The sequence below is a fragment of the Salvia miltiorrhiza genome, chromosome 8 (genome assembly GCF_028751815.1).
Source record: "Salvia miltiorrhiza cultivar Shanhuang (shh) chromosome 8, IMPLAD_Smil_shh, whole genome shotgun sequence".
Lineage (NCBI taxonomy): Eukaryota > Viridiplantae > Streptophyta > Magnoliopsida > Lamiales > Lamiaceae > Salvia > Salvia miltiorrhiza.
Genome location: NC_080394.1, coordinates 30258687 through 30396207, shown reverse-complemented (window position 1 = coordinate 30396207; position 137521 = coordinate 30258687). Strand labels below are relative to the sequence as shown.

The following is a 137521-nucleotide window of genomic DNA, read 5'->3' as shown; positions in this document are numbered from 1 at the left end:
AAACATATGTATAGTGACAATATTGTGTATCGTGACAATATAATGTAATAGTGATAAATTATATTGTTGCGGATATTTAATGTCACTGTATAGTAGTGACAATTATATTTTTATCACTACAAGTTTGAATATAGTGACAACACGTATTAATATCACAAAATAACATAATAGTGTCAAATTTTGTTGCTGTCATTATTTATTGTCACTATATATTAGTGACACTTGTTAATTTGTCAGTATAAATATTTTTATAGTTACAATAATTTATTTTCGTCACAATGATTATAACAGTGATGAATTGTATTATTGTCATTATTTAATGTCACTATACGTCTGTGATGATTGTTAAATTTGTCACTGCAATCATATAAATAGTGACAATATATTATGGTGTCACCGCAAAGTGCAATAGTGACATACGATATTAATTATTCTTATTTATTGTCACTAAATTTCTTTGTTAAGTTGTGACAGTCGTTTCACTCGTCACCAAAAAATTCATTAGTGACAAACTTAATTGTTGGCGGGATGTATTGTCACTATATGTCACAAAAATAACAATGATATTATAAATATTAAGAAATGCGATGATAATATACAAATTAATTTGTATTTTAATACGAATTAGTTTGTAATTCTTCAACCACACTACTGCACATTAAACGTGATCACGTTTATAATAAAAAAAGCATAATGCAATGAATTGATATGCTAATATCAGGCTTTGGTTCACAAAGATTATTGCTCAGAAGACATGATCAAGCTAATTATGAAATATGTGTATTGCTCAAAAAACGTGATCACGCTTATTATGAAATAAGGAGTATTGCTCAGAAAATGTGATCACGCTTATTATGAAATAAGAGTATTGCTCAGAAGACGCGATCACGCTTATTATGAATACAGTATTGTTCAGAAGACGTGATCACGTTTATTATATATGAAATAAGAGTCAATCTTGTTTAAATAATTCTCGTAACAACAAATATATTAAAATAGAATTAAAAAAACATCATAAATCATCTTCGCTGTCGTCAATCTTCTCCTTCTCTTCATCCTCCTCCTCCTCCTCCTCCTCCTCCTCCTCATCATCATCATCATCTTCTTGTTCTTCTTCATCTCCTTCTTCTTCTTCTTCTTCTTCTTCTTCTTCTTCTGCTTGAGGATGCTCTTTTCTTGGTGTTATTGCTGTTGTGGAGATGGTTGATCCCGGGACATCATTTCGACACCATTCGACAAAATCATTATTAGGTTGAATCATGCCGATTGTAGAATGTGATTCATTTTTTTTATTTAATGTTTATAAATTCTTACATTTGTTCATGATAATTGTTACTTTTATTAATGACAATTTATAGAAGATTGAGCAAGACACTATTCGGCTCGACTTGATTACATCCGTATATGACATTCCTAACTTTAAAGGATATTGAAATTATTTTAATCCATACCACAATAAGCAAACCATGAAATGAAACTATTCTAATCGATATCTATTTATTAATCTCAAAAAACTCTGGTAGGAGAATCTTAAGCATCGAGTTCGAGTTTCTAACAGTTTCTTGCGCATCTTCATCATTCACAATGGGCTTCTTTTCTACCTTAATTGCGCTACGTCGAATGCATGGTGCACGAGACTCGTGAATGTCGTCTTCAACTTCCGAATCAGGCGCAAACAAATTCATACCTTCTTGTGCAGACCTAAGATGCAAAGCCATATATTCAGCTTTTTCTAAGGATTCTTTTGCCTCCTTTAAAAGCTTTTCCACCGATGCTATTGGGTCGACAAAATAATCATCGACTAGCAATTACATATCAAATGATCTCACTTTGTTATCCTCATTCGCATCCATAAAACTCAAGAATATAGAAATCTTACACCTGCAATAAAAGAGTCTATTAAAATTTGGTATAATAGAATGAGAAGAGATGTGACCACTCAGCTCAATAATTCTAATATATATAGAGATTAGATAGTAGATTTGCATAACAAAATCAGGAGATATACATGGAAATAGTCAAAAAAATCTAAAACAAATCTCAATAGAACGATGAACTTGTTTCGAAATTAATTGAAAAGGATGGTACTTAAAAAGAAATGAAAAAAGAGACATGGAATTAGCTTGAAAGAGTCCAACGGCATTAGAGATTCTTATAAAATAATCCTAGATTTATTTTGACATTTATTTTATTTTTCAATTTTTATTTTTTATTTTGCGAATTATATGTTAATTTTATTTATTTCTACTAATTTAGAGATTCCTTTCAAAGTATTCCTAGATTTGTTTTCATTTTTATATTTTTTTCAATTATTTAATAAAAAAATTCGAAGATGATTTTAAAAAAAAAAGCGAAATACAAGATAAAAGGTGTTTGGTGGATTTGAACCTGAGACACCAATAATATGTGAGTTATACTTTGCCACCTTGTCCGATAGTGGCAACCGCATTAGTGAAGCGTTAGAAAGAAAAATAAAATTAATCATATGATGGGGCATCGATTGAAAAAATAAATAACATATACTTGGATTAAATGTATTATAATAATCCAGTAAATGCTATATAACAATAGGAAACAAATTTTAATTAATTAATTAAAATAAATTAGTGAAGTTCAAAAAAAATTGTGAATACAATGTAATTTTGGTTGGAAAACTATATAACATATACTTTAAGAGAATGTATTATAATATTTATTGAAGTCGAAATAATTTTTTATTAAATGACGATTTTATATAAAAAAAAGGAAAGAAAAAACCTAAAAAAAACCCTTGAAAGCACAGAAGGAGCAGACTAAGGGCCGAACCTCATTAAAACCTTTTCACTGATTGAAGTCGAAATAATTAAACTCAACGTTCATCAAGTTTAATTACATAATTGAAATAAATTAGTGAAGTTGAAAGCAAAAATACAATATAATCAATCCTACGTAGAGATTTTACTCGGAAAACTATATAACATATACTTTATTAAAAGCCATATGATAATAAGAAAATGAACTACTATAGTGTGAGTAACGAAACAGAAAATTTTCAACTGAATCATGCGATGAGATTTTGCTCGAAAAACAATATTACATATACTTTATTGTAATATATTATAATAAAGTATTGTATTATATTACATGTTATATGGTTCTCCGAGCAAAATGCCATTGTATGATTCAATTTTTTTTTTCAAATTCACTAATTTATTTCAATTAATTAATTCATCTCTATTTCATTGAGTATAATTATTTCTTATTATTATATCGCGTTTAATACTATATTATAATTCATTGTATTCAAGTACATGTTATATAGATTCCGAGCAAAATCTCTACGTAGGATTGATTATACTTTAATAAAATTTCCTTCATTATATATATCTTATAAAATTTATTTTTATTACAACTTCACTAATTAATTAAACTTCATTTCATCGAGTATAACTATTTCGACATCGTTACTCACACAATAGTGGTTCATTTTGTTATCATCATATCGATTACAATACTTCATTATAATATATTCAAATAAAGTATATGTTATATAGTTTTTCGAGCAAAATCCCATTGTATGATTCACTTGAATTAATTTTTTTTTTCCATTACTCACACTATAGTAGTTCATTTTCTTACTATTATATCGCTTTTAATAAAGTATATGTTATATAGCTTTCCGATAAAAACCCCATCATATGATTCGTTTTTTTATTAAAACTTCACTAATTTAATTCAATTAATTAATTCAACTCCATTTCATTGAGTATAATTATTTCGACTTCATTATTTACACTATAGTATTTCATTTTTTTTATTATCAAATCGACTTCAATACTATATTATAATACATTGTCTACAAGTTTTATAACGAATAGTTGAATCGACCTGCTATACATAGTCTTGCAAGTGAAATACATTCATATCAACCATTTCACCTCATTTTATTATATTTTTCCTCAAAATCACTAATTTACTTTAAAATAATTAATAAATATTTAACGAATAGTTGAATCGACTTGTAATACATAGTCTTGCGAGTGAAATACATTCATATCAACCATTTCACCTCATTTTATTATATTTTTCCTCAAAATCGCTAATTTAACTTAAAATAATTAATAAATGTTTATTTTATAACGAATAGTTGAATAAAGAATTTGTTATACATAGTCTTGCAAATGAAATACATTCATATCATGATATCAACCATTTCACCTCCTTTTATTATATTTTTCCTCAAAATCACTAATTTAATTTAAAATAATTAATAAATATTTATTTTATAATGAATAATTGAATCGACTTGTTAAACATAGTTTTGGGTGCGAAATATATTCATATGAACCATTTCACCTCATTTTATTACGTTTATCCTCAAATTCACTAATTTAACTTAAATTAATAATTAAATTTTAATTTTATAACTTATATGTAGAACTTTCCAAAAGAATATATATGTAGAGTTTGATTTAGCTTATAATATGAATTAGTTCGTATTATATTCTCTATCAAAATTATTGCAAAATAAACGTGATCATGTTTATAACAAGAAAAGCGTGTATAATGATTTGGCGTCAATAATATGTTTTGTTTTACAATTTGACCAAGAGTATTTAACAGAAAACGTGATCACGTTTATTACCAAAAAAAGGCAGACTTAATTAGCAGTGTCTTCAATATTTTTAGAGGCAATCCGTTAGTATATCTAAAAAAAAGAATTAAATTTATTTTGAAAAATATATGAAACGTGAAATTTAAATTTTTGGAGAAAATCTAAAACATAAAACTTACCGCCAATATCAAATATTTACCGCAAAATATAAAAGAATACATATTCACACGTTCTCATCCACTCACGTTCTCCCACTTCAGTCACCACTCAACAAATTAAACCCTATTCTTCTTCTCTCATTCTCAACTCACGTTATTCACTTTGCAGCAAATTTCTATACTTCTTCTCCTCATTCTCGTCTAAATCTTTGCTCTCCTGCAAACTACAAAATTATATTATTTTCTTTTGCATCTTCCCAACATCATGTCAAACGATCGCATCGTGAACACCTCGTGTAAGTTGTTATTTTTGTTCATTGAATTTTTTTCCTTTTCAATTTTTTGATTTCTTTATATGAGAAATAATATATTTTTTCTCTCTACAGTTGATGAAATGGATGAAGATTTTCAAGAAGAGTTGGTGGAACCATCAATGGAGGAAACAATAATTTCACAACACGATACGGCTAATGGTTTTATTATTAATTTCATGTTTGTATGTAATGTATATTCGTATTGTGATTGGTTAGCTAAACCATAATATATATTTGATATAGGTGCGCCCAAACGGAAAGTCAGAGGTGTTACGAAAGGCTTATCACTCCAAAAGAAATGTCAGCGTACTCCAAAATTAGACGTGATTATACATCCGACAAGAAATCGGATTGTTGGCGAGAATGCTAAAGACTTCAAGACAGAAGCGTGTGTGATGGTAAAACAATTTGCACAAGTTCAACACCCTCGTTGGAAAGACATCCCAATGGAAAACAAGAGGAAGATGTGGATTGGAATGAAGGTATACAAAAATATTTATTTTCAGTATCAATCGTTCATTCCATGAAATTAGTGGGAAAGTTTTCTGTGTTATCACGTTTATTTTGCGTTTTTCTAAGCAATCACCTTTTTCTTGCAGCAAAAGTTTAATCTGGAAGAAGACATCCACGTCAAAAAAGTAGTATTTCACCAATTCAATCGCCAATATAGGAGTTACAGGCATAAGTTGCACGTGCACTATCTTGAAAACAAGGGCGAAAGAACTATCTTGGATAAGTCTCCACATGGAGTAAATCGTGAAGATTGGAAACTACTAATTGATTATTTTGAGAGCGATGCATTCAAGGTAATAGTTTTTTTTTTTATTCAAGCTTGGTTGTGGTTGATAATGTTGATATACTTTGTTCGATCGACATTGATTTTATTTGTGTGGTATGTGATCTTTTGGTAATTTGGTTTCAATGAGCATATTTAGATTCTTGAAGCATAGTATGAACTAGACATGACCATGCCTATTGTGTAATTGAATGTTTAAAGCAATTTTGAAATATACATGACCACGCCTATTCTTCATTTGTCTACTGAAAGCTATTTGTAAAATATGTTTACTCTTTTCTGACCAACTGTTGAAACCCATGTGGAATATATGTATGATCATGGTTATTCTTAGATTGTCTTACGTCTTTTTTTGGCTGCTGAAAGCTAATTGTAAAATATGTGTGATCACATTTACTCTTAAATTGTATTCTACCACACTGTTGAAACCTATTTTGAAAATATGCGTGATCACGTTTATTCTTAGATTGCCTTATGTCTTTTTTTTATGCGTGATCACGTTTATTCTTAGATTGTCTTATGTCTTTTTTTGCTGCTGAAAGCTAATTGTAAAATATGCGCGATCAAGTTTACTATTAAATTGTCTTCTACGCAACTGTTGAAACTTATTTCGAAAATATGCGTGATCACGTTTATTCTTAGATTATCATATGTCTTTTTTGGCTGCTTAAAGCTAATTGTAAAATATGCGTGATCATGTTTTGAAACCTACTTCTAAAATATGCGTGATCATGTTTATTCTTAGATTGTCTTTTGCCTTTTTTTTGACATGTTTCACGTGTACTGTTTGAAGAAAATTAGTGGGAGAAATAAAGAGAATAGACAAAAACTTACAATGAATCACTCATGTGGAACAAAATCCATTGCCCAAGCTTGCTATGAAGAGGTACATGATTATTAATGTTTGTCCAATCGAAATAGTGCATATTTGAATTATATGTTGTTAACATTAACATGTTTACGATATTAGCGTGATCCTGAAACTGGCGAGGAGCCTACTCGTACAGCCGCATGGAGAAAAAGTCGATACAACAATGAGAAAAAACAATGGGTTGATGATGCTTCTAAAGAAGTTTATGTGAGTGCATATTTCTGTTTATGTGTACATACATATGTATGAAGTACAAATTCTATTATAAATTGTTATGTTCAGGAAAAGCTTATTATGTGTCAAAGTCTACCAGAAGACGGTGGAGAACCTATGACCGAGGATGAAGCATTCATAAAAGTTCTTGGAGAAGAAAAATCTAGCAGATTACGTGGATGTGGAGATGGGATCAAGCCAACTTCTAAAAGAGGAGAAAGGATAAATCTTGATCTTCAAAAGGAGAATGAAGAATTAAGAAAACAAAATCAAGAATTGACAGCTCGATTTGAGTCCTTAGAAGCTCAAGTTAGTAACAATGAAGTCAACCTACAGACTCAAGTCGAAGCTGTTATGAGAATGCAGCTCCCAGGTCTCATGCAAAGCTTGAGTCAAAATAGTGAAACTCCAAATTCCAATTAATGTCGTTTAGGTGTCTTTTAATGTATTTATTTCCAAACAATATGATATGACGTTTAATGTGTTTTATGAAATATATTATTTTAATTTAATTTTCTCAATTTTTATATATATATTTCATATTTTTAATGAAAGAAGAATTGATAATATTGTATATTAACTAGCAAATTAGATAAAAAAAAATATTAAATATGATGAATAATTTAAATTTAGTGACAAATTGTATACTTGACATTATATTAATATTGTGACAACCTTCAAAATTATTTTCCATCACTAAATTATTATCAATTTGTGACACTAATTATAGTGATAATAATTTATGTCACTATAGAATTTCTTTTAGTCACTATATTAATTTGTTTCAGTGTTGAAATAGATTTGTCACTAAAATAATATTGTTATAATGACAATAAAAAATATTTATTTTGTGACAACTATACTGCGTGACATTATTACGGAATAGTAGTGACGATTGTATCATGTGACTAAATCGAGTCGTTTTAGTGACGGTAGCCACACGTGACTATATACAAATTGTTTTGGTGACAACTATAGAATGTGACTAATTTATGTGCTTCTAGTGACGATAAAGACATGCGACTACATACCAAATTATATAGTGACAGTAAATAGACGTGACTAATTGATGGAGTTGTAGTGACGATAAAAAAATGTGACTATATATCGAATAATTTAGTGACAATTATAATGTGTGACTACATAAGTGATTTATTGTGACAAATAATTCATGTCACTGAAACAATGAACTATAATTACGATCATTGTACGTGGCTATAAAAATTCTATATTGCGATGACTAATTATTGTCACAACATCATCATCTTCAGTGACAAGATCCTCTGTCACTATACTTCAATATGTAGTGACGTTATTTTTGTTGTTGTCACTAATACTTTTAGTGTCGGTGCATACAGTCTCGACTCAACGACGAACACAAAAGTCGTCACTAAGCACTTATAGTGACAATTTTGATACATACAGTGACAAAAAATGTCGCCACTAAAAACCGTTTTTTTTTTGTAGTGGAAGCCTCTTCCTGAATGCAAGGAGTACATGGAAAAGTCCGACACCAAGCTCGAATGAATGATGTAGTTGTACGACATAAAGAATGCCCTCAAGAGGGAGATCCACGACGATCGAACCATCTTCATGAAGACTTCCATCATGACTCCGGAGCAGCTAGAATGGCACAAGGAACGGGTGGCGGCGATTCTAGCTCGGAGAAGGGGGGTGGAAACTAGATAGTTTTTTTAAAGTACTCCCTCCGTCCCACTCCAAATGTCTCATTTTCTATTTTGGGTTGTCCCACTCGAAATGTCTCATTCCTTTTTTGGCAATACACTGTCTCTCTATACTTAATATTTAAATAATTTTCAATATCCCACTTTATCTACTTTATACCCACTTTATCTACTTTATACACATTTCTTAATCTCCGTGCCCAAAAGAAATGAGACATTTGGAGCGGGACGGAGGGAGTAGTTTTTAATTATGTCTTTAGTTTTTTTTATGTAATTTGTAGGTTTTTTAAATTAATGCAATTTTAATTTTAAGTAATTGTGCTATTTAAATTTGTGCAATTAAAGTTAAATAAAAATTACAAAAATCAAAACTAAAAAGATAGAGTAAGAGAATGAGTCATCCTACTGTGGCCTCCTTACTCATAAGAGGTCCCTCACTCTATAGAGCAAAGAGCTTACTCAACCACTGTGGATGCTCTTAGGAAATAGGAATTTCAATTAATTATATTATGAGTGTATTCAATTCAGAATTTAAAACATTTTGACATATTTTTATAATATGTTGATTCTATTAATTTCATGTATTGTTTTAATTCTATGTAGAGTCATAATTTGCAGAAGCGGACAAGCGGTATTATCATATGCACTTTTGAGACTTTTGAGAAAGGAAGGAGGCGTGAGTGACTTTGCAGCCATCTCCGCCGCGCCCATACGGAGGAGCCAAAAAGGGGATCTGCACGCAGCCGCGCTAGCCGCCGCCCGAGGCGCCCCGCCCCTCCTCCTCCGGCATCACACCACGGCACGTCGGCAGCAGCCTCCGCGCCTCTCGGGCCTCAGCGCCTCCGCCGACGTGCTCTGTGAGCATTCTCCCTTTGAGATCTCTGGTTCCTTCAGCTGCGCCACCCCACCGCTCGCCGTCGCGCCTCTCCCCGTTCGCAGGCACCCGACCAGACGCCGAGAGCACGCCGCGACTCCAGGCGTCCAGTTGCCGATCCACCGGCGCTCAAGGTTCTGCTGCTTACACGAGTTTTTGACGGTCTGACCTCGATCCGGTCGGCGGCGTTGATAGCACGCAGCGTCTGCCGATCCAGACTCCCCACCGCAAGCAGCAGCAGCAACTCCGTCCGACGACGCCGTCGCGTTTGTAGGTGCTACAGTGGAGATCGCCGCTGGAGCTGCTGCCTCTTCTGCTCGCTTGAAGTCGCATGTTGCTGCTGCTCTGGAAGTAGAGATCATTCAAGGCTGCTTCCGCCACAAGGCCGACGATGGCAGGTTATGCCGACCGGTCGGCACTCAACCTCCCTCCTATTTCAAATAACTTTCGGTCTTCTCCAACGAACCCTAAGCAGCAGGAGGCTGCAACAACACATATTTCTGCCGATGAGAATAAAAATCACGTTGATGTTATTTCTTTACCTACTGCACGTGCTCTTCTCAATGCGGGAACCTCTGCTTCTGACCAACATGTTCTCGCCGCTGAGCAGCAGACTAAGGGACTGCCTGATGTTGCGGCTTCGGAAGGCAACATCAAGGCGTCGTACGCTGCTATGGTCTGTCCTCGTACAGCCCGTAAGCCTGATATCTTGGCCAACAAGTTTGAGGCTTTGAATTCAGAGAAGATTGGCAATAAATACAACTTGGATATCCCTTCTGAATTCTACAAGAAACAAGTGGAAACTTTTGATCATGCTCTCATTGGGCGTCTGTTGCTTCGAAAGGGGGACAAACCGAGAACTTCTTTCGGTCTTAAGGAAGAACTCCAACATCATTGGAGCATTAAAGGTAGCTGGACGCTAACACCTATGGCCAAGGGTTTCTATATTATTAACTTCAGTTCTGCAGCGGATAAGGCGATAGCTAAGCAGCGCAATGGTTGGGATTTGACGCAGGGCGCTTTTCGGCTTCGAGAATGGACCCGTTTCTTTGATCCCTACAAAGAGATTTCATCGCTATGTCAAGTTTGGGTGCGGCTTTACTATCTGCCGATTGAGTTATGGCATCCTGAGGTTTTCTCGGCTATAGGCAGAACCATCGGTCTTCCAATTCGGTTTGATGGTCCGTCCGTGTATAAAGAAGTCGGACACTTTGCAAGAATTCTCGTTGAAGTTGATTTGGCTCTTCCTCTTCAAGATTCTATGACCATCGGGTGTGAAAATAATTCTATTTATGTTGAATTTTACTATGAACAATTACCACTTTATTGTTCTTCATGCAGAATTACGGGGCATAGCCGGGACAAATGTATCAAAAGCAAAGCCAAAGATCATGCCAATCAGTCGAAAAATGATGCCACTGAGAAGGAAGCGGGGACTAAAGATGTAAATCCCAGGGCTCGTGGGAAAAGTTGGCAGCCTACTGGAAGACCTTTACGGGTTTCTTCCCCGAAAGGAAGACAAAATCTGCAGGGAGAGTCTCTTGACAAGGTGTCAACTGATGTTAATCCCTTTGGTCCTTTGGCTGAGGAGGATCGGGTGAATCAGGGGGATTTTTTAGCGGATGATAGTAGAATGACGGAGAGGCATAGAGATGACGCGGAGGTGGGGTTGCATAACTCACGTTCTCCGATTCACGAGGATAGTTACACTGCTCGGGAGAAGCGCTCGGGGAAGGAGGCTTCGGATCTCTTTGGTCCGGATTTGTTGCATGCAGTTTTTTCGAAAACAGTGGACACGGGTTCTAGCAGTTGTGAGGAAGTGGATGAGGAAATCTTTGCTGAAAATTTGGAGAATGATGTCCATGTTTTCGAGGGTTCCGAGTATAGGGTGGATTCAGAGGTTTGTCCAACAGAGCCTACTGTTGATGAGATTAGGTTGGATTTGGCTAAAAAAACAGCGCAGTTAGAGGCAGCTATTAAAGCTCAGCGTGTTAAGGAGGCTCTTCAGTCAAACAGAGATTGCGCTCTTAAACGGCCGCGTGGTAGGCCGCCTAAGCGACAGGGTACTCAAACCGGGAAGAACGACCCGCCGGTAGGAACAATTAAATCTAGGCTGCGTGGAACAGAAGAGGTGGAACGTAATCAACAATCTGAGGATTTGATTAACAGACGTATGCAAGAGGCGAAAGAGTTGGGGCATAACCCAATGGGTTATGTGATTGAACAGCGGACGTCGAAGAGCGGCAAAGTTATGAGTAACGTTGCTGACTTTACGGCTAACAGTTGGGCAGCTAAAGTGGAGAGGGGGGAGTCCCAATCCACTAACACTCATTAGTTTTTATGAACTTGCTTGTTTGGAATGTCCGTGGGCTCACGGATGAAACCAAACTTCTTCTGAAAGAGCATTGTGCCTCTTTTTCGCCGTTGGTGGTTGGTATTCTGGAACCTAAAATGGCTTTTCATAATTGCCCTGCTTCTTTTTGGCGTTCTTTGAATGTGGTTCCTTGTCATCAGAACTCCAGAGTTGATATGTGTTCGAATATTTGGGTGTTCGTTCATCCTGTTGTTTCTGTCAGAATTGAGTTATCTACTGATCAGGTTGTTTTATTGAGTTGTGTTTGGCTTCATCATAACTTTAGGGTTGCTGTGGTTCACGGCTCAAACTCTCATATTGAACGGCGCACTCTGTGGCTGGATTTGCTGAATTTTTTTGATGGTCAGACGGTTTTCATTGGTGATTTCAATGCTGTTAAGGGAGCTCATGAACGGATTAGCACACGTCTCCCAAATGCAGCCGCTTGTAGAGAGTTCAATGATTTTATTGCTGCTTCTGGGTTTGTGGAACCCCAGACTTCTGGTCTTCGATTTACTTGGTCGGGCCGGAGGTTTATGCCTTCTCATGTTGAGTCAGTTCTTGACAGGGCAATTATTTCGACTTCTTTTTCCGATAAATGGCAGTCTATAACGTCACATGCTCTTCCCCGTGTGACGTCTGATCATGCGCCGTTGGTGCTTATTTGTTGTCAAGCTAAGCAGACTAGTCGTCGTTTCTTCAAGTTCTTACATATGTGGACTAGTCATCCGGATTTTGAGAGTTTCGTTGAAAAATCTTGGCGGGACACGGTGGACACGCGATGTCCGATTTTTAGGGTTATGTTTAAGCTTAAACGGCTGCGAAAAGAGCTGCAAAATTGGAATAGAACTGTCTTTGGGAATGTTGATATTTCAATCGCTACTGCGCAGCAGGAGTTATTGGAGATTCAGGCTCAGATTTCACAGGAAGGATATACGGATGCGCTTTTTGACGCTGAGGTTTTAGCTCAGGCGAAAATTAATGTGTCTTTATCCAGAAAGAATAGTCTGCTTCGTCAGAAATGTAGAGTCAAGTGGCTGCATGATGGAGATCGGAACAACTCGTTTTTTCACTCCCTGCTTCGTTACAAAAAGAGATCTTATATGATTGCCCATCTTGAGATTAATAATAAGATGGTTTATGATCAGGAGGAGATTGGTGGTCATATTGTCCAGTTTTTTACTAGTCTCTTTGCTGAAGATCAGACAGCGGAGGTGGATATTGTGCACATTGAGGCTGTAATTGAGCACACGGTTTCTTCGGCTCAGAATGCCTTACTGTCAAGGATTCCTGATCAGGAGGAGATTACTGCTGCGGTTTTTGACATGGATCCACACAGTGCTGCGGGTCCGGATGGCTTTTGTGGTCGTTTCTATCATGCTTGCTGGAGTATCATTAAGCAAGATATCTGGGAGGCTGTTAGGAATTTCTTTGTGGCTTCCTATCTTTCGACGGGTTGCAACTCCAATACTTTGATTCTCATTCCGAAGAAAGAGACGGTGAATTCAGTTACTGATCTGAGGCCTATTGTGCTTTCGAATTTCCTTTTCAAAATCATTTCGAAAGTTTTGGCTACGAGGCTGAGCGGTGTGGCGGCGGAGTTGGTCTCCAAGCACCAGTTTGGTTTTGTTAGCGGTCGTTCCATTCATGACTGCATTATGCTTGGTTCTGAGGGGGTGAACTGCCTCAAGCGTTCTCATGGGGGGATTAACATGGCTTGTAAGATTGATATCAGAAAGGCTTTTGATACCTTACGTTGGGATTTTCTTCTTAAGGTTTTGCGAGTTGGAGGCTACTCTGAAACTTTCATCAGATGGATTGATATTATTCTTCGTTCTGCTAGACTTTCAATTCTTTATAACAACAATCTTTGTGGTTATTTTCAGTGTTCTAGAGGCGTCAGGCAGGGGGATCCTTTGTCCCCAATTTTATTTGGAATTGCTGAAGATGTGCTCAGTGTCCTCTTCCAGAATTGTGTTGATTCTGGTAATCTTGTTCCAATGAAAATTACCAGAGGTACTGCTTTCCCTACTTATCTTCTTTATGCAGATGATATTTTGGTATTTGGTCGTGCAACGACTGCGAATGCTCGTAAGATCACTCATATTTTGGAGTTTTATGGCTCTCTTTCCGGTCAGATCTGTTCTATGGAGAAATCTCACGTTTATTTTGGGGACAAGACTCCTAACAGGTTGAAACGTCATATCATTAATATTTTGAAGTTCAGGAAGGGATCTCTGCCGTTCAATTATCTAGGCGTGCCGATTTTCTCTGGGCGGGTCAAAGCCTCTTTCTTTTGTGCAATTCATGATCGGATTATTCTCAAGTTTGCCAGATGGAAGGGCATGCAGCTTTCTATGGCTGGTAGAATTTGTTTGGTGAAGTCTGTGATTCAGAGTTCTATTACGCATTCTATGATGGTTTATCGCTGGCCGAGAAGTCTCATTAAGGAGCTGGATTTGAAGTGTCGGAATTTTATCTGGACTGAAGATGTCTCCAAGAGACCCAGCTGCCCGGTTCGTTGGGCGAGGGTGTGTGCTATTAAGGAGGAGGGTGGTCTTGGAATTCGTTCATTTGATATTATGAACAAGAGCTACTTGATGAAGATGGCGTGGAACATTATTGGTGGGCAGAGTTTCAGTCATCAGATTATGCGCAGTAGATATTTGACGCCGCATTGCCGTCCCACCAAGGCGGCGGCGTCTTCGATCTGGTTGGGCTTGAGGCCGGAAATCACTGAGTTAGTTGATGACGCTTATTGTTATGTGGGTGAAGGAACTTCGATCAATTTTTGGAAAGATGATTGGCTTGGTTACTCTCTTGTGAAGCGCTGTGGTGTCCCGGATTTTCTTTTACAGACGCTGACTTGCTCAGTGGCGGATTATTTTTATGAAGGGGTTTGGCATTTCACTCAAAACTTTATAAATGTCTTCCCAGAAATCGTTTGTGATATCCTGCTTCTTCCTGTCGGGGAAGGTTCGGATAATAGGTTTTGGAAGAATTCTGTGCATGGTACGGTCTCTGCTGCCGCAGCTTTCTCAAAACGCTGTCATGGGTTTCCTTCTGTTAAGTGGGGTTCTTGGATTTGGGAAAATTTCATCCCGGTGCGACGTTCGTTGCTTTGTTGGAGGCTGATTCTTAAACGTTTACCTACTTTTGATTGCCTCATCAAGCAAGGACTGATTATGCCTAATTTTTGTTGTTTTTGCTATAGAAGTGGGGAGTCTATCGATCATCTTTTCTGGCAATGCAGCGAGCTTAGACATGTTTGGGAGGAATTCCTAAACTGGTTTAATTTTAATGGTGAACATGTTGATATCCATAGTTTCTTAGTTGCAGCGTGGAATCATAAGCCTAGCTCCCAAGTTCTGACGTACTGGAAGGCTGGTATTATTTATCTTCTTTGGGCAATTTGGCATCAAAGAAACGAGTGTGTGTTCAAAGGGAAGGTTTTTAGCAGGCAGCGTTTGCTTCAACACATTAGGATTGATTTTAAAGAAGTTGAAGCTAACTTCAGCAAGTTGGGTTGTATGAATAACAGTTGGTCGGATTATTTGATTATTAGGAGGATTGGGGTGGCCTCTAGAGTCTCGCCGCCTCCTTTTTTTGTGAATGTGCATTGGTGGCCTCCGATTCTACAGTGGATTAAGGTCAACACTGATGGCTCTGCTTTGGGAGCTCCGGGGAAGATCGCTGCTGGCGGGGTTTTTCGGGATAATCATGGTTGTGTCCGTGGGTGTTTTCATCAAGATGGCGGCAAAGGGTTTGCCTTTGAAGCAGAGCTTCTTGCGGTCATTCTCGCGATTCAAATTGCGCATGAGCGGAACTGGAGGTTTTTTTAGGTGGAATCAGATTCTACTTATATTGTGAATCTTTTTGGACGGCGGGATAATTTGGTTCCGTGGCGCTTCGTGGCTGCTTGGAAGAAAACCTTGGGTTTGCTTAGAGATTTCAACTTGCAGGTCACTCATATTTACAGGGAGGGCAATAAGCCGGCGGATATTATGGCAAGCGATGTGGTGCCAAATGGTTGGTGGCTCCATACGATTGAGGCTATCAAGACGGCGGTAGGTCTTGACATGGCTTCTCACAGCCACGTTCGTTTACGTTATTGATGAGTTTTGGTTGTGGTTTGGCTTGCGCTTGGGTGGAGCGGTTCATCATGGCCCTCGGTTTTGTTTGCTCTGAGGTTTCGAGGGGTCACGGCGACGCCGTCTTTCCGGCCATGTACCCGTCCTCTTCTTTTCTTTTCTGTTGTTTTGTTCATTTTCTGTGCTTTTGGGAGCCGGAATTTTTTAGGGGCGATGGTTCGGCCGGAGCTTCTGAAAATTTTCCAACTCAGCTTCTTAGGCACCTTTTCTTAAACGAGTACTCATTTTTCTCTTGTTGAGGTTTTAATGAGGCTCGGCCCTTAGTCTCAAGGGTTTGGTTCCGCCGTCTTTTTCTATTTTCCTCTTTAATAAAAATTCTATTTAATAAAAAAAATTCTATGTAGAGTGTAACAGGTTCATTTATATTGATTTATCTCTATTTTCATAGACTTTATAAATTTTTGACGAAAAATTAATTTAGCTTTTATATGTATATATAGATTAGTTAATCTTATAAATATATATTGAGAAAAAAGACTAAATTTTTTCTTTTGGCTAATGGACCAATTTTTATGGTGGGAAATATATCTGATTGAGAAGTGTCCTTATAGGTATTCACAAAAAACTGTCAAAATCCATTTTCACTGTATCATTCCAGAACGATGGTCATTATTTGAGAGAAGAAAGCAAATAAATTGAGAGAAAAAAATGCCCTTATATCCATTCACAAAAAAAATTGTCAAAATCCCCTTTTAGTGCACCATTTCAAAACGATGGTCAATATTTGAGATAAAAAAGCAAAAAAAATGAGTGATGATGAGTAATCCTTACATCAGCTCTGGACATTTAATTATAAGTTCATTTCGAATCATTTATTATTTTGTCCCAATTAATATCATTGTTATTGTAAAAGTGACTAACACAACGCTGGAAATATATGGAGCGCAGTACTATCCCAGGAATTTCCCCAAACAAAAACAGAAGTTGAACGTGATGGCCAGCTTTGGAAAAGAGAATAACTAAAGTCGCCGATGACCATACAACAAAGCAGAATCAGCATTGTCGAAGGAAATAAACATAGTCCAAATCGAAGTCAATCAAAAAGAACTAGACCCAGCGTTGTTTAAGCACGTAGTTCCCAGCGCTGGATAAAGAGATGAAAGGGCACTCGACAAAAGCTGCAAGTTAGTTACTGAGAAGAATATTCGATGATAATGATTGTGATCCTCGTCCGAGCATGAGGAGTACGTGAGTTGAATTAAAATATTTTTTCTACCCTTCACAATATATTCCTTATAAATAGCGATGGCTCGTCATTTGTAAGGGGAGGATATCATTAATACATTCGTCCTGCAATTGCTCTCGGAATTGTTTTCTCAAGTTTCTTTCAAGCGTTTACTTATTCTCAGGCAAACCAGGTCTATTTTCTATGGATTATCAGTATTTTTAGTTAAGGTGTTATTTTATGCATCACCATTGAGAGAATAAGGAACGACAATATTTGAGAGAAGAAAGCAAAGAAAAAATTGAGAGAAAAAAAATGAAAATAGCTTAAATTTTTGACATACTAATATCTTTTTTCTTTTTCTTGTTGACGTTGACGATGGAGGGGTAAGTCAAAATCTCTTACTTAGATGTGAGATTTCTAAAGGAATTTTGTATTTATATTAGGGCATTAGAATCCTATAGAGTCCATGAGATATTAAAATCCTACAAATTTTCAATATCACCATATTTCAATGGATATTTAATTCAGAGTCATAATTGAATGCCAACAGATTTTTAAGGAGTTCTTAAAATGTGAATTGAATACCTATGGACGTTTGAAATACAAAAAAACTTTTAAATTCTAAAGTGAATACACCACCCTAAGGGTGCGTTACTTTGGTTGTAAAATTTTCATTGGAAAATGATGGATAAAAAAATATGATAAAATATTATTTTTTCTCCATTTTTTAATTATATGTTTATTATAGATGAAAAGATAAGAAAATGTTGAAAAATATTTTCACACCCTTATCATAGGATAATATTATTCTACATTGTTGAGAAAGTGAATGAAAATGAGTCGCCCAAGAAGATATTTCACTTTGTCCGGAGAAATTTTTTCATCATAATAAACATATAAGAATGATAAAAATAGATGAAAATGTACATTTTCTCCCATTTTTCATCCAAGTAAACAGACCCTAAATATAAAAATGGATCAATCTGAGTTGGAAACGAGTCTAGAAACAAAGAGTAGATATGTTTGTGAGAAGAGTAAAAGAAGGTTAATTGAAATGTTGGGCTCTAATGGGCTTCAATTTTGGGCCGAAAGAAGAAAATATATACCATCTCTAAAGAACTTTTTGGTCTTTATTTCAGAACTCAAAAAACTCACAATTTATCTCACTTTTTATAATGAAATATCTCATTATAAATATCTCATTCGTTTTTTGAAAAATAATTAAGAGACTAATTAATTAATGGGCCCACCACTCACTCTCTCTCTATACCTACTTCTACAAATTCCAATTTATTTTTCTCTATCCACCTCATTTTATCTACTAATTACACATTTCTTATTAATCTCCGTGCTCAAAAGTAGTGAGACATTTGTAAATGGGACGGAGAGAGTACAAAATAAAAGTTTTCTTACTGCCAAATTTTTCCGCTCCTCTTAATTTTTCTCACCAATCTCTCTCTCTCTCTTATTTTTTTTTCTTTTTCTATTTCAATTTTTTTCAAAAAAATTATTAATTTTAATTTATGCAAAAATATTCAATATAGATTGAATGTTAAATTAAAGATTACGATAAATTTTTTAATTCAATATAAAAATTATAAAAAAAATAAATTTGAAACAAATAAGTTATGATCGTTTAGATTGTTAAAAGTATTTTTTTATTCTTTCTCATTTATCTCGGATACATTTTTCATTTTGTTTTATTTTGTTGGTGAAAAACTAAACAGATATCATTTTTTCCATTCAAAAAAAATTACATGATTATTTAATTATCATTATTTTAAACTTAAATATTTTTTAATTTTACTAGTTTTTAATGTAATTAAGGAGAATAAAATTTCTATTAATTTTAATGTGATTTTGTAAATAAGAATTTATTGTATCTAAAAATTAGAATTTAAAATATTATATAGATTTACTTAATTATGTGTACGAATTATTTATTTATTAGATTAATTGTCTCTAAATCCATAAATTTTGGTCAAATTTTATTTTTCCCATGCATAATCTTTGAACTTTTGATATAAATTCAAAAACTATCTAACTTTGCATAATTTCTAATGAGTTACATTTCCGACGAAAACAAATGCTAAAATTTACGGATGTGGTATAATAAATACTTAAAATATGATATCGACGTGTAATTATTTGTTAATTAAAAAAACGACGTCGTTTCTTCTTTCTCTTCTAAAAGCGAAGGAAATATATTGTTTAATTATAGATGTCCCTCCTATGTCTAATACTCATATATAAGATGTTTTGTATCTCAAAGGCGTAAATGTTATTTTAATTGATAATTTATTATTTAAAAAATTTATTAATTCATTACTTTTATTAGATAATTTATTGAATGGATATATTTATTTATAAACCTTATAAATAGTTATAGATATAAAGTATTTTTTATAGATTTGGGTGACAAATTAATGTATATCAAAATAGATTTATATTTTATAAATATAATAATAAATATGTAACAGGGGTAAAATAGGCAATTCACAAGTTGTACCTTAGATTGCCTTAGGCTATTTTTTTTATTAGTATAGATTTGCATTCCCTATTTATATACTTCCTCCATTTCATTAATCTTGTCCATTTTTTGGGGGCTCAATTATTAAGAAGAGTATAATTAATATAGTAAAAGTGTATAAAGGTGTGGAGTCATATTATTTGTAGTGTAAAATTATTATCAAATATAGAAATAAGACAGAATCAATGAAACAATTCAAAAAGAAAAACATGACAGATTAATGGGACGGAGGGAGTATGTAATTCTAATAATTTGATAACACAAAATCTCATGTACACTCGGGTCGCATCCAAACCCGGATCCTAACCCGAATCTGACCCAACTGAACTATCCTACCTGAAAGTTAAGTGTTAGTGTCATTTATATGTAATGTTAGTATCATTTCAATATAGTATTAGTATTTTTTTACACGTAGTGGTAGTGTCATTTCAATATAGTGTTAGTGTCATTATCGAAATAATATCATTTGAAAAATAAAATAATGTTAGTGTTATTTTCAAAATAGTGTCATTTGTAAAATAAAATAGTGTTAATGTCGTTCCAAAATCGTGTTAGTATTAGTGGCATTCAGTGTTAATATTAGTGCCATTTGAGAGCAAAATAATCTAATTGAATCAGGACCCGAATTGAATATAACTCGAATATACGATACATTCAAGTGTACAAAAGACCACCTCAATTGATAATTGGAAGTACTCTTTTTTTTTGGTGGAGGGCGGGCATACTATGCCTTGATGTCAGTGGAAGTGGTGGATTTTCGGCATTATCAAAAGGATTAATTGCCCCTAAATACACCACATTTCCTTGAATTCTATAATTGCACATCACCTTTAAAATCCGCCTCTAAATACACCACCTTTCCTTGAATTCTACAATTGCACATCACCTTTAAATCCGCCCCAAAATACATCACCTTTATATTTTTTATGTTTTTGCACATGACTAAAAAATCCTCAAGAAATAAATTAAAGTGTTAATTTATAAATTTAAATATCTTTTTAGCAGCGGAAATATAATAAAATAAAATTCTTTATTTATTTTTATAAAGAATTTTATTTTATTACATTTCCGCTGCTAAAAAGATATTTAAATTTATATTTAACACTTTAATTAGATTAGGGTGTTACCACTTTAAATGGCGTGGCTTCCAAATTGGCAAAACTGTGTCGTTTTGAATGTTATGATCGTATGTGTTACCATTTTATTAATGTGGACAATAATTGCATATTCCCACACTAAGTATACTATGTATGCTTATCCCATATTTAATATTTCAGGTAAATAACATTGGATGCGCGTGGAGAGTCGAATGGGCGCGTCGAACCTCTTTAAAAAAAATTTAAAAAAAAATGTTTCTTTCAAACTCATTATATTATTCATGTGGTACTTTTGATTATTGTAACTCTAAATTCCAAATTATATCGAATTCGTGTGAAATTTATTAAAATAAAAGTTTCATTTTATTTTCTTAATGTCATGACTTGTTTATTTTTTTAATTCAAGTTCTTTCTAAAATTTATTAGAGAATATATTTCTTTACGAAAATATATATATATATATATATATATATATGATTTTAAACTTTATAAAGAATTTTATTTTATTATATTTTCGCTGCTAAAACGATATTTAAATTTATAAATTAACACTTTAATTTATTTCTTGAGGATTTTTTAGTCATGTGCAAAAACAGAAAAAATATAAAGGTGATGTATTTTGGGGCGGATTATTTTAAAGGTGATGTGCAATTATAGAATTCAAGGGAAGATGATGTATTTAGGGGCAGATTTTAAAGGTGATGTGCAATTGTAGAATTCAAGGAAATGTGGTGTATTTAGGGACAATTAACCCTTATCAAAAGTCTAAAAGTTATTTTAAACCAAAAAATTATTAGAATAACAATTTAGATAACCTCTTCAAAAAAAAAAAAAAAAAAAAAAAAAAACAATTTAGATATCTTTTAGACTCACTGTCCAAATTACCGCTTTTAATCTTTCTTCCTACTTTTTCTTGGACTTATATCCACCAATATCTCTCTCTTTCTTACCGGCTTCTCTTCTTTCTTTCTTTTTTTGTTTCTTTCTCTCTTCTTTATCTCCAACTTTTTAATGTTTTTTTTTTATATTTATTCTTCATAATTTTTACAAAAAATTGTATACCTATGTCACGACCGCACTTGCTAAGGATAGCAAATTCGGGGAAACCGCGACTAAGGGAGGGAATTTAGGAGCGGGAGTAAGAAAGGGACATATTCGGTTTCTTGATGACTCGACTTGTATAAGGAAATCAATCGAAATATCTAGATATCAATGAAGGCCACAAGGGGACCGTACATAATATTATCCCAAAACGGGGTACTCAATAGTTTTAGTACATTATTAAATAATACATATTGTTTGACATAATATCTTAACATAATCAGTGTTCGCAGCGGAATAACAATTTGAGTATATGTATGAAGACATATACTCTACTCTGAGGTAATCATCCTAGTTTGACAAAGCTCCGCTTGCACACTACATCCTCGATCACCGCTCAACCTGCACATTTAAAAATACATGCAGGGCTAAGTACAAAAGTACTTAGTGGACACTTGCCGAAATTTACATACATGCATAATATTTTATTGTCAAGCCTTTCAACGGTAGTAAAATACGAGGGTTTTCCTTTAAAGACTCGTATTTACCAAACATAATATCATTTCTTTCATCAATAACCCGCGCAGGTATTTTATATCATTAATCACCATATCAGTAACTCGTGCCGAGAGGGAGGCCTCCCTCTACGGACACTATGATCGGCCAACCCGCTAGATGACTCACGATCACAAGGTGTACACTAATTCCGAAGGGATTTGCGGTCCCATCCAGAATCCGAATTCGATTAACATCAGATAGGCAATTAATAATAAAACATAAAGCATTTAGGCATTGACAATATCATTTAAATTCATAAGCATAAAGTCTTAGCAATTCTAATATATATGGTTTTAATTTATACGTAGAAAGCCTACCTGAATAGCCGACTCACGGTTTAGCTCTAACTCTGGTGCTTGACCTTTAATCCGAGAAAATAAAATAAGATTCTAATTCTCGAAAAATCTCAATAAATGAGGATGCGTGAAATGATTATGCATGACTCATATTCCTTTAATTAAATTATGAGATGCTAATCCTATTTAAGGAATTAAAGCTCGTCTTATGAGGTCGGATTATTAATCTTTAATAATCTACTCATTTTAAAATAATCTAATTCACTTACTAATTAATAATTAGTAAGTCTTAAAATCTTCTCTAATTAAAATTAATAGAATAATTATGAAGACCCAATTAAAATAAAATAATCAAGGCCCAAAAGGAATTTAATTCGAGCCCAAAAGAATAAATTCGAAGCCCAGTGCATTAATAATATTAGGCCCAACATTAATTAAATTCTAGAGCCCAACAAATGAGGCCCAAGATAATAAAATCATGAAGTCCAATAAGTGAGCCCATCATCACTCTTAAAATAATTAGTAAATTTTAATATTAATCTTATCTCGTCAAAACCTTAGACTCAAAACATTATCACATAACTATCATTTAGGTTCGAAACTATTTATTCGAACATCAACATGCGCATTAATCATAACTCGTTCTATTTATGTCATCAAGTCAAATATTCCGTCATTTTAAAAATAAATCCTATAATATTACATAGATAAATCATATCATCATAGATCATGCTTTCTTATTTTTAAAATCATTTAATCATTTTCAAATAATCCATATTAATAAGTCATTTGAAAAGAATTAATTTAAATGAGAGTTTAACTCAAAATATTTTATTTTATAAACCATTTATAAATACTTGAAATAAAGAACTCCATTTAAATAATTAATTTAAAGGTCAATATATAATTAAATTAATCAAGCTCAATTTAAATTAATAATTAAGAGCTCAAATAATTTAAATAGATATAAGCCCAAATTAATTAGATAAATTAAGTCTATCATGTTTTTTTTTTTCTTTGAATAAGGCCCAAACAATTAAATTAAAATAGGCCCAAATCCTTTAATTAAATCGGCCCAAGAGTTTAAAAAAAAATCGGCCCAAAAGTTTAAAAAAAATCGGCCCAAAAGTTTAAAAAAAATCGGCCCAAACCCGGCTGAAACCCGGCCCAAACTCGGCTGAAACCCGGCCCAATTGAGAAAGGCCCACTCCTCTCTATCTCTCTCTCTCTCTACCGACATTCACTCTTCTCTCTCTCACAATATTGGTTCTCTCTCTCTCTTTATCCTCACTCTACCGATTCTCTCTCTCTCTCTATCCTCACTCTACCATCGGCTCTCTCTCCCTTCGTTCGGCTGAGGGCGGCGCCGCCTCCGGCGCGCCGCCTCGCCGTCGCCTCCGCTCTCTCTCTCGCTCGATTCCGGCCGCCTCTTCTTCCTCCAAGATCTGCCGCCGCCGCCTGCTCTAACCTCGGCGAGAATCGCCGGCTCCGACGCCTCCCTCACTCATCGCCTCCTCCTTCTCACCTCAACCTCTATCTCTCTCGCTCTCTCGGCCGCTGGAAGTCAGCCGCACGCCGCCGCCTTGGGTGTTCACGGCCATCGCCTGGCCGTGGAAGAGCACGGCCGCCGCCGTTCGTCGTCGGATTCGCTGTGAGGAGCCGAGCACCGTCTCACAAAGGTAAGCCCCCGGATCTCCCTATTCTCATTTTCTTTTTCTTTTTCTTTTTCCTCATCTTTTCCCCTTTCTTGGCAGATCGGAGACAACGGCAGGTTCACCGCCGCCGCTCCGTCGCCGGCGACGAGCCACCGCGGCTGCCGCCTCCCTCTGATTTCGACTCACACACACACAGTAGGTTCAAGCCACAATTTCAGTCATAGCATAGATGATTTGAGCAAAATTCATACATAGTCAGGAAATAATTATCTCTATATGTCCATGTAAAAAGTCAAGATCTTTAATTGTTCTTCAATTAATCACACTGCATATAAACACCTCACTTGCAAATTCAGCCTTTCGAACATCAATGTTAAAACGAGTTTATACACAAGTTGTATGCACATAAAGAGGAATATGAGCAGTTGTATGCGTTGGTGGTTCTTTTGGAGTTATGAACTTGATACAAGAAATGGAGTATTTCGATTTAGAAAGTAACCTTGAATTGGTAGATAATGATTTACTGTTTCTGCATAATAAGCATGAATAATAGGATATCAGAAGGTGCTCTGTAAATGACAAAGAAATGAGATGGAAAAATACTTGTAATAATTACCATGAAGTTTGGTTGGAGGAATGAACGTAGGAGACGTTGAGTATGGAAAATAATGGTGAAAGTGCTGTGATTTTAAAGAAAAATGGGGTGGCTTGGATGGATGAGGATGGTGTAAATTATTCAGCTGACCAGTATGAACATGGACATGGATGAGGGTGGCTTGATAAGTATGAATATGAAATTCTTTCTCAGCATGCGTATGACTGAAATTCTTCAGCATGCGTATGACTGAAATTCTTCAGCATGCGTATGACTGAAATTCTTCAGCATGCTTAGGAACTATTCAAATTTAATCATCAAAATATCTAAGAGATTAATACATTAATTATATGGTTTCAAACTCATTTAAATACATTGACACATACAAGATTAATTCTTATTTGAAGTATAAAATCCATTTGGGCTTGTCAATTTAATAAATTAACTAACCACATGGATCAACTTTAGTAATTAATAAAATTTTCATATTTAACACTTCAATGTTAAATCATCCTTAATAAATTAATGGACTCAAAATATATTTTGAGTACATCGTCCACTTGAAAATAAAAATAAAAATAAATCATCACGTATATAAATCATCAAATTCATATAAGTTCGTATTTTATTAATGGATGCTGAACTCTAATACATCCTTAAATCAGTAATTAAAAGTATATAATCCTTAATAAAAAGTCGGGTCATTACAACCTACAACTTTTAATGGAGGGAATTAAATAAATGGTTAAGTACCAAATACTCCCCTATCGATATCGTCCCTATTACGTACAGGGCCCTATAATCAGGGTAAGCGCTGTTTACTACTTCAACGTGGCAAAATCGAACCAATTTTCCCCCCGCATTTTAACGGTGCTTAACACCGTTAGTTTTTATTTTTTTTTAATTTTTAATTAAGGTGGCCCCTATCTTGTGTTTTCCGACGACAGCGAAAGAGGCCGTTGAGCCGGCGAGCCAGAATCTCACCATCGTCGGTCTTCTTTTATCACCATTCCAGGCCACTAAATTCCATCACCATTTCATCACCGGAATCTCACCAAATTCCTCCATCACCATCAACAAACAACGATAAAAAAAACCTCAAATCTTTAGTGAAAAAACAGATCTATTGAATAAAAATGAAAAAAATCCCTGTTTCCCCCAAAATTCCAGGCCACCTTCGAAATCTCTTCCAAAATTTAGGGCACCGCCACCGTCAATGGCGTCACTGCCTACCGCTCGGCTCCTGTGTGCAGATCGATTGCTAGAGCCCTAACCCATAACATAGATCTACCATGGAGAAAAGGATAGATAGAGAGAGAGAGGGAATAAAGAAATTGAGGGGAAATTGAAAAAGTGAATAGATGTCGGCTATGGTGTTGGGCCGGTGGCGACATCCCCAAAAGTTGAAGGAGCAGGCGGCAATGTCACAAAAGTTGAAGGAGTAGCAACGGCTATGGCTTAGATGACTTGTAGAGAGAGAGTAGCAGCGATGTCACAGTTTTGGGGATTCTTTTTTGTTTCAGTTCCAATCTCGTATCTTGTCATCATTTCTTCTATGAGTTTTGTTCAGGCAGGGGTTGGCGTTGACATGTTGTTGTTCTCAAGTTGATTATCTTTTTTATTTCAGTCGATGGAGAATTTGAAGGAAAAGAAGAGGGGGCGGGACGAGGTGGAGGAGGCGGAGGCTTCCGATGATGAGCTCGCCGACGGCGTCTTCCTACTCTTTTCTTGGGAATTGGAGGGTGAGGCGTGACTGAGTTGGTCCGTGTTGAGTCCCACTTGTCAGAACTCGGGAGTGAGTTCTGACTCGGGGGGAGAAAGTTGGGGCCCACCTTAATTAAAAATAATAAACAAAATATTTATTCTAACGGTGTTAAGCACCGTTAAAATGCAGGGGAGAAATTGGTTCGATTTTGCCACGTTGAGGTAGTAAACAGCGGTTACCCTGACTATTAGGGTCATGTACGCGATAGGGACGTCATCAATAGGGGGTATTTGGTACTTAACCCTTAAATAAATTATGGTATAGGTACATTTTTATTAAAGATTAAGTCGTCTTAAGTATAGTGTGAAATTTATGAAATTCATTTTTATTAAATATAAAATACATTTTTCATTATCAAAAAAGTAATGCTAAACAGCCACATTATGGCCATCCACAATTGACCTAAATAGAAAATATTTTAATTTATTTAACTTATTTTTCAAAATAAAAATAAAATTTAGTTATTTTATCATATTCTCTATATTGTAGTTATTTTTTTTGCAATTTTTTGATAACTTTTTTATTTTTATTAAAAATAAATTAAAAATACAAAATACAAAAAAAATTAAAAAAATAAGTACAATATACAGAATATAATAAAATAATTAAATTTTATTTTTATTTTAAAAAATAAATTAAATAAATTAAGATTTTTCTTATTATACTAGTTTGTGGGTGACCACAATGTGGCTGCATAGATTTATTGTATTTGAAAACATAGAGTTGTGTGGGTCTTGGCTCGAACGAAATAATTTGCTGCTTGCTTTTCGATCTCTCATTCGGTCGAATCTCGCTGCCACCCACTAATAAAGAAATTAAAAACACCTATATATGTAGCGTATATACGATGTAGACCATTCATATACTTTAATAAAATATCTTGTGCCTAGGTCCTAATCGTTAATACTCCATTCGTCCACAATTTAATGCCCTACTTGCTTTAAAAAATCTGTCCACAATTTAATGCCCTATTTTGCTTTATGTATCCTTTTACTCTTCTTCTTTTCCTATATTTACTACCATTTGCCACTAATGGACCTACCTTAAAACACCTTTATCATTTTTATATTCTATATTTACACTTTATCACTAGTGGACCCACTCACAACACCTTTATCACTTTAGTCAACTACCCTTATATTTCATCCACATCACTTTTTTCAGCTTTATTAGTCTTCGTGCCCACACCAAAGTGAGGCATTAAATCGTGGACGGAAGAAGTATTAACTAAGGGTTGTGAACAAATTCTGAGTTCTTGTCAAAAAAATAAAGAAATTTGAAATTATATGTCAAAATAATGTTTGCCATGTTCAGTTAGGCTCCATTCTCTTTGTGGAAAAAGGGTGGAAAACAAATAATTTCCCTCATTTTCTATCTTTTTCATGTGTTCTCTTTGTTAGCAAATTTTCTCCGGGCAGGGAGGGAAAATATTCCCGGACAGCCCTTTTTCCACATTTTCATTCCAAATCATGAAATATTATCATGACCTATAGGTGTGACAAAATTTTCTCATGATGTACATTTTTTTGATCTTCCAATTTTGCCCTTAACACTAGGAATATCAGTGGGTGGGTCTTATTCGAATCAGAACCATTATTTTTTTTCTTTAATTTTTCTTGCCACCCCACCCCACCCCTACCCCAAACGCCCCCAATTTTTTTTTTGTTTAAAAAATTTTCTCGTCACCCCCACACCACCCCCCCTACCCCATGCCACCACCCCCTCCCTCCCAATTTTTTTTTCTTTTTAAATTTTTTTTTCTCGTCACCCCCCACCCCATGCCCCCATGCCACCCCTCCCCTCCAAATTCATTATTTTTTTTTTATTTTTTAAAAATTTTTCTCGCCACCCCAACCCACGCCCCCACCCACCCTCCCCCCCAATTTTTTTTTCCACCCCCACCCCACCCCCAACCCATCCCCCCTCCCACCCCAATTTTTTTAAAATTTTTTTTTTTCAAAATATATCTCGCCACCCCCGCCCCCATCCAATTTTTTATTTTTATTTTACTCGCCACCCTCATCCAATTTTATTTTATTTTTTCCCGATATTTTTTTTTAAATTTTAAAAAACTGAAAAAAAAAATTAGTGGGGTAGAGGTCGTGAGAAAAATTTAAAAATAAAAAAAAATTGGGGGAAGGGGTGGGTGGGGGTAGGGGGTGGCGAGAAAAATAAAAAAATTAATAAAAAAAATCTTTGGGGCGGGGGGAGAGGGGTGGGTGGCCGTGGGATATGGGGGTGTGGGTGGGGGTGGCGAGCAAAATTAAAGAAGAAGAAAAAAAATGGGGTGTGGGTGTGGGTGTGGTTGGGGTGGGGTAGGAGGAAGGGTGGGGCGGCGAGAAAAATTTTTAAAAAAAATTGGGGGGGTGGGGGTGGGGTTGGGGGTGTGGGGTAGGGGGTAGCGAGAAAAAATTTAAAGAAAAAAAAATTTGGTTGGGTGGGTGGGCTGGGTGGGTGTAACACCCCGCCTATTTATATTAAGTTTAGAATTTATTTTAAACTTAGATTAGGATGATTTACGCCGGAAAAATGAAAAATGATTTATATTTTAAATTCCAACAAAATTTATTTTCAGAAGCCTTTATAAAAATTTAGTCTTTTGAAATTTTGTGCATTTCATAAATTGAATTATATGAATATGTGATTATTCTATATGATTAGTATTTATTTGTACATGATTTAATTTAGGTCTATGTTAAGCTTTAATTTTTGAATGTGTTGGGCTTTGACAAATATTATTTTGGGCCCTAGTTTTAATTAAGCCTTCCTTGTTAATAATTAAGCCCAAAAATAGAAGCCCAACCCACGCTTCCTAGCTGCCAAGTACAGCACCTCCATTTTGACTCCTTCACCCATCTCAATATGCGCCCACTCTTTTGCACGCTTCCTACCATTTTTGACTCCTTCACCCACGCTTCTTACCTTAACATGTTCATCCTACTCCCTTAAATATCCCCCTTATTCATCTAATTCCTCACCCCAGCAACGAAGTTCAAACAAACAAGATCACCGCATAACATATCAGAATTCATTCAATCAAGGTTTTACCTTCTAAACTCCAACTTATTCCCTCTGCATAAATGACAAATACGATGCATCCTATCTATGTATGCTGTTTTACTTCTACAACTTATCAAACCAACAAAGCATGAGAATAAACTGCATAACTTGGATATTACTACACATTTGTGCTTTTACAATGTTATACATTCAAAAGATGATAAAACAAGATCGGTAAATTGAAAAGAAAAATCCAAACTTGTGTCTTGTTATGTCGACTTGTGGTGTGTTTGTTGCTGGTCATGAGAGTCGAGAGTAGAGGGGAGGGCAGCGACGGCTTCTCGCTGTCGTTCGCCGGAAGTCAGAGGGAGATGGGGACGGTACGGTCGGCGGTGGCTCCGAGCTGCTGTCCGGCCGAGGAAAGGGAAGAGGAAGTCAGGAGCTACGGCACGGCGGCTCTGCCCGCTGCTGTCGAGGATGGAGAGAGAGAGGGTGAGAAGGGCGGCGGTGGTTAGTTTCCGCTGCTGCGGCCGCCGGATCTGTAAACAGGGGAGGGTTGAGAGAGAGACGATGGAGGTGGAGGGCGCGGTGGCAGTCCGCTTCTTCTACTGCTGTCGGCCGATTTAAGTGAGGAGTGAGGGAGTTCAGGCAGCGGCGGCTGGTCTGGTGCAGTCGTCGGAGGGAGTTCTGGGTTCGGTGAAGAAAGGGGCGGTGGCGCGGCTTACGGCTGTGCGGTCGCCGGAGCAGCAGGAACAGCGGCGCTCCTCGCCGTTGAAGAAGAAGAGGGATGGGCGTCTGTTTGAGGGAGATAGGAGAACGAGAGAGAGGTGAGAGGGTGGTGCGGCGTTGGTAGGAGACGAGGGAGAAGGGAGTCAGGGAGCGGCGTGGCCGGCGGCGGAGAGGAAGAGGGAAGCGCAGCAGCAGCTGCTGCTGCGTGCGTGTGTGTGCGCCGCTGTGTGTTTGTGTGTGTGAGTATGTGCGTGTGTTTGTGTGTGTTTAAAGAAAAAAGAAAAATTAGGTATGGGCCTCAGATTTTAATTATATTGGGCCTCCTAGTGGGCTGCGAATTTTTATTTTAGTTGGGCCTATACATTAAATTGTTTGGGTCCTTTTTATTTAAGAAATGGACTGCAAATTATTTTTATAATTTATTTACCTTACATATTTGATTGATGATTTAATTTCCTAAATATTTAATTAGACCAAACCGATTTATTTTAATTATTTTTTAAAGATTAAGTTGCATAATATTATTATTATGTGCATATGTATTAAGTGTGATTATTGGTTATATGTTTTAAATCATGAAAGAGATTTGCATTAAAAAAAATTGTGCATAAAATCATTTATGATTAAATTGACTTTATTATTAATTCAATTATTAAAGTAAAATCGAGCAAGGATATTGTTGGTGTCCTTAACTCAAGAATTTTAGTTTTCAAATATTTATTAATTAAATTTAGAAAATCCGGCTAAATGAATCATAGAATGATAAGCACTACAACATGATTTAAGATTAGATTCAGGAGACCTATTAAGATTATAGATTTCTTGTAGGCTTTGTGGATCGTGAGGAGTAGCACTGCTATACCGATTCAGAGTTAAGAATAAACGACAGGCATTGCCTAATCAGGTGGGCTTATTTTCCAAATGTATGGTTTAGCTATTGAGCTTAAATGTTTCAATGAAATGAAAACTGTTTATCCGATAAAATATTTTGTGCACTCTGCTCTGTTTAAGGCTCGCAACAATGAATCGATCGAGGTTCTCTTATGACCTAACACGTTGTTTGAGAATTGTGTACACCTATTAGCTGACCTGGTGGGTTGATCTCCATCGGGCACTAATCATGTATGAGGCGTTATAAGGGTGCTCGACGGGATGTGTTCCGGAGCATTGGGTCCCAAATGGGAACTTGACTGGGTTACGCCCTCAGTTCAAGTAAGCAGGAGTAATGGATCCGTCGGTGGCTAAAAGGTCCGGGATCACAGCGAGTAACGGAAAGGGAGTGTGACAATTGCGCGCAATATAATAAAATGTTTTAACATGCTTAGAAGTTATTTCAATTTAAAACCTTCTAAGTCATGTCAAGTATAATTGGATAAACTGCTCTTATGATTACGAAATGTTTATAAAAATGCTAGCCCACTAAGTACATTAGTACTTAGCCCAAAATTTCTTTCAAATGTTTTCAGGTTGATTGGTCGGTGCTGACGGGGCAGAGCTGAGGCTAGGGTTCAACTCCGTATTTTGTCTTCCGCTGTTGCACTAGCTCTTATTATCTTTTGTTTCTCTAACTGGAGACTTTTATGTTAAGATTCTAAATTATGTTTCTTATCGAGTTTAGACTCTCAACTCTAGCACTATGTTAATTAATATTGGTTATCAGAAGCATGAAACCAAACTTGTGATCCTAAGATTTAGAATGTTATTAATTGATTACTATCAGTTGATTTATGTCTTTCTTCACTCAAAGGGCGTTGCCCGACTTCTTATCCTATTATTTGAATTTCACAAGGTCCTTCCCTTGTTCATTTCTATGATTTTAGTCGCACCCCGATTATAGTTTATTCCTTCAAGAATTGGGGTGTGACAGAATGGTATCAGAGCATAAGTTTTCTTTCATGTCTCTGATAACCGTAAGCTTTTAATGTCGAGTCTAGAATAGTACCTCTAGGCTTCTAAGAAAATTGTTGACCCTCAGCTCGCCGTCACACTGCCGCAACAAAAGGTACGACTTAAAAATTTCAATGATTTTAAATGCTTTCAAAGTTTTTAAGAAGTGCGCGCTTTCAATGTATGATGTTATATGAATTGCTTATCGCTTTCATATTTTTATTTTGAGCCTTTGACTCATATAAGCAATGTATGTATGTATGTCGTGTTTGGGACTACCCGAGCCCTTAACGAATCAATGAATTTATGGTCGAGTCAGATTCCATTAATCTTTCTGGCTTAAGAAAAATTTTATGAAAGGGGCATTTATTGTCCATATGTTTAAAAGTTTCAAAAGAAACAAATGATTAAATGAATGAAAAGTTTTCTGTTATCGTGTTAGGTCCACTGCCTGTACGATATGAATGATGAGTCTCTTACAAACCGTTTGAGTACTACCCAAGGATGCTTTAGAAATGTTAGTCGTGAAAGCTCCGCTTGATCGATTTAAGTAAGAAATGATAAGATAGCAACGTTTAACATAGATATGTTACAACGTAGAAGAAATGTCATGAGATTAAGGTTTCACTTAAGTTATTCCACTTAACTTTAGATTAGTTTCCACATAGAACTAGTCTTTCACATGGTTACATCATAGAAGTGATATATCTCGTGTATATCTATATATGTATGTATGTATGCCGAATGGGTCTTTTCTTCTGTTGATTCTCGTCCGTCAATCAGAATGGAAGGTGTACCAAGAGGACGTGGTAGAGGGCGCGGACGTGGCCGTGGGCGTGGTAGAGGATTTGTGCCCGAAGAGCCTATTCCACAAGTAGCACCAAATCGCACAGCCGAGGAAAAGTTTCGCAAGGAAAAACCTCCAACGTTTGATGGATTGGGCGAACCTGCGGATGCCGAGAAATGGGTTAGGGCAATAGAACGGATCTTCAACTACATCCGTTGTGATGATGAGGATAAAGTGGCATGCGCAACTTATCAGTTGGTGGACGAAGCTGACTTTTGGTGGGAGTCAGTGAGGCGGACAATGACTGACGAACAGTGGGAGAATTTCACATGGGAAGAGTTCAAGGCTGAATTGTATGAGAAATATATACCAGGATGTTACCGACAGAAGAAACAGAATGAGTTTTGGAATCTGAGACAGAAAACGGGAACTGTGACTGAGTACGACAGGGCCTTCAATCAGCTATCAAGATATGCTCCGACGTTGGTGGACAGTGATGAGAAACGCGCAGAGAAGTTCAGAAACGGACTGCGTCACGAGATAGCGATTTCCCTAGCAAGTCAAGGGGGTCTCACATACGCGCAGACATTGAGCAGAGCCCTCACTATTGAGTCATTGTTGCCAAGGGAAAAAGGAAAATCCCCCGAACAGTATGGATTTGTACCATCTCAAGATGGTAGTAAGGGAAAGCGAAAATGGAATGAAGGAACTGGTGGAAACATTGGAAATGGGAAGAAACCATGGGTGGCGAATCAAAATCGGAACCAACATTAGAATCCACAACCTCAAGCAATGGTTCAAACTCCTTGCCCAAAATGTCAAAAACTCCATCCGGGAGAATGTCTGAAAGGAATGAACGTCTGCTATAACTGCGGAGAGGCCGGGCATTATGTCTCGAATTGCCCAAAGAAGGGAGGTGGAGCACCCCAACAACAAAATCCCGGGAACCAACAGCGACAAAACCAAGGTCCTAGAGGAAATCAGGGGCAACCACAATACGCTAGGGCCTATGCCATTAACCAACACCAAGCAGCAGGAGATCACGGAAACATGGCAGGTACGATTAATGTTTTCGACATGTCAATTATAGCTCTATTCAATACTGGAGTATCCTATTCTTTCATTTCATATGCTGCTTGTAAGATATTAGAATTGACGCCACAATCGTCCATAACAACGTTAGAATTAGTACAACTGACGATGAAAGACTGCTACTAAGGACGTCACCGCGAACTCAGAGCTCGATATAGGCGCGGAAACATTTAGACATACTTACATGTTATTCCTATGATAGAATTTGATGCAATCCTCGAATTGGTTGACTTACTCAAGTCAGAGCCACGATACTTTTAAACAAGAGAAAGATCCCTCTTCGATCTTCAGGAGAGGACGAGACAAGTTTCCACGACATAACGACGTACCAGAGTTTGAGGAAAATTTTCTAGTTTGCTAAACGATGTCGCGCTGTTAGGGAATTAAGTACGTATATGATTTAGTGCCGCACAAGAGTTGAGTGGAATGAAAGTCTAATATCCAAACTAGATGACCCAGATATGCAATTTCGAGGACGAAATTTTTATAAGGAGGGAGGAATGTAACACCCCGCCTATTTATATTAAGTTTAGAATTTATTTTAAACTTAGATTAGGATGATTTACGCCGGAAAAATGAAAAATGATTTATATTTTAAATTCCAACAAAATTTATTTTCAGAAGCCTTTATAAAAATTTAGTCTTTTGAAATTTTGTGCATTTCATAAATTGAATTATATGAATATGTGATTATTCTATATGATTAGTATTTATTTGTACATGATTTAATTTAGGTCTATGTTAAGCTTTAATTTTTGAATGTGTTGGGCTTTGACAAATATTATTTTGGGCCCTAGTTTTAATTAAGCCTTCCTTGTTAATAATTAAGCCCAAAAATAGAAGCCCAACCCACGCTTCCTAGCTGCCAAGTACAGCACCTCCATTTTGACTCCTTCACCCATCTCAACATGCGCCCACTCTTTTGCACGCTTCCTACCATTTTTGACTCCTTCACCCACGCTTCTTACCTTAACATGTTCATCCTACTCCCTTAAATATCCCCCTTATTCATCTAATTCCTCACCCCAGCAACGAAGTTCAAACAAACAAGATCACCGCATAACATATCAGAATTCATTCAATCAAGGTTTTACCTTCTAAACTCCAACTTATTCCCTCTGCATAAATGACAAATACGATGCATCCTATCTATGTATGCTGTTTTACTTCTACAACTTATCAAACCAACAAAGCATGAGAATAAACTGCATAACTTGGATATTACTACACATTTGTGCTTTTACAATGTTATACATTCAAAAGATGATAAAACAAGATCGGTAAATTGAAAAGAAAAATCCAAACTTGTGTCTTGTTATGTCGACTTGTGGTGTGTTTGTTGCTGGTCATGAGAGTCGAGAGTAGAGGGGAGGGCAGCGACGGATTCTCGCTGTCGTTCGCCGGAAGTCAGAGGGAGATGGGGACGGTACGGTCGGCGGTGGCTCCGAGCTACTGTCCGGCCGAGGAAAGGGAAGAGGAAGTCAGGAGCTACGGCACGGCGGCTCTGCCCGCTGCTGTCGAGGATGGAGAGAGAGAGGGTGAGAAGGGCGGCGGTGGTTAGTTTCCGCTGCTGCGGCCGCCGGATCTGTAAACAGGGGAGGGTTGAGAGAGAGACGATGGAGGTGGAGGGCGCGGTGGCAGTCCGCTTCTTCTACTGCTGTCGGCCGATTTAAGTGAGGAGTGAGGGAGTTCAGGCAGCGGCGGCTGGTCTGGTGCAGTCGTCGGAGGGAGTTCTGGGTTCGGTGAAGAAAGGGGCGGTGGCGCGGCTTACGGCTGTGCGGTCGCCGGAGCAGCAGGAACAGCGGCGCTCCTCGCCGTTGAAGAAGAAGAGGGATGGGCGTCTGTTTGAGGGAGATAGGAGAACGAGAGAGAGGTGAGAGGGTGGTGCGGCGTTGGTAGGGGACGAGGGAGAAGGGAGTCAGGGAGCGGCGTGGCCGGCGGCAGAGTGGAAGAGGGAAGCGCAGCAGCAGCTGCTGCTGCGCTTGCGTGTGTGTGCGCCGCTGTGTGTTTGTGTGTGTGAGTATGTGCGTGTGTTTGTGTGTGTTTAAAGAAGAAAGAAAAATTAGGTATGGGCCTCAGATTTTAATTATATTGGGCCTCCTAGTGGGCTGCGAATTTTTATTTTAGTTGGGCCTATACATTAAATTGTTTGGGTCCTTTTTATTTAAGAAATGGACTGCAAATTATTTTTATAATTTATTTACCTTACATATTGATTGATGATTTAATTTCCTAAATATTTAATTAGACCAAACCGATTTATTTTAATTATTTTTTAAAGATTAAGTTGCATAATATTATTATTATGTGCATATGTATTAAGTGTGATTATTGGTTATATGTTTTAAATCATGAAAGAGATTTGCATTAAAAAAAATTGTGCATAAAATCATTTATGATTAAATTGACTTTATTATTAATTCAATTATTAAAGTAAAATCGAGCAAGGATATTGTTGGTGTCCTTAACTCAAGAATTTTAGTTTTCAAATATTTATTAATTAAATTTAGAAAATCCGGCTAAATGAATCATAGAATGATAAGCACTACAACATGATTTAAGATTAGATTCAGGAGACCTATTAAGATTATAGATTTCTTGTAGGCTTTGTGGATCGTGAGGAGTAGCACTGCTATACCGATTCAGAGTTAAGAATAAACGACAGGCATTGCCTAATCAGGTGGGCTTATTTTCCAAATGTATGGTTTAGCTATTGAGCTTAAATGTTTCAATGAAATGAAAACTGTTTATCCGATAAAATATTTTGTGCACTCTGCTCTGTTTAAGGCTCGCAACAATGAATCGATCGAGGTTCTCTTATGACCTAACACGTTGTTTGAGAATTGTGTACACCTATTAGCTGACCTGGTGGGTTGATCTCCATCGGGCACTAATCATGTATGAGGCGTTATAAGGGTGCTCGACGGGATGTGTTCCGGAGCATTGGGTCCCAAATGGGAACTTGACTGGGTTACGCCCTCAGTTCAAGTAAGCAGGAGTAATGGATCCGTCGGTGGCTAAAAGGTCCGGGATCACAGCGAGTAACGGAAAGGGAGTGTGACAATTGCGCGCAATATAATAAAATGTTTTAACATGCTTAGAAGTTATTTCAATTTAAAACCTTCTAAGTCATGTCAAGTATAATTGGATAAACTGCTCTTATGATTACGAAATGTTTATAAAAATGCTAGCCCACTAAGTACATTAGTACTTAGCCCAAAATTTCTTTCAAATGTTTTCAGGTTGATTGGTCGGTGCTGACGGGGCAGAGCTGAGGCTAGGGTTCAACTCCGTATTTTGTCTTCCGCTGTTGCACTAGCTCTTATTATCTTTTGTTTCTCTAACTGGAGACTTTTATGTTAAGATTCTAAATTATGTTTCTTATCGAGTTTAGACTCTCAACTCTAGCACTATGTTAATTAATATTGGTTATCAGAAGCATGAAACCAAACTTGTGATCCTAAGATTTAGAATGTTATTAATTGATTACTATCAGTTGATTTATGTCTTTCTTCACTCAAAGGGCGTTGCCCGACTTCTTATCCTATTATTTGAATTTCACAAGGTCCTTCCCTTGTTCATTTCTATGATTTTAGTCGCACCCCGATTATAGTTTATTCCTTCAAGAATTGGGGTGTGACAGTGGGGGTGGTGAGAAAAATTAGAAAAAAAAAATTGGGGAGGGTGGTGTGGGTGGGGGTGGTGGCATGGGGTGGGATGGAGTGGCGAGAAAAATTAAGAAAAAAAAAATTGAGGGTGGGGGCGTGGGGTGACGAGAAAAATTAAAAAAAAAAAATTGGACGGGGGAAGGGGGTGGATAGGGTGGGCGGTGGGTGGGGCTGGCGAGAAAAGTTAAAAAAAATGGGGGGGTGGGCCAGTAGGGTAGGGGTGGTGGTGGGTCAGCGGCAAAATTAAAAGTATGGCATAAACAATATTTAACAATTTATCCATCATTTTTCAATAAAAAGAATATGTGTATAGGATAAAAGAAAATTTTTCATAAAAAAGAACATGAGATAATAAGAATAGAAATAATAAAAAATTTCCATATTTTCATTTCCATGTTTTTCTTATAATAATTTTACAATCAAACATAAGGCACACTTAGATTACTAATTCTGAAGAGAGAGAGAGAGAGAGAGAGATGTGAAACGAAAGTAAGAGCATTGAATATGGCTAGGTTGGATGGGATTTAAAGCAAGAAAAAAAAACAGATAGTGCTGAAAGGGATCTGATACCATTGTTTTGTGCACCATTTATTCCATGGCCAAGAAAAATTCGGCATGATTGTTTCATTTCAAGCAGAATATGTTCCAAAAGCATCTCCCACACTTCAAATTATTCTCACCCCTTCCCATCCCATATCCATATATAACAGTTAAGAAACCAACTTTTTCTCTCAAAAAAAAAAAAAATTAAGAAACCAACTTTGCTTTTTGGTCCACTACAATTGAAAACCAAGCACATGTATCCTTCTTAATTAAATTTTAGGTAAATATTAATAAATAATTTAAAATATCCGCCGACTCCAGATGGCCGCACCAGAGCTATTGTAAAAATAAACCACATGCTTAATGAAAAGATTAATTGACGTAATTTTTCAAGTGATCGTGAGAAATATATATAGTATGCGACGAAAAACAACTTGACTCAAATTATTCCTATTTTTCAAATCCCTTTAGTTCTTTTTTTAAGGCAAATCCTTTAGTTCTTGTGTATCACAAAGTTGATCAAAATTAAGCGGATAGTAAAGTCGGAATGAAAGACTACTAGTAGTTTTCTTATCTTATTTTGACCGAATTAATTTAACCTACATATATATAATCAAACGTGTCATGAAGGTACATATATATACAGTTTTTGAACGAAGAAACTATATTTGAACAACTATTTTAATTTTGTAGCTACTAGATTTAATACATAGGAAATGAGAAATGAAACCAATGATCAACTTAGTGTAACAAATTATGAAAGTTGATAGATAACTTAAACATCAAATTTTGTGCGTTAATTTGGAGATGGCTTGAGTCGCCCTATAAAAACATGAGTAGTTCACATGATTTCTGGCGTAAATAAATAAATACATTCAAGATTGCAGGCCCAGGAGCCTGCAAAACGTACAATTTGAACCGTTGTTGTTTGTCTGCTATCCAATTTAATTCATCACTTGTTAGCCTACAAGGAATTTCATTAATGTTTTGGTCGTGCCAACTCTTCAATATTAATTAACTGTGATAATTGGATTCACTAAAATTTCATTACATATAGAAGCAAGTGCTTGTTTTCCCATGTAATAATTAATTAAACCTCTGTTCATCTGTTAAACTACAGAAAATGTTGCTGTTCCATTCAATATTTATATGCACACGCACAGACACAGTCACACAGGCTAAGGCACAGACACAAAGGGTAGTGTTAAATTAATGTGTTGAACAAGCAATTGTTAATTTGTTATATATACATAGAGACTTGAAATAAAACAAACAAAAAAAGGAAATTAATATATAAACTAGAAAACAGTAGGCGTTGTTTGTTATGTTATGTGAATTAGCAGGATAAAAAGAGGAAGAATCTAGGGTCTTTTGAGAAAGGCAGTATCAATATGAGATTAAAGATGAAAAGCATGGATATATTGCAAGCAGCGACAGCCATATGCCCCAACAGCAGCAGCATGGAATTAGAAGCATCCAGCAGCGCCCTCGCCCTCGCCGGCAGCAGCAGTCCGGCAATCGACAGATACAACCCCATCATCAGAGACTCCCGCAGATGCGCCGCCACCCCTCTCCCGCCCTTGATCCACAAGAAAAACGTTAATCCCAGGAAGAGCTGGAGCTGCGCCAAGCCCGGCGACTTCATCAGCCCCCCCGGCTCTACCAGGTACTTGTTGAGCGGAAAGGAGCTGCTCACCGCTTTGGACCCGCCGCCCACCTCCATAGATGACCTTGTCCTTAATAATCAAACAAATTCCTCCTCTCCCTCGCCGGATCAAGTCCGTTTTCTCGCCCGCCTTAAATCTCTCTCAACTGCTTCAATTCTTGGATTGGACTGGAATTGATTTTGTGCTTTTGCAGGTGGTAGTTCTAAGAGTGTCCTTGCACTGCAGAGGCTGCGAGAGGAAAATGAGGAAACATATTTCTAGAATGGAAGGTGTGCGTTTCTTACTTTTTTTGGTGAACATTTTTTCATGTATATATTCAGTTGTACATGGTGGTGTGCAGGAGTGAGGTCCTTCAACATAGATTTTGCAGCGAAGAAGGTGACGGTGGCCGGAAAGGTGACGCCGTTGGAGGTGCTGTCGAGCATATCGAAGGTGAAAAACGCGCAGCTATGGGCTCCCACCATATCATCGGAATTCAAAGGCGCTTGGGTTACAGACAAAGCCGCTTTTGTTGGAGTAGCCTAGTCTTCACTCCATCTTGTTTGTAAATTCACACATTATTTCAATTGCAGCTTCTGTTGATCAGCCATCACTATTATGTTTCATCTTTTAGATTAAGCTTCCTCTGCTTCAATTACTATTCAATACTAGCCACGCTCTTCTTTTTCTTTTTCTTTTTTGGTTTTCTGCCTCCAAATTTAGTGAACTATAGCTAAACTTACGTAGATTAATTACTTATTGATTGTGCAGTACTGGATGCAATTGAGCTCATCATAGAACAAAATGGATTATATTGTGATAATTTAACTAGGTCATATACCTCATCAGTCATCCCCAAAGTACAAAATAGATTGAATAGTAACAATTTTCAAGGACATGCCTAAATAAATATTGAAAAATGTGTCATGCCCAGTTTATTTTGGAGGATTAGCCTTGATAGATAAAAATAAGACTAATTCCTTGTTTATTTTGATGAATTGAAACTTTGAAATAATCTTGATTATTTCTATGACTTGAGTTAGTTTTGCTTGATTCGTATTCTATTAAAAACGTGGAATTAGAAAAAACCTACTTTTGAGGATAAAAATACTCAACTATAGGGGTGAGCAAAATCGGACCAAAACCGACGAACCGGACCGAACCGGTCGGTTTTTCGGTCCGATCCGGGCCGGTTTTGGTTCAATGTTTGGTCCGGTCCGGTCCAAATTTCCTGGACCGAATTACAGTCGGTTTGGTTTCGGTCCGGAGGAGGGCAAAACCGATGAAAACCGGACCGAATCGAATATATGTATATTTAATATATATTTATTATTTTTATTAATATTATTAATTATTTATAGTATTCTAAAACTCAGAAACCCTAATATTATTAACATTTTATGGATTTTTGTGGTATTATTGAATTATTGTTGTTAAACAGGTTTTATATGTGTAAAAATGTGTTTTTTTGGTTTATTTCGCAAACTGCCCAAAATTTCGGTTTTGGACCGAACTGGACCGAGAACCGACAGCGGTTTCGGTCAGGTTCCGGTTCGATCCCAGTGTTTACGTCGGTCCGATTCGATCCTAAAATTTTTAGAAGTTCGGTCCTCGGTTTTGTCGGTCCAGTTCGGACCGACTGCTCACCCCTACTCAACTATACATCGTATCAATCATGCAAAGTAAACATCCAATGTAAAAGTGAATAAATCTTTTTAAAAATAATATATAATTGAATAAATATATATGTAATTGCTTAAAATTACAATAAAATCTTACAAAAAAAAAACTCTATTTGTCTCTCAAATAACTTCCTAATTTTCTTTTTTGGTTCGTCCCAAAAAGAATTTTCTTCTCTATTTTTAGATTATACCCTACTAGCTACCAATAATACTTTATTTACCCTTATTCTTTTATTTTTTTTCACTATTCTCAATACCTCATTCTTTACTCTATACTTATTTATCTTAAAATTTTGTGTCCCTTCCTTATAAAAAGTTATTTAAGAAACAAAAAAGGTATAAAATCTTTTAATAAAAATAAAATAAGAAATACTGAAATAATGTGCACAAGTTGTTGGGAACCTTGTGGAATATCCTAACCCTTGTTTTGATGATACCAAAATTCATAGGACTTAAATGTAATAGACTAGAATCGTTTTTGAACTCAAGTGTTAGAGTTCGTTTCTAGTTTAGTTGCGGTGTCAAAGACTGAAGACTGAAGACTGAAGAACGAAGACTGAAGACTGAAGACTGAAGACTGCAGTTACCAACTGAAGTATCAGTTGAAGAATCAGTTGAAGACTGATTATTTAATGCGCGCCATGGACTGATACTAAAGTCAAGTATCAGTTGAACATTCCTCCTAGGACTGATCTTCCAACATTCAGAGGAAGCCACGTACGCTCAAGTACAGCCGCATTAAATGCAGAGATATCTCAATATCTTATCTCTGCAGAGGTCATTCCTATCTGGTGGTTACTTTTCAGAGATGTCACATCTCCTGTCCATCAAAGAGAGCCGTTTCCACACAGACAAGGAACCTCGAAGATTGAAGCCTCAGCCCAAATTCGAATTGCTCTCCAACGGAAGAAATCTTGAGGACGATTTACGCCAACGGATCTATTCAAGAGTTCTCCTACAAATAGCGCTCGAGGATCACTTCAATCTTCACCGATTCAACGACATAAGCTGAAGCTCTGCCGAAATAGCTACTCAGCCTAAAGCTTAAACCGCCCAAAGCTTGAATCGAAGAAGAGAATTCCAAAGCCAAAATCAGTCACTGCTGATTACATACATTCTCTTAGACCCTAGGCATATATTCTGTGTACCCAGAAGCCAAAGGTCAAACTTGCTTCAAAGAACTTGTTCTTTGTAAGTATAGTTGGCACTCGTTTAAACCTCTCCCCCATAAGAGTGTTTGAGTGACTCGGAGTTTCAGAAGGTGTTCTGAACTCTGATAGGGAAGTCTGAGCACGAGGTGTGCTTAGCAAGGAAATCCTGCGCGAGCTGTGTAGGTGCTGAAATCCTGCGCGAGGTGTGTAGGTAGGGAAACCCTACGCGAAGTGTGTAGGTGCTGAAGAGAGAGCTATCTTCAGTTCACGGTTTGCAGTGCACCCGGGAAGCACTTGCGGAGTGGATTGTTGGTCTGATCAACCAGCCGTGGATGTAGGAAAGAGTTTTTCCGAACCACGTAAAAGTCTCTGTGTTATTTACAGCTTTCAGTTTTATATTCATAACTGTGTTATTTCAATTGATAAAACTGAATGCTGACTAACTGAAAAGAGAAACCTTAATCCAACTATCTGCTCCACCGAGGCTATTCGAAACTAAGTTTAATTTCCGCTGCGTATGATATCAATCTGACTCACTATCCTCTGATAGTAAGGAAGAGAGATATCATCTTCATCTCTGCAAACACGACTGAAGCCCTTACGTGGATCAGTTAAGTTCCAGTGACTTAACTGATAACTCTTTACTGAAGAGCTTTCAGTATCAGTCGTCAACCCTGTTGGTCAACACTTATTTCGGTTAAACAGATGTCTTGTTTGCGTGTAAAGTTTCGTTTCTATCTCTGACTGAGATCCCTCTGATTGAGGTTTGTAGATAGTCATAAAAATAGCCTATAGGTGTATTCCCCTCCCCCATACACCTATTCGAGACCCCCCGGACCCAACACAAGTTATCTCTTGTTAACGTACCACCGCTCACCTATCCACCGTGAGACGAATTAACGTGTCTACCATTATGGTAAGTTACGTGGATAGAAGAATCAGCCCTTCAATCCTCAGACTCTCATATTGGAGGTGTATTGGTTTGAGATTCAGTTGGATTTTTTTGGACTTTAAAAAGTCCATAAATTTTTGTGGGTTTAGGAAATTCATAAACTCTATGCAGAGTTTGGTTGACTTTTTTTTATTGATTTTCATGGATTTTCACCGACTTGATAGGAATTAGGAAGGCAGCAACCTAGCGTCGGCTGGAGCTTGTGCATATCGGTGATTGAACGTGCATCCCGTGTGCATGTCCACTTTATGGTCGTCTCTCAAGTGAGCAACAAGATAAGGAATGTCCCCTGCTAAGTGTTACTATACACTCAGATCCAGCGTATGGACAACTATATGGTCACTCAATTTTGAAATTAATTTTACTTGAAAATTACCTTTTTAATATATTATAGATTTCCGATCTGATTATATATGTAGATTGAAAATTTGAAATTTGATTCTGTAATATTCTCCCTAATATACCTATGATATCATAATATCTTGTTTGGTAAGAAGTAATACGAAACATATGATCCTTTATAAATTAAAAATCCAAAAATATTATATTATACTGATTTCAAGGATTCAATATACCACCTCAACGGGTAGTATACATAATACAAATCTTAATTGTAACTATTATTAACTTTATATAGTTTTAAGAGTTAATAGTATTTTATGTCCTAAACTTTCAGCATTTTCCATAAAATGTCATGAACTTTAATTTTCTCCTAAAAAATTTCTAACTTTCAGTTTTTTTCCATAAAATGTCTCGCTATACAAAATTCGATGATGAAAATATGACTTATCTCGCCGAATGTAATATTTTGGGGACCATCATTGTTGGAAAATTATATTAGAAACTTACATTGTTGGAAAACATTGAAAGTTTGGAGTTTTTTGTCATCTTTTCGTCATGGAATTTAATATATCTAGATATTTTATGGAAAAAACTGAAAGTTCGAGGATTTTTAAGAGAAAATAAAAATTCGGGACATTTTATGGAAAACGCTGAAAATTCGGGACATAAAACACTATTAACCCTAGTTTTAATACATCATGCCCAACAACATACTCTCTCCGTCTCAAAAAAATATAAACATTTTGTCATTTATAGGTGTCTCACAAAAACATGAACATTTTGATTTTGTACATTATCCTCTTACTTTTTATCCCTCATTTTAATACTTATTCACAAAAAAACCATTATGACCCACCACTATTTTTCCTCAATTAATTTATTACTCTCATAATACTTTATAAAGTGAGATTCATTTTTCAATCATAATAACTCTTAACTAATATTTTTTAAAAACTGTGTCACTCTCAATTTTTCATGTTTTTATGAGACAGAGGGAGTATTATATTTTACAGATATTTTTATGCATTATACCAAACATGATATTAATATGACATATAGTAAAAGACATCTCAGTCAATCATATCACACTTAATCCCCTATATGTGGCAAAATCATAGTCAGCCATAGGATACATGAAATCAATACCCACAAATCATGTATCCTATGGCTTATAGTATTTATTTAGAGGGCGGAATTTTTTATCGGTTCGAATCTTAAAGGGAGCTAAAATTTTACCAATTTTTTTAATATTGTTATTCATTAGCATACACTGCCTTATTCAACACTATATATTGTCTTATTCATTGTATTCATGATCTCACGAAAAATAGCAATCTCACTAGAGTGCACCATATATATATATATGAAAGATTATACACAACATGCATTGCCATGAGATAACTGACGCACACAGATTGCTTAATCACTTGTAACTTCAGATTAAATTTGAGATTTATTCTCAATTCTTGTACCCCCAAGCTTTTCATCTACCTATGTTACCAACTATCCTATTCCAGTTCAGTTGAAAAGCTACGCATTAGTTACATATAACCTCAATTATCATCTCATCTATCAACAATCCCTCGATTTCATTACCTAATACCTCGATTTCTGCTCTAGATTCTGACCACAGCATCTCTCTATCTAGTTCTCCATCACCGCTGCCGTAGTCTTGGTTGATCAATCTCTCAAGATCATCTTGAACCCCCTGCCATTGCAGATTCGACCCCAACACTTTTGGCATCACCCAGGGGCACACATTCACGCGCTGCTGGAAAATCTCCACCACTGCTGCATTTATTTTGTCGAAGAGCAACCTTCTTTCCGACCTCAATCCGCTTGTCTCATCATTGTATTTCTTCTCCAACTTGTCGAACAACTTGGGGTCCAACGGTCTATTTGAGGAGTGCCACGATGTCCTCAACATGTGAAAGTAGGATTCCTCAAGACCAGACTCGATCAGCACATCAAGAGCATAACAAGTCCTCCAGTTGTCAGCTGCTAAGACATGGTCTCCTTCAGAAAGTACCGGAGATAGTTGCGCTTCTTCTTCCTCGATGGGAACAAGTGCCGATGTCTCAGCATATGTGCCTGACTCCAACTTGAGGAGTTTCAGTTGCATTCGCAGTTCTGCATCAGAGGATCAAAAAGAACAATTGAGAAGATCATCATTGTTGAAATCAAGAATCAAGGAGAACAAAAAACTTCAATAATATTAAGAAATGCTAGTACAGGACAAACCAAGGACCACGAAAAAAGCATTCTTTAGAAATTATGTAGACAACTAGTGAAGGGCATAAATGGTTGTCAGCTAAACAAAATAAACATGTCTTTCTATCAGGATACGAAGCTCACACATACGTCCTTATGATGCAAAGACAAAAGAATAAACAAGATTCAATAGAAGTATATCACCAACCAAAATTTGCAGTGTATAAAACTTTATAATAAGGCAATGCCATGAAGCTAAACTGTCTATATAGCTAAACAGAAGGTTATTATTTCTTAAAAAGTGAACTTGGACATCCTAGATTTCCTACATACAATTATTATAGTCAAGGCTGGAGGGTAAAGATTTCATACCATGAAGTTCAGCACTGACTCTCTCAAAACTTTCAGAAGATGGCGTATCTTCGCTACAAGGAACATCAAGGACTGAAATTGGACTAGGAAGGACTGAAATTGGACTAGGATGGTCGGCTTCCTTGGAGCTTTCAGAAGATTCTGGCTCAGCTCTAAGGCTCTGCAAGTGAGGAGATCCTTGATTAGGCGATTCCTTGTACAGCTCCTGAAAAATGAAAATATAAGATTGATTAAGTACGTACTAAATTATAAAGCACCTAGTAGGGACGACTCCAGATCTCAAAAAAATCCAATCATCGTGTAACGAGCAAATTTTGACAAGGAAACTCAATTTCGACTATGGAGGAGAAGAAGATATGCGCTCATGTCAAACAAGGTGCATCACACAAGGAAAATATTACTTATCTACCTTTTTAAGATATTTAAGCAATATAAACATTAAATAGAAGCCATCGTATTGCATACCACAAAGGACTATAACCAGAAGGAACTTTGTAAACAAATTTTTACATAAGAGACTTTCTCTACAGATGAATTTATTAATGTGTAACATGAGATGAGACCTAAAAGCACGCTGAAGTGGCAAAATTGGCATAATTTGGAAAACACCTTTATCAGTTCCAGTAGCCCCACATTCACTTATTAAATGCAAAGCAGCGGAGGGATATCTAACATATATATGAAACTGGTGAAGAAACTATCTGCGCTTCAGGTGAAAGACTAGGCTAATCATCTACCGTCAAATACATAAGTATTTATAACTCAAGTTGAGGAAAGGTAGCAAATATGCACTCTATTCAATGCAAAGCAGCAGAGGGATATCTGACATATATATGAAACTGGTGAAACTACCTGCGCTTCAGGTGAAAGACTAGGCTAACCATCTACATCAATAAAGAAGAAGTATTTATAACTCAAGTTGAGGAAAGCTAGAAAATATGCACTCTAGCTCGTACATTATCATGTATAATACCTTAACAATTAAACAGAAACAACAGTAAAAAATTAAAAGGAGCTCACACAAGAAAATATGCCTCTGCACACATACAAAAAATGAAAATCTACAAGTCAGTGAAGTAAAGAAAGCAGGGGCGTTTTAAATTCCAAGTAAAAGTGGGAATAACAGATATGAAGCACGCAATCATAGTCCAGCTATGCCATAGGCTGAAGATCAAGATACTTCAGTTGAAGGAAGTCAAGACCAAACCTGGAGACTAGAACCCTCTTGGTTATGATCAGCAACTTTGTCACTTGCTATGGTTGAATGTGACTGCTCTGGAAGAATCTCGGAAGATTCAGAAGACATATTTGTGCTTCCAGGATCTGAAATCATCATTACATCAACCACAGTGACTTCACAATTGTCAGCCTTTTCAGCCATTGGAAAAATGGGCTGCTGTTCAGATAAGTCCTTGGTGTTTGGTTCCATCTGAATCTCAAAATTGGCTCCCGACGAAGAGTCTATCTCATTAGCAAATATGTGTTGACAGGGATGAGACGTCTTGCTCCTGGACTTTGAATCTTTAGCTAAATAATTTTCTCTGTGACTTAGATTTCCCTTTACAACCTTACTTCTACAACGATGTACAGAATCACTACGCATCATGCTTTTGTCTTCAGCCAACTTATTATTATTGGGGTTTCTTCTGTGGCTTCTTCCTCTCCCACCAGTGGGTGGAGGAAGCGACCTCGACCTAGAGGAGTTTCTGCGTATTTCATCCTTCCATCCATCCCTACTGCTGATACCTAAAGGAACATCCAAAATAGCAGTTCCATTACTACCAAGTTCTTTACTTGGTCGGCCAGGACTCATCTTAACATTTGACTGGCAGGGCCTAGTTTCCTTATTGGGCAAGGCAAGCATTTCTCCTAATGTGCTGCCCCTATTAATCATTTCCAAATCCTGATATTTGTGAGTCATCTTCCATCTCTCAGATAGTCGCTTCTTTGCTTCCGTATTTACAGGCGATTCGCCTAAATGAGAAGATGGATATCTGCACATGCTACTATCGTCGAAGGACCTTCTAGCAGATAATCTGAACACCTCAGACTCACTATCAGAATCACTTTCATTAGCATCGTATGAGCTCTCATCTCCCACATATCCTCTGTATGCAGTAGATTTTGCATCTGTGGTCTCATCACAGCCATCTCTCATTCTCATCGTAATTTCCCTGGCTATTTCTCTAGCTTCTTTTGACATGGACTTTGATAATCCTGCATTATGAGATGAGTCTTTCCTTCTTCGTAACACTGTTGCAGCACTACCAACATTTGTATATTCCTTGATTTTCTTGAAGCCAGGTTGATAATTGTGTGAAAGATCTGGTGATGATAAAGATGTGCCAGCATTCTGAATTTTCCCAAGGTTTGGCTTCAAAACAACAATCCTAGTAGGAATAATATGTTCGTCTTTCCTCTCTTCCACTTGAATCCTTGATGAATTGCGAACTCTGTGGCGACTGTGTGGTTCAACATCCAAGAGCTATTCTAACTGAAGAAGCTCCACCATCTCCTGAAGAAATCAAGAAATATCGAAGATGGTTTGAACTCCACTCTAAGGAGAACATCATTGGAGAACCATCAGATGGCGTCAAGACTCGGAGATCTATGTGCAACCTCGTCTTCGACATCAACCAGAACTGCATCAACGAAGATAAGAATTTCAGCTGTTTCTTATCAACTACAGAGCCGAAGGATATTGAAGAAGCTCTGAAGTCCACAGAATGGGTCATCGCAATGCTAGAAGAACTCAATGAATTCAACCGGAATTCTCTTTGGGAGCTTGTGGATCGACCAGACGATGCAAAGGTGATTGGCTTGAAATGGATTTTCAAGAACAAGAAAGACGAAGAAGGAAACGTTGTGAGAAACAAAGCAAGGCTTGTGGCTAAAGGATACAGTCAAGAAGAAGGAATCGACTACGACGAGACATTTGCCCCAGTTGCCAGATTGGAAGCAGTCAGACTCTTCTTAGCTTTTGCAGCTCACAAAGGTTTCAAGGTACACCAAATGGATGTCAAGTGTGCATTTCTCAACGGAGTGCTCACAGATGAAGTCTATGTAGAACAACCTCCAGGATTTGAGGCTGCTGGACCAGAAAAGGTGTACAAGCTGAAGAAAGCGCTCTATGGGTTGAAGCAAGCACCAAGAGCGTGGTATGATACTCTCTCGGAGTATCTGATTGAACAAGGCTTCAAAAAGGGATCTGTGGACAGAACGTTGTTCACTCTCAAAGAAGGAGAAGATCTCTTGCTTGTTCAAATTTATGTCGATGACATAATCTTCGGATCCAAATCCGAACACATGTGCAATAAGTTTGCTGACATCATGAAGAACAAATTCCAAATGTCCATGATGGGAGAAATGAATTTCTTTCTCGGATTGCAAGTCAAGCAGACCAAAGAAGGAATACTGATCAGCCAGTCCAAGTATGCGAAGGAGCTGATAGCTAAGTTCGGTATTCAGCACATGAAGTCAGTCAAGATCCCAATGAACACAAACTGGAAAGTTGATCCAGGTTCAGAAGGAAGCTCTGTCTCTTCGAAGAAGTACAGAGAAATCATTGGATCTTTGCTGTATTTGACTGCGAGCAGACCATATATCGCATTTGCAGTCGGGGTTTGTGCAAGATATCAATCAGATCCTAAGGAAGCTCATTTAGATGCAGCTAAGCGGATTCTGAGATATCTCAAGGGCACACCCAATTTAGGATTGTGGTACCCAGCAGAGGACGACATCAAGCTCACCGGATTTTCAGACTCCGACTTCGGTGGATGCAAGCTTGATCGCAAATCAACCTCCGGAACATGTCAATTCCTAGGCAACAAGCTCATCTCTTGGTTTTCTAAGAAGCAGACGTCAGTCGCCACCTCTACAACTGAAGCTGAATATGTTGTTGACGGAAGCTGCTGCTCACAAATCCTGTGGTTAGTCCATCAACTAAAGGACTATGGGATCGAGGAAAAGGAAGTTCCTATCTATTGCGACAGCTCCAGTGCTATTGCAATCTCCCAGAATCCAGTTCATCACACCAGAGTCAAACATATTGAGATTCGACATCACTTCATTCGTGATCATGTCGAAAAGAAGAATGTCTCTGTGGAATGGATTCCCACTGCTATTCAGAGAGCGGACCTACTGACCAAGGCTCTTCCAGAAGAGAGGTTCAACGATCTTTGTGCAAAGATTGGCCTCATCAACCCTGAAGAGTGATGCTGTGTTTGAAGATCTTCTCGAACAGTCATGCTGACTGGTGGTCAACCAACTGCTGCTTCTACGTTCGTCGACGTAAAAAGCAATGAAGTCCGAGTGCTCATCTGAAGAGGAAGTCATCCTGATGAATCATCCAGGATCACGTGGTATCAACTGACTACTATGTTCAGTTGATCAGTAAGTATTTTAAGATGCTTAACTTTTCGAAATCAGTTATTTCAGTTTAGAGCTTTAAGTCTTTAGTTCAAAATCTTTTCTCTAACTGATCAGTTTCTTTCAAAAACTTTAACTGATTATTGGAATTGTTGGAATTGGAATATCCGAATTAGGACAAGATTTTTATAAAGTGAAAATCTGTTTTGATTGAACTTGTCCTGATCTTTTTGCCAAAAATCCTTCCAACCTTTTTTTTGCCTCTGCAATAAAATTTCTTGAAACGCTCATTGACATGACATGTGTAATGATGCCTTTTGAAGTCCCTCGCAGTGACGGCGGACGCGAAATTTTTTCTTCAATTGCATTTAAGGCACAGTTTTCGAAAAACCTTTTCATCTTCTACATGGTTCACATCTTGTCTATTTATACCATGTTGTCTTCATAGTGTTTCTGCATCAACTAACAACTCTCCACAGCTTTCACTGTGAGAAAAAGTTTCAATTGTTTACCAAAGTTGCAGATAAAAATTGTTCCGACTAAAGGAGAAATCTATGACTGCAAAGTCATGGAGTGGAAGAATGACGCTCATAGTCTTGGTCTTCACCGGACCCTTCCACTGGATCACAACGTCTCTCCGGCGTCAAAGTTTGCTCTACCCTCACTTGTATCCAGCGAAACGAGCGTCTTCCATCCTTATGCCCGGCACATGGATTGGAAGTTCCTGTCTAGAATATGGACAGACTTCACCTGTTGCTCAGGAAACTTCTCACCTTTTGGTGAAGACTCCATGTGGTGCAACAGCAATGCACAAAAGCTCATTGCCATCCGGCGCAAAATCGACAGTGCTAGTCCTCACGACTGTCACTGATTCGATTCTCCATCTTCACATCTTTTTCTCCCCCATGTATGACGAAGGCATGTTCTGATCCAATTCTTTCATGAACGCCTCGTCATATATTTCCTTCGTTTCTCCTCCCCTCCTCTCGCACTTCTAATTCATCTCTTCTCGTCTGTCTCCTCGCTCTTCGGATAGTATGTATAGCTACATCTCATGATTATCTCTAACGATGCTATGCATACTTTCCCTTCCTTCAAACTGCTTCCCATCATTCCTCTATCTCCCCGCCTTCTCCGTCATTCTTTTTCTTTCTTCTCCACCCACTCCTGACGTTCTTCTCCTTCTGCATTCTCGGGACCTCTCCTCTTCTCAAGACGTTTTCACAACTTGAGAATTGGAGTTGTTGTCTCATTTGATTTTCAGCTTCCATGGTCATCTCTCTCTTTTTGATGTTGCCAAAAAGGGGGAAAGTTGGGAAAGTAAGAGTCAGTGAGTAATCTGTTTGAGAAGATTACTCCTGCCCCTATTTCTTGACTGTAGATGGGATAGCTATGGATCACCAGAAGGATGACGTTTCAGAAGAGACCTCAATTCAACGGAAAACAAGTGAGAGTGGAACAAGCTTAGGAACATTGAAGACACGAAGACAGAAGATGAAGATCAAGAAGTTCAAGGCGCAGACAAGCAGACTGCTGGAGTCCATGGTTTATCCATGATGTTTTTGTTTTACTTTTTACTCCAATGTAAGTCTTGCTCTGTACCTAGACTGATGGCTTATCAGCCCGTTTAATGAAATGAACTTCTTATTGATCTCACCCTGAAGACAATGACTCTTTGTCCAGGCTCTGATTTATGGTTTTGTTTCTGTCTTCTTACTGTTCTGTGTTTAGAACTGTTTTCGTTCTTGCTCTGAGTACAAGTTATTTAGGTTCTGTTGTTAAGGGGGAACAACTTTCACCCCTTGTCTAGAACTTGTACTGTGAGCTCAGTCTTTTTGCTGTCTAGAACTGCTGTGTGGTTTTGGCATCATCAAAAAGGGGGAAATTATTGGGAACCTTGTGGAATATCCTAACCCTTGTTTTGATGATACCAAAATTCATAGGACTTAAATGTAATAGACTAGAATCGTTTTTGAACTCAAGTGTTAGAGTTCGTTTCTAGTTTAGTTGCGGTGTCAAAGACTGAAGACTGAAGACTGAAGAACGAAGACTGAAGACTGAAGACTGAAGACTGCAGTTACCAACTGAAGTATCAGTTGAAGAATCAGTTGAAGACTGATTATTTAATGCGCGCCATGGACTGATACTAAAGTCAAGTATCAGTTGAACATTCCTCCTAGGACTGATCTTCCAACATTCAGAGGAAGCCACGTACGCTCAAGTACAGCCGCATTAAATGCAGAGATATCTCAATATCTTATCTCTGCAGAGGTCATTCCTATCTGGTGGTTACTTTTCAGAGATGTCACATCTCCTGTCCATCAAAGAGAGCCGTTTCCACACAGACAAGGAACCTCGAAGATTGAAGCCTCAGCCCAAATTCGAATTGCTCTCCAACGGAAGAAATCTTGAGGACGATTTACGCCAACGGATCTATTCAAGAGTTCTCCTACAAATAGCGCTCGAGGATCACTTCAATCTTCACCGATTCAACGACATAAGCTGAAGCTTTGCCGAAATAGCTACTCAGCCTAAAGCTTAAACCGCCCAAAGCTTGAATCGAAGAAGAGAATTCCAAAGCCAAAATCAGTCACTGCTGATTACATACATTCTCTTAGACCCTAGGCATATATTCTGTGTACCCAGAAGCCAAAGGTCAAACTTGCTTCAAAGAACTTGTTCTTTGTAAGTATAGTTGGCACTCGTTTAAACCTCTCCCCCATAAGAGTGTTTGAGTGACTCGGAGTTTCAGAAGGTGTTCTGAACTCTGATAGGGAAGTCTGAGCACGAGGTGTGCTTAGCAAGGAAATCCTGCGCGAGCTGTGTAGGTGCTGAAATCCTGCGCGAGGTGTGTAGGTAGGGAAACCCTACGCGAAGTGTGTAGGTGCTGAAGAGAGAGCTATCTTCAGTTCACGGTTTGCAGTGCACCCGGGAAGCACTTGCGGAGTGGATTGTTGGTCTGATCAACCAGCCGTGGATGTAGGAAAGAGTTTTTCCGAACCACGTAAAAGTCTCTGTGTTATTTACAGCTTTCAGTTTTATATTCATAACTGTGTTATTTCAATTGATAAAACTGAATGCTGACTAACTGAAAAGAGAAACCTTAATCCAACTATCTGCTCCACCGAGGCTATTCGAAACTAAGTTTAATTTCCGCTGCGTATGATATCAATCTGACTCACTATCCTCTGATAGTAAGGAAGAGAGATATCATCTTCATCTCTGCAAACACGACTGAAGCCCTTACGTGGATCAGTTAAGTTCCAGTGACTTAACTGATAACTCTTTACTAAAGAGCTTTCAGTATCAGTCGTCAACCCTGTTGGTCAACACTTATTTCGGTTAAACAGATGTCTTGTTTGCGTGTAAAGTTTCGTTTCTATCTCTGACTGAGATCCCTCTGATTGAGGTTTGTAGATAGTCATAAAAATAGCCTATAGGTGTATTCCCCCCCCCATACACCTATTCGAGACCCCCCGGACCCAACACAAGTTATCTCTTGTTAACGTACCACCGCTCACCTATCCACCGTGAGACGAATTAACGTGTCTACCATTATGGTAAGTTACGTGGATAGAAGAATCAGCCCTTCAATCCTCAGACTCTCATATTGGAGGTGTATTGGTTTGAGATTCAGTTGGATTTTTTTGGACTTTAAAAAGTCCATAAATTTTTGTGGGTTTAGGAAATTCATAAACTCTATGCAGAGTTTGGTTGACTTTTTTTTATTGATTTTCATGGATTTTCACCGACTTGATAGGAATTAGGAAGGCAGCAACCTAGCGTCGGCTGGAGCTTGTGCATATCGGTGATTGAACGTGCATCCCGTGTGCATGTCCACTTTATGGTCGTCTCTCAAGTGAGCAACAAGATAAGGAATGTCCCCTGCTAAGTGTTACTATACACTCAGATCCAGCGTATGGACAACTATATGGTCGGAAATTGCAAACTGCTTCGTGTTTTAGTTTGCTGTAGTATGGGAATATCTCCGGGCAACAACATAAGGAATGTCCCCTATTACTATACACTCTACACTTTCTATTTCAATTGTTGCCATTTTCAATTAGGGGTAGGAAAACAAATACTAAAATTCAAGAAGTTTGCAGAAATTCCTGACACCCAATTTAAAGAGACCTGATTTTCTTTCAAAATTAGCACCAAATGTCGGCTTGTGAAATGAAGCTCCAACCTTTGCGAGAGAATATTTGGTATGAGATCAACAGCCCATTTCAAGAAACCTAAAGATTTAATGAAATATCAAATTCGCACTTTTAAAAAATTTGATTTTTTACAGAAATTTGAGACCCCTACTTCCCAAAAAATTCAAATATATATTTTCTGGAATTAAGGGATCTACTTCGTCTTTTTTGCCCTTTTCTCCTCCTCCCTTAACCTTCTGCTCAATTAAGGGAAGAAGAAACCAAAGAATTTTGTAAGAAAATTGGAGGAAAAATTAAAAAAGATACAAAAAGAATCAGAAAGAGAAGAGACGTAAAAGAATCCACAGAAATCTCGTGTGATGAGGTGAGATTTCTCTCTTTGTATTTTGAAGGAGAATCTATCAAAATCCATAAAGTTTTAAAATCTACGGACTTTTGGATACCTAAGAATTTTTTAAGACTTTAAAATCCATATTGAATACCTTTTTAAAGACTTTTAAAATTCTGGATTGAATACCCCCAAACTTTCAAAGTCCAAAAAAATCATGTAGACTCTACAACCTATTCACCCCCCTCAAATTAATATTACGACATCTTATTAACATAGAAACTAATATTTAATTAACCACGTAAACTTAACAAGAATCTTTTATCAATTACTCTCCTTATCCCAACTTTAAATATTCATCTTTCTCTTTTTGGTCGTTTTATATTTTTGTATTCATTTTTACTTTTAGTAAAAGTAGGAACTCTCACTCATCTTTAATTATTTTAATACTCATATAAATGGTGAGATCTTTATTTCACTTATAACACATCCAACTATTTTATTAAAATTCGTGTCATTCTCAAATAAATACTAAAAATTGGAATGAAGAGAGCATTAAACAATCATAAAGTAAATAAGGAAATGCGTGTGTGAGCATGCGTGTGCTGACATTTAGAATTTTTCTTTATTATTTTATTTAAAACATACTCGTATATCTGATTACTGTAGAACTTTTTCAAAAAATTTATATGAATTTTTGAAATCTTGGGGTCTGTGTACCAGTAAAAATTAGTTACTCTTTGGACTCGCCATGTAAGAATCCCTCTGGCCCTTCCTTGGGTTGGGCCACCGTTACGTTGAGTACACTCGAGTGTAATTTGTAAACTTCTTTTCCGTTTCTTTTCTTCTATTTAATTTATATTTTTTCGATCACAATGCAATTATCCACATCTAAACGAGAGGTATACTATGCTATAAAACATATTCGTATATTAGGATATACTAGTATACGCCCATTCGTGCGATGCACGAATCGAAATTTGATGACGTTTAGAAAATAATTACAAAATATAAATAAGTAAATAAAAATAATGAAAATTTTGGTGAATATAAAAAAGTAAAAAAAATAATGAAAATTTTGATGGAAGAAGAGAGAGAAAAAAAAGAGGGAAAAATTAGAGGGAAAAAACTCCTCTTTTATATATTATATAGATTTTAACTATTTATCATTATATTTTTATTGAAGAATCATCCCATCCAATACCTTAGCTTCAAAAATTGAAATCCATTCTACAGACTACAATGATAGATAAACCCTCCTTGCAAGCCCAACTCAATAAACAGCTAAATATTAATACGAAAAAATTTGTGAAAATAAAGAAAGAAAAATTAAATCCGACCTACCGGATTCGAACCAGTGACCTAAGGATTTCAGCAAACATACTACAGTCCTCCGCTCTACCAACTGAGCTAAGGTCGGATATATTCACATATTTAACACTTCACTATTTTAAACAGAATTTATCCTATTTTTCACATATTACGACCCGAAAGCTGAAACAAAGGGTTATAATCTGATAAGTGCTATATCATCATATAAATAATAATTTGACTGGTGATTAAAGTTATCTCCCTTAAACACTCCCAGCAGAAATTCCAAAATTATGTTCCTATATTCCTCCCTAAAGCTTCCCTATTTAATTTTAAGATCTCGATTATATAAATGCATACGCCAGATCTCCTATTTTCTACATAAAAATAATAATTATGTGTGGGCCCTACTAATTATAAACTTAAAATAAATTTAGGGTGGGTGTAAATTTAAGATTGAATTTAGATAGATGTAAAAAAATTTATGGGCCACATCCAATTTAGGGGATCTGCTGGATGCAATTTTTATCTCATTTTCAATTATTTTAGCCTAAATTTAGAGTTAATGATGCATTTAGGTGATCTGCTGGGAGTGCTCTTAATTCGTGATCCTGCATCACATCTTCATAATCTTTTATTTTTATTTTTTTTATATTCTTTATTTATGCCTTCTTAATTCTATATTTTATTCCAATAATTATAATCTAATTATAAATAAATCCATAAATAGTATTCAATGTTCTGGTGTGCCCCAGTCATGAAGTATACTCGCAAGTTGGAACTTCAATCATAATGTTGAAAAAATCAATTAAGCAAATGGTTTGTCTAATGTCACTAGATTGATTATTACCAGGCTTGGGAGACACATATCAAAAGTGAAAATTATAACTGGTCAAAATACTATACTCTCATACCAAGAATATCATATCCAAAATTGTCATTTAAATTTTGGAGAAAAGAATTTCCAATCGTACTCTTAGGCAATGACAATAAACAAAACTCAAGGCAATCATTGTCATACATTGATTTGTTATTTTAAAATAATACTCCATCATTCTCATTACAAATGTCACAATTTTTATAATGGGATGTCTCATTATAAATGTCTAGTTCATTCCTTTTTTGACAAATAATTAAGAGACTAATTAACTAATGCGTCTACCACCCACTCCTCTTTGTACCTACTTTTACAAATTTCAATTTATTTCTCTCTCTCCACAACACACTTTATATGATTATGTTCTTCAAACTTTGCCTAATCAGGTGAGCTTACTTTACAAATGTATGAATGAGTTATATAAGCTCCCAAATATTTCTTAAAATGCAACATATTTATCCAATAAGATATTTTGTGCGCTCTATTATGTTTAAGGCTCGCAACAATGAATCGTTCGAGATTCTCTTATGACCTAACATGTTGTTTGAGGATTGTATACACCTATTAGCTGACTCGGTGGATTGATCTCCATTCAGGCACTAACATGTTTGAGGACAAGATGTGTTTCGAAGCATGTAAGGCCTGTCTGGGTAGCATCCCAAGATCAAATTAAACTTGCCTGAGTTACGCCCCCAGCTCAAGTAAATGGGATAAATGTACCGGTCGGTGGCTAAAAGATTCAGGATCACATCGAGTAACATAATTGAGTGTGAAAATGGCGCCAAATGAAAGAAATGATTTTGCATGCTTAGAAGTACTTTTATGTAAAACCTTCTAAGTCATGTTTCAAATGATTGAATAAACTGTCTTTACGAAAATATGAAATGTTTCAAAAAAAAATCTCACTGAGTACATTAGCATGCCACCCAAATACTTTCAAATGTTTTCAGGTTGATTGGCTGGCGCTGACGGGACAGAGCTGAGGCTAGGTTTCAACTTCCTATTTAGACTTCCGTTGTAGCACTCACTCTTATTTATCTTTTATTTTCTCAACTTAACACTTTCATGTTATATTTCAAATGACACATCTCTGGTCGAACTTAGACTCTTAACTCCTAGTTTTATGCTAATGAATGTCGGTTATCAGAAGCATGAAACAAAACTTGTGATCCAAAGGGGCATAGCCCGACTTGCTATCCTATTATTCGATTTCAACAAGATATTTCTCTCGTTTGTTTCTATGAATTAGTTGCACCTCGATTATATTTATTTCTTTAAGAATTAGGGTGTGACACGATAAGGACACATGGCAGGAGTTCATTTGCACTTCATCAAAGACGCAATCCGAAGAATGTTAAAAAGGATCTTCGGTTAAAGCGATGTGCCACATCAACAACTCATGTTGTGTACATGAAGACTCTGAAATAACGGGAATACCCTTCAACATAACAAAGCGCAAACCAAAAATGACCAAATTGCCCTTTGTTGGCAGAGCTGAAATTACCATTTTACCCTTCATCTTGTAAACTCTATAAATAGTGTGAAAATTCAATTGCAACTTAAGCTATTCGATTTTAATACACAAAAATGCTGCCAATTCTAATTTTGCTCGTGTTCTAGTGTTCTTTATTCTTTTCACGAACATCAACCATTTCCACCGTCCGATTTCTTCACTGGGTCTGTTGCAAGTAAAATTAGTTAGAATTTGATGTTGAGCCCAAAACTTAACTCAATAAAAATGTAATCAATTTATATATAAATGATAGTATGTATTTTAATTATAATATAAATGTATGTATTTATATTAAAATGTGATAGTCAAATTAGATGTATCTAACTTTAATATTATATATAATACTACAATGATCTAGAAATATAATATCAAAATTTTCTACTCATTTCACAATGTTGAATTTGTAATTTAGTTTTATTTATATAAAAGCAAAATGATAGCAAAACTATTTTTTTTTTCACCTAAACTGCATCTATAATTTCAATATTTTGTTGATAAAAATACTTATTATTTCGATTGGAAAGTTTAATTATTTGTTAGCCCACCGAAATAAACTTAATAGATAAATGATTCATTTTTATTATTTCGTCCTCGAATTCTTTTTTGTGAGAACTGGTCCTGATTTACTGTTTGAGATAATAATTTTATTTTATGACGATATTTCGTCCTAAAACTCTTTATTGTCAGGAGTGCCATGGTTTATTGGTTGGGATGAACTAATAAATTCATTCATGATGATAAACAGACCTATCCTTTTAATTAATCCTAATTATTTGATCTTGATCCATACTGCTACAACAATATCACTAATTGATCATTTAGAGGTCTATTGTCAGGCTATGCCACATAATGCTCCTTAGAATTCTAATTAATTCATTAAGTTTATGTCCTTTTCCAAGATAATTATCCGCGGCTTTTGCCCCATGAATTGACCTCCATTTTCAATTTATAGGATTAATCAAATACTTGCATTTGGTAAAAAAATTCTTGATGTAAATTATGCTCTAGACGTCGCCTCTATTTTGTGACAGAAAGAGCTAGTTGTAGCAAAAGGGTTCACATTTGCTGTTTTTAAAAAAATAATTAATTATATATGCAGTTGATATTATCTTTTTCTTTTAATTCTTAATTGTTAATTAAAATTTGATGTGCGACTGCTAAACTCAATGAAAGTAAACAGAAGCCAAAGAGGCGGTGGTGATGGGCAAGTCCCGAATGTGCACAAAAATCTGATGCTGGTGCAGTTCATCCCGACCTTGCTGCAACTACTCTTTCAATCCTATGCACCCGTGAACCATCACTCTTAATTAAAGTTCGATGTGATCCTCTTCCTTTTGTCCAATCTGTGCTGAATTTTTTTCTACATTTATAATAACCGATACAATTACAATTACTTACATATTTTTACAACAGCCTCGGTCAGTATATCATTTCATAATCGAATGATATATAGTATTACCCAAGTAATGAATTGAAAGTAGATCGATGTTGTTATTTAAAAAGTGAAAGTGGTTAAATTGTAATATGAAAATAGTAGGTAGCAGCATTTTATTAGAGCATAGAAATGAAATTAATGAAAAGTAGTGTGCGGATGAAGCTGGGTACAAATCTCCAAGTAAGTGAGATACAAAACCCTATCTTTGGCCCCCGTCCTATGCTTCCTGGTATGCTTGCAGAAATACTTGAGCTCTGCCAGCTTGCAGCACCCCACCATCTGCCCCAGAAACAGGAACAGCCAGTTGATGTCCTTCTTCTTCTTCGACGCCACCGGCTTCGCGCAGTTGCGCTGCTCGCAGAATCTGCAGTCCGGCAGCGTCGGGGCCATCCACACCGCCGGCGCGCGGTGCCGCATCTCCTCGCGGTACTCCATGATGAACTGCGCCACCTCCCTGAACTTTCCCGCCACCTCGTACTCCACCTCGAACTGCTTGTCGCACCGCTTGCACTGCACGCTGCCGCTGATCGTGTCGATGCCCTTGCCCCGCAGCTGCTCCATGCTCTGGACTGTCGCGCGCCGCTCCGTCGCCCACGGGTACGGCGCCGCGATTTCCACCGACTTTTCCGGCCGAGAAGGAGGTGTGCAGAGGGAGAGGTTGAGGAGGTAGTTTTCTTCGCCGTCGTTGTCCATGCTCAAGGGAGTTTCAATACTCATTAATTTAATTGATTGTAATTCAACAGAAATAGCGGCTTCTGTTTAAATAGATTAGGCCCCCGATTTCAGTGGAAGCTTTGTTATTAGTTAGGAAGAAAAATCCGCAACAGATCTCTCATAACAACCTTCTTCTTCATAACCGGGATTTTCATACTAAACTAACTAAAACAAAACTCCCCACCGCCTTCACACTTAATAAAAAAAACTAACATTTAATTATTAATCATAATAATTGCTTTGCGTCATCTCGCTTTCTCAAAAACTACCGGCATTTGCACCGAAAATATTTTTATATTTATATAAAATTGATACCAACTCAATTATTATATTTATAAATATATTTAAAAAATTAATTTTAATTAAATATAGAAACAATGGTGTCAAATGGCCACATTGAAGATGCAAACACAAATTATGGCCATTAATTAGGCAATATGTCTAATATATCCCTAAGTTAAAAAAAAATATTTTTTTATTTTTTTAATTCTCTGCGTCCTATCTATCCCTTGACCCCATCCCCCCCAACCACCCACCTCCAAGCCAATTTTTTTTTTTTTTACTCCCCTGTCCCCAGACCCCCTGACCCCAGCCACCCCCAAACCAAAAAAAAAAAAAATTACTTCCCCTGCCTTGTCTATCCCCCAAGACCTCCGACCCCACCCAACCCCCACCCACCGACCCTCAAGCCAAATTTTTTATTTTTTTTTACTTCCCCTGCCTTGTCTACCCCCAGATCCCCGACCCCACCCACCCCCAAGCCAAAAAAAAATAAAAAATTTACTCCCACTGCCCTGCCTACCCCCCAAACCCCCGACCCTACCCACCCCACCCCTCTCACCCACCCCCAAGCCAAAAAAAAAAAAATTACTCCCCCTAGATAAAAATAAATCAAATTTTACTTTTGTTATTTTATTTTATGGCACTTACGGCACTATTAGTGCCATAAGTGCCAAAAGGACCTTTTTAAACACTTCCCCTAGGGTTTAGATATTCCATTTAGGGTTTAGATTATCCATTTAGGGTTTAGATGTTCCATTTAGGGTTTAGATTATTCATTTAGGGTTTAAATGTTCCATTTAAGGTTTAGATGATGCTGTTGTTTCTATATTTGTTCTGCATGTTTGACACTTATGGCACTAATAGTACCTGTTGGGGATGAATCCAACAATTACGGATAAGGACGTCGGGGTCGTCCGATACGATGGGCACTAGCAACCTGAAACACGAACAACGTTAGAGCCCTTCTTGGAGCACCGGTGGGGGTGTCGATGGAAGGGCCTCCGACGCTCAAGTCAGTAAACAATATTAATAAAAATCGTATTGAAAGAAATTGAAAGTAAATGAAAGATTAAATCGGGTCAATCTGGTCGACGGAGTTGAAGGCGATTGAGCAATGAGCGAGGGTTGATCTGATCACCGAAAAACCTAAGGCTGAGAGCGTGGAGGCAGAATAGTGCGTGAGGGGAGAGAAGAGCGAGAGAACGTGTTGGAGTGCGAATGATTGTCCCCGTTGAATGACCTAGTTGGTTATTATTTATACCGTGATGGCCTGACGGCTAGGGTTTTGCTGGCACGTCTCCTTAAGCCCTAGTCGTTCCGATATTCGGGGGATCGTATCCCTGAGCGCATTTCTTTCATTCTTCCCCAAGTTGCTGCTCTTTCTAGGGTTTGGGTTGATGGGCCTTAATGACCAAAAAACACGGGTTGAATTGATTGGAATTAATTCTATTCTTTGGATTGGGCTAGATGTTTGGGCCCTGAATATTTATTCAAATGAGCTATACGAAATTTGCCCACTACAGTACCATAAGTGCTAAAAAGATCATTTTACTTTATTTTATTTTGGATTTTCGTTGGCACTTATGGCACTAATATTTCCATAAGTGCCATAAAATAAAATAACAAAAGTAAAATTTGATTTATTTTTATCTAAGGGGGAGTAAAAAAAAATCGCTTGGGGGTGGGTGGGGTCAGGGGTCTGGGGTGTGGGTGGGTGGATTGGGTAGACAGGGCAGGGGGAGTAAAAAAAAATTCGTTGGCACTTATAGTGCCATAAGTGCCACTATAAGTGCCATAAGTACCTAACCCGACCCGCGTGTCTGATACTACCCGGCACGCGACCCGCGCTCCTGACCCTACCCAATCCGCCCAATTAAGGGCAAAAACGTCCCAAAGCTATAAAAATGGCCAAATTTTATGTTTTTTCAATGAGTGGCCATAATTTATGTTTTATGATTCATTTTGGCTATTTCAAAATTTTACTCTTAAATATATTTAAACTTAATAATGAAAAAAAATAAAGAAGAATTTACAATAATAAAAATTAATAGTATTATGAAAAGACAAAAACTAAGCCATAAAAAAAAAGAATTGAAAGTAGATTTTTGTAGAGGCTAAAATCTACAATTGAAGTTGACGTCTGCACGTCCGGATGGATTGGGCACTAGCAACCTGTCAACACGAGAACACGTAAGAGCCCTAGGTTGAGCACCGGGTGGGAGTGTCGACCGTAGAGCCTCCGACGCTCAAGTCAGTATCGGAATAGCCAAATAGAATGATAAACGAATTGAAATAGAAAGAAAGGCAGGTTGGAGTGTGCGGTTACTCCAGGCTGTAAGCGGCGTCGGAGGGTGGAAACGGTGACAGTGTTGTGAAAATTAAATATGGGAGGCGGAGATAGGCCAAGCTGGCTAGGCGGCGGAGTAGAGAGAATTCAAAGAGTAGAGAGCAAGTAGGATTTCGTGTCCCCCTTAATGATCTAGTCTGGACGTTTATATAGGAGACGTCCGGCCGCTAGGGTTTCTACAGTCTGGCCTCGTCAAAACCCTTATCTCTTAGGTTGTTGCGCTTTGGACGGGATTATGAAGATTACCCTTTGACTGCGTCAGCTTGGTGGGCGACCCCCTTTAGGGTTTGACGACTAAGAGACGTCTTTAGGGTTTGACGGCCGGATTGATGGTACCATTTGGGCCGGATGCGAGATATCCGGCTTGGCATTACAAGTTGATGCATAATTATTCGGGCTAGATGGGTCGATCTGCTTGACTAATTGGGCCTTTTAGGACCGTGTCAGGTTGGCGAACTTATCGTGATGGGCTTAGACTGAGTGGGAATTATTCAGTCCGACCGTTTAGACAACTTGGGCTTGAAGTGAGATATTCAACCTGGAACGGTCCAGGTTGATCTTACAATAAACATAACTAGACTTGTCGAGCTGGACAAACAAGTTTCCTTAAGTAATTGGGGTAGCCTTGTTATCAATCCAAGTTGGTTCGAAATTTGACGGGTTGGATTAATCGGATCGCTCGTCTCATTGGTCCAGCTTGGGGTGTTAATTGGGCTTGAGCCAAGTTGACGAATTTTGCCCACTACAATTTTTCAAAAAAAAAAGGTGTAGAGAGAATATAGAGAGAATTTTTTAAAACTTTAATCTATAAATAAATATAACTTGTACATTGTAAATCAAATATTTATATAAAATATATGTAATTAAAGCTTATATCGTGATCTTTTATTTGATATGCATATTAAAGTATTTTATAATTAGTCGAATTTCATAATTTTAGAAAAAAATAAAATAAAATAAAAATAATACGAAGATAAAGAAAAAAGAAATAAAAAGAAAAATATAGTTTACGAATAAACTTTCAACTTTATTATAACTATAAATCTGTCACTCAATTTTGAAATTAATTTTACTTGAAAATTACCTTTTTAATATATTATAGATTTCTGATCTGATTATATATGTAGATTGAAAATTTAAAATTTGATTCTATAATATTCTCCCTAATATACCTATGATATCATAATATCTTGTTTGGTAAGAATAATACGAAACACATGATCCTTTATAAATTAAAAATCCAAAAATATTATATTATACTGATTTCAGGGATTCAATATACCACCTACACGGGTAGTATACATAATACAATCTTAATTGTAACTATTATTAACTTTATATAGTTTTAAGAGTTAATAGTGTTTTATGTCCCGAACTTTCAGCATTTTTCATAAAATGTCATGAACTTTAATTTTCTTCTAAAAAATCTCTAACTTTCAGTTTTTTTCCATAAAATGTCCCGCTATACAAAATTCGATGATGAAAATATGACTTATCTCGCCGAATGTAATATTTTGGGGACCATCATTGTTGGAAAATCATATTTAAAACTAACATTGTTGGAAAACGTTGAAAGTTCGGAGTTTTTTGTCATCTTTTCGTCATGGAATTTTATATATCTGGATATTTTATGGAAAAAACTGAAAGTTCGAGGATTTTTAAGAGAAAATGAAAGTTCGAGACATTTTATGGAAAACGCTGAAAATTCGGGACATAAAACACTATTAACCCTAGTTTTAATACATCATGCCCAACAATATACTCTCTCCGTCTCACAAAAATATGAACATTTTGTCATTTATTGGTGTCTCACAAAAACATGAACATTTTGATTTTGTACATTATCCTCTTACTTTTTATCCCTCATTTTAAATTCACAAAAAAACCATCATGACCCACCACTATTTTTCCTCAATTAATTTATTACTCTCATAATACTTTATAAAGTAAGATTCATTTTTCAATCATAGTAACTCTCAACTAATATTTTTTAAAAACTGTGTCACTCTCAATTTTTCATGTTTTTATGAGACAGAGGGAGTATTATATTTTACAGATATTTTTATGCATTATACCAAACATGATATTAATATGACATATAGTAAAAGACATCTCGGTCAAACATATCACACTTAATCCCCTATATGTGGCAAAATCATAGTCAGCCATAGGATCCATGAAATCAATACCCACAAATCATGTATTCTATGGCTTATAGTATTTATTTAGAGGGCGGAATTTTTTATCGATTCGAATCTTAAAGGGAGCTAAAATTTTACCAATTTTTTTAATATTGTTATTCATTAGCATACACTGCCTTATTCAACACTATATATTGTCTTATTCATTGTATTCATGATCTCACGAAAAATAGCAATCTCACTAGAGTGCACCATATATATATATATGAAAGATTATACACAACATGCATTGCCATGAGATAACTGACGCACACAGATTGCTTAATCACTTGTAACTTCAGATTAAATTTGAGATTTATTCTCAATTCTTGTACCCCCAAGCTTTTCATCTACCTATGTTACCAACTATCCTACTCCAGTTCAGTTGAAAAGCTACGCATTAGTTACATATAACCTCAATTATCATCTCATCTATCAACAATCCCTCGATTTCATTACCTAATACCTCGATTTCTGCTCTAGATTCTGACCACAGCATCTCTCTATCTAGTTCTCCATCACCGCTGCCGTAGTCTTGGTTGATCAATCTCTCAAGATCATCTTGAACCCCCTGCCATTGCAGATTCGACCCCAACACTTTTGGCATCACCCAGGGGCACACATTCACGCGCTGCTGGAAAATCTCCACCACTGCTGCATTTATTTTGTCGAAGAGCAACCTTCTTTCCGACCTCAATCCGCTTGTCTCATCATTGTATTTCTTCTCCAACTTGTCGAACAACTTGGGGTCCAACGGTCTATTTGAGGAGTGCCACGATGTCCTCAACATGTGAAAGTAGGATTCCTCAAGACCAGACTCGATCAGCACATCAAGAGCATAACAAGTCCTCCAGTTGTCAGCTGCTAAGACATGGTCTCCTTCAGAAAGTACCGGAGATAGTTGCGCTTCTTCTTCCTCGATGGGAACAAGTGCCGATGTCTCAGCATATGTGCCTGACTCCAACTTGAGGAGTTTCAGTTGCATTCGCAGTTCTGCATCAGAGGATCAAAAAGAACAATTGAGAAGATCATCATTGTTGAAATCAAGAATCAAGGAGAACAAAAAACTTCAATAATATTAAGAAATGCTAGTACAGGACAAACCAAGGACCACGAAAAAAGCATTCTTTAGAAATTATGTAGACAACTAGTGAAGGGCATAAATGGTTGTCAGCTAAACAAAATAAACATGTCTTTCTATCAGGATACGAAGCTCACACATACGTCCTTATGATGCAAAGACAAAAGAATAAACAAGATTCAATAGAAGTATATCACCAACCAAAATTTGCAGTGTATAAAACTTTATAATAAGGCAATGCCATGAAGCTAAACTGTCTATATAGCTAAACAGAAGGTTATTATTTCTTAAAAAGTGAACTTGGACATCCTAGATTTCCTACATACAATTATTATAGTCAAGGCTGGAGGGTAAAGATTTCATACCATGAAGTTCAGCACTGACTCTCTCAAAACTTTCAGAAGATGGCGTATCTTCGCTACAAGGAACATCAAGGACTGAAATTGGACTAGGAAGGACTGAAATTGGACTAGGATGGTCGGCTTCCTTGGAGCTTTCAGAAGATTCTGGCTCAGCTCTAAGGCTCTGCAAGTGAGGAGATCCTTGATTAGGCGATTCCTTGTACAGCTCCTGAAAAATGAAAATATAAGATTGATTAAGTACGTACTAAATTATAAAGCACCTAGTAGGGACGACTCCAGATCTCAAAAAAATCCAATCATCGTGTAACGAGCAAATTTTGACAAGGAAACTCAATTTCGACTATGGAGGAGAAGAAGATATGCGCTCATGTCAAACAAGGTGCATCACACAAGGAAAATATTACTTATCTACCTTTTTAAGATATTTAAGCAATATAAACATTAAATAGAAGCCATCGTATTGCATACCACAAAGGACTATAACCAGAAGGAACTTTGTAAACAAATTTTTACATAAGAGACTTTCTCTACAGATGAATTTATTAATGTGTAACATGAGATGAGACCTAAAAGCACGCTGAAGTGGCAAAATTGGCATAATTTGGAAAACACCTTTATCAGTTCCAGTAGCCCCACATTCACTTATTAAATGCAAAGCAGCGGAGGGATATCTAACATATATATGAAACTGGTGAAGAAACTATCTGCGCTTCAGGTGAAAGACTAGGCTAATCATCTACCGTCAAATACATAAGTATTTATAACTCAAGTTGAGGAAAGGTAGCAAATATGCACTCTATTCAATGCAAAGCAGCAGAGGGATATCTGACATATATATGAAACTGGTGAAACTACCTGCGCTTCAGGTGAAAGACTAGGCTAACCATCTACATCAATAAAGAAGAAGTATTTATAACTCAAGTTGAGGAAAGCTAGAAAATATGCACTCTAGCTCGTACATTATCATGTATAATACCTTAACAATTAAACAGAAACAACAGTAAAAAATTAAAAGGAGCTCACACAAGAAAATATGCCTCTGCACACATACAAAAAATGAAAATCTACAAGTCAGTGAAGTAAAGAAAGCAGGGGCGTTTTAAATTCCAAGTAAAAGTGGGAATAACAGATATGAAGCACGCAATCATAGTCCAGCTATGCCATAGGCAGAAGATCAAGATACTTCAGTTGAAGGAAGTCAAGACCAAACCTGGAGACTAAAACCCTCTTGGTTATGATCACCAACTTTGTCACTTGCTATGGTTGAATGTGACTGCTCTGGAAGAATCTCGGAAGATTTTGAAGACATATTTGTGCTTCCAGGATCTGAAATCATCATTACATCAACCACAGTGACTTCACAATTGTCAGCCTTTTCAGCCATTGGAAAAATGGGCTGCTGTTCAGATAAGTCCTTGGTGTTTGGTTCCATCTGAATCTCAAAATTGGCTCCCGACGAAGAGTCTATCTCATTAGCAAATATGTGTTGACAGGGATGAGACGTCTTGCTCCTGGACTTTGAATCTTTAGCTAAATAATTTTCTCTGTGACTTAGATTTCCCTTTGCAACCTTACTTCTACAACGATGTACAGAATCACTACGCATCATGCTTTTGTCTTCAGCCAACTTATTATGATTGGGGTTTCTTCTGTGGCTTCTTCCTCTCCCACCAGTGGGTGGAGGAAGCGACCTCGACCTAGAGGAGTTTCTGCGTATTTCATCCTTCCATCCATCCCTACTGCTGATACCTAAAGGAACATCCAAAATAGCAGTTCCATTACTACCAAGTTCTTTATTTGGTCGGCCAGGACTCATCTTAACATTTGACTGGCAGGGCCTAGTTTCCTTATTGGGCAAGGCAAGCATTTCTCCTAATGTGCTGCCCCTATTAATCATTTCCAAATCCTGATATTTGTGAGTCATCTTCCATCTCTCAGATAGTCGCTTCTTTGCTTCCGTATTTACAGGCGATTCGCCTAAATGAGAAGATGGATATCTGCACATGCTACTATCGTCGAAGGACCTTCTAGCAGATAATCTGAACACCTCAGACTCACTATCAGAATCACTTTCATTAGCATCGTATGAGCTCTCATCTCCCACATATCCTCTGTATGCAGTAGATTTTGCATCTGTGGTCTCATCACAGCCATCTCTCATTCTCATCGTAATTTCCCTGGCTATTTCTCTAGCTTCTTTTGACATGGACTTTGATAATCCTGCATTATGAGATGAGTCTTTCCTTCTTCGTAACACTGTTGCAGCACTACCAACATTTGTATATTCCTTGATTTTCTTGAAGCCAGGTTGATAATTGTGTGAAAGATCTGGTGATGATAAAGATGTGCCAGCATTCTGAATTTTCCCAAGGTTTGGCTTCAAAACAACAATCCTGGTAGGAATAATATGTTCATCTTTCCTCTCTTCCACTTGAATCCTTGATGAATTGCGAACTCTGTGGCGACTGTGTGGTTCAAGCAGAAGACCATCTTCACGTTTCAGGTGAGAAGTAACTTGAGGCTTATTAGAAGTATCTCTCTCTGATCTCCATGCTTTGGCTTTGCTTTCGAACTTCTCAGAATTAGATGGCTTCAAAACTGCTATGTGACTGCCAAGAGAATTGCCAGGATCAACTTGTAGATCATGCAAATGCTTCACAAACAAGGAATCTGATTGACCAAGAAACTTCAGCAGTAAGTCCTTGTTGGAGTCCAGCATCTCTAGAGTGTCGTTGAGCTCTTTGGAACCTTGAAATTTTTCATCAGTGGAAAGACGCTTTGCATCCATAAATTTCTGCTGAATCAGTTCCATCTCAGGTTTTGTAAGAATTGAGTTTGCACTCCATCTTGAAGAACACCGGCGATTGACAACATGTGATGCTTCTAAATCCTCATAGACATCCTTGAATTCTTGCTGGTCTATTGGGCTTCTCCGCTTCAATCCGCTATCATATTGTTGGCTACTTCTTTGATTATTAATTGAAACGCCTTTCTGTTGGTAGTTCTCCGGGAACTTCTTTTGTTGTCTATGAACATGCCGAGGGGATGGCAGCCCTTCAAGACCCATTAATCTGGCAATAACGCTTGGTGATCTTCTCTTGGATTCAACATCTTTCGACATCTCTTCTGCCAGTAACTTCTTCATTGGGATCCCTGTTGCTCTTCCTAAGGTGCTCTGCCCCAGATCAAGCATGAACTGTAGATGCCAAATCAAAAGGCTATCAAATTTTGAAGCTGTTTGGAGAAACTTAAATATGTCACAGATTGAAAATTAAATTTTTAAATACAAATAGTAGAAGTAGAAATACGCCACAGACCATGCTATCCCTGTTGCTCCCATCAATATAAGAATGAGAATCCGACGACAATCTTGGAACAGTTTTCTGCTTCTGAATTGGCCGTATACCTGGGAAAAAGTTCAAAAATTAATGGTAAACTCCACTCGAAGTAGAATGATACAAATCGTGATCAGAATATCTCTCTAGCAACAAACTCTAGAAGCAGGAAAAAAGATAAAATTCAAGATTGCTAATCATAGTGATGGAAAATATGACAAAGAATACAGTCAAGTAGTCAACTGGGTTTAGCATAGACAAACACCTCAATGATTGTGAGAAAATGGACAATTCAGCAAAAGTAAAAGTAATGTGAAAGTGGCATTATCTACAGATAAACAACTATTGTACCTGGAATTAAGCAGAGCTATTAGAAAATTGAAAAGGAATGCTTAGATACCAGCTACTAGATATTAAGGAGTTAATAGAAATTTAGTAATGGCCTCTTCAAAGGCCTAGGCCTTGCAATTATAACCCATCATAAAATAGAAAATCCAAAGAGGAACAACATTATGATAACACCAATAAGGAAAAGTTCTTTTCTTCCACAGCCAACAAAACTAGCTTTAGTTAAAGCATGAGCAATGCTAAATATCAATCAATCTCATTTAGGGACTTCACGCTCCAATGAAGCAATAAAAAAGAAGCTAAACATGTCGACAGCAAGACCACCTTCGGCCTCCCTCAATATAATTGAATGACATAAAAATCTTTACATAATACAACTAAACTTATCGTAAGAGTTCAACGCAAGGGAACCAAAAGACTATATTAGTCTTCAAGTTTTTGCTTAGAAGCTATAAAGGGAAAGGTCAGCATCAAAAATTGAACGTTTAAGCTTCAGAAAAGAGGATACGCCGTGGCTTAAAAGAGAAAGGAGGGTGAAGAATGAAGACGATGGCCCAACCGCAAATGCAGAAATAAGTCGGGAAACAGCTATAAACGATTATGACAGAGCAATATTAAATGTCAAAATAAAACTCCTCGTTTAAGATAAACGCGGAATAAAATTAAAGTTGCAAATTGTTTCTCTGGCACATTGTTATCCTTTTTTCGAGAAGTATTTCAGATTTTCTAGTAAAGGAGTGAAAAAGCGAGACTGCGTCGCCGACGAACTAAATCAAAAGAATTTCGAAAAATTAAATCTCCAGAGAAGTAACATAACATCAGCACAATGAACAAATTGCAGGCTCTAAACATATTTTTATCATCGTAAAGAAGTACTAATATGCTATTAGCTGAGAATTCTTCAACCAGCTTAGCATAATTGTGTTGTAAGCCTCAGACTCTCAAGAAACAGAGATGAGATCAAACAATTACCTTCAATGCCGGAAGCACTTTTGGTTTTCCTATGTCGAGCTCTCTCCATTTTCTTTTTCAAATTTTGAAATTAAGAAGACAGCACCAGCCAAAAGATAAAAGAACAGGAAAATGAAGAGTAATTTTATTTTCAATTACAATAAAGAAGACCTTTCTCTTTTTCCAAAAAGAAGCTGAAGTTTGAGAGACAGAGAGAGAGAAATCAGATCGGAATTATCGCAAAAAAAAACACGACACCACCTCGATACCCATCGCCACATACAACCTAATGAATGCTCAGCTAATTTTGAGCACCAACAGTTGAAAGAGAAGGAAAATCCTCTCGGAGCAGATCCTGTTACACATTCTAGAGAGAGAAAGGACGTGCGCCTACACGCAGAATGGCAACCGAAGAAGGAAGGAATTATGATAGTAACAGAGCAGAATCTAGAGAGAGAGTAGGCTAGAAAGAAAGAGGGAAAGAAAAAGCGCTACGTGAATAGATACACTTGTAGAGAGAGAAAACACGGAGAACAAGTGACAGAGAGAGAGAAGACAGGCGGACATTAATGACGGAAGTGTGTGTGTGGAAGGAGTTGTAATTTTGAAATGGAATGAAAGAGAGAGAGAGGAGTTTGAAATATTTTACAAAAGATTTAGGGTGGAATTTTAGATAGGTTGACACGAGGGGTTATACGGAGACTGCACTATCTGAGCGGGCGGGAGCTATTGGGGCTATGTACACGTGGACGATCATTAATTCGCCACGTAATTAATCAAGACCTTTCGTACTTATTTTTTTTAATTTTTTTGCATTTTTTATTTTTAATTTATTTTTTAATAAAAATAAAAAAGTTACCAAAAAATTGCAAAAAAATAATTATAATGTAGAAAATATGATAAAATAATTAAATCTTATTTTTATTTAGAAAATAAATTAAATTATTTTCTACTTAAATAAATTGTGGGTAGCCACAATGTGGCGGTTTAGTATTGCTCTATTCCTATTATCATACTTATTTTACTTGTATTCATTAAATATCATTGTAAATTGTATTTCGTATTTTTCAAGGGTGTAATGTAATCAAAGAGTGCAATCAAATTGGGTGATTTGCTTTGATTGTTGGGAATTTCGGGAGATCGATTTTGAACTAAGTAATCCGGTGAGAAAAATCCAAATAATAGATTACTATAAATTAATTATTACTCTTCTCCTTTGTGTGTGTGTGTGTCCAGGAATTGTTGTGTCAGTTTCGGAGGACTATGTGGTGCTGCAATGAGTACAGTATATTACTATTTATATATATATATAGGAGAATGCTAAAATAATAACGCTTCTTAAAATATAAATTAGGAACCATTTTCAGCCCTTAAATCATCAAGATCTACGGTTGATTAATCACCTTGTTGGATAAATTCATGCTCCTGAGTTCGAATCCCAAAGGTAACAAAAAAATATTTTTTGCAATTCATACCTTTATACAGTTTATTCATGCGTGTTATACATAAAATTCATGCATTTTTGTTGGTTCGTAATTCTTAAAATAAGGGTGGTTTATTGAATAACCACCCCTATATATATATATATATATATATATATATATATATATATATATAGGGGTGGTTATTCAATAAACCACCCTTATTTTAAGAATTACGAACCAACAAAAATGCATGAATTTTATGTATAACACGCATGAATAAACTGTATAAAGGTATGAATTGCAAAAAATATTTTTTTATGATGTACTCTCACGGTAGCCCACCCCTATATATATATATATATATATATATATATATATATATAGATATATATATATATAACACACCCAAAAGAATGAGAAGTTAGGTACATCCCCAACCGGGAGGTGTGATAGCTTGCTATCACTTCTCCGCCGGGCCTGGGTTCCCCTTCGAAGCGGAACTCTTGGCGCTTTTGATAATTATGGAAAGAGCTGCTAGCAATAATTGGTCTAATCTTTGGGTGGAGTCGGACTCTACTTACGTCGTCAACATCTTCAACAATCGCGCTTCTCTTGTGCCGTGGCATTTCCGTGGGCGTTGGCTTGCTGCTCTTAAGGGTGTCGCTAGGGCTGTCGATCGGTTCGGGTTCGGTTACCCATACCCGAATTTTCGGTTACCCGAACCCGAAATTGTCATATTTCACTAATCGTTCCCGAACCGTTTTAGGTGTTCGGTTACCCAATAACCGCTTCGGTTACCCGATTCGGTTATTTGGGTATCCGAAATACCCATTTAAAAAATTACGTTTTAGGTGTTCGGTTACCCAATAACTGCTTCGGTTACCCAATTCGGTTATTTGGGTATCTGAAATACCCATTTAAAAAATTAAAATTCAAATAATTTGCTAGATAGAGGATTTGAATCTTAGTCTCTAGAAAATACACAAAGCAACTTATCCACTAGACTAAAGCTTATTCTTAAACTTTAAACATATCATAATTTTTTTTAGCTAAGACTCGATTTTTAAATAAAAATAAATAAATTAATGAATTAATAATTAAAATATATATAATATATATATTAAATAATTTATTAAATAATTTTCGGTTATTTCGGTTAACCCGTTTCGGTTATTGGGTTAACCGATACCCGAAATTTTTCTAAAAATGATACCCGAAACCGAACCGATACCCAAAAAATTCAGTTATTGGATACCCAAACCCGGAAATTTCGGTTCGGTTAACGGATTATCCAAAACCCGATAACCAATTAGACAACCCTAGGTGTCGCCCATTGTAACATCGCTTGTTCTCACATCTTTCGTGAGGGGAATAGAGTTGCTGATTTCATGGCTTCTTCGGTCTCTCAGGAAGGTTTCTGGTATCACACGCTGCCTGAGATCTCACTTTTATGAGAGTGATTTCATGTGCATGAGGACGTTCATTCTACTTTTATGAGAGTGGTGCGCTAGTTGGCTGAGGCTTCGTTGCCTATCTTCCTGGTTGACCTTCCTTGGTCTGTTGTTGTACCGTTGGTTTGGGCCGAGAGACTTGGAGGTGATGGTACGGCCGGAACCTCTGAAGTCTTCTCACCCCCGCTTATCCAACGTTGTCTTTTTGTTTTTTGTTTCCCTCCGTTTTGAGGCTTTGACGTTGCTTGTCCCCGGCGTTTGGGGTTTTTTGTTTCTTTCTTTTCTCTAATAAAACTCCTAATTCAGCAGGTACATCCCCAACCTATAGATAAAAAATCAATCAGTATCTCATACAAGACGCTGCTCAAAAGTGACAACGCCGGTTAAAGAGAAATAGAATCACGCCACAAAGAGAAATAAAAATCAGACCGAACAAAATCATCAAGGGATGAAACCCAAAAATGACTCCATCCGGAAGACAAAAGAAGTGAAATTAGAAAAGAAATAAGCAAAAGCAAACTAGCTATCCACATGAAAACTAAATCTAAAATTTGGGTAACCAAGCTGATCTATCCTAACCAGAGAAAGAAACTGCCGAGGGGCAGAAGAATAATTAAAAGTAGTCAACATCTGAACTTGATGCCCTCTCCTTGCCATAAAATCAGCAGGCCGGTTTCCCTCTCAAGGGATATGAGAGAAACGCACTCGTCGAAGCTGAGTAAGCAGACGAATCCAAGCAACAGTATGATAAATACTAACATGACCGTGACGCCCAACAGACATGAGCAACACAATCGCCATCGCATCCATCTCCACCCAGATATGAGAAGAAAATGTGATAGTCAATCTAATACCCTCGAGCAGGGCAGCTAACTCAGCATCAAAATTGAAAGTAGCATCACAAGGGGTGCGCGCAGAAGGCAATAATGAGGGCTCCATTATGATCACGCACCACTCCTCCACCTGCACCTCGCTATATGTGTGAATCGAATGAACCATCAGTGTTCAGCTTCACCCAAGGAGACTCCGGAGGAAGCCAGCGAACCAGAGTGGAAAATGAGAGAGAAAAATGTTTACTCCTTATGTATACTTAGGTACGTTTACTTTCATGAAAAATGAGAGAAAAATGTATATTTTTATTTATTTTTTATTATTTTCAAATATTTATTATGATGAAAAATAAAAAATTCAGACAGGATGAAATATTTTATCAGATAGTTCCTTTTCACTCATTTTCTCTTTAATGTTGAATAATATTATTCTAGGATAGGAGTGTGAAAATATTTTTCACCAATTTTTTTTATATTTTCATCTCTAGTAAATATAGGATAAAAAAATGAGAAAAAAGAGTAATATTTTTTCATCTTTTTCTATCAATTCTTCTCTAATGAAAATTTATCATCAAAGTAAACGCACCCTTAGTATAGGTGCAAATTTCATAGTAGTATACATTTGTTTCATTATTATTGTCCAAAACTTTTAAATATGAAACTTAAGAAAATTGTGTAAATTAATAAAAGTGATAGAATCTACACCTTTTTAAAAAGTACCTTTTATAAAAATGAGATAATAATAATAAAATAATGGAATAATAATAATGGGATGGGGGGAGTAATTAAGTTTAGACTCCTTTGTAAACGATGGTTTGACCAAACATGTAGTGTTCATGAGAACGAATACGGCGGAGTCATTTTATGTATAAAAAAATATGAGCAAATAAATAATTCGTTCTTAATTTAAGTATATAAATATCTACTAATGGCTGGTTGAGTATAATCTATTAAGGAGACGTTTGGTTTGAGTGATAAAATATGATTGATAAAATAATACTATTATAATTAAGTGTTTGGTTTGTATGATTGAGTCTGTGATTGATAACTCGGCCCGCATCTAATCCCCAAATAAGTGATTGTTTATCACCTTAAAGTTGGGTGAATTATTTAAGCACCGCTCCAATTCTATCAGGGTGCGTTCTTTTTTGTTGTAAATTTATCATGGGAAAAGGAAGGATAAACAAAATTTCACCCTTTAAATATTTCCTTTCTTTTTCCATATATCATACTTGACCCTTACTCATTCCTCATTTACACTATAAAGAAGGGATAATATTATCCCTCCAAAAATGGTGTGATAATATTATCCCTCATTTGTATTGTATCTGAGGAATTAGTAAGGGCCAAGTAGGAAATGTGGAAAAAGAAATGAATTATTTAAAGGGTGAAATTTTGTTTTATCCTTCATTTTCTTATGATAAATTTACAACCAAAGAGAACGCACTCTCACTCTTATCCAATCTTTTCTATCTCATCCACCAAACCAAACAACTCCTAATGGAGTGAATATACTAATAATATGTTTGTTAATCGAGTCAAAAGTTCGGACCATATCCAATTTTATCTGTCCCATCCACCAAATCAAACAACTCCTAATGGAGTGAATATACTAGTAATATGTTTGTTAATCAAGTCAAAAGTTCGGACCAGTCGAATACTATACGAGGACTTGCTACACTAATGTCTAAGATAAAATGATATGTAAATGTGGCTATGCTAATAAAAAAAATTATTTTAAAATATAAATTGATGTAAAAAAAAATCTCATATATATAAACTAACTAAATAGGTCAAGCCCCATAAACTGATGTAAAAGTCATAAATAATAAAAAAATGTCTAGTAGTTAATTAAAATACTAGTAATATATAAAATACTCTTATATCATTCTCCATCAAAATATACTAATATATAATGTTAAAAACACAATGCATTTATGTATTAGAATAGTGTTTATGTTTTTTATAACTGTAGATAATAAAAATTCAATTCTCAAAATCAGATTTGTTGATAATTTCTATAAGGACTCTGTCTTATCATTTCGGAAGGGTCAATCTAAAGCACAGCAATCCAGTCGATCTTTTGCGGATACTCTCAAACAGACGAAGGGAAGTCGGCAAGCTGATGTTCCTGCCTATGACTTCACGGTTCTACAGCCTTCTTTGGTGAACGATAAACCCTGTCTTATCATTTCGGAAGGGTTCCATCAACGACAAGTGCGATCATTCTCTCATGCCCTGCATGGCCGGATTATCCTTCGCAAAGGGGATCGTCCTCGTTTTGCTGCTGATTTGCATGTCGAGTTACAGCAGATATGGAAGCCGGATTTATCTTGGGAAATTATTCCTCTGGGTAAAGGTTACTTCACCCTGAAATTCTCCTCTGCGGAAGATATGGCGCTGGCTTTCGCTAAAAATACATGGAAATTACGTCCGGGCATCTTGCATTTGCAGACTTGGGTCCCAAATTTTGATCCATACAAGGATTCATCCACTAAAGCACAAGTTTGGATTCGTGTTTTTAATTTACCTCACGAGTATTGGCATCCGGAGGTGCTTTCTGGTATTGCTAGACACGTAGGGGCACCAATTGTTATTGATGGTTTATCTGCTCATGCTTCTGTGGGTCATTTTGCGCGTATTTTGGTTGAGATGGATGTCTCCAAGGCTGTGCCTGATTTTTTTGATGTCAAATGTGGGGATCGGGTTTTTGTTCTCGAATTCGGATATGAAGACCTCCCATATTATTGTCACTCTTGCTGTGTTGTTGGCCATGCTACTACCTCTTGCAGGAGATCTAAAGAGGGGATGAATGATACTGAGGGTCAACCAGCTGGCAAAGGTACTGACCCAGCCCCTGTTCAACAACATCGCTCCAAATGGAAACAAGTGGATCGTAAACAGGCCTGCTCTGAGGCTTCTCTTCAGATGGTTGTTTATGAGAAGAGTGGAATCCTGACCCCCTCGAATCGTGACTCTGCTCTTGGGGATGACGAGATGGACACCTTCCCGGATTCAACAAGGGAGAAAGTCGTTGGTTCCCTAAATCTTGGATCTGAGGATGCGCAGGTGGACCTTCACAACCCCTTTGCTGCTCTGGAGTCGTTGGATGCTGAGGTTCAGTTGGATAATGAGGTTGTCTCTGAACACTCGGTTGGTGATAACAGGGCGGACAAGTCTGTTGGTATGGAGATTGTTCCGGTGATGAATGACACTACCCGACATCCGGTGGAAACTAATATAGTGTCAGATACACATGTTGATATTGTCACTATGCATTGTAGTAATACAGACATGGCTTTGACTGTGACGCCAGGAAAGGCGACAATGGAGGATCCCCCCATAATTCGCGGTCGTGGGCGTCCGAAAGGGGCTTCCAAGAAGGGGAAGGTTTCTGATTCCTCTATCAAGAACCGGCTCCGGCGTATAATCAAGAATGGTATGTCCTCGGACAAACAAGCAACTGGTCGTGTCGCTGGTGCTGTTTTGCAGGGAGCCGTTCTTGACTCTTCGTCGCCAATGGAGTTCTTGAAAAAAGTGCAACATGCTCATTCTGAAGGCGCGCTTATGCAAAATTTTGTGATAGACTCTTCTTCTTCTGACGCTGCTCGTGCTATGTCGACCGTGGTTTCTAAAAGATGGGGAGATATGCTTGATGACGAAGATTGTTTTGATGAGGATGATCCTCTAAAAATGTTCTCTTAGTCTTGTTTGTTTTTCGGTTTCTCGTGGCTTCTCGCGGGTGCTTTCACTTGTTTTTGTTCTTTCTATTTTCCTTTTAATAAAATTTCTATTACAGCAGATAATTTCTATAAGGACTCATCCGAATATGTGTATATATATTAGTTGTCGGGCATGCCACCTTGCGGGTCTTGGAATAGGCCTATGTTGATTTGCAGAAACCACAACTATCACCCAACATTTACATTCTAAATATTTATTGTTCATTTTATCCCAGAAAAGAATTTCTTTGACGCCATTTAATATTGTTCAATTTTTTTTGTATGGTATAGTGCCGTTGACACCCTTAGACATTAGTTGGCAACTTGGCATGTATATTTATATTCAAATTAGTGTCTATATTCCTTAAAAAGAATGCGCATCTGAAAAATAAAATGCATATCTATAATATCACAAAGTGTTAGTAGTACTTTTATAGTTAAGAATGACAACTAGAGTTTCGGCATCTCCAACTCACCCCAGAAAAGGGTGGGTATAGTTTTATCTATTGCAAATTACTTGTATCTTTTTGCCTATATATGATACTATGATTTTTGGCCTGAGCTAAATACTACATGCTTAATATAAAGTGTTAACGATTTTATCAACAAAAAAAAAATACTATAAAGTTAACTATATGTTATCTTCTAATACTATTACAAACTTGTAAACGTTCATTGATCAATAGAATGAATTATAATAAAGGAAAGACTATTGATATGAAAAGAAAAACATTTTTCAAGTAATATTATTTTTATATTTTCTAATAAATCTTTTATAATTACAAAATTTTGTATTCTTACAACTTTCAACTTATTTATCATATTGTTTATCATTTCAATTTATTTTAATAATAGTCTAGCCAATTTATAATATATATATATATACCTATATATATACTAAAATAAAAACGCATTTTAAAATATAAAATAGGAACTATTTTTAGTTAGGAACTATTGTAGCTGGTTTTTCTCAATTTTAAAATTATGAATACCTTAAATTTTACTGACTACTCAAAATTTATGTTTAGAGATTTAATTTTTTTTCCAAAAAGTCAAAGTACACAATTCAAAGATATGTAAAACATGCCACAAACGAAAGATCAATGCCCGTTCGGCCGTTCATTTCATTCCACCCATAAAAGTATTTATTTTAATTTTGTATTGGTAAACATTAAATTGTTAGCATTTATACATGTTAGATTTGAATATCACATTATATATATTATGATCGGTGAAATTAATCCAATCAATCGGGCACAGTCGAAGCAAACGACAAAATTTGAATTTTAGTGTCATTTATGATATTTGGTGAAGTTAGTTTCTCATTGATGTTTTTAATTCATAATAAATATTATGTATATTAGTAATAAAATAAAGGGGTGATTGTAAAATAGATAAGTAACTGAATTATATACCTATTTTGCAATTTCAACATTCGTTTCAAACTTTTTTTTAAAATTATACAAGAGGTATATGAATATAATCAATTATGCAACATGTACGCAGACGGGACCTCACCACCACCCAAACGGTAGAAAAACATTACCGCACGTAGGCGAGAAACGCCATGCATGTAGGACCTCAACATTAAATAATACAACACCACACGCAGGTGGGAATACAACACCACTTAAAGTGCGAAAACATCATCGCACGCAGACGGGATTGAAGACCTCTCACAAAAGAGAGTCTTTGGGTGCCTCAACTTTTGCCACTAGAGCAAGACCCCATTGGTAACATTCATTTCAAACCTTTAAGTACATACAAATTAAAATATTTTTAATTTTTGGAATTAGGGCTTCAATTTCTCAATTTTACCAACGATAAAAAAAGACGAAAACACGATGTGGACGCTCACATGCACTGGAAAGATAATATGGACACCAACATAAACAAAAGCATATATTTTAATGTGCAATTGGATACAATATTAAAATGTACAGTATTCATATTTTATACTTAATTGTAGGTTAAACGACATCGTTTATCATTCTCTAATCAAATTTTAGTTCATGCAGACGCCCACATCATCATTTGATTCATAAGAGCGTCACATGGTTGTTGGAAAATCAGGGAAGCCACAACTGTAAAATTATAAAGATTTTATATGTATTTGCAAATGTTTGAGAATAAGGTTAAAATTGTAAAATGGTTACAATTAAATTAAATATCATATATGTTACGATAAATATGAGTATTTTTCTAACATAAAGTAATAACGTCGGTTTTTGGGACGTGGAATTCAAAAATGTTCGCATCATTTATACTTTCAGTTGGGTAAATTTTCCATACAAAATTTTAGTTACCAACTAGACTTTTCAATGCTAGAGATGTGAGCTCATTGATTATTTAAAAATAAAATCAGTTAATATGTTATTATTATCAAAACCATGTAATATTTCAAAAAATAACGTTAATAATTTGCACATCTCTCAAACTCAAATGTTGAAAAGGTCGCCATTTTTTTTCTCATGAAGCGAAAACTGGCTTGTGTTCCATACAACAATTTGAATCGGCATGCCATTGATCATGACATGTGCTGAATTTATTTGTTTCACTGTACTAATGCCTTGCTTCTAGGGTAGGTCGAAACAAAATTTATCAATGCATTAAATTTTGTATTTGTTGTGCTAGTTGCTGTTGAATGTACTGTTTAATTAGTAGTAAAATTGAAAGTTATTATAGAAGTTTGAATTGAATACATTTCCTGTCACAAATTGAATGAAGTACATAAACTCACACGTTCAAATTGAAAAACAACTCTCAGAAGTCAGAACTAACCCTCGATTTTTTTACTTTTGTAGATCAGCATTCAATTTGGTCTGCAGGAAAGAAAATGCAATTGTCAGAACTAATCCTCAATTTTTCACTTCTGATAGTATATATTTATATAATTATGTAATAGTCATGATAAAGAAATTTTGGTTTAAGTTTTGAAGATTAAACTGTGACAACAGAAAGCATATCTAAATGAGATAACTTTTTATGCATTCAACCTGATATGGGACAACCAAATACGACTGGGGCCCCGTGTACAAATATTTCATCCGTTGCCCAAATAACTTTTAATAAGAAACAACACAAATTTTAAGAAAAAGTTGATAAATGTATTGATAATGGAGAAAATGTATTATACTAATTAGTATTGAAAATGATGAAAATTTAAAAAGTAAAAATAACTAAAGTATTATTAGTGATTTGATAATATCTCAAAATAGATAGAAAATTATTTGGGGATGTCCCAAAAAGAAAATATATGAAGTTATTTGAAAACGGAAAGAGTATTTCATAAAAAGTTTTTACATAATAATAATAATTAATAATCACTTGCACAGATTTAATGGTTCACATTAAAATATATGAATTATTTATATAGACTATATAGTTCCTTGGGTTATGCTGAGGTGAGCAGACAAGTTCCTTATATCCACGTTTTCAATTTTAAATTCATAAGGTTTGCAACTGAAGCCTGTATACATATAATTACACACCAGAATTCGAAATAATAAATGTATTATGATACTGTAAAGTGTAAAGGAGTAATTAAAAGTACAATAGATACCTTGTTATGCATGGGTCACCAACATATAGTCGCAACAAAGAATTTACAATCATTACTATGGCCAAATAGTAAGAGGTAAATGTTTAAGGTAAAAAATCTTAACTAAAACCGGTGTTATATATATCTACGATACCGATTTTTAGCATCTTTTTTTGGGACCCTTATAACACCGCCATCTACGATACCATTGATTTATAGACTATTACACCGGTTAAAAATTGATGTCTATTAACATTTTTCCTGTAGTGTAGATTTGATTCTTCTGTGACGCGATCTTTTAATTTTTTTATTTAATATTATTAATTTATATAAATAAATAAATAAATTTACAATCATTAGTTGCACACTAAATTACATTTTCTTTTTTTAATTTTAACAATATTACAAACCAACTTTTAATTTATTGCACCATGATATGTGATCCCTAATGTCAATGAAAGTAATAAAACTCTTCACATTCCATACGAAACACTTATATTATTATATATGCACAAAATCTTGGATACACCTGGGTGTACCGTACAATCGGGTTGACCCGTACCCAAAATAGTGTTATTTATATGAGTTGGGTCAGGATATCATGAGTTCAAATCAGAGTGTGGGTCAAAGTTTAAGTGAATGTGTGACCCGGTTGTACGGTACACCCGGGTGTACCCAAGACCACCTCATGATCGATAGGTCTAAATTCTGTTTACTTTCATTGAGTTTGCAGTCGCGCATCAAATTTTAATTAACAATTAAGAATTTTCCAAAAAAGATAATATCAAAGCGCATATAATTAATTATTTTTTAAAAAACAGTAAATGTGAATCATTCTGCTGCTAGCTCTTTCTGTCACAAAATAGAGGCGACGTCTAGAACATAATTTACATCAAGAAAATATACTTGATCAATCCTACAATTGAAAATGGAGGTCAATTTATGGGGCAAAGGCCGCGGATTATTATCTTGGAAAAGGACATAATGAATTAATTAGAAGCTAAGGAGCATTATGTGGCGTAGCCTGACAATAGACGTCTAAATAGTCAATTAGTGATGTGGTAGTAGTATAGATCAAGATTAAATAATTAGGATTAATTAAAAGGATAGGTCTGTTTACCTGAAGAGGTTTGACTTAAACAGCAATCATAGTAAAAAAGAGGTTAAAGTTAATTGTCGTGATGAAAGTAGGTCCAAATCCACCTGCATTACTCTAATTAATATTGCTATAATTACCGTGGGAATATGCCACTTTAATCAAAGAATGTAAATTGTCTCACGGTTCGTACAATTTACAAATAGTGAAAAATTAGTATTGGCGAAGCATCCATCTCGCACAGCTGAAATAACGGAAATTGTCATTTTTGGGTCTTTTTATTTTGCAAGTTTTCGTGAATTAGCGGACATATATATAAAGATATATAATTATAGGAAAGAGTTCAAACAAAAACTCTTAATTATTGTGATAATGTTAAGAGTATAGATACTCTTTATTTTGTCATTATATAGACGGTAATAGAGACAGTAATCGAGGCGACTGGTACTTAAGGTGTTACCAAATCTGTCAAATTTCATAGTACTATTTTTTAGGATAAGCACAAATATCCTATTTGAAGTATAATTATTGTATGGATATATTTCTTATCAATCAGATACCTCACGAATTTATTCACCATTTGGACTCTTATTTCTTGAAAAATAATTATTAAATTAATAGATCAAGATCATCCAAGCAGAGTCCTCATCAAGCTAGAACTTCTGCTTCCATCTACAATCAGGAAATGATCAACTTGGGCTACAAGATAAGATTGGAGGCTTGAAGTCTATAAAAGGAGGCCATATATCGTTCAACATGGCTAGGGATTTTCGTTCATAATAGTTCTCGCAATTTAGTCGAGAATTTCTTGTTCCTGCTAGGTGCCCCCCTGGACTAGTATCGTCTGTAGTACTGGTCTTGATACTGTACTTTTTTTTATACTAGCAGAAGAGTGTTTTGTGAGTTATACACTTGAGCGTACATTGTAAAAGAGTCATATATACTCTTCTTTATTTGGTTCTTGTTTCTCGAGGGATTACGTGGTGTTCCTTGGTGTTCACGCCTAGGAAGTTAGTCGTTGTCTAGCTTTCAATTATTCTCCGTTGGTGAGGTTTTGGGAAAATGTAGAGGCTAAGTAAGAGGAATTCTTATTGTGTAAGTCATTTGTACATCTTAACTTTATAGTGGATAATTTTTTCTGGGCAAGGCCCCCCGGTCCAGACATAGGTTGTTTAATCGAATTGGGTTACCACTTTCATGTGTCCGTGTTTGTTACTGTTTCTATTACTTGTTGTATTACAGTATCTTGCTCGGTATTCACATTCGTTGTTTCAACACATCTCACCACATATTTTATGGATTAGTTATTCTTTCAGATAATAGACAGTTATTTTCAATCGTTCGAGCATAAAAATTTATGATAGATGTATTATTTTTCTAGATAATCACTAGATTTGAATCTAATACCACTACAAGAAATTGGGCGATTAGCGATGAAATTTTCCGTCGCTAATATCCAAAATTCTGTCGCTAAAAACAATCACCAACGGAAACTGTAAGTCGTCGTAAACGTGGTCGCTAAGTCGAATACCGACGGAATTATACGTCTGTCGCTAATTTTCCGACGGAGACGACGACGGTGATTGACGACGAAGGAGTGGTCTTAAATCAGCGACGAAATTTTCCGTCGGTATCAGCTACAGAATTTATTTCCGTCGCTAATTTCTTTTCTTTTTTTTAATAATTTTTTAAAAAATATATATACATATATTTTTAATCAATCTAGCTTTATTCCCCACAAGTATTTTGGTATTTATAATGTGTTTTGAACTTAATTGCATACGTTAAGACGAACTTCCCAATGGTCACCCATCTTAGTTGTGCTCTAAGTCAAGCACGCTTAACCTTGAAATTCCTTTCAAGTGGTCACCAGTACAAAACACACGTATTATTGATATAACTAACACCTATTAATTCATTTAAGCTCTATTTCAATATATAATATCATTTATTCATAACCTTAGAATATGTCGAGATGATATCTAAGACTTGTGGTGCCGACGAAAGAATGACGGAAAATATACGATCGAATTTAAAATAATAAAAAAATTAATATTATCGTTAATTTAAAAAATATATTATTGTTGAAAATAACAATAAATTTTAAAATATTCTCACTAATTTAAAAATATGAAAAAAACGGAATATTCATTAAAAAATAATAAAAAATATTTTTTTTAAAAATAAAATAAAAATAACAAAAAAAATTAATAATATTTACCGAGAGATTATTTTCCGTTGCTAACTGCAATAAAAAAACAAATAATATTTAACAACACAGATTATTTTTCGTCGCTAAAAATTCTGTTGCTATTCGGTCGGTAAGACTAAAAAAATAATAATAAAAAAATATTTAGCGGCGGATTATTTTCCGTCGCTATTCGGTCGGTAAAACTAAACAAACAATTAAAAAATAAATTAAAAATAAAAAATAATATTTAGCGATGGATTATTTTCCGTCGTTAAAAATTTCGTCGGTAAATTATTAAAAACATCTTCGTCGGAATTCCGCCGTTATTACGCCGGTAATCACCGACGAATTATTTTCCGTCGATAATTTCGTCGGAATCCGATAAATTTTTTTGTTGTGTACAAGACTTTTTTTAATATATTAAATTTAACATTAATGTATTAGTCTTATAGAAAAAAAATATTATTTTCACGTTCACGAAAATATAGATTTGATCACCGTAATCAACCCTATTATAATTGTGATTTTATATATGAGCTACACACGATGTGTTCTTTGTCATACTTTATTATCTGTTAGAAAAATATAATCATATAGTTATTTTATTATATTACCATACAAGTAGAACACAACAACACCGATACTGTCCCTAAGGGGACACCAAGCGATGCGACTTTCTATGTGTAAACAGTGAGGTTCCGGGTTCAAACTCCACTGCTCCCCCTCTCCCAACTCCCCCAAGTTAAAAAAAAAAAGAAAAAAAAAACACCGATACTTACGAAAAACTTTATCTAGAAAAACTATTACAAACTTCGCCTACTTTTACATATATTCATTGGTGTTCAACATTTTACCGTTCACATCTTGTTTGTGGTTCTCAACCCTCACCAAGTAAAGCTCGAATTTTCGTGATTCTTGTCGGATTTCTTTATTATCATCAGGTTTTAATCACTTTTTTATATTTAATTTATGTTTTATTTTATTGTATAAAATCCCACCTAATAACAAATTCGACACCCTTTAAACTTTTTAACAGTGATGCTGCACGAAGATGATGTAATTTATATTTAACCCAAAATATCTCATTTAGAGCACCTGCATTGGGCTATTCGATGGACTTACTCGAGTAAGCCCAATGCAGCTCTCCCTTACTCGAGTGTTACTCGATTTATCAAGTAAGACACAATTTTTGGTTTTGTTTGGCGCGTGCTCTCATGCGTTGGCATTTTTTTAAAAAACGTTAAATTGTTCGGCTTTTTAGCCTATTTTTCTTTTTGTTGTTTTTTAAAAAAAAAATTGATTCATTCATAATTTTCATTTTTGACATGTGTCATATTCATTAGGTGAATAATTTTCATTTTTGTGACATGTGTTATATTGCATGCATGTAACTTTTTAAATTTTGATTAATACTAATTAAATTTGTGACATCGTGGCAATTTTTTATTAATACTAATTACTATGATTATTAAATTTCTCCGTTAGATTTTGCATCTATACTTCTCTGTGAGAGGCAGATGTATGCTATGCTCCAACATGGTTTGATGGAGCACGTTTAGGCATGTTTCGGACCTCTAGGACCGGAATAATTATTTTAGGAATTATTTTTATTTAATTAAGTTTTATGTAATTTTTAAGAATTTAAAATTAATTCAATTTAAATTTGAATTAAATTGTGTTATTTAAATTTGAGCAATTAAATTTAAATGAAAAGCATAAAAATCAAAATTAAAAAAATCAAGTAAGGTATCAAGTAATTCCACTGTGACATCCTTTACTCAATGTGGTCCTTTACTATCAAGTAAGCTATCAAATAAGCCCACCGTGGATGCTCTTATACTAATTATTCTATCCCCCATTAATTGAATATACCCAAAGCCACGACCTAAAACAATGATTAGAAATGAAACATTGGATAGTCAGTCTTCCAACCTTTTAAATGGCGTGCAAGCCAAGTCACATTTAAGTAATTAAAAGATAAAATTAGTGATGTAAAATGTTTAGCTTTGATGATGTTCCCCATCCTTATTACTCACTCCTTTTTACCTTTCCCAACTCAAAAAATAATTTTTATTTTTATTTTAACAATGTTAATTTCTTTTCGACATTTTTTTCAAGAAGTATATCTACATAAGCAATAAGCTAGGATTGGAAAGGGATGATGCTGTATTTATTTTGTGCTGTATGGGGCGTGGGACCCACTTATGGTTTCCATGCATAATTTTGAAAGCTTCCACTCTGGTTATAACAAAAATTGAATTTTATGTACGCCATGCATGTCTAGTATCTAAATCGGAGTAAGGGGATTTAGATTCTGAAATCTTGGGCTGGAAAATATAAAGATTGGAAAAAATTACAACGCCCAAGATTGTCTGAAATGTGATTTGTCACATATCAATTATCATACAAATGGATACATTTTTCAACCAAAAAAGGTCCACTTCAAGGCTCCATGCTTAAATTATTTGAGAGACCTACATACCCCTATCCATTAAAATCAACCCGCAAATTCACTTCGCAAACTGCCAATTCGCAAAATATCAAAAACCATTACTCCACGACTCCTCACCCTATGCACCTACGAATTTCTATAATCTTTTTTTTTGAGAAGGTAAAAGTAAATATAAATATAAATCAAGAAAGAGTACAAGGGGTACTCAAATCCGTACAAAACAAAGTATAGTACACGCAGCCTCCATCAAAAGAAGCTCAAGACAATTTCGACAGGCAATAACTGAAAGGATCTAAAAATCACTTGTGGGATGAGTAACAGAAAATGCTAGGATAGAATGCCTTTAACCATCTCCACATCAATTTTTCAGCCTTATCCCCACCTTTCTCTACAAACTCGTAGAAATGATCCAGAATTGACGAGGAAGAAGTGGAAGAAATTTTCAACCACTTACAGATATTGTTCTACACCTGAATAGAGAAAGAGCACAACAATAGAGTATGCTCAATGGTCTCCAAATGAGAATAACAGAGGGGACAGTTGTAGTCGTCATTCTCAAGCAAAATTCCTCTCTTCACCAAATTGTCTCTTGATGGGATCCTGTTTTCAAAACCCTTCCAAACAAAGGATGATACTTTGCAAGGGATGCATTTTAACCAAATGGCCTTGAATGCAACCGGGACGTTGTCCACCAAGTAAAGAGTTTTGTGAATGAGTGCGTACATCTCTTTTGTTGTGAAGTTTCTGGTGCTTGAACCCTTCCACGAGATGGAGTTGTCCATAGATGGATGTGGTGAATCGTAATTGAGTGGGTAGTGTTTTAACTGGTGAATCATGATCGGATTGTGAGTTTTACCTAGTATCGAACGTTAGAATCGAAAGAGAGTTGAGTGGAATTGAATTGCCGAGAACAAAAAAGAGTTTTCTTTTGTTGTATTGAGAAAGCGTGCGCGTAAAAATACATGGTACAAGTGCATGGGTATTTATAGAATACACTTTAGGGGCAAAATAGTAATTTCAGTCTTGAAGTCACGTTCCCCGCGTGGTTAGGGGTATTATGGTAATTTCGACTGCCTTCGCTCATTCCTCTGCTCAGAGACAGAGACCCGTGTGTATCGGGGAGTTTTGGATTCCTCTGCGAACAGATGATTCCTCTGCTCTGACGCTTCCCAGGTAAAGTGGTCATTTCTGCCGTTGACTGTCTGTGAGTGGAGCATTCCTCTGACTTCAGCGATTCCTCTGACCCGAGTGATTCCTCTGTCCAAGCTCATTCCTCTGCTCTGCATATATTACTCATCATCAGGATGAAAGGAGATCCAGCACAATAAAAATCACAAAATCACAAATTCAACATATTCTAGGTGGTTAATGACTCTTTACCATTCAAAGTTTCCAAACCCACTCTCCTTCTCTGATAACACCCATCTCCCCAACCTTCAAACCTTTTTGACAAGATAAGCAATACAAATTCCACAATTTATATTTAAAAGCCTCCCCTGAAACCAAAGATCCTCCCAAAACATAATAGACAACCCATTACCTAAAGAAAAAGAGATGTTTTGGCAAAAAATATTTCCACTACAAAGAAACTGAATTTACATTAATCGGATCTCTAAAACCATCAGACAACACCCCATATCTAGATCTAAGAACCCTCACCCAAAGAGAATTTTGATTTTTAGCAAATCTCTAGAACCATTTGCAAATAAGAGCCAAATTGAAAACTTTTACATCTCTAACTCTTAGAGCACCATCAGACTTACTAGAACACACTCTATCCCAACTAACCCAAACAATTAAATCCTTCTGCCGCGATGAGAAAGAGAAACGGAGATATAGGGTCTCCTTGTCTAAGACCTCTTTGCAGGGAGAATTCACCCGAAGGACTACCATTCACCAGAACCGACATGATTACAGACAAGAGACAAGTCTTCATCTACGATCTCCATTTTGGGCAGACTATCATTTCATCGATATAGTCCATCATTTCTATAATCTTTTGTTACATCCAAATTTAATTTCATAATAATAACAATAATATGGTAGCATATGTAGGGATGTCAATCGGGTTAGCCCATCGGGTTTTCGGGCTAGTCCTATCGGGTTCCGGATTAGTCGGGTGCGGGCTAATTGGGTTGGAGGTTTTTTCGGGTTGCTATTTTTCAACCCTAACCCTCTAATTTTGTCGGGTTATTCGGGTCGGCCCACGGGTTTCGGGCTGCATTGACATCCCTAAGCATATGTCAATATTGAGAGTTTCCTTTCAAAAAAATTATGGAGATTCTTATTTTATTTTGATAACTCGCAGCTGCTATTTTTTTGTGGGTATTGGATCACCCTAATTTCTGTACAATGGTCTGCGCAAATCATACAAAAGAAGTAGATTAATATGTTAATAAGCATAAAAGTCGAAAATTGTGGTGAATAATTTAAATTGAATGAAATGTCCATCTACAGGTATCGACATGACAACTACCAATAAATTATGATGCTACTCGCATGCGTAGTAAAAACAGAACCGGCACATCAAGTCTATCAAGGGTTTGTTTCAAAAATTTCTAATAACATAACAAACGGTTGTATCAACATCAAATCATAAAATCATCAAAGAATTTTGTAATATTTTAACCTTTATATAAATGAGTGAACATGATTCGCGTCTCTATATTCCACTCACTAAACTAAAAAAATCATAAAATCTTCAAAGAATTTTGTAATATTTTGACCTTAATATAAATGCATGAACATGATTCGCGTCTCTATATTCCACTCACTCAACTGAAAAAATAAAATAATAGGAGCATAGTATTGTTAAATATCTACTATAGTTATTTTATGCAAATGTTCAACCAAACTTTTGATATAGCTGATCAGATAGACAGCCCAATTTCGACAAATTAAAACCATGAAAAACTTTAAGATGGTCGGAGCGATTGTTTTTATAATGAAAAGAACTAAAGTTGAATTTTTTTCAGAATAGGATTTTAACTCAGAAGCAAGTTTGTCCTATATTTTGTTATTTAAGAAGACAAATATGCTTCCAAGTACCAAACAATTCAATAAGATTTTATGTGTTACATTATAAATTTAGCCGATACTCACACCCTGCAATTTTTCGGCATACAAGTCAAAAAATAAAACAAATTCAAGCCATTATTATCATCAACATACTACTAAAACATAACGCACTTACAAAAGTCTGGGCTGAGCGAACCCATGTCAACTTTGTTGGAGAATATCAAAATAGAAGAGCGGTTAGTGCAAGGTAAATATGTCCAACTGCAACCAGCAAACAGCTTCGATCTTCACAAAATCACATTCAAATGTTTGTATCATTGAGACGTTGAACAGTGACGCTGAAGCTCGACATACTGCCACCAGAATGTCATAGCTCGCTGCATACATCCATGAACTTATTCTCCGAAGAAATGTTCTAGCAGCCATTATATGATGAAAGAGACTAGGCTAATGGCCGTGTGGCATTCATCGCCACAAGAACATGCTCAACCCCAGGGAGACAGATTACAGAACTATGAGTCTGTCACATACATGGATATTAATAAGAAGCCCTGAATATCTACTTAGACATAGCGTTTCAAATTCCTCATTCTGCATCAAGTATTTCCACCGGGCACCACTTCTTTCAAATAAATGGACTCATTTTGGCCTTACATAAGAATCAATATACCTGTCAAATTGGCCTTCAAAATAGAGAATCCAATAGAGTCCTGATGGAACCTTTAACTATATCATGACTAAATAACAGACTGCCATTCTAATCTGTACAAATTCTTGAGCTCGGGATAACTATCTTCGAAAAGAATAACAATTTCTGGAAGAAAATTTAAGAACAATCAAACAAGACTGACCGGAAATAAAAACAGGCAAACAAGAAGGTTTCCAGTGACAATGCTTATGCACGAACAGACCTTTCAAAGATCAAAGACTACACTGCTCATTCGCTGTCACCGCCGATGAAAGTAAACTATAATTCAAGAGACCAAGATTTAAAAATAGAATGTGGGAGGTGCTTCAACAGCTGCATAGGAGTTCCAGAAGAGGACTCTCTCAGTTGGTCTAAAATTTGAAATTGAGAATGCTACTAATTAGCAAATGACCAAATGAAGTTGAGTAATTCTTGAGTCAGTTATATTCAGTTGAATCTTCTCGCCCTGTTATCTGTAAACATCAATAAGCATAATGCACTGGTTGATCGACTTAGGGGCTGTTTGAAAACTTGGTCATGTTTTGGCAGCATTGAAAGGCCCAACTTAAATTTAAGCTTTATTGGGCCGTGTGTATCTAGATTTTGTGTTTGGTATGTTTACTTAAACTTGTGGAACGAGTATTTAATTAGACCACTGTAGCAGTTCGCAACTGGAACTAGGGGTCACCCCTGCACCCATTTCCGCATTATAACAGTGAACAAGGCCGGGCTGAGACGTCAACTGCGGGCTTATAACTGGATCTTACTTAATTATCAAACATAATGTAATGGGCTGTTAAGCACACAATATGCCCTTAACACAAAAGTCAAACAGGCCCTTATTAATATAATTTCTAACTCATGCCAGTTACACAGTGTTATGATATCCCACACGGTTCCACATGAAAGTGTGGAATGGTATATAAGAGGGGGTCAACCCTTTACTTGACCATGGTTTTGGGTTAAGTTAGGGCTCCCTAACTTATATGTCTAACAATTTAGTCCGACCTGTCGGATCCGGAAGTTTACGGGAGAGGGCTACCTGGGGAGAGTGCCGCACGACTCCAGGGCCTCGAAGGCGACCTGCCTGGGTCGATCGAAGGCTCCCCAGAGTGAGAGCCGTCCGTGGACGTCCGGTCTTAATGGGGGATGGATTGTTACGATATCCCGCATCGGTTCCACAGGAAAGTGCGGAATGGTATATAAGGGGGGGTCAACCCTTTACCCTTGACCATAGTTTTGGGTTAAGTTAGGGCTCCCTAACTTATATGTCTAACACACAGTGAGAGAGTGATTAATCATCAGTTCATCAATAGCTCCAAGCATTATGTTTCATCATGTAACCAATAGTTTTATTGTATAATTTTCTCACAATAACTTATTTGGAAAAGAACCACAGAGCTCTCCATACTATGAGGTTTTCCAATATACTCAATATAAGATAATCTGCATGAAAGGGGAAATGGATCTGTTCTTACACGACTGAAAGAGTAATATACAACAGAGTCTAGACTTCATCACCATTAAATTTTGGCAACATCATGATTTCAAAATAAAATCAAAGGCATAAGGTAATGGGGATTTCTCCATAAATAATCACTCATCCGCAATTTCAAAATGATTATGCATGAAAGACCCATAAAACTAAATGAAATAAACCTGAGTTGACATCTTCATTCTTTTTCAAATAAAATTTGCATAGATGAATGATGAATCGCCAACAACATTCCATGGAAACGCCAAAAAGCAAAGGATTTCATTATATTTATACTATCTTTTCCATCGAAGCAGTAATCCATGATTAGACTTCCCTTTATTTTGACTTGTATTAGGCAACAATATTCTATCATTCCATCCAATCCAGTATAAGCTTTTAGTTATTCAGAGAAAAAGATCCCGGAATCAATCTTATGCTTTCTTCATTTACATAATGAACTCAAACTTATGACAAACAGTATAGCATAACAGGGCCATCTGCCTAAATAAGTCAAAGACTACATATTTCCATTCCAAGGCTGCAAGATAATCGGCAATTGCAAACAAATCAAGAACTTACTGAAGATGAAACTAAGCCATGCAAGTTTCTACCAGGGCTTTGTAAATTAATTATAGCTAAGGTGGACAACAAAGCTTAACAGCTAAGGTGATAATCATTTTTGTAATTTTTTCATTAAGTCCACCACAGCATCCCAACAATCTATGATAATAAGAAGATATGCAATCCTTCTCAGGTATATTCATCCATTATTTACGACACTGCATAAATCATAAACTTCATTAGAAAATAAACAAAAACCTACGTAACACACCTTCACCTTCATCATCAGCAACAGTTCTCTGGCTACAAAACAAAACATCACAACTTCCCTAATTCTTTGCCATAGCTCTCTCATTCTCCACCTTCTGTGCGAAAAGCTTAGTAGCAATCATATTCTCATCGAAATAGCTGGCGTAAGGGTGTCCTTTAGGAACCAATCTCCTATATTTCTCAAAACTCTTCTCAGCCTCCCCATTTTTCCTCAACAAGGTATAAATTATTCCCTGACAAAGATACGGCCTGAAATCCCTTGGCTCCTCCTTCACCAACTCCTGATAAAATTTCAATGCATCGTCATACTTCCCATCGAGCACTCTAATTTGAGCAAGCAACAGCTTAAAATCCCTCATATCAGTCTTCTTATTTTCCTTCTTGCATAATGCCATTGCCTCTTCAACTTTCCTCTCAATAGCCACCAATGCCTCGCTCGACTCCTCCTGCGACGCCACAGTCACCAGCCCGTGATAGGCCTCCACGCGGAAGGGATCCTTCTCCACCAGCTCATAGAAGCCGTTTCTAGCTAGCTGAAACTCACCATTGTAAGCAAACAGATGGGCTTTCATCATTGGCCACTCAACTTCCTCCGGCTCGAGTTCCGCCAATTTGTCGATAATCTCAATAGCTTCGGGAATCTTTTTGCTCTTTATCTTCATCTCCATCAATGTCTTGAGTGCCTCAACATCGTCAGGATTGGAAACCAAGTGCTCTTCAATAGATTTTTCCCTTTCTTCATCCGCAGTGGAATCCCTTTCAGCTGTCTCTACATTAGGCGGTGAAATCGGGGCGGTAATTGCGGGTTTACACGACAAATAAAATCCAGAAAATAAAAGCGCCGCGGCGGCGACCGTGGTGGCCAGAGCAGTTTTGAGAGGGGCCAGAAATGGATTTAAGGAGCTTTCGGCGGCGGCTTTGTGGCTGGGGGTCTGAAATTTGAACAATTTAGGGGTTTTATCGGAATTTTTACGATTAGGGCTGGGACTGGGCAGAGAAGCGCGGATAGTGGGGAGAGAGAAGTGAGGCAGCGGCGGAGGCGGGAATCTGAGGGAGAGGGAAGATAGGGGCTTGGAAGATGAGGGGCGGTGGGGATTGAGAGGCGGGAGGTGGAAGGCGGTGGGCTTAACGGCGGTGGAATTGATAGGGTTCATGGCGTTGGGGTTTAGAGAATTAGAAAGAGTGAGCTCTAAACCCTTGTGATGAAGTGCGAATCAGGAAAATGCAAACATCCAGTCTTACTGAATTTCCAATATTTACTCAAATATCCAAATTTAAGTTGATTTCTGATCTTTTTTTTTTTGTTTTTTGAGGGGAATTTCTGATCAAACTACGCATTACTTGTCCAACTTCTTAACCAAATATCTCAGTGTTCTATTTTATATATAATTTAAAATTATTATTAGAGCCTTAATTATTTAAATAAATATATATTTAAATAATATAAATGTGTGAAATTTATATTTTAAAATTAAAGACATTTAATAGAAACTAAATCAATTACTATTATTACATTGATATTACACAATCCCAGTATAAGTGACTCAAAACTTTTCGGTACGAGAATTAAGGAAAATATGTAAATTAGTTAAAAGTGATAGGGTCTACACATTTTTAAGGGTTAAATTTTTTCATTTATAGAAACAAGCCACTTATAGTGGGACTAAATTAATATTCACAATATAAAATAAAATAGGATATTATGGAGAATATTACTTTTGTGCAGTCGAAAGAAAAGAAAAAAAAAACTACGATCGCCAAGTTTAGTGAAAATTATTAAAATTAAAATCACGTTTTCAAATTTCTATTGTGTGCTTCAATCAAACAATAGAATCTATCTATCATATAATAACACAAATTTGAGAGTTGCTTCATCTATGACCGCATCATTCATGAACATATCTTGCCCACAACAATTACATATTCATAAATCAATATTTGGAGGTAAGTAATTTTGGGATTGATGGACTTGGAAAGACAAATCTGTCTACCCTAATTTCATTTTTCCCATATATCTCTCCCTTTTGCTTTTTGATATAAATTTTCGAATTTGCAAAATATTCATCTGCACCGTCTACCACAACCCCCCCCCCCAAGCCACTCAAATTACATACGCCTACGCCGACAAAAGGAAAATAGTTGTTCGTCAATGCCTAGGTAAACAATTTTAGTTTTTCAATTAGTTTTATTCTTTTACATTTGCTGCACCACTCATTTATTGATAATAACCTGAAAAGTTAAAGTTAATCCATTTTAGAGTTGATGGCGTCTTTTATTTGATTTTAATTTTCTTGGGTTCTGGTTGCTTTTGTATTTGAAGATAATGATGAGGAGTAAACTCTGCATCAATGATGTGCAATTAACATGGCTGAAATATTTCTTTTATATTATTATTATTATTATTGATGTTAATATTATTATTTCAAATATTTTGTGCAGTACTGACTTGACAGGGCTAACCTTATCAATCAGGAATTATCTTGGCAGCTCAACAACTCGGCTTCAAGCTCAAGACTCATGTAATAAGGGCTTAAGCCTGATTATTTAGACAAATGGGCCTTAGAGGTGTAATGGGCCAAGCTCACTTAATAGCATATAAATAGGGGTCATTCATTTTTTACTCATAAGTTAAGTTAGATAAGTTAGAAAAGGGAGTCATTCTTTCATTCTCAAGTTGTAAATGTAAACACTCTCCAAGAATATAGTGAAAGACTCAAAACCCTCATCCGTGGATGTAGATCTAACGATCGAACCACGTAAATCCTCGAGTCGTTTATCGTTTTATAGTTAGGTGTTGATTTTTGATTCATCAACTGGCGCCGTCTGTGGGAAATTGAGCTAAGGTGTGAGTATTTTACTATTTTTTAGTTACTGTTCATCGAAAAAAAAGATCCTCCAATTTTCCAGTTTCCGGTAACAGAGTTCTTCACTTTTCTTAGCCAAAAAGTTCCCGGCGAGAATCAGCCCACCTCCAAGCCCCAAAAACTGATAAGAAGTAAACTCTGCATCAATGTTGTGCAATTAACATGGTTGAAATATTTCTTTTATATTATTATTATTATTATTGATATTAATATTATTATTTCAAATATTTTGTGCAGCACTGACTTGACAGGGCTAACCTTATCAATCGGGAATTATCTTGGCAGCTCAACGACTCGGCTTCAAGCTCAAGACTCATGTAATAAGGGCTTAAGCCTGATTATTTAGATAAATGAACCTTAGAGGTGAAATGGGCCAAGCTCACTTAATAACATATAAATAGGGGTCATTCATTTTTTACTCATAAGTTAAGTTAGATAAGTTAGAAAAGGGAGTCATTCTTTCATTCTCAAGTTGTAAATGTAAACACTCTCCAAGAATATAGTGAAAGACCCAAAACCCTCATTTGTGGATGTAGATCTAACGATCGAACCACGTAAATCCTCGAGTCGTTTATCGTTTTATAGTTAGGTGTTGATTTTTGATTCATCAGATAATATTTGTTCGATTTATTTGTCATGAAATAGCTAATATTGAATTGTGATCCATTTAGTCAATAAAAAATACTATTTGATAATATTCTTGATTTCATTACTGTGTACAGGCCTGAAGGTTGAATTTGTACTCAATAGGATAAATTTATAATGTTTTGATGGAAAAAGAATCATATACATGACAATTAAATATATTACAAGCTCTTGAAGAGTAAATATTCTTCTCAATTCAATTGTTTTTGAACTTTTATTGAAAATAGGGGTAATACAATTGAAAAATGATACTCCTTACGTCCCATTACAAATGTCTCATTTATTTTTGGCAAATAATTAAAATATTAATTAACTAATCAGTCCTCTCTCTCTCTCTCTCTCTCTCTCTCTCTCTCTCTCTACGTACTTTTATAAATTCTAATTTATTTTTATCTCTCCACTAACTCACTTTATCTACTAATTACATATTCTTTAATTTTCGTGCCCAAAAGTAATGAGATATTTGTAATGGGACAGAGGGAGTATTATTTTTGTAAGGGCTCCGAGAGAGTTTCATTGATTTCCCCATGAGTATTGAATAATTATATACTCCCTCCGTCTCATTGATCTTGTCCCGTATTCATTTTTTGTTTGTCTCATTGATCTTGTCCCATTTCTATAAATAACCCTCCTACTTTATCACTTTATCACCTTCTCTCTCCTACTTTATCTACACACTTAACACTACTAATGCTCACCTTAATAACCGTGTCGAAACCAAATGGGACAAGCCCAATGGGACGGAGGGAGTATTATTTATTATTTTACCCAATAATCATGTTGTGATTAATTTCAAATTCATATACTCAAATAATTATAAAATTATTTAAAGCTTGAGTATTTGGGTCGTCTCCATTACAATTAGCACGTTGTTAAAAGTGTTAATAGGCAAAAATGCCATAATCCTTATGTTGTATATGAAAAATATCCTACTTTATAAACTTAAGCATTTTATACCTAAATTATATGAAGTACCTATCTTACCCTTTGATGTTGATGGGTTTGTTTGGTTATTTGTGAAAGTCTTATACATTTGACCGATTTGACAGCTATCAGTCATAAAAGTCAACGATTTGACAACTATCAGTCAAGAGTACATATGACCGGTGGGTGGCTAGATCATATAGCCGGCACACATGATTTTAGCGGCCAGACACATGATCTGGGTGGCCCGACCGGCTACATGATCTAAGCCACCCACCGGTCATATGCATTTTTGACTGATAGTTGTCAAATCATTGACTTTTATGACTGATAGCTGTCAAATCGGTCAAATATGTAAGACTTTCACAAAAAATCAAGCAAACCCATCAACATCAAAGGGTATTTAAATAATAGGGCATAGAATGCTTATGTTTATAAAAGATGGCATTTTTCACATATAACTTAAGGAATAAGGTATTTTAAATTTCCACTATTATATTAAAATACCTCCTGAAGAGGATTTCTCATCTACTAAATCATTTTATCACCATTCAAACGTATCTATAGCTCTACCAAAATTATATGTATACAGTTTCTTTGTGAAAACTACAAATATAGAGCTAATAATTGAGGATCAATTTATATATTGATACTTTGATTTAATAATCCAACTTAAACTTTTTTCGGCATTAGGGGAGATATGAATGATAAATTGTTGAATTAATTATGTTAGAATAATGCATTATGAACTACCCCTAGCACTGTATCTCCCTATAAATAGAGGCATTTAGTCCTCATAATAATAGGCACCTGCATATTTATTCCCTTAGGCTATTCTCTCTTCTTTTCCCCTTATCTATAGTTTACAACACGTTATTCTATGTTCCGTAACTTACCTCCATTTTATTCTATAGCCGACCATTTTTCTCTCAATATCAATCAATCATCGTTTCTATTCTGTGACCTATATTTTATTCTATGATTCAGTCAATCTTTCTCTCAATATAAATGGATCAACGTTTTCATTAGGGGTGGGAATTTCGGGATCGGGTAATCGGGTATCCGATACCCGACCCGAAAAAATCGGGTATCGAGTACCCTATACCCAAAAAATTAGGGGTCGGGTTCGGGTTCGGGTATTTAGGGTGTTAAAAAATCGGGTATCGGGTATACCCGATCGGGTATCGGATATACCCGAAATACCCGATTTTTTAATTAAATGTATTTAAATTATATAATTAAATTTAATTTTAAAAATTTGAAATTGAAGTCGGTTGACTTCAAGTCTTCAATTCCCCAATTTCCCCTAATTCCTTATTTCCCTTAATTATCCTTCCTTTCCCAGTTTCCCTATTTCCCTTCTTCCTTCGCGAGCCCCTCGCTCCTCGCCGCCAGCCCCTCGCTCCTCGCCAGCCCGGCCGCCCCGCCCCTCGCCCACACCAGAGTCCAGCCCCGCCGTCGCCGCAACTCCCACCGCAACCCTCGCCCGTGTCCCCAGTCAGCAATCGCCTCGCCGTTCGCCGCCGCCGCTGCCGCCCGTGTCCCCAGTCAGCAATCGTCGCCGCCGCAGCCGTGCAGGTGCAGTCCCGCCGTCGTCGCAACTCCCACCGCAACCCTCGCTTCTTCTTCTTCTTCTTCTTTTTTTTTTAAACAGTTTTCGAATTTATTTAGTGGGGATTAATGGATCTGTGTGATTATAAAAAAATTCTGATGCAGAAAGACGCATTGAACGATTGAGGGAGAAAGATTGAGGGAGATTAATGGGGATTAATGGATCTGAGAAAGTTTTAAGAGTGTGCTGAAGCCAAACACGACGCATTGAAAGATTGAGGGAGAAAGAGACCGGGTAATTTCGGGTACCCGAATACTCGACTCGGGTACCCGAGTCGGGTATTCGGGTACCCGATTTCGTTTTCGGGGTCGGGATCGGGTATAGGGTTTTTGTGATTTTCGGGTTCGGGTACCCGATTTTTTCGGGTAGGGTACCCGAACCCGACCCGATTCCCAGGCCTAGTTTTCATTCTGTGATTCAGTCAATCTCTTTTTCAATATCGACGACACAAATTTGGGAGTTGCTTCATCCATGGCTGCGTCATTCATCAACATCTCTTGCCCACAACAGCTACATATTCATGAATTAATACTTGGAGGTAAGTAATTTTGGGAGTGATAGTCTTGGAATGACAAATCTGCCTACCATAATTTAATCTTTCCCATGTATCTGTACACCTTGATTTTTTATATAAATTTTCAAATTTGCAAAATATTCATCTACACTGTCTACCACAGACCCCCCTCCTCCCAAGCCACTCAAGTTATAGATGCCGATGCCGACGAGAGGAAAATAGTTGTTCGTCAATGCTTAGGCAAACAATTTCAGTTTTCAGTTAGTTTTATTCTTTTATGTTTGCTGCACCTAGGGATGGCAATCGGGTACGATGGGTATGGATAGTGACTATCCATACCCATACCCACGAACTAAATGGATAGTGGTTGCTACCCACGAAACTATCCATGGATATCAAATGGTATCCAAACCCACTACCCGCGGATACCCACTACCCGTCGGGTATCCGCGAAACCCGCTATCCGACGGGTATCCGTCACCCACTATCCGACAGATACCCGTTATCCGCCGGATACCTACTATCCGCTGGATACCCACGAAATAGAATTTAAATATTAATTTACAACAAATTTAATAGAAAAAAAAAAATCAACACAAATATCATAGTTCAAATCCACAAAGAACAATGTTTAAATTCAAATTCACAAAGAACAATGTTCAAATTCATCAACTAAAATATAAAATCCAACAAAGAACAATGTCTATAATTGCTCGACAGTAGAAATAGAACCCTCTTCATTGAACTCTTCTTCATCATCTTCAAGACAAGTCCAAAAGCTTCCATTCTTTCCTTGACCTATGAAATAAGTAATTATTTACATTAGATATATGAAATAAAAGATTAATTATAATTATAAATTTACATACCTTCAATTTTTATTTGGGCCTATTTTCAAATATAATATGCTAGCCCATAACCTTAAAATATATATTCAAGGCCCATATTTTATGAATTTTTTTGTGGATATTTGACGGGTAATTGACGGATAATTAGCGGGTATTTTTGGCGGGTAAACGGGTTTCGCGGGTATGGATAGTAAGTATCCAAACCCATACCCACGAACTAAATGGATAGTGAATTGCACCCACGAAACTATCCGTGGATATCAAATGGTATCCAAACCCTACCCTAATGGGTGCGGGTTTTCGCGGATACCCGCTACCCGCGGGTAGATTGCCATCCCTCCTGCACCATTCATTTTGTAATGATAAACTGAAAAGTTAAAATTAATCCATTTTAGAGTTGTCTGCGTCTTTTTTTAATTTTTAATTTTCTTAGGTTGTGTTTTCTTTTGTATTCGAAGATAATACTTGTTTAATTTATTTGTCATGATTCATGAAATAGCTAATATTGAATTGTGATTCATTTAGTCAATAGGACATATGTACAAACTTTTGTGTACAAACTACAGCCCAAAGGTTGAATTTTTACTCAATAGGACATATGTATAATGTTTTGCTTCCTAAACTGCTATTTACAGCCATTCCAACTTCTTTTTTTCTTGTTGATTTCCCTTATTTTTCTTTTTCTTAATTTTTCCTCGTCTATGGAAGAACTTTGAGGATAAGTTAATTGGTGTTGATCATGCAAAGGACGATCTCGCTATATTGAAGGTTAATCTACTAACCGAGTTTGCTGCATTTGTTATGGAACTTTCATAGTTTATCTATTCTATTATACTTTCTGGACTTTTTTGCTTCCTAATTTTTGGAGTTAAAGTCAGAGCTAGATGCATAATTTATATTATGCCATGGATATTAAATTAACTTGAATATATACTAACTTAAATGTTATTCAATATAAGCATCACAATATTCATAATAAGATATGAATGTTTAGTTGAGTCTCATACTGTATGATAGTATCTTCATCTTAATTAATGTGTGCCCTCTAAATTATACCGAATTCTAGTTTTTGATTTGTTTTATTCTTTTACGTTTGTTGCACCATTCATTTTGTAATGATAAACTGAAAATTTTAAGTTAATCCATTTTAGAGTTGCATGCGTCTTTCATTTGATTTTAATTTTATTGAGTTTGGGTGAATCTTTTACGTTTGCGGCACCATTCCTTTTGTAATGATAAATTGAGGTATGCGTAAGAAATATGAGTAAATTGTATGAAAAACACTGCCATAATAATACAAATATAACCTTCACATAAATTATATTTTTGATGATGATGATGATGATATCGAGATGGGTAAGAGTCGATCTGTCTTTCTATAATTACTTTTATTGGATTGCCCATGTGCATTTTATTGTTTGAGTCGGTAGGAAATCTGAAAATTTTTAGGACACCTGATCCTTCTCATGGTTCACGTTGTTGGTTAGCAATGACATGTGATGTCATCTCATGAACATATCTTTATCCTAGGAATTTATTTTATTTGGAAAAAATAGGCCATAGATCCTGCAAGTTTATGCTTTGTATGTGTCTTCATTAACCATTTCAATACATTTTTTAATAAGACGAAAGATATTTGATAATTGACAATTTTGTATAGAATTTATTGTGAAATAGAGAATTTAGTCTTAGCTCACTTATTTTAAAGGGAATATTGTAAAGATTTTCAAAATCTTTTTTTACTCTAACCAGGCACTTGTTTGTTGTATATTGAATTCATAATAATAAGACAGAGATGCAGTGGCTAATATCTAGAAAGGTTAATATATGCCCTCTAAACTTTTGGTTAATGTGTGCCTCATTAAGTGGTTTAAAAGTATGCACAAGAATCTTGTGTCAATGCTAGAGACCGGATATTGGAGAACAATAAGAATCAATTTGTATTGTGATTTATAATTATTGGATTTTTCCATATTCATATGACCACAATACAATTATTTACCATGCTTGCTCATTGGAACAAATTTAGCACCAATAGCCAATGCAATCGGAGGACCGAATATAAAATACACGTGCAAGCATATTTTTATGAATATATATAAATCTCATGTTAGCTTCAGGTTCTAGGTTAAGGTGTATTTCTTTGAATGGTTGGCAAGTGTTGGAGGTGGAAAGAATGAAGGGATGATGGAAAAGATTTATCTATTAAGTTTAGTTCTTTTTGAACAAAAGATCATGTTTGTCTCATGTAGAATTTGGGTCTTGGTTTCATTATGAAGATATTGAATTGTATCTAGTTAAAGCTTAGTCAAAGCTGTTAGCTAGTTTGTTAGTTAGGCTGAAAAACTGTTAAGAAAGAAGTTAGAGGTTGTATACATGCTAGTGCATGCAGTGTATAGTGTACACACATATTGTAGACTCCATATAAATACATCAATGAAGAGATCTGGAAGCTTAAATCTTCCTTCACATAATTTCAGAATCCCAAAACTCTCTCTCTCGTTTATATTTCAACATGGTATCGAGCTGATTTTTTTTCTCGATCCTTTCACTCTTCCGCTCATCAAATCACTCTATGCTTCCATAAACATCTCTTCTCAAACTCTATTCATGGATTCTACATCTGAAAGTTCAATCGCAATTATTCCCCAACTTCCTCAACTTCATCCAATAAGCGTGAAGTTAGATCGAAGCAATTATAGCTTCTGGAAAGCGCAAGTTGCAGCAACTGCTCGTGCTTTCGATTTTAAAGATGTTCTACAGATCGGATCTGCTCCATCAGAATATCTCGAAACTCAATCTTCTGAAGCTATTCAAAATCCATTGTATCTCACTTGGATCCGGCGCGACCAATTCGTTTTCAGCTGGATCTTAGCCTCTATATCACCTTCTATGGTTGGCTATGTTGGCAGATGCACTTCGTCTGCTGAAATTTGGCTAGCGTTTGAAAAGCTATTTCAATCGCAATCAAAAGCCAGAGCTATGCAGCTCCGATTTCAACTCCAAACAATGAAGAAAGGCAGCTCCTCCATCGATGACTACATTCTCAAGTTCAGAGATATTTCCGATCAACTCTACAGCATTGGTCAACCAATCTCTGAAGCAGATCTAGTCACACATGTTCTAGCTGGTCTTGGACCAGAGTTTGAGAGCATCAGTGTCTTTCTCCAGTCAAGATGTGAAGAATTAACAATTCACGAACTCCAATTTGCCTTACAAACTCATGAGATTCGCATCCAAAATCAAGCTATTGCCAGTGGACATATCTCTCAATCTGGTTTTTCAACTCAGGCTAATACTATATATACTGCAAACTTTGTACAGAATCAAGGTACCAGAGGTCGTGGCCGAGGTGGCAGAGGCACTGGAAACCGAGGTGGCAGAGGCGGTGGTGGATCAAATGGTGGTTACAACAACAAACCGGCTTGTCAATTGTGTGGTAAAACTAATCACACTACTTTGAAATGTTTTCGCAGGTTTGATGTCAGTTTTACTGGTCCTGAATCAATTCCACCTTCCACTCCACAAGCAAACTTCTCCACTACTGAAAATACTCACTCCTCATCACCACAAATCGCTTCTCCCTCCACCATGACTCAAACCACCTCTCCCACAGCTTACACTATTTCAGCAGCAAACACCAACTCTTCTAACTCTGAGTGGTATCTGGACACTGGAGCTTCTGCTCATGTCACATCCGATTTCAATAATCTGCAGCTTAACTCTCCCTATCTTGGAAATGAAACTCTCATTGTAGGTAATGGTTCTCAACTTCAAATAACTCATATAGGCTCTAGTCAAATCCCTGTTTCTGCTTCAAATAAAGATCTAGTGCTCAGTAATGTGCTCTATGTACCTGATATAACCAAAAGTTTGTTGAGTATTTCTAGGTTTACACATGATAATAATGTGTATCTTGAATTTCACTCTACCTATTGTTGTGTAAAGGACAAACAAACACACAACATCCTGTTGGAAGGCAAGCTTAAAGATGGATTATACCAGTTGGATCTCTCTTCTTCGTCAGCTAACACCAACTCTCAAGTCAGGTCACCACAATCTACTTGTTTTTTAGCTAATAAAGTCAATACTGCCAACTTGTGGCACAGTAGACTAGGTCACCCATGTACTGCTGTTCTAAACTCTGCATTAAAAGCAATGAAGCTACCTACTTCTAAAAGTACTTTCTGTGATGATTGTGCAGTAGGGAAAATTCATTGTATCAACTTCCCTTCACTTGATATAAAAACCTCTGCACCTTTTCAATTGATTCACACTGATGTCTGGGGTCCTAGTTCTACTTCTTCTACTGAAAATTATAAATACTACATTCATTTTATAGATGACTATACTAGGTTCACTTGGATATATCCTCTACAAACAAAGTCTGAAGTTTATGCAACATTTGTTCGATTTAATACATTTGTGGAAAGACAATTTAACACTCATATCAAGTGTCTTCAATCTGATTGGGGGGGGGGAGTATAGGTCTCTACAAAAGCTGTTAGATGAGTTAGGCATCACATTTAGACATCCTTGTCCACATACTCATCAACAAAATGGCAAGTCAGAACGAAAGCATAGGCATATTACTGAGCTAGGTCTTACTCTTCTAGCCTCAGCCAAATTACCCTATACACACTGGTGGGATGCCTTTGCTACAACAGTTTTTCTCATTAACAGTCTGCCTACACCTACTCTTCAAAATATCTCTCCATATCAAAAACTTTTTCAAGTTTCTCCTGATTATACAATGCTCAAAGTCTTTGGTTGTAGTTGTTTTCCCCTGCTCAGACCTTATAACTCATCTAAACTCCAGTTCAGATCATCAAAATGTCTCTTCCTTGGTTATAGTCTCTCTCACAAAGGATATAGATGTCTTCATCCCTGGGGCAGGTTATATATTGCTAGGTCTGTCCTATTCAATGAGAGTGAATTTCCCTATCCCCAACTATTTCCTATATCTTCAGTTTCTCATGATGATGCTCCTGGTATACCTATAGCTGCTCCTTCCTGTCTCTCTCAGCCTATCCCACAACCACTGCCTGCTTTAACCCACACTCCTACACCTATAACTTCCCCTGCTAGATCTGCTTCTTCCAACAATAATTCTCCTTTACAAACACCTTCTCCATCTCTATCTCCAACCCCACCCTCACCACCACTAAACATGGCTCCTGTCAACACTCATCATATGCAAACCAGAGCAAAACATGGCATACACAAACCCAAAGCATTTTTTGCTCACACTGATAGACAAACTGGTGACACTGTTGTTACAATCATTGAACCTATTTCTGCCTCTGCTTCCCTTCAAGAACCTCTTTGGCTTAAAGCTATGGAGCAGGAGTTCAAAGCCATTATTGATAAATCAACATGGGAACTTGTACCTTACTTTGACGATCTTAATGTCATACAATGTAAGTGGGTGTTCAGAGTTAAGAAACATGCAGATGGCTCTCTTGACAGGTTAAAAGCTAGATTGGTTGCCAAAGGTTTCCAACAAAGAGCAGGTGTTGACTTCACAGAAACATTCAGTCCAGTCATTAAACCTGTTTCTGTAAGGCTTATGTTCTCCCTTGCTTCTACTTTTCACTGGGATATTCAACATATAGATATTAATAATGCTTTTCTCAACGGTCATCTTGAGAATCCTGTGTATATGTACCAGCCTGAAGGTTTTATTGATGCCAAATATCCAAATCATGTCTGCAAATTAACAAAATCTCTATATGGCCTAAAACAAGCCCCTCGGGCTTGGTATGACAGGTTGAAGAACTTTCTTATTCAATCTGGTTTTACTTTCTCAGCCTCAGATCATTCTCTATTCTTTATGAGAAAGAATGGTAAACTTCTACTGGTGTTAGTGTATGTGGATGATATTTTACTCACAGGGGAAGATTCTGATCTTGTTGCTGAACTTATAGCTCATTTAGCTCAAGAGTTTGCTCTAAAAAGCATGGGATCAGTCAACTATTTTCTGGGAATTCAGGTAACTCGCACATCCTCTCACTCATTCTTGTTGAATCAATCAAAATACATCAGAGATTTGTTGGCTAAAACCAACCTCTTCGAGAGCAACTGTCAGCCAACTCCCTATGACAGCAGCTCAAAATTATATCTAGCAGATAGTGATGCTTTCTCTGATTCTACTCTCTATAGGAGTGTGGTTGGTGCACTCCAATACCTCACACTCACACGCCCAGATATTACTTTTATGGTCAACAAACTAAGTCAGTTTATGCAAGCTCCTACTCAACTACAATGGAAAGCATGCAAAAGGCTGTTGAGATATCTCAAAGGCACCATTACTCAAAGTCTAGTCTTTACTCCTTCTAACTATCTGCATCTTCAAGTCTTTGCTGATGCAGATTGGGCAGGCTCCCTCGATGACAGAAAATCAACTGGTGGTTTCTGTGTTTATCTTGGCAACAATTTGCTCTCATGGAGTTCTAAGAAGAAAAATGTTGTATCTCGCAGTTCTACCGAGTCCGAATATAGATCTCTGGCAGATTCAGTCGTGGAAATTATCTGGATAAAGTCATTACTTCAAGAGCTGGGTATCTCTATATCAGCTACACCTCTTATTTGGTGCGATAATAAGAGTGCTGCAGCCATTGCAGCAAATCCGGTTCTTCACGCACGGACCAAGCATATCGAAATAGATGCGCACTTTATTCGTGACAAAGTGCTTAAAAAGGAGTTGGATGTTCGATATGTACCCACAGAAGATCAGGTAGCAGACATATTCACCAAACCTCTATCCACTTCCAGATTTCAGCTCTTGCTCTCGAAGTTTCCCATTGAAAGAGGGTAGTCTTATTTCAGTTGGGGTTGTATTGAATTGTATCTAGTTAAAGCTTAGTCAAAGCTGTTAGCTAGTTTGTTAGTTAGGCTGAAAAACTGTTAAGAAAGAAGTTAGAGGTAATTATTGTATACATGGTAGTGCATGCAGTGTATAGTGTACACACATATTGTAGACTCCATATAAATACATCAATGAAGAGATCTGGAAGCTTAAATCTTCCTTCACATAATTTCAGAATCCCAAAACTCTCTCTCTCGTTGATATTTCAACATGGTATCAGAGCCAACCCAATCCAATGATGGCCCCCCCAATATCGTTGTCAACAGATGGCGTTTGGGATAGTCCATGCTGCGCGTGCGGGGGTTGTATTAAAGTGTCCCACATTGGATTGGAGATAGTGGCATGAGCCACTTTATATGGTGAGGCAACTCTCTCCCTTATAAGGCCTTTTAAGGGAGGAATGAGCCCAATATCCATTTCTAACAGAAGAAAATGATTCATTAGGTTATTTATTTATATATTTATATTTATTTTGGCGAGATTCAACTGTTTTACTTGTGCTGTGGAAATTTCATATCTCCAATGGTTGATCCTTTTACTGTGCCTCTAACCCAAATATCTGATATTTAATTTACTTTTCTCTCCTAGAGTCTCTTTAAAATATATTAGAAATAAACCTTTTTTAACATAAAAGAAACACATCGTACATGATGCTGCATATTCTTGATATATACTCCATCCGTCTCAATATTTATGGCTCATTTCTTTTGGGCACGAGTATTTAGAAGACTAAAATTTGAGGTAAATTGTGTATCCCATATACTTAACTTAATGTTAATTTAATTAAGGGTCTCTCTCTCGCTCCCATAATCTCCTCTCACCGCCTGTAAATCACCACCGCACCACCGCGTGTAAACCACCGCAACACTGCATGTAAATCACCACCGCACCACCGCGCCGCCCTCTGTAAATCAATATATTTAACTTAATGTTAATTTAATTAAGGGTCTCTCTCTCGCTCCCATAATCTCCTCTCATCGCACCACCGACTGTAAATCACCACCACATGTAAACCACCGCACCACCGCCTGTAAATCACCACCACACCACCACGCCACCACCCTCTGTAAATTAATATTTAATGAGCTATCTCTCGAAAACCACCGCGCCACCCTCTATAAACCCTAGCCCCCTTTCTGGGCATACATACAAATCGAGTCGGGGAAGAGAAATGTGTGGAGTCGGAGATGAGAGGACGGCGACGGCGAGGCGGCAGATCTCACGCAACAGTGGAGGCTTCGCTGCGAGGTGGCAGATCTCACACGGGTGCACTGAACATTTTAATACATAATTAATATCCGGCTTAATTCTCATTATAGATTTTGAGAGTTTTTGAGATTTAATTAAAATCAAAGATAAAATAGATCCATTTAAGACAAAGTCGCTCCTCTCAATATTTATGAATTGATGTAGATTTTAGCCACCCGCTCACTTGAAGTTGGAATTGCATACCATTTAAAAAATATATGGAGCTCGTAAAGCTCATGTATTTTCTGAAAAAGTTGAAAATATATGCAAAATGTAATTCACGTTAAAGTCCATGCAGTTTAATACATTTAATTCAATCAAATATCAATATCCGAATGTACATGAACCAAAATTATAAAATAATTATCGTCTGCGGGGATAGCTCAGTTGGGAGAGCGTCAGACTGAAGATCTGAAGGTCACGTGTTCGATCCACGTTCACCGCATACTATTTTTTAAAAATTTTATGACTTAATATGATTTATTCTTAGCCAAATTTATTAAACTTTAAATTAGGCCCATCATATTATCCAATTTAAATTAGGCCCAGCTCATTTTCTCAGCCGATTTCATTAAACTTTAAATTTGGCCCAACATATTATCCAATAATTCCGGCTGGGGTCGTCAACTCTTATTGGTTTTTGTTGTCGTTGTTGTCATCAATATTTTTATTAAAAGTGTAATGGGATAATTATGCAGTGATATTATTTAAATAAAAAAAATAGTAGTACGTTATAATACTAAAAATAACACTTTTATAAATGTTGATTTATGCAACGATTACTCTCTGAAGCGATCCACGTCCCATCGGATCTTAAAAACCAATGCTTGAATGATTTTAACTTTTTTTTTTCTTGGAATATCTTTACATATATGCCTCGGATAGTTTAATTATTAGCCTTGAAATGTGCAAGCGCAGCTAGTAGTACTAAATGTATCTTTTATGTTACGAATAATTTAGGACCATAGAATGTTCACCTTGTTACTTTCGAAATGACAATGCATGTTTCCTTAATGATAGATGTTTGGTTCTTTCTCAAAAAAATGATAGATGTTTGGTTCAAGTCCTAATAATAAAACAAACAAATAAATAAATACAAATAAAATGGGGCATATATTTCATATTCTTGCTCACTATTGTCACTGTCAAAATGACAAGCTAATCATGCTGACACAACTAACAGATGGGAATTATGAAGTTATATCAAAAGTTAAAAGAGTTTTATTCTCAAAAAAAAAAAAAAAAATGGTTAAAAGAGTTTCTCAACTGTATTGATTTATATTTACAGTTGTTATTAATTTATAGACGTACTCAAGAAAACCTTTCCAATATCAAGCGATATGTTAGGCACATATAATACATCCAACTTTAAAAAAAACAAAAAATTACAAGAGATATTTAAATATAATCAAATAAGCAATTCGTACGCAGACGTGACGACTACATAACAAATGATAGTTTTTGGATGCCTTGACTTTACCATTGAGCTAGATCTCATTGGCTAGTTTTGTTTATAAGTTGTAAACTATTTTTATGCTTAGAGATAAGTTTAGGATACTCAAACACGATGCAAATTAGTAACTACTTATTTCATCATAAACGGACGTGACAACCGGGATTACTGTGAAAAATAAAAATGATTATTGTTGAATGTTGATAGATCTAGATGGCAAAATATTGAAAATCAAGTTATCACCAAATTTATTTACATCCAAACACAGACGTACTTAATTGGACTGCCGCATCGGTCGTCAAAATTTATTATGGTCTGTTTAACTAAATAATCGAAAAAAGAGAATCATAAGAAATCGATCAATTCCTTTTACTAGAGTAAATCAAATCAATTCAGAATTTCAGAATCATTTTCTTTCCCTTTTGTTTCTTTCTCTTTCCCAAGTGGGGAACCACACGCCCCCTTAGATATCCTAGCAGTGATCGGTCCAACCATCCAATTAATATTTAATTAATTTTTCTTTATTCCGCATCACCAATATCATATATATCCAACTTAATCATATTTATGTTTTATGTTTATCAATAGGGATGACAATGGATATTGGACACAGCCCAAATTCGTAAATTCGGATTCGTTTTTAAAGGTTTGGATCTCAAAATTTTGGACTCGACGGATCTGAATCGGATCTGAATCTCAATTTATAAAACGGATCTGGATCTGAATCTTGAATTTTTAAATCGGGATCTGCCCCAAATCCGACCCATGGATCCGTTTTTTCAACATATATTATTTATATTTTATATTTACTTTTCTAAGTATAAAACATAAATATAAATATTAAAAATCGATACACAATACTAATACTTTACACAATATAAAATATTAAACATAAATATAGATATTACATATAAATATATAAAATATAAATAAATATTAAAAATCAATACAACAGTAGATCTGCGGATCTAACGGATATGGATCTGGATCATAAATTTGGGGCAGATCTGGATCTCTGAAAATAAAACGAATCTGGATCTGGTACTTATAGGATCCAATCCAGATCCGACCCATTGTCATCCCTATTTATGAATGACCACTCCACACCCAACCACAATATTTTATATAAATTGTTTTATTACTTTTAAGTATACTATTTTAAATTATGTTAAACATACATTTAAATTATAAAAAACTCCAAAAAAAATAAACTACTAAAATTCAAATATTATAAACTAAGAATAAAAATTACAACAATCAAAATACAAAATGCAAAATTAAAAATATTCAAAAAACTATAAACTTTAATTAATATAATGAAGTAAATAAATAAATAAACAAACAATAATTAAAAAGAATAAAACAAATAAACAAAATTAAAAAATTAACAAAAGGATGAGACATTTACAAGGTTGGAATTGCTAAGTTGGCCACCGAGGGCTCCTATTGAAAAAGGTAAATGGACTGTTTTTTCTATGGTCAGTCGACTTTTGTGCAGTTTGATTATTGCTATGGTCCGTTGTTAAAGAGTGTTTGGCTGAGTTTACAAGTAATTTAACATAATTTATAAATTTTTTAAAGTGTTCGGTAAAATAAGTTTTTAAAGAGCTTATGAGATGTAAAAATAAGCTTTAAGAACTTATAAACTTTTCAAAAAAGAAGTTTCTCTACTCCGAGTTATTTTCTCATCTATATATAATATAAAACACCAGTTTTTTTCCCACCAATTTTATGGTATTTTTGCAATTACAACATGAATTGAGGGCAATATTTTAGAAATTAAAAGAGAGAGGGGAGAGATGAGAGAGAAAACAATAACTAAGATAGAAGTTACGTACAAATAAGAGCATAAATAGAAGAGAACACAAATCTACATTCTTTTTTCAAATTTTCTCTTTCCTCATTCCAATTCTAAATTTCTCTCTCTTCGATCTATTTTTCATACTTCTTTGATTTTCTAAAAATCTTCATATTTGATTTATGAAAATATATTCGATATGTATCTCAAATTAAAGATCGTGATAAGATCTTCAATTTGATGTCAAATTCAATAAATATGAATTTGAAATAAATAAGTTATTATAATTTAAAATTTTAAAATAATTAATTTTCTCTCTCCTCTCTTTTTCTACATTGTTTTTTTTTTCTCTTTATTCAGCTCAAGTTGTTATTATATTTTCTCTATTTGTATCTCTTCCTCCTACAAAATTTATTTCTCTTCTCTTTTTCTTTGATATATAAAAAAATATTAAGTTTATTTGTTGAATTATTTTATCAAACATAACACAAAAATATTTAAATTAAAAATTTTAATTAAAAAATAGGATACACTATTATCAACAAATATCGAGACAATATTATAAAAATATTTATTAATTTTAATTTTAATAGAAAATAATAATCAAATAACAAAAAATTATCTGTAAATTTATTTATTATTATACAATACTCAATTAATTTAAAATTATACTCCTACTCATTAAGTTGATAAAATAATTATGATACACTATTTTAAATCAAATACAAATATTTAAATTAACATAATTTTTTGTTATTAATTAATTTAATTCATAAATGATGATATTTTTATATAATTTAGAAATTTAAAATAAAATAAATATTTCATGGCCCGTGCACCGCACGAGAGGGGCGTACTAGTTATCTTATAAGCAACACTCGTTTTATAAAAACAATTCAACTATAATTTTGTATTTTCATCATATATCATTCTAATTTCATCTATTTTATGTTTTCTCTCTCTAATTAATATTTTCTCTATCTAACTTATAAGTTTAATTATCCAAACACTTTGACAACTTATAAATTCTTAAGAAATTGCATCTTCTGAGTTCTTGAAACATATTATAAGCTTTTTAAAATAAATTTAGTCAAACACCCTCTTAATTCTATGTCATCCCTAACCTTCAAGTCCCTAAATTCAAATGAATCTTTCTCTCTCTCTTTCTCTCTCACATACATAATAATAGTCGGATCATGCAAATTGGATACCCTCTTATTTAGCCGTTACCAATAATCACTTTTTTACTTGGTCTAGTTTTTTTCTTTTTTCATACGATTATTAGGAAAATTAAGATTATAATGTAAAAGTGTGTGAACTCATATTAATTATAATTAAAATTAATTATTTCAAAAAAAAATAATATATTAAGTTAAATAGGATAACTCAAAAGGAAAAGTAGATTAATGAACAGATTAAGTATGATTGATGAGTTTGTATTCGACTTGAAAAGAAATTGAATTGTCTTTCCATTGGAAATTTGGAAGGTAATAATAGTAGCGGCTGGTGGCGGCTATCTGGTCGTAGGGTTTGGAGGTAAAATGTGGGTCGTTTGGAACTTTGGATCCTATCATATTACAATTCTTTAAATTGGTTGAAATAGAAAAAGTTTGGTTTCTTATTTTATTATTATTAGATCATCTAATGATGTATAATTAGAATTAAATCCATGTATCGATCAAGTCACCATTAGTCTTGATCCGTTTATAAATTAGCTATACTGCCTAAAAAAATATTCCCTCCATCCCGTTAAAAATGGGGGATTGCTTTATCACACTTAAAATAAGAAGAGATTAAAAGTGATAGGGTCTACACTTTTTATGTGTTAAATTTTATCATTTATGGAACAAGCCACTTATAATAGGACAACCCAAAATGAAATACAAGTCATTTTTAATGGGACGGGAAAGTAAATGATCATTCGGACAAACTAACTATATGTAGAGAGACTAAATAAAATAAGTACCGAAAACCTACGTCTATATAGAATGAATTCAATGAAAATCCCTATATTATGATTTATGAGAAATGAGAATCAATCCTTGCCTTTCACTTTATTAATCTAATGGATATTACACTCCATCAAATATTTTATGCCCTTATTTTTAAAGGTAAAATTAATATAATTATATAAATAAAGATCAAGTAAGAATACAAGGGATACTAAATTCTTTTACACAACGAAGCATAGAATAGCCAAACAACATTGAAAAAAAACTTAAGAGACATCTTTCAAAGAAGACAGCTAAAAGGATCTAAAAACCACTCATGGGATGAAGAAGAGAACCGATTAGGATAAAAAGCCTTAAGCCATATCCACGTGCTAACAATAATACTATCCATCGTTCTAGCAATGTCAGTTGACTTCCATCTTTGAAAACTCTCTCATGCATTTGTAGCTTTCCATATCTTTCAACACATACATTGTCAAATGGTGTTGCATTCGATCCAACCTTATTCCCGCCTTATATCTTTGTAATTTGGTTATTTAGTGTAACCGTTTTATCTATAAATAAGCGGATGGGATCCAGTGTCCCACAATTTTATGTGTGCCACTGTGTGACATGCTTATATCTATTATTTTAAAAATATTTTTTATAAAAATAAAATTTATTATAATACTATGAACTATATTTAATTTTTATTTCAAAAAATTAATTTTTTTAAAAAGTATATACCATGACTTTGAATTTATCAACCTATTATTAGATAATAAAAGTGAAATTAAATGATAAAAAATAATTATATACCCTAGATTGATGGAATAAACCCTTGTTAATTATCACAAAATTAAACTAAAGCATATAAAATTGGAATTGGAAAAAATATATATAAGAAATTAAACAAAATTGAAAGTGGGACACAAAGTGAGATATAAAGTGTGGTACACTGAATCTCATTCGATAAATAAGACACCAACTTCACAATATTGTTAATTAATTTGTCGTCTTCAACTATAATAATCTAGAATTTTTTCTTCAACGATGGATCGATCATGTTTATCTGCTAAATTTTTTCGTGAAACTTTATACTTATTTTGTTGTTGGCAACTTTATTAGTTTAAATTAAAATGAATGAATGCCTTGGAGGTGTTTAATGATCTCTCTAATTAATATCCCTATAAATTTAGCAAAGTATGAAGGTGTGTTTGATTTAGTCTTATCGTTTCTTGGATTTTAATTATCATTCTACAACTCATATTGATGAATCTTCTATGTTACGTACTTAACAATTACTATATTTCTAGATACATAATATTAAACGAACACTGCTATTAATTAATTAATTTCCGATGAATCTGATCATTGCAGCTCTTGTTATGTATATATAAATTACTGAATTTATGTGATAGTGTATATCTGAATTTGGGGTGGAGTATAAATTAAACACAGTGATGAGTCGATTCCTTTGAAGTTTGAAGCATATATGGTCCCCCTCGGATCATCTCTCTCAGCAGTCACCACCATGACTCCGCCACGTGTCGACCATCTCCCAACATCACAACCTTTGCAAATAACATTTGAGTGGAAAGGCTAGGGTTAGGGTCATCACACGACATCCGTCTCTTCTTCAGGTGGGGTAGCTTCATAACTACTACTTTCTGACTTTCGACGCCTACCTCCAAAACAATCACCACTTAATTTTAATTTTTTCTTCGGTAGGAGGGGAAATTAATAATTCCGACACCCCATTTTTCTCTTTTTTCCTATTCCAATTCATCATAATATTATAAGGAGTTGATGTCATAAATTATGTTTTCCACCTTAAAGTACATGAGATAAAAAAAAATGAAGAGAATAATATTTTTACATATATCTTTTCTTATTCCTCATTTACTCATGATGATAAATTTACAACTCAAGATAATACATCCTAAAAGAATTGGGATGATACAATAGGTCATATACGCATTATATTGATTAGATTTATGACAAGTTTTAATATAGAGGGAAAAAAATTAGGCTACAAATTTATTTTATGATATTAATTAATTTCATAAAATATGATGAATTGGTTGTGAAAATTTATGAATTAAAAAAAATTGAAATTCCACTCTCCATGTAATTTGAATCTACAGTCACGAATTCATTCCGTAAAGTGATGGATTTACTGTAAATCTTCAAAATTTAAAAACAAAAAATATAAAAATTATATTTTATCATGAGAACTGAGAACACAATATTGAACGCATAAAGGCACTGGATTGATAGTAAAACTAACTGCACTTGAAAAAAAATTACTATCTTTTATAGAATTCGAACCCAATTACAACATTTATCCATTAAGGTGATGCATCAATAGTAATCTTGATAATTCAAAGACTTAAAATGGTTCTCATGTTTACCTTTTAAGAAAGGTTTCTCATTTGAATCTTCATGGGTGCGCGTGCACGCGCGTGTATATATGACAAACATGTAGTGCATGCGAACCCATTAATTGCAACAAAAGCAAGCTACAAATATCATACATTGTTTAAATATATATATATATATAAGAGAAACAACAATAATTGGAGTAAGCATCGAATCATTGACCATTGTTGTCATCTTTCTTGGAAGAATCCAAAAGTGTAGTGTGGATTCTTTCACTTGTCTCAGTTTGTGATGCGCCTCTTTCTTCTCTTCGCTTCGCGTATGCCTCGAAGAACTCCTTGTTCTCTTTCTCCAGCTCCTTCCACACTATTTTTCATCACAAATTAATATTGCAAATTTCATTCAGGGAACCATATTTTCTCAAAAAAATTGAAAAAATCATTGCAACCCTACATCTATATATATTTGTGATCTTATGTGTGCATGGAACTCTTTAATTTGTTACCAAAGGTAATGATTGTGGATGTGATAGATCTCTTGAATAATAGTAATAAGTGTGATGTTGAAAGGTGGTTACCGGTAGAAGTAATAACAGGCTTGATATTTGCATGTTTGGAGAGAGCATCCATGCATTCCTCTTTGTTCAAGTTGAATACTATGCACTCTTCAATCAGGTGTTGTATCTGCGCGTATACATATATACATATATATTCCATCTCATCAAACCAGCTACATATCTCTCTGTGTAGGAGAGAGAGAGAGAGAGAGAGAGAGAGAGAGAGAGAGAGAGCACCTTGTGGATGTACTGTGCAGAGGATTCGGATGCCATGATTCTGCAGCTCCAACTCCAAGTCAAGGACTTTATGTTTGAGCAAATTTGGTGAAGATCAACAAACAGAAAATGTGTAGGGAGAGAGAATTAATCAAGAAGACGAAAGCAACAAGTAGAGAAATGAGAATGTAGAAAGAAGACAATAATTCAGATTAGAAAGAGTAAGTATATATGCTCCGTTTTAAACCCCAACCACCTTTGTAAATGCGGTTTATTTGGCTTTAAAAAGAGAAATTAGGGAGGTGATGTCAGGAACTTGTGGGCCGAGAGCCCCACGTGGGAGATGCTTGCTGATTGGCTGCGAGGGGATTAGGGCGGATTCTACTAAGCAAGCCGTTCTTTGTTGTAATCCCCACTTCACGTGGCGCACCTGGACCCCACGCCACGGACTAAGCAGGGTGGGCCCATCTTTTCTTCACCAGTTGCATTTTTAAAAATAAGGGTGATGATATATGGACACCTGGTGTCCTGAACATCTGCATAAAACCGGTTTTTTTGCATTTAACCCAAATGGGCCGGTTTAGAAGGATTTTTGTATTTACTAATTAACCCCTCATATTATTTAATGATTTTTTTTTATTATTTATTGTTTCCTTTTTTTTCGGTTTTTTTTGTTTCCTTTTTTTATGTTCTTTTTTGATTCCTTATTTTTCGTTTAATTTGTTTCCTTTTTTTCCTTTCATTTTGTTTCCTTTTTTTCGCTTTTTTTTGGTTTTCTTTTTGCTGGTATAGTTTTCCTTTTTTTTCATTCATTTTGTTTCCTTTTTTTTTCTTTTTTTTGTTTCCTTTTTCTTGGTTTTTTTTCCTTATATAGTTTTTCGAGCAAAATCACTGCGTACGATTAACTATACTTTATTTTTGCTTCCAACTTAAATAATATTTCAATTATATAAAATGAATATCTTTATGCTATAAGCAAACATATATTCACATATTTTTTTTTAAATTATTATAACCAAAGAAATGAAAAAATACACTCACACTCTAGCCCCTAGGTGACTCGAACCCCCAACCTATTAGTTGGAGGAGAAGCGTCTTACCAACAAACTGCGCTTCATCATCGCATATTATTTTTATTAGTATTATTTTTCATGACATATAAGCTTAACTTAATTTACAACAATAATTATATTACATTTAATACTATATTAATTCATTTTCTTATTATTGTATCGCTTTTAATAAACTATATGTTATATAGTTTTACAAGCAAAATCTCATGCTTACGATTCATTTTATTTTATTTTTTCTCATTACTCACACTATATTATTTTGTTCTCTTATTTTTACATCATTTTTAATAAAGTATATGTTATATACTTTTCCAAGAAAAATCGCATCATATGATTCATCTTTTTTTAAAATTCACTAATTAAATTTCAACTAATTAATTAAACTTTATTTCATTGAGTATAATTATTTCGACTTTGTTACTCACACAATAGTGGTTCATTTAGTTATTATCATATCGATTACAATACTTGATTATAATATATTCAAATTAAGTATATATATGTTATATAGTTTTACGACCAAAATCCTTGCGTATGATTCATTTTTTTAATTTTTTTTTCATTACTCACACTATAGTACTTCATTTTCTTATTGTTATATCACATTCAATAAAGTATATGTTATTTAGTTTTTCGATCGATGTCCCATCATATGATTCATATTTTTTTAAAAAACTTCACTATTTTAATTCAATAAATTAATTCAGCCTTAGTTCGTTAAGTATAATTATTTCGACTTCAGTATTACACTATAGCAGTTAATTTTCTTATTATCAAAGCAACTTCAATACTATATTATAATACATTGTCTTCAAATATTTGTTATATAGTTATCCGAGCAAAATTTCGTCATATTATTAAATGACGATTTTATATAAAAAAAGGAAAGAAAAAACCTAAAAAAAAAAACCTTGAAAGCACAGAAGGAGCAGACTAAGGGCCGAACCTCATTAAAACCTTTTCACTGAAAACCCAGAGGGAAAAACCGTGAAAAGGAAAAAGAGTACTCGTCTAAACACAAAACGAAAGTAGGGAAGAGCGGAAGGGAAAGTTTCCGGAACTCCGGCGTAACCATCGTCCCCAAACTATCCCGGCTCTCACCCCACGAAAAAAACTAAACGGGCGGTTAGAACCAAACAGCCACACATCAGCCCCAACTACCGTTTCTGACGCAGATGGCTATGCGAATCCATGTCAAGACGAACCGCAGCCCTAATCTCCTCAATCTCGTGCGGCCACCACCCTTCCGAACGTTGTTGGTTAGCCATTAAATCGGCCGCCTTGTTTCCTTCTCTAAAGATGTGAGAAACCTGCAGCGAGAAATCATCTAACATCTTTAAAATCCTATTCCACGCCGCCTTAAAACGCCAAGGCACATTCAAAGAACGAGAATTAAGAATGAGTATCACGTAGGTGGAATCGGCTTCAATCCAAAGTCTGTGCCATCCACGATTGTGAGCAATTTGAATCGCCGAGATAACTGCCAGTAGCTCTGCTTCAAAGGCAAAACCCGAGCCACCTTTGAAGTGAAAACAACCACGCACCACATTCCAGTTATCTCTAAACACCCCACCTGCAGCAATAGTGCCCGGAGTTCCCGTCGCTGAACCATCAGTATTCACTTTGATCCACGGCGCCACCGGTGGCCACCAATGTACCTCCACAAACTCCGGAGGAGGAGCACTCCTGGTATTAACACCCACTGCCCGGAGAATCAGATAATCCGACCAAGAATTCCACATGTAGCCTAATTTAGCAAAGTTATTATCAATCTCTTTGAAAGCTACTTTCACAGTGTGGATGACACGACGTGCTTCGAACTTTTGATTATCAAAGATACAATTGTTTCTCTGCATCCAAATGGCCCAGATGACCGTGATGATACCCGCTTTCCAGAAATTACCGATGAGGGGACTAAGTTTATACTGCCAAGCTACCACCAAAAAACTATGAATATCACTCTCTTACAACCCTTGATTGAAATTGAACCACCCAAGGAACGTTACCCAAATATTCTTCACACGCTCACAATTCCAGAAAAGGTGATCCTGAGACTCACTTCCTTCTAAGCAAAGCAAACAAACGTTAGGCGTGATCATACCGTAGCGGATAAGGCGATCATAAGTCGGCATTCTATTATGAAGAAGACGCCAACATATCAAGGAACGTCGAATCGGAACAAAGGATTCCCAAAGCCAAGAACCCCAAGACACCTTCGGAAAATGATGACAATGCTTGTTGAAGGCCAGCGCAGTAGTGACATTCCCGTGCAACGAGGGTTTCCAGAAACGCACATCTCCGTCAGTGCCCAGAGGAGTGAGCAAAATATCACACACTATCTCAGGAAAAGCATTAACAAAGGCTTGCGTGAAATGCCAGACCCCATCATAGAAGTAATCTGCCACCGATTGAGTAAGAAACGGAAGCATGAAATGTGGAATACCGCATTTATTCAAAAGATTATACCCAAGCCAGTCGTCATACCAGAACGAAGTAGAAGCGCCATCACCAATATACGAGTACGAATCCGCCACCAAACCATCAATTTCCTCACGTAAGCTCATCCAGATAGTAGAAGCAGCCACCAGAGATTTACTACGCCCAAAGCGATCGAGATATCTATCTCTAATTAAATCATATCCGAACTCACGCCCACCAACCACCTTCCACGCCATTTTCATGAGATAGCTCTTATTCATGAGCTCGAACGACCTTACCCCGAGTCCGCCCTCCTCCTTAATCGAGCAGACCCTTTTCCAACTCACAGAACAAGACGGCGTTTGCTTGATGTTGCCAGTCCAAAGAAAATTACGGCAGCACGCATCGAGCTCCTTAATAAGAGCTGTCGGCCATCTATAAACCATCATGGAGTGCGTCAGGGAGCTTTGGATAACCGACCTGATCAGGCACATCCTCCCAGCCATCGACAACTGTAATCCCTTCCATCTCGCGAACTTGTTGATCACACGATCATGTATCGGTCGAAGATATGAAGCACGCACACGGCCCTTAAAGATAGGAACCCCAAGGTAAGAAATCGGAAAATTGCCTTGAGAAAACCTCAATATGCTTCGTATAGCCCTGCAGGTCTGAGATGGAACTTTGCTAGTAAAAAAAATTTGCGACTTATCCTGGCTAACAATTTGATCAGAAATTTGACCATAATACTCCATAATTTTCTGAATGGTATGAGCGTTCGTGACCGTGGCATGACAGAAAACCAAAATATCATCCGCATATAAAAGATGAGTGGGAAAATTAATTCCCTGTCTCATTTGCATCGGTGTAAGGGTGCCCGCGCTAACACAATTTGCAAAGAGCCTACCAAGAATATCCTCGGCGATTCCAAAAAGAATCGGAGAAAGAGGATCGCCCTGACGAACACCCCTTGAACACGCAAAATAGCCTTTAAGCTGACCATTGTACAGAATAGAAATCCTAGCCGAATGAAGCAGAATCTCAATCCAACTAATGAACTTTGGATCATAGCCAGCAACACGAAGAACGTTAAGCAGAAAGTCCCAGTTAAGAGTATCAAAAGCTTTTTTGATGTCAATCTTGCAAGCCATGTTTTGACCACGGCTCGTACGATGCATACAGTTCACTCCTTCCGACCCAATCAGAATACAATCGTGAATGGAACGGCCGCTAATAAAACCAAACTGATGACGGGAAACATAAACAGCAGCAACCTGACTCAGTCTAGACGCCAACACCTTAGTAATAATCTTGTAAAGAAAGTTGGACAAAACAATCGGTCTCAGATCCGAGACCGAATTGACGACATCTTTCTTAGGGATCAACACCAAGGTATTAGAATTACAGTCTTGAGGAAGATAAGAATTCCTGAAAAAAGCTTGAACAGCACACCAAATATCCACTTTAATAATCGACCAACAATGCTGAAAGAACTTACCCGAGAAACCATCTGGCCCTGGTGAGCTGTTCGGCTCCATCTGAAAAACCACAGCAGAAATTTCCTCTTCATCCGGCAAACGAATGAGCGAATTATTATAACGATTTTCAACCATCTCCTCAATAACCGCCTCCACTGCCGTAATATCAGTATTAGTATGGCTGCTAGTCGAAAACAAAGAAGAGAAAAAATCCACGATATGATCTCCAATAGCCGTCTGATCATAATTCATAACACCATTGATCTCCATGTGAGAAACGATGTGAGGTTTACGACGAAACCTAAGCATTGCATGAAAGAACTTCGTGTTCCTGTCTTCGTCTTGAAGCCAAGACACCCGACTTTTTTGCTGTAAAAGTGAGCTCTGCCTGGAAAGCACAACGTTGATCTTAGCTTGGGCCTCCACTTCTTTATCAAAGAGATCCTCCGTGTAACCATCCCTGGCAATCTGATCTTGAATCTCCAAAAGCTCTTGTTGAGTATTCATGATACAAGAATCCACATTTCCAAAAACATTCCGATTCCACTCGCGAAGAACCTGCCGAAGACGCTTTAATTTATGCATAACTTTAAAAATCGGGCAACCAATCTCGGTATCCATATGCCAGGACCCTTCCACCGTATTGAGAAAATCCGGATGTAAGGTCCACATGTTAAGGAACTTAAAGAAACGATGGCGAGGAGGAGCATCCACCATGCAATGAAGAACAAGCGGCGAATGATCCGAGGTAATACGTGGAAGAGCTTGAACAAAAACCAAACTCCAGAGATTCGCAAAAGAGTCAGCATAAATCGCTCTATCCAGACGAGACTCCACATGGGTTGGCATAAATCTACGACCAGACCACGTATAATGCAGACCAACCGTAGGCGCCTCAATGAAACCGGAGGCTTCAATGAAATCACAGAACTCCGCACAAGAAGTAGAGTTAGGCATACAGTCACTACTTCTTTCATGGGCGCCTTTCACCGCATTAAAATCGCCAATAAAGACAACATTACCATCAATATGATCCAGAAGATCCAACCACAAACGACGTCTGCCAGCATACGTGTTAACGCCATGCACCACCGCGATTTTAAAATTCCACGTCGACCATCTGCAGTTCATGATAACCACCTGCTCCGAGGAGAAAATCACATCATGAGTAACAGAAGGATGAGAAAAAACCCAAATATTCGAACTCATGTTGTGTCTTGAATTTTGAAAACAAGGAATAAGATTCAGAGAACGCCAAAATCTTGAATAAGTCTTCTTGAGATTCGTCTTAAGCTCAATAATCCCAACAATCACAGGGGAGAAGGAGTCGCAATGCTCCTTTAAAACTCGTTTGGACTCGTCCGTAAGGCCCCGGACATTCCATACGAGGACATTCATCATAAAGACTGAGAATTCGTGTTCGGGTTTTCACCCGATTCCACTTCAGCTGCCCAACTCTTGGCCGCCACATTATTCAGGGCTCTGTCATTCTTCGAGCTCCCTGACGTAATAATGAAATCTCGAGGTTTATCTCCTGCTTCCCAAGCTTTGTAAAGTTTATTATTGATGAAATCTTCAGCCTGTTGGTTAGGTTGCTGGTTAGGTTGCTGCTCCACCGACTTTCGGAGACGACTCTTGATACTATCTTCCCCACGAATCATCGGTTTCTTTGCCGCCAAATCTTTCGGCGGTCTCCCTCTTTTTTTCACCTGCGCCTCCGCCTCACAATTCCTGAAAGTTTCCACTATCCGCTGAGCTTTGATAGCGCTTTCCATCATCCTTTCCTGTTTCTCCCAATTTTTATCCTGATTGTCCGAACTTTCAAAAATAACGATCTGTTGTGAATTTGCTTCAGGCAGTGTATTGCCAACATCCGACTGCCCATCAGACTCGTCTCCCCAATCTCTCTCTTCCAAAACCGGCATAGTGATCGCCTGTAAGATATCCGGACCCGATGTCAATCTATCTCCATTGACCTCCTCAAAATCAATATTCCTATCAATTAAAGCCAACGACTGATTGTGGTTCTTTGTTCCCCGCGGTGTCTGAATCTGCTCTTCTTCAACAGCAACCTGTTCCAAAACCCCCAACTGATTTATAATCTGCTCTTCTTCGACAGCCACCTGTTCCAAAACCCCAAACTGATTTTCAGTGATAATCTGCGGTCTGTGAGCTTGGGCAGTCCTATTCTGGTCCCAAGATTTAGGCTTCCAGTTAGGTGCCCTAACATCCTTGGCAGCTCCCTTATTAATTATTTCATTGTCTTTACCCAGCGGCATGTCTTTGGCCTTCCCCTTCCTGCTGTCCTCCTTGTAATTGTTCTTCATTCTATTGCAGTTATCAATAGAATGTCCAGTGATCTTACACTTAGAGCAGAAGGCCGGGAGTTGTTCGAATTCAAATTCGACGTGAAAGGAACGTTCTTCCCCGTCAACCAGCAAAGCCTCCGGAAGAGGACGCGAGAGATCAATTTCCAACAAAATTCTAGCATAATGACCAGCAGCACCACGTGCAGAAGCCCCATCAACTTTAATAGGCGATCCCATCGCCCTTCCAATACCCGTAATGACATCCAGAGTCCAAAATTCTAAGGGCAAATAATAAATGCGCATCCAAACTTCACAAAGTGAGGAAATTTCTTTATAGGGATCGAAGAATCTTACCCATTCGCGTAATCGCATGGTTCCGAAAGGTAACTCCCAAGAGGTGCTTTTCTGAACTAACGCCTTGTCTTCAGCGGTATTAAATTTAATAGTGTAGAAGCTCTTTCCCATGGGGATGGTTTGCCAATCATTGTCAAAATTCCAAGCCACCTGAAGATCACGTTTAAGATCCGTGAGGAGACGCGGCTTCTCTCCTTTCCTAAGGAGAAGACGACCAATTAAAGCATGCTCAAATTGATTTATCTTGGGCAGCAGATGCTCTTTTGGCACCCTAAGCGTTGGTATTTCACCAGAGAAATCCGGTTGCAGCGAAGTGAAGCGATGAACTAGCACATCCGGCGTACGTTCAATTTGTCGGGGTCTCCTCAGAAGCGAAGCAAAAGAAGTGGTGCTCGGCCGATGAAGCTCCGTCGCCGATGCATTCTTAGTATTGTTTTCATTGATCAAATTCGGAACCCTAGTATTGGATGTCGTCGGCGTAGATTCCTCAGCCACACCCTTAGTAGATTCAGCAGCAAATTTCTCTTTGTCGTGACATTCTTCATGGCTATGACTAGAGAAATTATTGGAAACTTTCGGCAGATTCAGCCCTGACTTATCAACCATTATCGACAACTGTTGTTGGTTGATTTGCATGGTTGGCGTCGATGACTTGCTCGTCGACGTTGGCGGCATCGGTTGGTCGTTCGACGGCGTGCCGGCGATCTCAGCAAAATCCATTTTCCTGAAGGGAGCGGACCTTCACCAATGGCTGCAGGGCGGAGGCGGAGGTGGCGAACGCCGGGTGGCGGAGCCACCAGATCGGGCCACCAGAAACACCAGCCAACACCCACCAGAACGTGTATACCTTCGACGGGATCCGAGGGCGAGCAGATCCCCTTCAGATCGCCACTTTACCTGAGCAGCTGAGCCTTGAGCGCCGGTGGAGAGTCTGGAGTCGCGGCCGGTCGAAGAAGAGCCCTCGCGGTGGGGAGTCTGGATCGGCAGGCGAGGACTCCGATCTGGTTCCAATGCGCGGATGGGCTCGGCGCGGCGGAGAGTGGCACGGCCCGGTGGACAGGGGCCTCAGGGAGGCGGATCGTGGCGCAGATCTTACTGGGAAATGACGAACCAGCAGCAGCAGCTCACGATCCAGCAGCTCACGATCCAGCAGCAGCTCCAGCAGCAGGCAGCGCGGCGACCGGTGCAGATCCAGCAGCAGTAGCGCGGCGACCGGCGATCTGGAACGGCCGGGCGTGGCTGGTCCGGCTGGACTCCGTCAGGTTCCTCAAGTCAAAGTCGGTGGGCGGCCATGTTTGACAGCTTCAGTCGGGCATGCTCTTTTTTTTGTAGATCAATCGATTTATGGCGAAACTGACAAAATTTCGTCATATGATTCATTTGATTTCATTTTTTATTTTCAAATTCACTAATTTATTTCAATTAGTTAATTCAACTTTATTTCATTGAGTACAATTATTTATTATTATTATATCGCATTTCATACTAAATTATAATTCAAGTATATGCTATATAGATTCCGAGCAAAATGTCTACGTAGGATTGAGTATACTTTATTTTTGCTTCCAACTTCAATAATATTTCAATTATATAATTAACTTGATGATCGAACGTTGAGTTTAATTATTTCGACTTCAATACTATATTATAATACATTGTCTTCAAGTAAATGTTATATAATTTTTACGAGCGATATCCCATCTCATTCACAATTTTTTTTCAATTAATTAATTAGAATTTATTTCCTATTATTATATCGCGTTTACTGCATTATTATAATACATTTAATCCAAGTATATGTTATTTATTTTTTCAATCGATGCCCCATTATATGATTCATTTTATTTTTATTTCTAATGCATCACTAATGTGGGTGCCACTACCGGACAAGGTGACAAAGAATAACTCATATATTATTGAGGTCTCAGGTTCAAATCCCCAAGCACCTTTTTCATGTATTTTAGTTTTTTTTTTCCTTTTCCAAATCATCTTCGATTTTTTTAAAAAAAAATTATTGGAATATATATATATATATATATTTATTTATTTATATGAAAACAAATCTAGGATTATTTCCCCCAATCAGCTTTTTATTGTATTTCGGTTTTTTTTTTTAAATCATCTTCAAAATGTTTTTTTAAAAATATTGGGAAAAAAATATATAAATGAAAACAAATTTAGGATTATTTTGAAGGGAATCTCTAAATTAATAGAAACAAATAAAATTAACATAAAATTTGCAAATAAAAAAAACGTGGAAATAAATCTAGGATTATTTTAGGAGAATCTCTAAATTAGTGGAATCAAATCTAAGATTATTTTTTGGAGAATGAAAATATCTAAATTAGTGGAAACAAATCTAGGATTATTTTAAGAGAATCTCTAAATTAGTGGAAACAAATCTAGGATTATTTTAGAAGAATCTCTAAATTAGTGGAAACAAATCTAGGATCATTTTTAAAAGAATATCCAAATTAGTGGAAACAAATAAAGATAACATAATTTCCAAATAAAAAATAATAATAAATCTTCGAAAAAAACTAACATAATTTTTTAATATAAAAATACAAAATTTCAGTGAAAAAAAATTCGAAACAATAAAAAAATAATTCGTGGTAACAAAAATAGGATTATTTTTAGGAGAATCATAAAATTAATCCTAAAAAAAATAAATAAAACATAATTTTCGAATATAAATAAATAATTTAATCATCAATAAAAATAGATAATATTAATTTTGAAAAAAAAAATCTGGAAACAAATACATGATTATTTTAACTAGAAACAAATAATCAAAAGAATTCCAGAAATAAACTTCGAATATTATTTATATACTTTTCGAAAATAAAAAAACCAAAAAATAAGGAAACAAAAAAACAATAAATAAGGAAACTGAAAAACATAAATTTCGGATATCTTAAAACAAAAAATACAAAACAATAAAATCAGTGTACTTAATAAGGGATATTTTGGTAAATAAACATTTCTCTCTAAAACCGGCTAAGTTTGGGTTGATGCAAAAAATCGGGTTTTAGCTGGGTGTCCAAGACACCCGGTGTTCAAATGTCTTTTCCGTAAAAATAAATGCTAAATTACTTCCAAATTACACAATAACAACACGTGGGCCACGTAGGATACGGTAGTGGGCCCCATGCTTAACCAATCCTTTTCAATTTGTGAAACAAAGCAACGGTACTTGCTACTGCCGTGGCGTCTTAACCCACTCCTCCTCCATACTGAGTCGGGTCAGACTAGAATGACAACTATTTCAGATTTTTATTTTACTCCAAAAATATGGAAAACGATTTAAATATTTGTATTTCCAAACATTTTTTTCCTCTTTTTTTTATTGGAACTACATAGTTTATTATGAATGGATTGATTGTTGTACATGGGTTCGGTTGTGTATAATTAACATATGAACAAGATATCTAAAAAAAAATTATATAATACTTCCTTCGTCCTCATAAAATGTATTCAGTTTGTTATTTTCGTCCGTCCTCATAAAATGTATCCGGTCTATTTTTTTACTAAGTTTTCCACCACAATAAAATAGGATCCTTACTTTACGATTACAACACATTCAACCATTTTATTAAAACTCGTGTCATTTATAAATGAATACTATTTTTTATAAGAACGGATGGAGTACTATTTAACAAATTCGAAACATGATATTTTTGTTATATTAATATTACCGTATTGAATTATTGCTAGTGGTCCAAAACATAATAATTAGTTACATTATACTTTTAAAACAAATTAATAAATAAGTTTAAAATGATTTTGGTGGTAAATAGAGCCAAAGCTAACCTACTCACTGGACCCTGACCATGCGAATTGTCGAAATCATGCACTTTGATTGATATTTTCTCTACAAGAAAATCTTCGAGTGGTATAGTGAGGACAAATCTATTATTCCTTTTTACTATAGCCATGTAACTTATTTTATGATCATCAACTAATCCAACATATGCATAGTAACTTCATTTTTTTATTAGAGGCAGTTTTTTTCCTTTACCTTTATGTTTCAATATTATATGTTGCTTATTTTCAAGATAATATTGATATATGTAAATTTTCGACATGGATAGGAAACTTCTACGAAGCTTCAGGGGCATTAATTCTGTTAAACCCACAGCTGGCACTACCCGAAGAGAGAAACTAGATTGTAATGTTTTCATCTGATGAAAATAAATCTTTATTATTGGTAAGAAGTTTTCCTATCAATTTTGCAAGGGCCGGGATGAGTCCCTTACCAACAAGTGAAGAAAAGGAAAATGTTGCCGGCGGTTGGCGGCGCAGGTGTGTTGTGTTTTATTCAATTTTTTGAATTAACGCAGGTGCGTTGTGATATGAGTGCATGTGCATGTCTGTTATGAAGAGAGAGAGTGAGCATGAGAGAGAGGAGAAAGTGACAAGTGCGGTGAGAGTGTAGGTGAGTCGAGTGATTAATGAGTGAGATGGCATGTCTTTTGTCCTATATTCGTTATAATAGGATTAAGCCTTAACCTATGCGGCATGCTTAGAATGGTTCCATTTCAATAATTTACCATATATAATTTTCATCATTTAATAATTAATTAATTATTACATTTCATATAAAAATTCATTAACTTTAATAAATATAATTAATAATAAAGGTATATATATATAATAATATTAACTTACATATAATCTAAATTAATAAATTTTATTATTTATTTTATCTCGATAAAAATTAGATTTACATTTTTGACAAGAAAAAAAATTATAATTTATATACAATAAATGATTTTAATTGAATGTTAGTGATTAGATGTATATTTGTTATTAATTTTGTATTTCTCAAAAGCGTATATATTATATGTATATGTTGCAATATATTATACTGTATGAATATGAATATATATATATATATATATATATAATATTTATCTTCTTAATTTTCAATAAAATCAATTTTAAGTTGAGTTTGATTTGAGATATGCACGTGTATGTAAATTATAAACGGGTTCGGTCATTGATTTACATGTTTGAATAATAAGGTACAAATTCTATAACGTGATTACTTTAAAATAAAATTTTATTTTATGTCTATCAAAATAATTAAAAATTTATTTTTATTTTTTATAAAATATATTCGTACATTTTATTTGTATAGGGAAGAAAAATATATTTTCCATATCTAAAAACTTTATTTGTTTCAGTTTCGTCAATAATAATAATAATAATAATAATAATAATAATAATAATAATAATAATAATAATAATAATAATAATAATTAACTCAGCCTAAAACACCTCTAAATTGACTTGCAATGGAACAAAGACATCCTAGCATGATAAGATGACCCAAGTGGTCTCTCAAGAAATGCTAAGCAGGGCTTCAATTGTGCTACTCACAGAAAACGATAAATCCTAAACACTCTAATCAAAAGCTGGGTCTGACACTCTCTCGCTTTCTTGTTCACTAAAACGTAATTGAAATGAAGCATATAACGTTAACTATGCAATAAATAAATAGTAGATAAAGAACGTAGTGATCAAGCATAAAGAACTAGAATTGTAATCTAACACCTTTAAAAAGCGAATATGAAATTCTAAACATTGATCAACAATTCTCTAGGCATGAGAAAAAGGAAAAGCACCAAACTCAATAAAAACATCAACCTCCAATAGAGAGATTCCTTAACACACACAATCAAAGAAAAATTCAGCGAGCAAATCAAACGACGAACTACTAGGCGTTAAAGTTATCAAAAGCATCAATCACATCAAGAACACTATCTAGAAATACTCATTCATCAAAGCAAATAAACAACCAAGAAAATCCAAGGGAATGCAATAAAACTAAAATAAGAAATCAAATGAGTTCTTACAATGAGTACGATCCAACACTTCAATCCAACGTAATGTAAACTGGTGAATCAAAGACCAACACCTAATCTACAAAGCGATAAATATAGACTATACCTAGTGTGAATGATCGGAGAAGGCAAAGTAAACAATCGGAAAACTCAGAACGGGAGAAAAGTAGCTGTTGTATTCGAAAGTGAGAGATAACGTAAAGTACAGGGGAGCACGCATGGCCTATTTATAGATTACAAAATGGAGGGTAAAATGGTAAAATCAGTGCTAAGGCATGCACTTGGCGTGATAGAGGGGCATGTTGGTAAATTTGCCTTCATGCGGGAAATCTCCCGCGTCTCTGGCGATTCCGCTGATGAAGACGGCTCCTCTGGTGAGAGTTACTTCTCTGACGAAGATGACTTCTCTGGCGGAGATGAATCCTCTGGTGAAAGCGGCTTCTCTGTCATGCGTGATTCCTCTGGTGAGTGAGATCCCTCTGGTGAGAATGGTTCCTCTGGCAAGTACGACTCCTCTGGTGAGGATGATTCCTCTGACGAGTGCGCTTCTTCTGCCATACTCGTTCCGCTGGTGGGGCCGATTCCTCTGATTTGCATCATTTCCCTACTCTGCATATATCACTCCTCATCATAAACTAACATGATCTTCAATCCAACGAATCCAAAAGATGTTTGATGATGTTTAAAATTACTCAAGAACTAGGGGAAAATGGGTAAAAATCGCCTAGGAGGCTGCTGGAGTCGAGTCTCCCCAAGAAAACCCTAAAAAAGGGTTTTAAAACCAAAATTTCGGAACTGCCGCTTTTACGCGGGCGGCGGCGGCCGCTCCACGGCGCCGCCACCTACCCCATTCGCGGATCATCTCCAAAAGAAAGCAGGCGAGCGCTGCCAGGCGGCGGCCGTTGGCTCCAAAAACATCAAAAACGCCTCCGTCACTTTCAAAAATTGGCCGAGAACCTAAGAACCTACAAACAACGCCCAAGTGCACGAAAAACAGTCGAGCAAGTATAAAATGATACCAAAAAACGCAGAGCATGCTCGAAAGTGCACTAAAAACATCCACAAATGACGCTCAGAAATGAGGTAAACAATAATAATAATAATAATAATAATAATAATAATAATAATAATAATAATAATAATAATAATAATAGATCAATTATGAAATTAGTAGTGCATAAATGAAGAAGTTAGATAAAGAACAATAGAGGATATGATGTTAAAATACATTAGAAATATTTAATTATGTATTAAATTTATAATAATCTCAATCGTGTGTGAAGAATTCATATAAATCACCTCATTTCACATTGATTTTTTTTATAAGGTTTCACTAAAATATAACGTATACAAGAAGAAACTCTTTCTCTCCAAATTAAAATCCTATATTTAATGGGCGGAATGATTGAGACTAATACAATTTAAATTGTTCCAAGCGAGATGATTCTCGGAACCCAATTAAATGATGATACTCACAAGTTAAATTTGTTCTTTCAAACTCCAAACGAGATGATTCTTGTAATATTTGAAGCTAATAATGCATAAAAGTTTGTCAAGATTTTTTCAAGTTCCATACAAAATGATGTTTACAAGTTAGTTATGATATTAGAAGCTCCAAATCATACAATTTCACAAGTCAAATTTGATTTTTAAACCTCCAGATAGTGATGTTAAAAAAATTGACGCATAAAAGTTCATCTTTTGTATTTAAGGTCTAGACGAGATGATGCTCAAAAGTCTGGTGTTCAAACATTAGATATCGTCTTCCGGGCTTTAGATGATGATATAATTCTACAAGGTGGTTCAGACGAGATGATGTTTAGATGAAATAAAATATTCAATGTTGACCTTTTTTCAAAATATTATTAAATTTAAATTTATATAAAAAGAATATTTATTATTCTAACAAAAGGTTAACATTTAATTGAGGAATATGATTCAGATTAATATAATTTCAACTATATTACCTTAAATTAAATAAATTTTAAAATAATTTATATATAAATAATTATTTATACAAAATAATACTTTCCCGTCCCTCAAAATTATGCATGGAAGTTTGTAATATGATAGTGGAAAAAGGGTCCCACAGTGAGGGTATTATTAAGTAAATTACGAGTAAATAGTGTAAGTTAAAATAGTAAAATTGTAAGAAATATATTTGGGGTAGTGTCTAAAAATAGGATATGCATAATTTTGGGGGCCGTGCCAAAAAGAAAAAGTATCCATAATTTTGAAGGATGGAGAGAGTATCAAAATAATTTCCCGTTAGTTTTTCTAATAGAGTGTAGGTAATTAGAATATTTTTTATGGAAATGCCACGTGTCCTCATTCAATTACATCTAGGTCTTGAGTGATATTAAGTAGGAATTTATTAACAATATAATCGTACTCTTGAAGGTCTGCTCTGTTTCGTCTCTGAAGGGTAGGCCAGGCGCTAGCTCCGTTAGTGTTGTGGCCCATCCATATTTTTAGGATGAACTCTGATCTGGGCCATGTTGAGAGTCTGACAAAATCTAATGCTATACTTTGGTGGATGTTTGTCTAATAAAAATATTTTGTAAATTAGTTTTCCCTATCCTTATTACATAAAAAAAGGGGGCTATATCTTTGCCCTTTTACATTTGTAGGTTGAAAATTAGAATCACTAAATGAATTAGCGTCTATGTGAATAATTTTGTATTTCTTATAACATTTTTTTTTAATCTAACGATGAAAAGATATGCAAAAAATGTTGTGGAAGCTCGTAAAAATGGTTTGGGAGGCAGCAAAAACTTATCTCCTTGAAGCCTTGACGTTATTTATGTTCATCGTGATCTTTAGAGTTAATAGACGAATCGAATCATCACATAGTTCGATTTTACGCTCATTTATTTTGGGTTTAGTGGCTTTAAATGTACTTATAATTTTAATTCGGACTAAATTTCAAGAGGTTAAAAATTTATGTATTAGTTGACAAAAAAAAGTAGTATTGATCAAAATTTTGAGTACTTTTTTTTTTTTTTTTTGAGGATTATTTTGTGTAGTTTTATAGACAAAAACCCTTTTAAAAATTCCAATTTTTTTCTTCGGTTGGTTCAATATTTGCCTCCAAATTTAATCGAATCAACCAAAGTTTTGTAAGATCTAGTTTGTTTGTTTGACTTATTTATTTATTATCTTTTAGGAATTCGATTTTGATGGTTTATTTGTTGTCATGATCAGGTTGATTGTTCATTGTTTGTAGGTTTGTGTCACCTAATGAAGTAAGTTATTAATATTTTATGTTGTTTAAATTAAAGGGTGTTTGGCTATTTAATTTTAAAACCTTATAACCACCACCAATTTGTAAGATATCTCAAAAATTTACAATTAAAATTTTATTTTTCAAAATAATAGCTCCCTCCGTCCCAATAATAATGTCCCACTTTCCTTTTTGAGACGTTTCAATACAAATGTCTCATTCCCTTTTGGCAATACATTCTCTCTCTATACTTAATATTTAAATAATTTTCATCAACCAATTTTATCTACTTTTTATACATTTCTTAATCTCTGTGCCAAAAACTATGTGACACTAATATTGGGACGGATGAAGTATAAATTATCAAAATGTTTGGATAATTGAACTTATAAAATAAAGAAAGAATTTTTTGTTAGAGAGATTTTCTTTTCTTTAATGAAGAGAAAATTTATTAGACAAAGAATTTTTTGTTAGAGATATTTTTTTAATGAAGAAAGAAAAAATAATTATTAGAGAGAGAAAATTGAAGATATAGATGAAATTGAAATAGTATATAATAGAAATAACAAGTCATAATTGAATACTTGTACAAAAATTGTTGTATGTAAGGTTAATTATGGAAAAATAAGTTGAAGTAGATAAACTTAATTTTGAGAAAATTTATGTTTACAGCTTAAGAGTTTAATTTATCAATAAACAACTTATAAGCTATAAGTATTTTAAAGAGATTATAATCTATAAGTATTTTAAAAATCTAGATTGGTTTAATTCAGCTCATCTTATGGCTAAGTGGATATGGAGGTTTCTGACGGAGAGAGAATTGTTGTGGGTTAGGGTGGTGCGGGCAAGCCAAGGGGAGATCTGTTGGGATGGAGAGGGTTTTAGGGTGAAGGGGACCAGATCGATGAAAACATGATGGTGGAAAAGTGTGTTGGGGTTGAGCTGGGGGGAAGGGGAAATTGGCTGAGACAAAATCTCGAATTTCAAAGGGTGAATCCACATCTTTTTGGCGTCACTGCTGGGCTGGGGAGAGACCTCTTTCGGAATCTTTCCCTAGGTTGTTTCATCTTAGTAACAATAAGGGTGGATTCATCAATAGTATGGGAGAGTGGGTGGAAGGAATATGGGAGTGGAAATTTACTTGGAATCGCGATCTGAGGGAAAGAGACCAAGAACAAATAACTAATCTCCTCTCTTGTATCAGAAATTATCCTATTTGTGCAGGCAAAAAAGACAGCTGGAGATGGAAAGTCGATCCAAGTGGAAAATTCTCGGTCAAGACGGCGTATAAGGCCATTGCTTCGCAAGCAATACCAGTCTATCTTCAAGGAAAGAAGGAGTGGCCATTGATTTGGAAAACAAAAGCCCCATTTAAAGCAAAAACAACAACATGGAAAGTTTTGAAGGGACGACTGCCAACATGTGACGAGCTCCAAAAACGGCAGGTTAATATTCCAACCTCAGAGGCCCTCTGTATTTTCTGCAAATCTCTCCCACAATCCATGGACCACCTTCTTTTTTAGTACCACAATTCATATGAAGTTTGGAGTGGTATTCTTGGCTGGCTCAATAAACCAACGCCCCTCCACCATAAGGCTTATGATCATTTTCTTGCTTTTATACATCTTGGAAATAAGGAGGACATTGCTTTTCTTATTGGAGTGTAGATGTGCACAACTTGGTGTCTTTGGAAAGAGAGAAATGAGGGTAAATTCAACAAAAGTCCATGGAAGACTGAGAAATTTTTTGCAGAGATCAAAACAAGAATCTGGGGGTGGTCGTTGGCGTATGAACAGAAGACAGCTCCTAATGAGTTCAGGAGATGGTTCTTTGGGGTGAATTTGTGTGGCTAATTCAGCAGTGGTTTTC

At 36.0% G+C, this 137521-nt stretch overlaps 7 protein-coding genes, 1 long non-coding RNA gene and 2 other non-coding genes across 16 annotated transcripts; 4 read left to right on the top strand and 6 right to left on the bottom strand.

The window, feature by feature from the left end:
- The first annotated feature begins 23952 nt into the window (after positions 1 to 23952).
- LOC130997622 (uncharacterized) lies at positions 23953 to 24848 on the top strand. The gene is made up of 2 exons (XR_009093132.1): positions 23953 to 24378; positions 24454 to 24848. It is a non-coding gene; the product is annotated as an uncharacterized LOC130997622 (long non-coding RNA).
- An 8266-nt stretch (positions 24849 to 33114) lies between these two features.
- On the top strand, positions 33115 to 33891 carry LOC130998305 (uncharacterized). Its single transcript, XM_057923735.1, has one exon. The coding sequence runs from the start codon at positions 33115 to 33117 to the stop codon at positions 33889 to 33891; it is 777 nt and encodes a 258-aa protein (XP_057779718.1).
- A 5245-nt stretch (positions 33892 to 39136) lies between these two features.
- LOC130997621 (protein SODIUM POTASSIUM ROOT DEFECTIVE 2-like) lies at positions 39137 to 40761 on the top strand. The gene is made up of 3 exons (XM_057923005.1): positions 39137 to 40198; positions 40281 to 40356; positions 40428 to 40761. The coding sequence occupies exons 1-3, from the start codon at positions 39812 to 39814 to the stop codon at positions 40610 to 40612; spliced, it is 648 nt and encodes a 215-aa protein (XP_057778988.1). The 5' UTR covers positions 39137 to 39811; the 3' UTR covers positions 40613 to 40761.
- A 4847-nt stretch (positions 40762 to 45608) lies between these two features.
- LOC130997620 (uncharacterized) lies at positions 45609 to 49255 on the bottom strand. The gene is made up of 3 exons (XM_057923004.1): positions 47984 to 49255; positions 46777 to 46981; positions 45609 to 46323 (listed from the first exon to the last, which is right to left on the bottom strand). Exons 1-3 carry the CDS (start codon positions 48977 to 48979, stop codon positions 45731 to 45733), a joined length of 1794 nt encoding a protein of 597 aa, XP_057778987.1. The 5' UTR covers positions 48980 to 49255; the 3' UTR covers positions 45609 to 45730.
- Positions 49256 to 56966: 7711 nt separating this feature from the next.
- Positions 56967 to 57052, bottom strand: TRNAY-GUA (transfer RNA tyrosine (anticodon GUA)). Its single transcript is given in 2 exon segments — positions 56967 to 57002; positions 57016 to 57052. It is a non-coding gene; the product is annotated as a tRNA-Tyr (tRNA).
- Positions 57053 to 60800: 3748 nt separating this feature from the next.
- Positions 60801 to 61660, bottom strand: LOC130997619 (uncharacterized). Its single transcript, XM_057923003.1, has one exon. It carries the CDS (start codon positions 61483 to 61485, stop codon positions 60904 to 60906), a length of 582 nt encoding a protein of 193 aa, XP_057778986.1. The 5' UTR covers positions 61486 to 61660; the 3' UTR covers positions 60801 to 60903.
- A 4909-nt stretch (positions 61661 to 66569) lies between these two features.
- On the bottom strand, positions 66570 to 73031 carry LOC130997618 (uncharacterized). Its single transcript, XM_057923002.1, has 5 exons — positions 72390 to 73031; positions 71052 to 71140; positions 68945 to 70930; positions 67738 to 67942; positions 66570 to 67284 (listed from the first exon to the last, which is right to left on the bottom strand). The coding sequence occupies exons 1-5, from the start codon at positions 72436 to 72438 to the stop codon at positions 66692 to 66694; spliced, it is 2922 nt and encodes a 973-aa protein (XP_057778985.1). The 5' UTR covers positions 72439 to 73031; the 3' UTR covers positions 66570 to 66691.
- Positions 73032 to 89256: 16225 nt separating this feature from the next.
- On the bottom strand, positions 89257 to 96430 carry LOC130997616 (protein SLOW GREEN 1, chloroplastic). 7 transcript variants are annotated; one of them, XM_057922995.1, is made up of 3 exons: positions 95091 to 96430; positions 90456 to 92763; positions 89257 to 90355 (listed from the first exon to the last, which is right to left on the bottom strand). In XM_057922995.1, the coding sequence occupies exon 1, from the start codon at positions 96241 to 96243 to the stop codon at positions 95149 to 95151; it is 1095 nt and encodes a 364-aa protein (XP_057778978.1). In that variant the 5' UTR covers positions 96244 to 96430; the 3' UTR covers positions 89257 to 90355; positions 90456 to 92763; positions 95091 to 95148. The 7 variants fall into 7 exon arrangements, with proteins under 7 accessions (XP_057778978.1, XP_057778982.1, XP_057778977.1 ...); XM_057922999.1 differs by lacking the exon at positions 90456 to 92763; XM_057922994.1 differs by lacking the exon at positions 89257 to 90355 and having other exon boundaries at positions 92206 to 92776.
- Positions 96431 to 110984: 14554 nt separating this feature from the next.
- TRNAF-GAA (transfer RNA phenylalanine (anticodon GAA)) lies at positions 110985 to 111057 on the top strand. The gene has a single exon. It is a non-coding gene; the product is annotated as a tRNA-Phe (tRNA).
- Positions 111058 to 118279: 7222 nt separating this feature from the next.
- Positions 118280 to 119319, bottom strand: LOC130997615 (uncharacterized). Its single transcript, XM_057922993.1, has 3 exons — positions 118970 to 119319; positions 118754 to 118859; positions 118280 to 118542 (listed from the first exon to the last, which is right to left on the bottom strand). Exons 1-3 carry the CDS (start codon positions 119003 to 119005, stop codon positions 118391 to 118393), a joined length of 294 nt encoding a protein of 97 aa, XP_057778976.1. The 5' UTR covers positions 119006 to 119319; the 3' UTR covers positions 118280 to 118390.
- Between the last annotated feature and the right edge of the window lie 18202 nt (positions 119320 to 137521).

Excerpts from the sequence above, each read along its gene's own strand:
- LOC130997619 (XM_057923003.1), bottom strand. The coding sequence starts at position 61,485 with ATGAGTATTGAAACTCCCTTGAGCATGGACAACGACGGCGAAGAAAAC.
- LOC130998305 (XM_057923735.1), top strand. The coding sequence starts at position 33,115 with ATGGAAGGTGTACCAAGAGGACGTGGTAGAGGGCGCGGACGTGGCCGT.
- LOC130997616 (XM_057922995.1), bottom strand. The coding sequence starts at position 96,243 with ATGAACCCTATCAATTCCACCGCCGTTAAGCCCACCGCCTTCCACCTC.
- LOC130997621 (XM_057923005.1), top strand. The coding sequence starts at position 39,812 with ATGAGATTAAAGATGAAAAGCATGGATATATTGCAAGCAGCGACAGCC. Across the intron at positions 40,199-40,280 it reads CCTCTCCCTCGCCGGATCAA|GTGGTAGTTCTAAGAGTGTC; the intron begins GTCCGTTTTCTC and ends GTGCTTTTGCAG. Across the intron at positions 40,357-40,427 it reads ACATATTTCTAGAATGGAAG|GAGTGAGGTCCTTCAACATA; the intron begins GTGTGCGTTTCT and ends GGTGGTGTGCAG.
- LOC130997615 (XM_057922993.1), bottom strand. The coding sequence starts at position 119,005 with ATGGCATCCGAATCCTCTGCACAGTACATCCACAAG. Across the intron at positions 118,860-118,969 it reads CTGCACAGTACATCCACAAG|ATACAACACCTGATTGAAGA; the intron begins GTGCTCTCTCTC and ends GTATACGCGCAG. Across the intron at positions 118,543-118,753 it reads GCCTGTTATTACTTCTACCG|TGTGGAAGGAGCTGGAGAAA; the intron begins GTAACCACCTTT and ends GATGAAAAATAG.
- LOC130997620 (XM_057923004.1), bottom strand. The coding sequence starts at position 48,979 with ATGTCAAAAGAAGCTAGAGAAATAGCCAGGGAAATTACGATGAGAATG. Across the intron at positions 46,982-47,983 it reads AAGAGGGTTCTAGTCTCCAG|GAGCTGTACAAGGAATCGCC; the intron begins GTTTGGTCTTGA and ends TTCATTTTTCAG. Across the intron at positions 46,324-46,776 it reads AGTCAGTGCTGAACTTCATG|AACTGCGAATGCAACTGAAA; the intron begins GTATGAAATCTT and ends CCTCTGATGCAG.
- LOC130997618 (XM_057923002.1), bottom strand. The coding sequence starts at position 72,438 with ATGGAGAGAGCTCGACATAGGAAAACCAAAAGTGCTTCCGGCATTGAA. Across the intron at positions 70,931-71,051 it reads GGAGCAACAGGGATAGCATG|TTCATGCTTGATCTGGGGCA; the intron begins GTCTGTGGCGTA and ends TGGCATCTACAG. Across the intron at positions 67,943-68,944 it reads AAGAGGGTTTTAGTCTCCAG|GAGCTGTACAAGGAATCGCC; the intron begins GTTTGGTCTTGA and ends TTCATTTTTCAG.